This window comes from Grus americana, chromosome Z (genome assembly GCF_028858705.1).
Source record: "Grus americana isolate bGruAme1 chromosome Z, bGruAme1.mat, whole genome shotgun sequence".
Classification (NCBI taxonomy): Eukaryota; Metazoa; Chordata; class Aves; order Gruiformes; family Gruidae; genus Grus; species Grus americana.
This window is the reverse complement of record NC_072891.1, coordinates 13521597-13646099: the sequence shown is the minus strand read 5'-3', so window position 1 is coordinate 13646099 and position 124503 is coordinate 13521597. Positions and strand designations below refer to the sequence as shown.

Below are 124503 nucleotides of genomic sequence, written 5' to 3'. Positions count from 1 at the left end.
TCTCTGCTCCGGCGCCTGGAGCTCCTCCTCCCCCTCCTTCTTCACTGACCTTGGTGTCTGCAGAGTTTCTTACATCTTCTCACTCCTCTCTCCAGCTGCAAAAGCTCTCTGTCTCTAAGTGTTTTTCTTCTTCTTAAATATGTTATCACAGAGGCGCTGATTGGCTTGGCCTTGGCCAGCGGCGGGCCCGTCTTAGAGCCGGCTGGCATTGGCTCTGTCAGACACAGGGGGAGCTTCTAGCAGCTTCTCACAGAAGCCACCCCTGTACCCGCCCCCCCCGCCCCACTACCAAAACCTTGCCATGCAAACCTAACACATTTGCCATCTTTTTTTTTCTTCTTTTCTTTTCTTTTCTTTTCTTTTCTTTTCTTTTCTTTTCTTTTCTTTTCTTTTCTTTTCTTTTCTTTTCTTTTCTTTTCTTTTCTTTTCTTTTCTTTTCTTCTTTTTTCTTCTTTTTTCTTCTTTTTTTCTTTTTTCTTTTTCCTTCTTTTTTCTTTCTTTTCTTTTTTCTTTCTTCTTTTTTCTACTTCTTTCTTCTTCTTTTCTTTTTTCTTTTTTCTTTTTCCTTTTTTCGTTTTCTTTTTTCCTTTTTTCCTTTTTCTTTTTTCTTTTTTCTTTTTTGTTTTTTCTTTTTTTTTCTCTTTTTTCTTTCTTCTTTCTTCTTTCTTTTTTCTTTTTTCTTCTTTCTTTTTTCTTTCTTTTTCCTTCTTTCTTTTTTCTTTCTTTTTTCTTCTTTCTTTTTTCTTTCTGTTTTCTTTCTTTTTTCTTCTTTTTTTCTTTTTCTTTTTTTTTCTAAGTGTTAAGAATGATTTACATAATCTCTGGGTGACAGGAAAAAAATGAAACAGAACACATCACTTTCTTAATGTGATTTATTTCAGAGTATCAAAGTGCCTTGTATTGTGTTCAGGGACATTACTGTGGCTTAGCATTTGTACTTTTATATAACTGCTTACAGATGTACTATATTACTTCTTAAAATAGTACTTTTAACAATTTCTTCTATAACCTACCAACAAATGATCATGGAAATAATTTCCTAAGAAGTAAGAACACCACAAAATACCAGAAAGTAACTGTTGCATTTCATGCATACTAGCTATTACAGACATGTGTGATGTGTGCAAGACCTGACATCTGTACCCAAGTGGGCTGTCAGGGTCTAGGCTCGCAGAGGTGGGGAGGTGCTTGTGCACCTTCTGCCCTTGTGGGTACGGTTCTAGGTGGACAAACCCATGGACAGTCTGGGCTGCAGGCTCCTTGCAGTAAGGCAAGGAGTGGATTTAGGATCCACCTACGGTGGCTTCTGTTACGTCTCTGCCTTCAGACAGGGTAAGATAAAAGGGTGAAGAGAAGAATGACTGGAAAGGTACTGTGCATCTTTTTCACCTGGTAAGTTGCTTAAACTCTTCTAGAAGGCACCTCTTTTATTCTGCCTGAAAACCACTTGGGTGCCCTTGGTCTGCTAAGATGCTGGAAGCCAAAATAATGACTTGACTCCTGGTCATGACAATCTTTATACAACAAAACACCAACGATGCAGGTGCTAATGTTACCTCTTACCTCTCAACACATCGAGAAGTTCTTGTGTCTCTGGCTTTCACGTGTTGAGGCCTGGCCACAACCATTTGGATCTCTAAGGACCATTGGGCACAAAATTCCCCAAAAGGAATTGAATTCTTCACCTCTGTTTCAAAGTTAGTTATGGGAAAAGGATCAGTTCTTTATATAGATCTATAAGGAAATATATTCTTGTTTTCTTGACTAGATATGGGTCTTTAGTGAGGTTAGCAGAGTAGTTGGAAAAGTTGAGATAAGCCATATGCTGTTTTCTGTAGGTATCTGTTTTGAATTTAATTTTGTAGCAGCTTGTAAACCCCCAAGAATCCAGCAGGTGGGTCTTACCAAAATAAATATGTAGAAATTGTATAAATAATTATAGGAACAGTAAACAGTGTTTTTGCTGATAGAACACTAACATTAAACTGAACAAATATGTAATTATTTTAAAAACAGCTATTGCAGAATAGAGGCTCAATGCCTTCCGGTTGATACAGAAACTAATTTTTATATAAATTTATCTTTGAGTGGGTGCAGGATGGGTTGGGTATAAATGGAAGCTAAGGGCCACAGCAGGCTGCTTCAGCTGCTTTCTACCCTGCTGCTCTGCTTAGCCTGGCTCTGACAACTATGAGGGTAGTGCATTAGTGTTGCTAAATCTGATTGTAAGGGCTCTGCAACGGGGTGAGTGTTGCAGGGAAATGTAATCGGGTGCCCACACAACTCTAATCTCTTTCTGGAGTTACTGGACAGTGAGATGTGGGCTTTGATATCCACCACAAATGTGAATGTCATTCTGTGCAAGCATCCTGGACCTCCGTGGAAAAATACACCCGAAGGAAATTTAGAAAGATCTGAACTGCTCAACAAAGCAGCCCATGGAACCCTCCCCTTTTGTTACACCATTGAAAATCTGCACCCATGAAGGGCAGAGATTCAGCAAGAACTTCACTCCCTCTGGAGTGCCAGCACGCAGCAGCATTTGGTGAGTTCGGGTCAGCAGTTTGGAAATCCCCTGAGCCCAACCGTTTATTTTGGAGATCAAAACCCCAGCAAAAAAAAGACATTAAATTTACTGTGTTGTGGCTTGCTTTTGCAGACAAGCTTGGAGGGGGTGTTGGGTTTTCTAGTCTTCTGGTGTGAGGCTGAGGACACTGAAAGCTCTCTGTGGAGAATTTAGCAGCCTCCTACCCTTCCAGCTCAGATGGGACTGTGGGGTTGAAGAAAAATGAGCAAGCCAGCAGAAAGCTGGAGGTCTCAATGTACTTCCTATATTTATCTAATCAGATAACAAATCTATCTGTACATACATGTGGATTTTTACCCCATACATGCCAATAGAGTGCAGCGACAGATTTGCAGCACTAAGGGAGCCGTGAAGCCACTCCACCCAGTCAGGCAGTAACGCAAGGGGGTTGCAGCAACACCAAACTGCAGTGCCTCGGTCTGCCTGAGAACCAGACAGCTGTCCAAGGAGACATGCACAAGGGTTCATGTCCAAGGTTTCATACACAGCTCAGCACAGTTCAGAAATCAGAGGAGGAAGCATTTAGGTGTACAGCTGCTCCCACGACCGCCAGCAGTGCAGGCTGAGGACCCCGGTGTCAGCTCCCAGGCCACGTGTGCCTGTGCAGATGCTGCAGGAGATGCTGCAGGAGATGCTCCTGGGCATGGAGGGGTTGGGGTGCTGTGCAGCTGGGGTTTGCAGTGCAGAAACCTCACCTTGCAAGGTGCAAGGCCACCTGCAGAGAGCAGTGGGCTGATCCAGAGCAGGGCTGGGCAGTTACTTGCAAAGACGGCTGGCTGGCCTGGGCCAACACCATGGCAGGGCCCATCCCAAGCAGTGTGATGATTAGGGGTGGTATCATCCTAGCACCCAAGAATATTCCTGGCCACTTCTATAGGCATAGCCTGATGAATGACCAAGAACGCGTTTCTTCTCCCCATAGTTTTACAATAAGCTGTTAACCTTGACAGAGCTCCCTTGCTCTCTTGTGAATGGTGCCCTCAGCTGGTAGGAGGCATTCACTCTCCTAACAAACTAGAGGGAGGCATGAAACCAGTCCCTGAGGAGCTGGGGTAAACCCAGGCTGTTACGGGAAAGGCTCCCAGAGAGGCACAGGCTGCACAGAGCTGCTCGAGGGCAGCTGGCATAGCTGTATGCCCTCCTCTTCCCTGCTACAACCCAGACTGGGTGATCACGTACGGCTTTAATTATGCAGATATTTGCAAGGGACCATACTGCCAGAAACCCATTAGCCAAAGCATCTGCAGAGGAAACTCTGCCAGCCTGCTCCTTGCCAGTCATTGGGCAGTGACGTGATTTCTTCACGTGTCAGCAAGGGCAGGAATTTCAGAAATGTTGTGGATACCACGCAGCCACCCTCAGGCAGCGCAGGGCTCCCACCTCCTGCTCCCAAACCCCTGCACACATGCTGCGGGGGGACGAGGCAGGAAGAGCACCACCAGGGAGCACGCTGGGACCCCACTACCCCCTCCCCCCCCACCCCATGACCTTCTATTAGGCACCCAGCTCTGCAACATCTGCATAGGCATGTTTGCACCTGGCTCTGCAACATCTGGTCAGCTGTGCTCACACCCAGCTGTGGCCCCACCAGCTGCTGAACGCAGCAATGCTTTTGTGGGAGCTACACTTTGAATAGTAAGAGCCTGAGGAGCTATTTCTAGGAATGGGGCAGTGCAGAACTTTGTGCTTTGTGTCTTTGCTCCCTGCACTGTTTTCCAGCTGCAAGGGAGGCTTGGAGGGGAAGGAACACTGGTCTACCTCTCTGTCCCTCCCCTACTTTTTTCTTTTTTCTTTTTTTCTTTTTTTTTTCTTTTTTTTTTCTGGAAAAATGGAGCTTAATCCAGCTCCCCCCCTTGCTCCACAGCCTCTTCTTTGGGGGATGGCTCCTGGTGGGCAGCAAACTGCTTTTGAAGAAGCAAATGCATCCATTTTTGGACAGGGCTTCTGAGCATGCACCAGGGTGTAGGACTGTTGCTGCTTTAGGACAGGGGCTGCAAGAGTAGTCCTGTGGGTCTGAGCCCAGCCCTCCCCAGGGAGCGTTTTGGCTAATCCCGAAGGGAAGAGTGACCACATGGGAGCAACAGCTTCCATACAAGCACATTTGTGTTTTGATTCAGGTGATGCTTTGTCTCCTGAGAGCTGCCAAGCTGCGGCATCGCTCCCGGGCAGGGTCAGCAGCACGCTGTGAGTGTGCGGGGCCCGGATGGGCAGGCAGGAGCAGACGGCCGCCCACCGGGATGTGGGGAGACGGGCTCCAGCCCTGAGCTCCTTGCAGGGGATGATGTCACTGCGATATGCCTGTTTCCAATCTCCAGCTGCTGGTAGGAGGCCCCATTACCAACCGTCTGAGCATTTCAGGCTGTTGGAAAATGTACAAGGACAGCCAACAGTGCAAATCTGGACAGATCAGTATGCAAGCAGGCTTTTAAAATAATAGACTGAAAAACTGATGATTGCGTAAATACCTGTGTTAAACTCATCAAATAAGAGTCTGTCAGGGCAGCCAAAGGTTTGCTAACAGTGACAGATGTGTTGCCATAAAATGCCTCAGGAACTACAAGTTGTATCACAAAACACACACTCCCGAAGCCACCAGTGGGACCAGGGACCTCTACTGCTTGTGCAAAGGGGTAAAGCTGGCCATCAGAGGAGCCTTATGTTGGTGCCACACCACCCCAGGATCCCATCACCAGGTCCAACAAGGCAGAGGCTGGCATTTCTCCTAGAAAACTCCTAGGTGCTTTCACAACCTGGAGAACCCAACACTTGTAGGTGTTGAGCAAAGCACATGGCTTACTCACCAGCAGCAGGGTCTGCTGGTAGGACTATTCTGTAGCTACAGTTGTCTCTCAGGTTTCCTCAAATAAGTAGAAACTTACTAAATCACACATTTTAATTTACTTCAGCTGCAGCTCACCACTGTGTATCATTCTAAGGCAGAGCGTTTATGGAAATGACTGTTAACAGGAGAAGAATTAATTTGTTATTGCCTTGAGAAGAACATGGACATAAACCCAAAATAAAGTATGGTTCTAGTCTATACTTAGTATCTCTGTTACTTATTTTCAAAAGTATCAGTGAAGGACCTAAGTATAGGAGGAGTAGGAGGCAGGCATGATGAAAAGCATTTAGAAACTTCACTTCTATGAAACATTTTCCTGAGAGTTGTCTCACACCCAACAGGCATCCCCAGTGACTGTGTTTGCAGAACTAGAGTATTGCTACAGATGCAGGTTTCAAGGTACTCAGACAAACTCTTGAACTGTGGATTGACATTAAATTTGGAGCACTTTTAGCCCTCCCTGTGGCAGACCAAAACCACAGTGAATAGAGGTTTTTAAACCACTGATCTTTCCTAAAAGCCTTGCACCCATTCCCGTTTGTTTGAAAAAAATATGCTGGCTTATGCTTGTGTGCTTGCAGAATACATGCTGGGTTACATCACATCTGCCTACGCTGCCACTCTGAAACCTCAACACCCAGCTCCTCCAAGAGCTTTTCCATGAGTTTATTCAACATGCAGCATCATGACCCACTGCACAGCTGCATCCCGAGACCTCCCACAGTGGCAGGCTGTGGCCCACGGAGAACCGAAGCCACAGGAGGCTGCCTGTGCTCCAAGACCTGCCCTGTACCGGGACACCTGACCACACTGCTTGAGCCAGCGTTTCTTCCCTTCAGCACATGGGCCTCTGCCATGTTTACGGGCAGATTGCTTCAGCTTTTTGTGTCTGCTTTTGACTCAGATGAAGGCCGGCATCAACACGCAGAAAGCCCCAGGACTCTGTGGCTGGCCCAACCCAAGCCAGAACCTCCCTAGGGGCAGGTCAGATGGGCAAAGGCTCGGGTGGACAGCCCTGCTCCGCCGCTGTCAGGCAGCTCTCCTGTGGCCCACATGGACCTCCAGCCTCTCCGCTTATCCTCCTGCACGCTCTAGGCTGGCACCCCACACTGCCACAGCCCCCCAGAGAGCAGCTTTTATGGTCTAAACACAGCATACATATAGCAATGGTAATTTATTTAGCTCTGAAACATTCAGAGATGTGGGATCACAGACCACCTACCTCCTCCCACCAGCCAGCCATTGCTCAGGAAATCTCACATAACATGAAGTGAGTTTTAAAACCAAATAGCAGCCCCACATAGCAATGTAGCACCTGCCAAGGGATTTGCAGCCGGCTTTTCCGCTGGCCTTCTCTTGGTTGGTTCTCCTAGGGCACTGTGCTGTGGCTTACTGCAGCACACAGCAGCGCGGCTGCCCTTGGCTTTTCCTGTCTTGTGCTGACACTTGGCACAACGTTTGGTTGACCTGAGGAGTGGTGGAAGGGAAACCAGCAGGGCTTTCTGCCATCACCGAGACTCACGCTCAGCCAGCAAGGGGAAGTACTAGCTTCTTGACTTGTGCCTCTATTCATGAGGTACCTGAACAAACAAACCATCTGGCAACTGTTTCTTTTACCCTCCTTTTCTTCTGAAAAGCCAGCCTCAGGGGAATGACACTTTGTGGTGCTCCCAGTTTGCCAGAAGTAGGACTGTACAGAAAAAAAAAACCCCCTAATGTACCAAAACCAGGTACAGGGGGACCAATGACCACTTCCCTTTTTCTGCACAAGAGACCTGTGAGCAGGAAATAGGCACAAGCCACAGTGGGAGCACGCATACATTTTGGTGAGGAATGGAACAAGAGGATGCTGCTGTCCTGTTGGTGTGGAGCATACCCAGGTGGCCAGACTCATCTAAGAGGGTCAACCGCCCTTGAGCTCAAGTATTGGCTTTGTATCACTGCATGTTGCTGGAGACAAAAGATCTGTCCATCAAGGAAATATGGCACACTCCAAGAAGTTCTTGCCCGATTGCTGCTGAAATCTGAAACGCTTCACTCTCCATCTTCTCCTCATGCCCACCTGGGCTGGCAAAAGAGGGAGCCAGCGACAGCCAGATGCTAAATAACAAGGGCAGCCAGATGCTAAATAACAAGGGCAGCCAGATGCTAAATAACAAGGGCAACACCTGCCTACAGGGACTTGTGCTTCCTTTGCCCAGCGAGAGAAAAAAAAAAAAGTGGTCTTAATGCAGATCTCAACAGATGTCTCCTCCCAAATTTCAACCCGCTCGCAGTCCTCCGAAGTCTGCTACCACCATTTATTGCCATTCTCCACTGTGACAGGGCACGGGATGGGTGAGAAGAGCCAGTATGCTCTAGCTGAGCAGTTTGACAAAATTTTCTGTTGTGTGCGGACTGCAGTCTGTGAGTTTGGTAAGAGGATTGCTCACCTCCAGTACTCCTATGCTTAGAGGGCAGGAGGGAAGAAATCAGCTACAAAACTACTGCCCAGAAGACCCATGCTGTCATGACTGCCCATGCAGGAGGCCAGAAATAACTAACCACCAGACCAGTGACGCTCTGGAAGCACTTCTACTCGAATGTGACAACAACCCACTTTGAAGGCAAAATGCAGGACTGCTGCAGGTCTGCCCCTAAAAAACCAAACAACTGCTATGCCACAGAGCTGACACCCAGTCATCCACCAGGAAAACAAATGGCAATTCAGACTGGAGACACTAGGCAGCAGGCCTGATGCTGGTGACGGCACAAAAGCCATCAAAGCAGATGTGATCTTCCCTGCCAGGTGACCTCACCATGAACACTCTGCATACCAGTTTGTCAGCAGCCTTCTTCAAAGGAAGCCAGGTACTGAGTAGCTTACAGAAATTTTCTACAAGAGGCTAAAGATCTACTTGACCCCCAGGATGTATCCAAAAGAGGTGCAATTCCTGCCATTTGAGTGCTCCGCCCTCAGACAGGAAGATATTATTAGCAAATAAGTTACTGAAAAACTAGTTTCCCAAATAAAACCCAGGAGAGATGACAAAAGGCAATGGTGCTGACTGTGTAACTAAGTTTAAAGAGAAGTACACATATCCATATATCCCTATGCATATACACGTATATATACTTTCCCTGTAGTTCTGTGTGTGAAGTGCTAAGTGATAGAGAATCACAATTTTGAAAAATTGTGGGATGTCACCAATCTGTGCTACTGCCCTGAGGTAGTTTTAAACTTAGTTGGGATCCATCCCATTGCAAATGGGAAACCTCTATCACCTCTAGCAGGACGTCTGTGTGAGAAATGGCTCTCAACTTGCCAATCGGAGAGAAGACATAATCTGCAAAACTGGTGGTGTGGGGTTTGGAGTGCATTCTATGCTACCTGATGGATCAAGAAAGTTAATAATCCAGTCGCAATTTCAGGGAGGAAAACCCAGTACATCTGACAGGTATCTAACATGAGATATAGATCCTATCTGCACTACATTGTAACAGTGTAGTGAGATTTCCCTCAATATAAAAAGTAAATGAAGGCACAGGAAGAACAAAGATGAAAAAAATTGGAAATAGTTTATTTGCTGCATAAGGAAACTTCTTGTAAATTACATATAAAGAAACTTGCTATGCTGTAGTATATAATTTCTAATATTCCACAAAGATAATTGTAATAAATATACAAACCAAAACAAAGTAGAAGACTAAATCCATCAGGCAACCCACAAAATGGTTCATCAAGTTTTATACTTTGCAGCATTAGCATGCTTAAAATCTTGTTGTTCATTTTGAAGTGCTGCAGCAAAATTCTTTTCACATTTCTTTGGAGCATTTTCAAACCCATCTAACTATAAAATACTGTTCAAAATTAGCAGGCATTAGTTAAACTACCCAAGAAAAGTAACACCACTGTTTAACTGGTGCAAAGGTGTGATTTTTCTTTTTGCTTTTAAAATCCATTTTAGTTTTGCCAGGGTTAGGAATTATCTAAGTGCACTATGTGTCCAGTCAGCCTGAGGCACTGCTGACTCTTGTCACATTATGACTCTATATAAACGTCATAGATTATATAGCTCTGAAAGATTTCTCTATTAGAGACATACCCACTAACAGGAATAAAACAAAATACCATAGTGAAGCTGCAAGCTAGTTAGAATGGTTGTACCCTCAAGTGCAGTGTGTGCTTAGAAACATTTTTCCACAGTTTCATACTATACATCAGGCATTTTTATTTGATTTTAAATTTAAAAGTGCTGATAAAGGCTTTTCTGACGCCCCTAGCTTCTAGAAACAACATGTAGAAGTATTTGACACCTTTTGCTGTTCTCCACCTATCATTTCTACCTTTTTTGAAACAGCAGGCTGAATCACATTTTACACTTCACTGCTCTGGACCACATTGACAGACAGGTCTATTACTTCGTACAGATCTTCTACAAACTGAAAACACTACGCTTCACCCTATGCTTCACTATTACTGAATACTTGGGGTTATAAAAAGAAACTCTCTAAAACACGATTACCTAAAAATATTTGTTAATAAGCTTAATGCAAACATTATGTAGAAAAAATGGTTTAGTTACAAAAAATTCATTAGAGGGCCAATAAAAATATACTGAAGAGAAGATCTTTACAAAAGTGAGGTTAGGAAGTATGAGGCATTGACATTCACTGTAAACATCCTGTGTTCACTAGAATCCCTTGTCTAAAGTATATGTTCTGGTTTTGTTCCTGAGCTTCATGGCCAACACTTGCATAGATAGCTAAACCTATCATAAGGGGTTGTTTATACAGATGTTTCTGTACTGCCTTGTACAGAACTTGAAGAAATTAATGATTTTACCTTTTGAAATAGTTTCATTCCACTACCAGGCAGTTCAAGCAAACTATGAAGCATGGTATGATTTTTGTGTACTCAGTGCTTTGGATGGGTTGGGACAGCTACCCTATGATCTGTTAATCTTAAATAATATTACACTAAGAAGTGTAGCTGTTTGTTCTGGCTTAGCATAAATATCTACTTTTCCTCACTGCTGCAAGGCTCACTTCTGCTCTGCCAAAGACTGCATATGGCAAAATGTCAGGAATCTGAGTGCTACAACATCAAACAATTAAGTTATTCCCCAGTAACAAGATGCAGCTTATAAACAGTACAGAACACCTTATGGAAAATTTCACCTTTGTTCTTTCCTCTAGATTAACTTCCTCTATTGGAGGAAGCTAGAAAGTACTTTCAGGGTAAACAGGACATGGAGTGGCCTAAGTAAAAAGTCTGAAGAACATACTTGCATTTTGGATATGAAAAGCAGGCATGTGTTTAGTTACTGCACACGAGAAATGCATGTGGGAAGTGGCAGACACAGACAAACAAATCCACCTCACAAACAGCACAATAACACAAAAGCAGCAAATTGCCAATTTTAAATCTTATGTTAAGGCAAATCTAGATAAACACCCATAACAGGATTAAGAAAAATAGGGAGTTTTCCTTGGCTTTTTTGTTTACTTCTTCTGTGACTGGCTTTTACACATCGACAGAATTTGTTTAAGCACTTTCTGGACATCTTCATCCATTTGACCCTAGACAAGGGGAGAAAGAAGAAAAGATGATTGAATTCAAGCATCTCTCTACTCTGTAAGAAGATTTACAAACTGTTTTTGAGGAATAGTAATTAGATCAATTTACCAAAAGGAAGCAGTGTTAAATTTGTGCTTAAACAGTCATACCTTTTGGATAGGATGTCTTAGATAAAACATGCAAAGTTCTTACTAGATCTGCTGAAGAAACTTTAATTAAAATACCAACGCTGTGTAACTGACAACATGCAACCATACCTGCACAGCATAGAGAAGATGCATCCTGTAAACTGAGACAATTTCCTGATGTTGTTTCTTTGTTTCCTAGAAAATAGTTAAGCAGAAAGTCGCAGAGCATCCAAAACATAAATTGCTCGGAATTGTGGTCCACAGAAACGCTGTAATTCTACCCATCCCACTAAACAAGTTGGTGAGATGCCATCAGTTGTAAAAAGCGCTGAGCTGCAAAGATGTGGAATGAGCACACACTCTACTTCTGAGCTTGTCAGCAACCACAATTGAGGAAGGCCAACAATATTCTGACAAATTAACCATCAACTGCAACTGAGCTCTTCCTTGAAGTCAGTGACCCATCTGCCAGCTAATACCTTCCCAGGAAGAGGAGGTGCTTACAAAGGTCTTAACCCATGAAATCCTCAATTAATTACCATACATTCAAACAAGAAGAGATAACCTCCTTCTTCATGATCACAGACTGCCACATCCCAGAAGCCATCTTTCCAAATAAATGTGAAGCTGTTAGGAAAGCTAGCCTACAAGAAGGAAAGATTGCTTCTGTCCCATTTTCCTAATGGGTTGCATATCTTTGCTGATCCTTAAGCAGTGGGAGATGAAGGGTCCTTTTGGACTTGGTGGACTGGGATAAGAAACAGTCTGGGCCATTACACTGACAGGATGCAGTGTTTAACTGTCTGCCTACTTATTTCTCCCCACTGTGAGGGAATTTTTCTGGCCCATATGCATATTGATGACTTTCTGTCTGCTGCGGAAGGCAAGAAAGCAGACACTAGGTAAGCCATTTAGCATGTCAGGCTGGGAATTCTCCTTTTAGAGTTACTCCAGAGCTCTCAACAAAGGCCTCTGGTGGGCAGTACTGTCTCACCCTCAGCAGTGAATTAAAGTGCTCCTTCGGACAGGCCAGCTCTTGGAAATAGCAATGATGACTCAACTCAGCTTAGAAGACTGGACTTTTCATGCAGAAATACATTAAAAAAATCTTTAAGCAGTTCAGAATTTCAGAGAATAACCTGTGCTCCCTATCAACAGACGGATTTGCTTGATTTGAAACTTCATGCCTTCAGTGACTATTTTCTTCCAGAAAGCCAAACTTATTTTAGTTTAAAAAAACCCAAAAATACTTCAACTGATGAATGTTCTTGGGAAAACAAATCCACTGCAGACTGGCCATATTTTTCACAATCGGGGTCTCAGCAGCAGGTCTGGTTGCTGCATTCCACTACAAGTATGGGAACTTTACTCCACTATCAGAGTAATCTGAGGAAATATATTGGGGAAAACAGCTTTCTTCAGTTAGACTATTTCTAAAGAGCAATTCGCGACTTGCAGATTCCTAAACATTTCAGAGAAACAAATTATTGAATTTCTAGATGAACATTCATTTTCTTGTACTCATTGACTGTGCTCCATTTTAAATAAGGCATAGTGAAGAATGGCACGCATATCTTTGGAGAACTGGGAATAATGGTGGGTTTACAAATTATCACACTTACAGTCAGTTGGTTTTGCAACTGCTTCACTTGTTGCTGTAATGCCTCCAGCTGCTGGCTTTGTCTTTTGGGGGCACTGGTTGAGTAGGAAAGCTGAGAAAGGCTGTTCAGTGCTTCTTTTAGTTTGCTAACTTCCTTGGACATTTCATTGATCTAGGGAGGTAAAAAACAGGGTTTCATGAAAAGCTGCAAGACATACTGTATGCATGTAGGTCTTTTCTTGGGATTATTTGTCACTTAAATTTAAGTCATGGGGAAAAACAAGATGTAAATAAACTCAATGGCCAAACAGAGACATCATATAAGCAAAGGGTTATGATGCTTCTCTATCCCCACTCCTAGCCCATTCAATTCAACATGCCTTCCTTATTCTGAAAGCCAGCAATATTTACAAACAAGGATTGCATTTACCACCTTTACAAATACTGCTGCTGAACACAAGACAGAAACATACCAAACGTAGGCCAGCTAGTCACAGCTAGCAAAATACATAGCTTTTTATAAAGAAATCTGTAGTGACACATATGGTAGCTGCAAAGGAACAATAGTCAAGTCATGCTAAGGTTGAGATGATATAGAAAAATCAGAAGAGTCAATTTTTGCTCCTTTCTGATCTTTTGTTTTCTTGTCTCCTCTGGAATCTCCTCCTGCTGTAAAGCCTACTTCTTTGACTTCAGTTGCCCGAATAGTGTGAACCCAACCCAGGCAGAACTTAAAAGAGGTAAATTTAAAGATCATGCATATCTCCACAGGTGGAAGTAAACCAACTGTAAAGTTAAACATACTGAAAACTTCTTTGACTTTGATATCTGAATTTTTAGATGGGCAAATGCACTCAAAAGTTACTCCGCTCTGTGACACTTGACGCAACATTGTCTATTAAGTCACCAATGTACCATCTAACAGCTTTTGCAGTCCGAACTCATATACTACCCCCTCTACTGTAGTGAATCACTAACCTTTTTATCTTTATCCTCTTCCAGTTTTGATGAGCTTTCAGAATATCTTTTCATTTCAAGAAGATCTTCTTGAGCTTGATGGTACTTTTGGTGAAGACCAGTCACCTCCCGTTCCTTTGCTTCGAGCAGAGTATGCATACCTTCCTTCTCTTCTTTCAAGTGCAAAACTTCATTTCTCAGTTGCATGGCATCTAAGGACACATTTTCCTTCTCTTGGATTACATCCTTCAGTTTGGATGACAAAACATGAACTTCACCCTCTAGTGATGACTGGAGCTTTTCATACGTAGCCTTGGGTACCATTGCTTCATTAATTGCAGCTTTTTCTTCCAGTAATTCCTTCTGCAAGTTTCTTACTTCACTTTCCTTGTTGGTAAGCAGTCCTTTGAGCCCATTTATTTCTTCCTCCATCTCCTTTACAGTATTTCTGAGTGTATTCATCACCTGATGGTGTTCAGTAATTGGCAAAGAGTTTTGTTTCTGAGCATCTAACAGTTGCTTTAGTTCTTCTGCTTCATCTAATACTTTTGTGTACTGGGATTTCATTTCTGATAACTCATTCTCTGCTTTATATTTCAAAGAATTTGTTACCTGCATCAGTTTCTCATGTTCATCTCTAGGAATGTAGTCCAAAGCTATGTCATTTAGAGTTTTTCTCTTATAGTCTTCAAGCTCTGTTTGTGCTTCTTTGTACAACTGAGACAATTCACTAAGTTGCCTGCTGAGCTCATCTGTCACTCTGTGTGTCGCATCTTTCATTTCTCCAGCTTCAGCACTAGATTTCAACTGTGTCTGAGTTGTCAGCTTGTCCTGTAGCCTTTTAATTTCCTCTTGCCCTTCCCTGTACCTCTCAATCAACAATGCTTTCTCTTGATTAATGTTATCAATAACTGAACAATATGAATTCTTCATTTCCTCACACTCTTCCACAGACAATTTGCTTGCCACATTCTGCTCTCTTTCTTCAAACTTCTTCTGTAGCTCTCTCACTTTCTCTTTTTGTCTTTCACTTTCCTCCAATGCTCTCTTCAATTCTTGCTTAAGCATTTCTACTTCTCCACATGTAACCTTCAACCTACTCAGATCAGAACTGGTTTCTTCATTTTCAGAGGAAACAAGACCCAACTTCATTTGCCTTTGTACATTCAAAGCCTCTTTCACCGCTTCCTCATACCTGTTTTGAGTTTCTTGGACCTTCAGGTTAAGATCAGAACCATTGTCTGAAATGTCTGTGCTATTTAAGTGATCTGTTTCTGGGACTCGAGACTGGACCTGAGCTTCTATGTGCTTTCTTTTGGCTTCAGAATTCTCTAATTTCCTCTGCACATCCTTTAAGTCTTCCTGGAAGTACTTCATTTTTACTTCACTGGGGCTTGTCAACTTTTCTTGAATTTGAGTGGCGTTTAATGTAGACTTCAGCTCCTGAGCTGAGAACTCATTTTGTTTATCTGCTGTTTGCTCAGACTGTGTTTGGGTTGAATGATAGGATTCTACAGTTGAATCCACTTTAGGTGTTCTTTCCTGTGCAAAAAGAAATCCGAACCATAGCACAATAAAAACAAGTACACGATTATATTTTTTAGAATAGAGTAAGCAAGGAAATCTTGTCACATCCTATAGAGACAGACAATTAAAGCATCATGGAAGAAAAAGTTTTAGAAAAAGTCAAAACCCAGCTGCTCCCATTTAGTCATCTACAGTGAGAGAAGGCAGCAAGTGCCAAGCTTTTCTGAAAGACTGGGCTGATCTGCATAAGCTAATAATCAAAGCTATGCAAACTAAAATTCTGCTAACATAACTGTTAACAACATCTTTTAGAATGTGGTTATCATAACATACAAAGTTATTCAGTAATTTATGGGAAAAATGAGATCAAAATACTGATTTAATCCTTTGGGGCACAGTGTTTCCATGATCTTACCGCCAACAAGCTTGTTAAATTATCTTCACAGTATATCTCTTTAAAACAGTAAGCAGCTCTCTGTTCTGCTAGCAGATTAAAAGCACTACAACAGCACAAAAATATGCTACCTGTAATTTGTCCTGCAGCTCCTTATTGTGCAATGTCAAAGAAGCAATTTTTGCTTGCATCAACAGCAGTAGATCTTGCTGGTCAGCTTCAGAACTCACATCCAATAAACTATCAGCACCTTTGGAGAAAAGAAAAAAAGATTCAAAAGCTTTCAAAAAGCTGAAATGCTATCTAGTTAGTTATTCTAACCTTTCAAATCAAATAGTTTGCTCCCATCACAAGTAAGTGTAGTGAGCAAGCAAACTGTTCCTAGAAACTCCCCCAGAATACGTTAGATCACCCAACAGAAGCAGGAGGTTTTGGTGGCGAGCTGCTAGCAAAATTACAAAACATTACTCTCAACAGTTATTGTGTCTCACATTCTAAGCAGAAAGGCACAGAGGATTTCTGACCAGATTTCAACATTTCACACCACCTGAAACACCTAATCAATAGGATTAAGTGTTATTGTATACCTGTTGTGCTGTCACTCAGTCTGTCTTTGTTATCTCGATGCGAGGGGCTGAATTCTTCCTGCTGAGACACCAAAAGAAAACACTTTCACAGAAAGCAGATGTATAGTTGGAGAGTTCACCAAAAAGAAGTATAGACAGTATAGATCTTGCTGGATAAAGCCTGGCAAAGTGGGTTTCTTTTATTTCTGAGGTCTTGTTTAATTGTAGCATGTGGCCAATATTTCAAAATCTGCTAAAGCCATTCAAGTTCCACTGCCCAATTCTCATTAAAGATTAATGAAATATGGGCAACTAGCTCATAGATAGCTTGAAAAGCTGCAGCCCTTGTGATAAATCATATCAATATATTGCAATCTATTTAAAAAAAACAGTCTTCAATATCACAAAGTAAAGATCAGATAGAACACACTCAACCATTTCCCTGATGTCTTTTGGTGAAAGGGTCTCTATTTTTTGCATTGCACAATGCCATGCACTTCGCTGGTCTTAGGTAATGAGCTCTCACAGCATTAATACTTACTTTCATCACCATATTCCTAAATACTAATTTATGACTAATTCTATTTACATGTTTGGTAAACATTAAAGTAATCCACACTTGCTTTATAAATTACATTGAAATAGATTTAGATTCCTTTTTGTTCCTAAAACTCAGCTAATTAATTCAGTGGAGACTCTACAGTCAGCAAAATAGATTATTAAGCAAAACAGATTTTTAAGATACAATACTTTTCTTTCCTAAGCTTCATAAGAACAAAAAAATGATACCTTGCACACTTGATCAGCAAAGAAAGCCTGCCCTTTTCCAGTCATGGGAGTTGAAGTTGATGAGTGTGGAGAGGACAAATCACTAAGCTGCAAAGGATTTTATATAAATAGGTATGTATACATAGGTGTACATATAACTATGTCTCTAACACATGCCCATATATGTGTGTGTATATATATATACTCACATTAAACAGTACTTTTCCCTGCACTAACATAAGTCACAACTCTACGTTAGCTTCAAAGAGCAGATCTAATTATTCAGTGCTCTTCTGAGTCAGTATTACATATGCAGTGTAGCTGTCATACAGGTAACATTCCAGTTTAACATTAAACCTAACTGTTAAACTGCATTTTGATACTATATAAATCTATTTAAGTATTTTACTTTAATATGTATATATGCATATAACAATATGTGTATATATATATGTATAATTAAAATACATATAATTATGTACTTATGGAAGTTGGCAAAACCAGGAGACCTTCAACTTTAGGTGGATGAAGCAAAAGTACAGTACAATTTGTACGGTTGTATCTTACACTATTTTGTATTTCAAGCCATTTTTCTTAGTTAACCTAACCAACATGTGCCTTCCTGGTGTCATCCTAATGTCAGGAAAAGCACTGATGGTAAGACAGGCCTATAAAATAACAGTGATAGAGAAATTCAGCCCACATCATTCACACAATGTTCAAAATGCTTTTCACCCTCTAAAAGCATCTCAAAATTGGTCTTTTCTTTACCTGAATAGGACTGATAGGAGGAGGTGGGGCTTTGCGTTTTTTTGGAGTTCCACTTCTTTCTGAACTTAATTTAGAGCCTTGATCATGCTGAAAGTTTCACCAGCCAGAAAAGGTAGGTTTGTTAGTTTGGTTAGTAAAGTCCGAGCAAGTTGTTTTATAAAAAAAGAAAAATAATAAAATCCCACATTAATATCAACTTTAGCAGCCCATGCAGTGCCTTATTTAATTTTTTCCTATGTGAAGACTACATCTCAGCTAACACAGATATTAAACATGCCTGACAATAAGAATCTCCCCCCTTGTAATCCATGCTTCAGTGAAAACAAAAAAGATTTAGTGAAAAAGCAGAAGCTGACAATAGTTTAGCACTAGTGATCTTAAATACTTCCATTCATACATAGTCCAGTCACGCTATTCTTAATGGCTACCATCTTTCCTTTCCACCAACTTCTGCCTAAGCTCCCTGAAAAACCCACCTCTCCACTCAGACAAGGAATGAGCCAATGCATTGCACCCTCGTCCACTTTCCAGCCACCAGCAGGTCTACAAGGTCTACTTGCACCCAAGATAGGATACTAAATAAAAAACGTAAGAAACTAATTTAATTGCCTAAATCTGCTGGGATTCTCACAGGTGGTGGTCTCCAGTTAGATGTAACCAGGGATAATCTTCAATTGTATGTTTTGGAAACAGGAAACTTTTCTAGATCATCTTCTCTACCGTTTAAAGAGGTAGGGAGTCCAAAAGCCAAGCTCCTGCATTGCACATGGGAAAAGTGGCATATCTTCCCAGCACACACGTGCACATACACACATGCCCTTCCTTCCTTTTCTCACTGAGGGTGCTGGCTGCTGTTACAGAGAGAAGCTAAGTCTAAAAGCCATGTTCCTGAAACACATTTCTTAAATAAGCAGCAAAAACCTTTCACATTACAGAGTAGTCAATGGCAGTGCATCTCACAGTGACATTTACTAGTGTTTCTAGTCATGCCAATTACTGGTTTTTCTCAAATTACAAGTCTAAATAGCCTGAGTATTTTTAAAACCAAAAGGACAAATACCTGCTTTGCTTTTGTTGGTGACTTGGTATCTGTGAAGCAGGAAAGAAGTGGAATTAAGAACAGCTATCAAAGAAAAAGTTATCTGCCATTCGTAACCCATCTCTCGGCTCTACTTCCCACACCATAAATACTTTGTTTGGTTTTTGAATATCTGTCTGAAATCTGAGAAATATACTTTAATTTCCAAATTCCATTAGAACCATATCCTTTCTCTGCTGCTTTTTGGGTTTCATATTGAGATAAAATTCAAAGGATTGTGACAATCGTTATTCTACTGTAGTCATGCACCATTCTTGCACATTAGCTTTCTATTTTAGAAATCTTAGTTTGACCACAAAACCCTCTGCCTGCATTAGTTCCCTCTCCAACCCCTCTACTGAGGGCCTCTATGTTCCACATACTCTTTCACATAATAAATAAAGGATCTATTCCAAATTGTATGCAAGACTTCATGACGCTGCTACATCAGCTTACCTTTTCTTTCTCCAAAACACCTCTTTTTTGCCCTTCTCGTGCTTTATCCCATGCTAAATATTACCATTAACAGCAAAGACCACATTTTCCTGCTTTTGGAAGCCTCAGCCAGATTGTCTTGAAGTTGGCTTTTGAAACTTTTCAGGCTACCTTATGAAGTAAATTTGCTCATTGCTAAACATACATGCAGCCAGTTCAAGATGTGAAAAACTGCAGGTCAGCATCTCTTACCCACATCCTGAGATAACTTTGATGACAGGAGATTCTGGATCCCTGTATTCTCAGAGAGCTTGGAGTAATGCAGGGCATTCTGTCCAAAGACATCTACTAAACTGACATCGGCACCTTTCCTAAGGAAGGCTTCTACCATGTTAAGGCTACCAGCTTCACAAGCTATCATCAAAGCAGTTCTGGACAAAACAAACAAAACACACAGAAAGTGAGTGTCAACAGTGTCTTTAAGCAGCAGCCTATTTTTTCAGGGAAAAAAAGTGTGACAGGTATTGTGCAATGAAGTCCAAAATTTTATGAATGTGTGTATTGACACATACACGTAACTGTTGTTTCTCCTTACAAACACCTGCCTGCGCCTCCTCCTCTTCCCCATACTCCCCAGCTAGGTCTTCTGCAAAGACCTGGCATGCTTTGCACAGGTCTCCAAACATTTATAAAGATGGGTTCCTGAGGCTAAGAGGGCAGTCATAGATAGAAAAGGCTGCAGGATAGAGTCAGACTGTCAAATCTCACTGCCACACTCCAGTTACAGCTCTGCAAGTGATGGTACAACATGAAGGTGTTTATTTCACTGCTGCTCTCCTTCACATCTTGCTTTTAAGACAAAATAGACAAACAGATTTCAACCAAAAAGCCAAATAGCAAAGCTCTTCAGTAAGACTGAGAGGTGGGTTTAACTTCAAATCCTGATCTACTCTCAGTTAATAAAAAAACCCCAACCAAAACAAAAACAGTCCATCAGAACACAATCAATTCCCTGTCCCACACAAGGCAGCTATACAGTGCCAAATCCTAGAATAAGGGTAGCATACAGCAGGAGTGTTTTCCTAGCAGGTTGTATCTGGTTTTCTCAATTACTTGAAGTGGTCATAAGAAATGTACAAATAATTACAAGCACACAGAAACCCTCACCTTTCAAACATGCTCTAATATTGCTTTTCTGCTTGGTCATAATACTCCTTTTTCAACATGAAAACATGCCTAATAGGTTGGCCAAGTTCACTGGCAAACACATTCCTCAGTGCAGATATGAAACTGAAGAGTTACTACAGTGATATTTGCTAGATATTAAGACAATTATTTCACTGATGAATTAAACACACTCCCCGTAGTGGGTGAGCCCTAGAGAAGTGATGGCTATTGCAGTGCTGTGCTAAAAAGCACTGCTGAGTGGCAACTTGGTTACCTCCACAGTCACAGGTATGGTTTTAGATTACCAAAATAATTCACTTAATCTGGACAAGATAGGAAATTGGAGATGCCATTTTCAAAGGTTATCCCCTTCCTCTCCCATTAAGGCTTCTCCTTTTCCAGTAAAAACATAACCACTTTTGTGAACACGAGATGCAAGAGTAGTCACTCTCCTTACCAGTAGGAAAGTGAGAGTAAAATGGCATATTTCATGTTATACAATTTTCTTGCTTCTACACACACTACTTTCTTAAAAAAGAAAATAAAAAATGCAAGTCTGTCCTATCTATGACCGGAATCCCTTCATCCAATTAAATGAGAAACTCTTAACACTGTCTGCTGGTTAAACAGTAAGAGTGAGGGAAGGCAGAGGTCCCAGACTGGGCAGCACCTTAGGTTCAAAGCACCAATGAGGCCATGCAAACCAATCAAGACAACAAAGGGGTTTTCTTTAGACAACTTAAAACAAGAGAGTGCTAATAAATTTCAGACTGATAAAAAAAACAAGTTAGGGCCCAGTCTTATCCTCCCAGGTGCTGCCAAAGAACAATATGAGCATTGTATCACACACAATAATTAAGATCACTATCAACATCCTGCTTTACCTTCACAGTTTAGCCAACTGTTTATAAAACAGTTCATAATTTTCAAAGACTTGAAAATTGATCTTGATCAGTATCATCAAAACAAGTGCATTTTTTCCTACAAGGATGGTGCTTTTTAAAAATTTGACACACACACTATCTATTAATGCAAAAAAAAAATCTCTAAATGGCACCTTAAGATGACAGCATCTCCACTACATAGCTTTACTGTATTTTTCTCTTGCTGCTGTGGCTGCATTATGGTAGAAAAAACAACCCTCCACAGATGCCGCTCCCAATTAACAGTTTTAGGATTTAAGTTGGAGAAACTAACTCATGCCAAGAAGAGAGCAGCATTTAAAACTGGGACACATACAAAATGATGTGTGGGTAAGTGCTATCAATCAGATTCTTGTATGAATCATTGTAAAATGGGACTCGCTGCTCTGGTAGCCCAAGAGAAATCTTACAGGCACATCTAGTTTTATAGTTGCACAGTTTCTGTTTCACCTTTCCCTTCAGGCAGAATTCTGTAAGCCTTCTCAACAATCAGGATATGCTGTCTAGTACAGAAGAGATTATTTCACCTAACAACAATTATTTTGGGAAGGATTTGAGAAGAAAGCTTCATCTGACAGTCAGCCTTGGGGAAGAATTAACATGTTAACTTGCTGTACCTTCCATTTTTATCCCTTGTGTTGATGTCTGCTCCATGATCCAGAAGGTGTTTGCAGACTTCTGTATGACCATTTTGTACTGCAAGCAGCAGAGGTATGTTCCCATCCTAGGAAAGCATTTAAAGAAACTATGAACAATAATCCATCCACATACAAATATCACTCTGAGATTTAAAGATCAGCTATGACTTTTATTTCTATACAGCACAAATGAGGCGCTATCAGTACATTTTTCTTGTGTACCATAAATGTAGCTGGGTTTACTTTAATTCCTTTCTTGACCACTTGGGATGCAAGGCATTAGGAGTAGGAATGCTTTTTGCAGTTTGCACTCCCTTTGCTGTTTGCTTAATGCTGTAACATGATGATTTTGGAACTACACAATACCCTTAAGTAGCTCCACAACAAAATCATCATTTTAACTAAGTACAAAGCAAAAATACAACACTTCATGTAATCACAGAATAAGTTGTTTGGGAAGACACCTTTAGAGGTCAAGTGAGGTTTCTCCCCCTTTGCTCTCAATCCCAAGCTAGGCAAACTTCAGGTTATAGTATGTTGCTCAGAGATTTGTCCCATCAAAAGTTTTAAGCATCTCCAAAGACAGAGACACCAGGACGTCTCTGGGTACCAGTTCTCATGTTTGACCACCCTCACGGTGAGATTATTTTTTTTCCTGGAATCTCCCAATTAGGTGCACTGCCCAAATTCTGACCATTGCTTGTCATCATTTTGTCATGCACCTCTGAGGCTGGTCTGGCTCCCTCTTCCCTATGATCAACCATGATGTAGCTGGGGACATTTTTAAGATACTCCTACAACCTTCTCTTCTTAAGACTGAACAAACTTTTTTTGCCTTTAAAATGCATCTGCTGAAATTTTAGGTCTAACCTCTGTGACAGATTTTTTTTTTAATTCGGAAGACCAGATAAGAAGGAAATGGATCCAAGTCAAAAAGAAACAAACAAGTTTAAATATTTTTATGTTTTTTTTTTTTTTTCTTTCTTTTGTGCCTCATTTCTGTGAGGTCCCCTCCCTTTATCATCAGAGGGTTTTCTATCAGGCAGTTGCATCATTCCCAAAAATAGATTTGGTTGTTTGCAGACATTTCACAATAGTGAACGTAGTGTCCCTGAGTCTTTAGACTACATCAAGTATATTTTTTCTTCTCAGGCTTACCATACTCTGGTTGGACTTTATGAGCATTTCACAGGACTTGGCCACATAATGGGCCTTTTCCAAAGCCCACCAGTGTCAATGGAAAGACTTTTAATCATGTTTTGAATATATTCTAGCTGTTTGTACCAATGCCTCAATTTAAGATGCAGTAAATCCTGCCACTACTGTATTAGATTGTGAAGTACTTCCCCACCTCTGCTATAGCAAACTGCAGAAGGAACTTTCTCCATCAGGGAAATCCGAGAAGAAATGTAAGCATAGTATTGCTTTGAAATGCTGCACCTGAGATTGACTGGAGTAAAGGTGGTAAAAGTATCTGAAGAACACAATGGGAGAAGAGGTACATACCAAATCTTTGACGTTAATTGGACATTTGTGTTCACACAGAAGTTGAACTGCCTGAAGACAACCACATGCAGCTAAAAAGAGACAAGCATGAAAGTCCATTAAATTCCATTTTCAAAATTTTCCATTCTGCACTTCCACTTGCAATACTGCAGCATTAGAGTGAGGTCCAAGAAAACAAACTGTATCTCTCTGTTTTAAGAAGGAAGGAGAGAAGACTAAAAGGATGAACAGCAAGTTGTATGCAGAAATACAAATAATATTCATTGTTCAAATTAGCATGAGAAAGATACAATCTTTAAAAACTGAAATAAAAGTCAACCTAATATTAAGTATTCCAATGATTTTGCACTTGCAAGTGTGCAAATTAAGCTTGTTAACTGTAATTAACTGAAATTCAGTATTCACAGTATTTATCAAAAAAAATACCTGAAATCTGTAAACCATCAGATTGGAGTCACTAGATTTATGTAATTATAACCTAAAAACATCCACCAGGCTGAAGAGCTAGGAATATCAAGCATGACAAAATAGACAGTACAAGCTTTCAACAAAGAAGTTACCTGCATAATGTAAAGCTGTTTTCCCAGAATTGTCAGTGCTGTCTGCAGGACATTTACTCTGCACAATTCAATAAGGAGAAGGGAAAAAAGCAATTAGAGAAACGCCAAGAAAAAAAACAAAATGTATGTCCGATGCTAAGGACAGAGTGCTGAACATCTTTGAGAGAAGTTTTATGAGCTACTCCAAAGAAGAATACTGAAGAAAGGCACAGCTTTCCTCTCTACCAATCTGCTCTCCTTTCTTGGTAGCAGCTTATACTGAAGCCGTAGAAAATACTCATGGTGAGAGAGATATCCCTAAAAAATGTTACAGTTTTGGGACAATTTAAATCAGGAAATAAAAAAGGAAAGAAGCTCTCCCCCTTGCCTCAGAAAAGCTTCATTTTTTTTACATTACATTAAAAGCTAAAGTAACCACGCCCTAAGGCAATTAGTCTTGCATTATTTCTGTTGAAGGCAATAAGGCTTCATTTGCATTTGTAAAAACTAAAGCATCAACAATCCAGTTATATTTTGTGGTATTATAAGCCACCAGCTACTACTGATCACTCCCAACTTCAAAAGTAATAAATAAATTAAAAAATAATAAAATTTCAAATCTTTAAGACTTGGTTTTGGTACAGATGATTTTTGTCTTATTTTACAGCAAAGAAAGAGGGTCCTAGAATCATTTAGGTTGGAAGAGACCTTTTAAGATCATCAAGTCCAACTGTTAACCTAGCACTGCCAAGTCCACCACTAAGCCATGTCCTGAAGCACCACATCTACATGTCTCTTAAATGCCTCCAGGGATGGTGACTCCACCACTTTCCTGGGCAGCCTGTTCCAGTGCTTGACAACCCTTTTGGTGAAGAAATGTTTCCTAACATCCAATCTAAACGTCCCCTGGCACAACTTGAGGCCAGTTCCTCTCATCCTATCACTTGTTACTTGGGCGAAGAGACCAACAGCCACCTCACTACATCCTCCTTTCAGGTAGTTGTAGAGAGCGATAAGGTCTCCCCTCAGCCTCCTTTTCTGCAGGCTAAACAACCCCAGTTCCCTCAGCCGCTCCTCAGACCTGTGCTCTAGACCCTTCACCAGCTTTGTTGCTCTTCTTTGGACACAAGAAGATATGACCTGAAATAACAGGCTTCTAAAAAACAAGCATTAGAGCTTCTGACTTTCAAATATAGCACTGCCTCCAACACTTTTGTGATTTTCTAGGAAAAGAGGTTCACATAGATTACCACAAAAATGTCGACATTCTGCCAGTGTAAAATATTTATTTAGCCTGTTTTCATTCAACTCCAGCATGCCAAAATTAGACATTCCTCACGTATACAGTTTATATCACCAAGCTGGTCCACAGAAGCAAGAAAGCAATCCAAAGATCATGAATTATTGGAGAATATTACCAATGGGTTTGCACTTAACGAATATATTTAGAAATCTGCATATTGTAAACTAACTTAGCAAAATTTTAACAAAAGCACTCTGTTTGTAGGTGGTAAGTGAATGGGCAGCAGATATTTGGTATTAAACACATCTAGTTGCTGAGTTGATCCTGCTGCTGCATGCAATACCATCAGTGACAGTTTGATGTCACTGTTTATACTGTAAATGGGTTTGCGTTAGACCTAGCAGATACTTGCAATGAAATCCCGAAAAGGGGAGCCTCAGAGGTTAATATCCCTTTCCAGGTGTGAAGGAACAGGAGAGCCAGCTTCCAATGAGTATGGAGGTGGAATCGGTGCAATTGGACCCAATATTGTCAGAGACATTGACAGGGGTCAGTGACAGGACAACTGGAGAGCCCTGAGATAACCAGGGAAAAGCAGTTTAGAGGTTGGGATACAGGATCCATTCTCTTTCTGTATCACTGCGCTCGAGCAGGGTTATTATTCATTATTTCACCTGTAGTCTGAGCCACAGTCTAACTGATAACTCCAAACTCCTAAAAATCTGTCCCATTCCTCTGATCGCCTCCACCAAAACTCACCTGGCTTTCTGAAATGGAGCCAGGATGGACAATGTCTCTCCTTGCCTACTAACTCACATCTTCAGCCTCAACACCACAAAACTGTTCTTTTCGTCTTCACTTTTGTTTTTACTGTTTTCTTTCCCCATTCCTTCTCCTGCCCTTCTAACCCCTCACTGTCCTTTGCCTCATTTCACTGAGGATTTGAGTATTTCCATATTTTAGCATCTAAACTACTTTAGTTTCTTCTCCCTTTGATTTTAAACTTGACAGACATTTCTATGGTCAACAACAGATAGAAAGCATTCCAGTGGAACAATATCAAAATCCCCCCCAGAAGTGAAAAATTCTTTTGTCCTGTACCTTTTAACCCATCTGCTTCCAAGCCATCCAACCACACAGACAAAACACAGGAAGACAGACAGAAACTGCAAGGTGCTTGAAACCTAACCCTGCTATGTCAGATCAGCTGCACATTGAAATCTGTATTTGTGGACCACTGAGGGAAGGTACCACACTGTTTTTTATCATCCATTCACAGTGCCTAACAGGTCTTTAAACTCAAGCACCTCTCTTGATTGCAAGGAGATAGGACAACGGTATAGGAGTGTGATGCAGATTACTGGCAGGAAATGTGTCAATATCTAGTGGAATCAATCTAGAGGAACAAAAGGACGTCTTCAAAAATCAAAATTAATTTTTACTTTACCTGAAGTAACCTCTTAATGCAATTGGGGTGGCTGTTCTTTGCTGCAAGATGTAAAGCGCTGTGCCCTAAATGAATAAAAGCAAAGCAAATTAAGTATTCAATCACATCGAAGCACAGGAATAAACTCCTCCAAGACAAAGGGAAAACTTTGAATTATTCATCTGGTTCCTATCACGACACATGACAAGTAAGGATAGAGAAAATAAAATAAAAACCTACATCAAGCACAACATATTTATGACAGACTGTTGTTCAGGCAGATAGCAGAATAATCTTAATGTCTAGCTTCATATAAAGGAATGACACAAACATTATGTCAGACTATACCTTGGCAGAAGTAAGCCTAAGATTGCATAGTTATATTTTGCTTCTTAAAAAACAATTTTCCTATATTACTTAGCCTCCCTTGCAGAGAGATGTCTGTCAAGTGTCTTCATGACTTCCTCCATTTGGCAATGAAAAAGGAACCCAGCACCAAGAGGAAAACCAGCCAAATTCACCAGCTATCACTACAACGAATTTGCGTCACCTATGGAGTGTGCATAGAAGTGGACTCAGAACACAGGCCTACTTTGGTTTGCATCTCATAGATTCCCTTTTCTGTTAATTTATTTAGTATCTGTGAGCTAATATTTAGCTATGCAATACAGCGATTTACTGACTACAGATTTATGATGAAAGACTGCAGTGTCTCCTCTAGTTTCACCTCACAGAGCATCTGAAAAATTAAAAAGGCTAAGACAGCAAAAGAATAAATTATCCATGTAACTAAGAAAAGAAGGAGCCAAGATTTAGTACTCAATACAGAGCCACTTGTGACAGTAGAATCTCACTGTAAATAACGTGACTATTACAGACAAGGCTTTCCCTAATGAATACTGGGTTGACACTCTCAGGTGAGACCAGGCAACCTCTTATTATCCAAACAACTAATAAATCCTGAGGCAAGATGAAGTATGAATTCTGAATAATAGTCTGTATCAGGTACATGTATTCTCTTATCATTATGTATAATCTGATTGCTTCTTCCAGTATCACAGACACTTCCTTATAGAGGCAAATCATTTTCGTGTGTGACAGAAATTCCCTCAGGCTGCAATCAATGGCCAAAACAGAACCCCTGAGCCCAACATTTACAGATCATTACTGGAGAGACAGAATGCTGACAGCTCATTCAGGTGACTTGCTTGCCAGAGAAAATGCTGGGCACAGATTCCACGGATATGTCAACTGAAATCTATTAAGAAGAGTTTGCCAGTTTCAAATTCAGCTCCCATCATTCTCCTAGTGGAGTAGTAATTAAGGCATAGGACTTTTGAGGGCTGAAACAGCATACTTAATCACTCTCAGATCTGTTTTGGCCTGTATCAGCTCTTTTCACTGTGTCATAATCCTGAGGAAACATCTTACTGCAACTCCAGTACTGTTAATGGGGTTAATAGCTTGGATACACAGAAAAGCAACACTGAAGATCTTGATTTAACCTATAAAAAGCCTCAAATGAAGTTAACAAAAGAGTTGGGGACAGGGATTCTTTTATAATTTAAAAATAAAATAAAAAACATAAAAATTGAGCCACTATTTTGCATCTGGAGTCCACTGTAAATTCTGACATTTACAGCATTAGGGCAAAAGTTTTTAAGGGCTTTAGAACCTGTATTCTATATGCAGAAAAGCAAGTATGCCTAAACCCGCAAGTGTTACAACTGCTTTTCCTGCATGGTGCGTAGGGGGGAAAGCAGTGTTGTCAAATCTGTAGTTGCACTCTGCACATCAAGAACTATACAGGCAAATTAGGTGTATTATGCTACATGTGTAGGTTCACAGAAGCATACCTGCACCATCTTGGGCTGTCACATCTGCACCGTGTGTCATCATGATCCTGAGGCACTCTGCATGCCCTTTTGTGGCTGCCAGGTGAAAACTGGAAGAGAGCAGTTACACGTCACTTTTATTAAGACCTCCTTTCTCTTTCATTCACAAACCAAGTACTGGCAAGTTCTCCCCTCCCTGTCCTTAGATCTTTTGGCATCCCTCCACTGCCTCACAAGAAGATAATAGCTCTGAAAGTGAGAAGGCACATGCAAGAGTTTTTGTAGTCATACTTTTAAACAGGTTGCTGTCTCGTTAACCCATGCCATTTACCTTATGTGCATTTAGTCCCACCCAATTTCTAAACTAACGTCCCTAGTGATGTAATATATCCCCACAGAATGCCTTAGCTTAGTGAAGTAGTGAAGTAAACATTCCCAACGACTGACTTTGCTCTAGTCATTCTAGTCAATCCTGATTTCCCCCTTTCAGTGAACAAAATTTATTTCCTCTAGAAGGTGATTCAGCTCCTAAATTGAACTAAATCAAGTTGTGCTTCTGCACTGTCCTTTACATAGCTCATCTTTCTTCTGTATAGAGGGACCCCCCCCCCCCCAACATAGTGTTTGTAAATATCACCTGGAGAAATCAAAGCTACTGGATATTTGTGAGACTGTACTAGCGAAGTATTTTTTCAGCTTTTGGTTTTGCTTTTCACCTCAAGCACCTGCTTGTTTGAACAGTGGGAAATTGCAGAGGTTACCAACCACACCAAGGCAGGACACACTTAACAGCATCAATTACCAAAGATGTAATTACAGAACAAATAAAAGAAGTTATACTGAATTCAAGCCTTTTTACAGCTGAAGGTTCATGTTTGACATTCTTGGCACCTCAAGATTCACAGAAGCAGTCCTATACATATGCTGCTGACAATTTTGCTGGGAAGCAAAAATGAAGGAAAAGCTTCTAAAACCAGAGAAGTTTATATCCTCCTGATTCATATTGTGCCAGCAACAGTGAGTCTCAAGATACGGGCACAGGACAGGCAGATACACTGCTTCCCTGTGGGTCCTACTAATAGCAGCTTGATATGCAGAGCTGTTTTCCAGTGGGAGTAATGTAAAAAACAAATTCAAGACAAAGCACTTCCAATTACTATTAAATTGCACGTGAAAACTTGGGACCTTCATTAACACGCCCCAAACGGAAAAAGTCAGTAATCCTGGGATGTTTTATAATGTCTTCTAAAGGAGACATTCACTTTTAACATCACGTACCCCTGTGTTAAGGGGATTTTCTCCTGGAATCTAAAGAGAATGTCACAAATCATGCAGCCACACCAACTACCATATTTAAGTGTCTGCATTTTGAACAACTGCAACCTTTAAATGTTAAAGCTAACATTGAAAATTCAGCCTGTTAACTAGGGAAACTGGGAATAACAGGCAGGAATGAAACAGGTATTTCTGGCACACAGTATGTGAACTGCAACACTGTGGTTCTCTAAGCTGTAGACTTCTGTGCAGCCTTCCTGAAAACTCAGCAGAGAAAAAGATCTACAGACAAGATCTAGCAAAGGGCAAAGAATTAATCAAAACAGGAAAGCTCCTGGAACAGAGTCCTCTATCAAATACAGCCACTACCTCGCTTCCTACAAGGAGTCCTTCCACACAGGCTGTTGCTGATTGCAAATGGCAGACAGGCAGCACTTAAGCTTTGAACCATTCTCTGCAAATACAAAAATATCCTGTGTGCTCGTCCTCATGCTTACTACTGCCATAAACAAACTGAAGAGTTAACACTTCCAAGAGCATAAAAATCACTGCTGCTGGCTGTTCTCTAGTCATTCAAAATCAAAACTTCATGTACTTGGTGACCAATGCAAAGTTGTGTAAACATTCTTCTTTAGAAGAAGAGGTTTCTCAGGCTCTGGGAAAATGGTTGGGGGAGGGACACAAAAGGAGTCTGACAAATTCCAACACTTCTAATTTAGCCGGCACAACATACCCAGCAAATACCGAAACATGTTCAGAGACATTTCTGTAGACACACAATACAAAGTTACTTAAATATTAGAAAGGCTGTGAAGCACGCATTTGGCTCACTTACATTTGACAATATTCATAAGAATAATAAACACCTGAATAATAATAATTTGGTTTAATCTGGGACATTGAGGTTTTATGGACAGACTGTGTAGGATGCTGCCAAATGCAACATGAATACACAAGTGCAAGAGAAGTTTTATTTAGGTAAAACGAGACTGCAAAGAAAGAATCAGAGAGAATAAAAACTTAACCCCTTTCAGGCTACGCACCTACGAACAGGTAAGTTGCACCAATGCAAACAATTCCCATGGCAGTTCTCAACAAGTCATCACTCAGGCAGACGCTTCATTTTGTGCAGTCAAAAATATTTTTAAATAATTAAAAATATTGCTTCTCTCCAACTGATAGGATGAAAGAAACATCATCTGAAAGCAGTATAGGTAGTGTGAAAGACAAGAGAACACGTATGAAGGATGTAAAGATCTAATGAGAGCAAAAGTATAGAAGCTATCTGCAACATCCTGTGAAAAGAGAGGATGGTAAGGTTTAACTCTCAGTTATTTATATAGTGACCTAAGCCAAACAGCATGGGGCTGCTACAGCTCTCTCCCAATTGCTTGCTGTCTGTCCCCTCCCTACATCCTTGTACAGCTACCACCTCTCACATAACCCTGTAGTGAGATGTTTTTTCTTAAAAATCTAAAAGCAATTGGGAGGGGAATGGGGAATATGGCTAGTTAGCTGCTGGTTTACTAAAACTGAACTGGCTCACCAGGAAATCAGCCCTGCTCGAAAGAGAAGAATGACTCCAGACTAGGATAAACCTATTACAGTCATATTTAAATCAGAGCATTAACAAAGCACTGGGCAAAAACTTCCCCTTGGGGAGTTCTTCTAACTGATTTTAAATGTAATAGCCTCCACTTAAAAAAAAAAACCAAAAAGGCTTTAGTAGTAGAAGCAGAGGGCTCCTGTGTAACAATGGAGGTTCTTGAAACAAGCCTGTAGACATTCTTTTCAGTACAGAATAATTCTTTACAAGCTCCATAAACTTTTCTAAAATATTTGAGGCAAAAGCTGCAGGTTTCCAAACACTGGAGTTCTCAGCATCTGGAAGCCTCAAGCAATGGTGCATTTTACTTGCATCTTTCACGAATAAACTTCCCTTGATATGAAAGCAAACAACTTTTCCTCCCACTTCCTGGTTGTGCAATGACTTAGGCAAACAAAAACAAACATGTAAGGCTTGATTTGGAGCAAGGGCCACACTGAGAGTTAGATTCTCATTCAGCTTAAAATCCCATTACAACATAGTTCATTTTCCCTGCACAATAGATAAGCCTGTTACTACCACTTAGAGACACATCTTGATACCCCAGCCTGAACTGATCTGAGATATATTTCTTTTTCCTGCTGTAAAACATTTCTGTTCTTCCTGAGGGATGGGATGGTCTTTTAATATTGTCTCCAGACCTTTCAGTGCAGCAGAGGAACATATACCCTTCCCAGTGGTTTTCTCATTGGATCCAGAAATTAAGCAAGTCAGCATTTGAGACCTACCTCTGCAGCAGCTGATAAATATCAGTTGGTTGACAGTAGGCTTTTTCCTACTGGGAATGCACAGGTCTCATAACTACTCAGTCCTTAACAAGATAAAGGAAAAAATTATGTTCTTTGGGAGCAACACAAAGCCCAGTTGGAGTAAACAGTCTTAAGAGTGAGAGCAAACGCACAGCAAAATTTCATCAGATTCGGGGTCAGCTGGAGAACAAGACTATTACCTCAAAGTCCTGTCAGAACCTCAGATTTCCTGACCAGAAGTGTTACTCACAGATTCACAGACTGGTAAGGGTTGGAAGGGAGCTCTAGAGATCATCTAGTCCAAACCCCCTGCTAAAGCAGGATCACCTACAGCAGGTTGCACAGGATCACGTCCAGGTGGGTTTTGAATATCTCCAGAGGAGACTCCACAACCTCTCTGGGCAGCCTGTCCTAGTGCTCTGTCACCCTCAGAGTGAAGAAGTTTTTCCTCATGTTCAGATGGAACTTCCTGTGTTCCAGTTTGTGCCCGTTGCCCCTTGTCCTGTCACTGGGCACCACTGGAAAGAGTCTGGCCCCATCCTCAAGACATCCACCCTTTAGATATTTATAAGCGTTGATCAGATCCCCTCTCAGTGTTCTCTTCTCCAGACTAAACAGTCCCAGCTCTCTCAGACTTCCCTCATACAAGAGATGCTCCAGTCCCCTCATCATCCTCACAGCCCTCCGCTGGACTCTCTCCAGTAGTTCCTTGTCTGTCTTGAACGGGGGAGCCCAGAACTGGACACTGTACTCCAGATGTGGCCTCACCAGGGCGGAGTAGAGGGGGAGGAGGACCTCCCACAACCTGCTGGCCACACTCTTCTTAACGCACCCCAGGTACCGTTGGCCTTCTTGGCCACGAGGGCACACTGCTGGCTCATGGAGAGCTTGTTGTCCACCAGGACTCCCAGCTCCTTCTCTACAGGGCTGCTTCCCAGCAGGTCACCCCCTAACCTGTACTGGTGCCTGGGGTTGTTCTTCCCCAGGTGCAGAACCCTTATTGAATTTGCCCTTATTGAATTTCATATGGTTCCTCTCTGCCCAATTCTCCAGTCTGTCCAGATCTCGCTGAATGGTAGCGCAGCATTCTGGTGTGTCGGCCACTCCTCCCAGTTTTGTGCTGAGGGTACACTCTGTCAAGAGTATGAAGTCAAGCTAGCAAGGGAACGCAAACTTCTTCAATCAGTGTCTGACAGAGCATGAGTTCAGATAAAGCTGGTCTTTGCTCAAAGGCTAAGAATGAGTGTTTCTAGAAATTATTTCAGTGCCAGGCAGTTTAACTCAAACAGAAAAGGGCTGTAGTTTTTACTCTTTAGCTCACATAAAACATTTCTTTACAGATAATTTCACTACAGGTAGAAGAACAGAATTAATCCACATTTAGAGGTTAGACTTGTAAAAATGGAGGTAATTGAGCTTGCTAAGTTGGTGTTAGCAATAAGACATGGGTCTGCCATATCCAGGTTCTCTGCTTAACCACTGGCACAGTTACATCCTGCAAAACTGAGCACAATCCTCTTACTGAATATTATTTTGACAGCTGGCTTAAAACAACTGGGTGGTCCATACATCTAGGGAAAATGCCACAAAAGTAGAGTGGAACATGATAAAATAAGAAAAAATAAATATGAAGTCTTAATTTAAGACAGTAACTTTCTAACTAGGAAATTTTCAACTGTGTAAAGAAAAACAGGAAAAAAACGAGCAGAAAAATTACACCCAGTCAGGGGGCTCCATCTCTGTTTGGCAAGGTCATGCTCCAAAGTTTTTTTTTCAGGGCAGAATTAGCATTCTCTCTAACATGAATTTTCTCCAGGGCCTGAAAACAGGCTGACACATTACTTACCAAATCCAAAGCAAATAAAGAATATGGCTGAATTATGGATGCTAAGTGAATATTGTATTTACTAATTTCTCTTATGACAAACATGGAACAAAGTCAAATTTATAAGCAAGCGTATAATACTAATGTTCCCTCCCATTTTAATCTGACTGCTCTGGAAATATTTTAAGTGCAAGAATGTTTGAAAGACACTATGAACTCACATACACTCATTGTCAAGGTTTATTTTGAGTAAAAACATCCCTCCCCAAGACAGATCATTCCTCTTCATTTTCTAATGTAAGTCAACTCTTTGTTGACTTTTTAAAAGTCTGACTTGTCTGCCAACAGTTTGATGATTTATAGTTTCCTGACCCACCAATACCTTCACACAAACAAACAAGATTGATAAAATAAAGATACAGAGCTGCTTGGAGCCCTTGTAATGCTGACTAAAAATTATAGAAATGGAAGATAATCAAGCCTCGCTGCTACCAGATCATACAGGCAAGTAATTCACCAGCTACCTCAGTCAGAAATAGACCCACTGATAACCTGGCGGATTTTCTGCACTGACTTGAGCTTTTACACATTTTGCACATTTTAGTGTCTATTATCCCTCAAAGCCTCAATTCCCACTTCAGTAACAACAGCAAAAATACATTAGATGATATCTGGCTTTTGATTGTTTTCCACCACAGTGCTGGAGCGTCCGAGACCTGACCTGGAGGAGAAAGAGCAGTGAGTACCACTAGAGCAGCATATTCTGTGCATGAAGTGCCCGCTGTCACTCAGGAGGAAGTCCAGTGTGGTCTCTTCTCGCATATAGCCAATAACCAGTAATTAGAGAAGTTTACTTTTCTGTGAATGGTTTGAGATTTTATCACCACAAAATACAATGATGAAAGTAAGCCTTTTAAACACAACAAATTTTTGACATGTCCTGAATCTAATTCATAGAAAAATTATTGCCTTCAGATTTAAAGATTGGAAAAGTCCCAGAATAGTCCTGAAACTGCCTTCCTCTGCCAATAGGCCTCTCAACAAAGTAGTAATTGTCTGTTCCAGCAATGATTATGCTTCTGTGAACAGCACCTGCCTGATTCTGCTTCTTTCTTGCATCAGCACATACAAATAGGTACCTGTGTGGCTGGTGAGCCGATACAGGGAACAAAACCAGCTGAAAACCAAAGCTGTCTTCCAGCGTTTCATCACACTGTCACAGATGCACGCACCTTGTCAGTGCAAAGGAAGGAAGAGCACATAGAATTTCACCTTAAACCTAAAAACTAAGATAAAACTATGAATATTTCCCTGTGAAAGCCACAGAATCTTTATCTTTCCCTGACTGCACCTGTATTGGGTTTGCATGGCCAGGTTTTGGTAGCAGGGAGCTACAGGGGTGCCTGCTGTGAGAAGCTGCTAGAAGCTTCCCCTGTGTGCGACAGGGCCAATGCCAGCCAGCTCCAAGACAGACCCACCACTGCCCAAGGTTGAGCCCATCAGTAATAGTGGTAGCACCTCTGGGATAACAGAGTTAAGAAGGAAGAAAAAAAAAACCCAAAAAACAAAACTTGCAGCCCATGGAGGTCCACAGTGGAGCAGATATCCACCTGAAGGCCATGGAGGACCCCACACCAGAGCAGGTGGATGCCCGAAGGAGGCTGTGACCCCGTGGGAAGACCACGCTGGAGCAGGCTCCTGGCAGGACCTGTGGCCCCGTGCAGACAGGAGCCCAGGCTGGAGCAGGTTTGCTGACAGGACTTGTGACCCCATGGGGGACCCACGCTGGAGCAGTCTGGTCCTGAAGGTCTGCACCCCGTGGAAGGGACCCACGCTGGAGCAGCTCGCGAAGAACTGCAGCCCGTGGGAAGGAGTCACATTGGAGAAGTTGGTGGAGGACTGTCTCCTGTGGGAAGGACCCCACACTGGAGCGGGGGCAGAGTGTGAGGAGTCCTCCCCCTGAGGAGGAAGGAGCGGCAGAGACAATGTGTGATGAACAGACCAGAACCCCCATTCCCCGTCCCCCTGTGCTGCTGCGGGGGAGGAGGGAGAGAAATCGGGAGTGAAGTTGAGCCTGGGAAGATGGGAGGGGTGGGGGGAGGTGTTTTAAGATTTAGTTTTATTTCTCATTACTCTGTTTTGCTTGGTAATAAATTAGATAAATTTTCCCAAGTTGAGTCTGTTTTGCCTGTGATGGTAATTGATGACTGATCTCTCCCTGCTCTTATCTCGACCCAGGAGCCTTTTGTCATATTTTCTCTGCCCTGTCCAGCTGAGGAGGGGAGTGATAGAGCGGCTTTGGTGGGTGCCTGGCCTCCAGCCAGGGTCAACCCACCACAGCATTATTAAGAGACAGTCACTTATTTCAGAAGATATAAGTCTTAGGAAAAAACAGTAATTTAATCATGGAGGAATTATCCAGATGTTTGGCAAATCAGACTGCCTTAAAGGAAAATCAAACATCTCAGGTATCACTATCAATACTTACTAGTTCTTTAGGTTTTTATTGTTTGGGTTTTTTTAAACAAATAAAAGCCATGACTTCACACTGCATCCATTTAATCTCTTCCTAAGAGTAAATGTAATAAATGTGGCTTTTCGTAAAATGCTGGCAGTCCATGTCACGATCCTGTCACACACATGCATGCAGTGGCAAGAGTGCAAATACCAGCTTAGGAAAAACAGTTACAGGAAATACGTTTTGTTTCAAGTCAGAGTTGGCACCATTACAAACTGAGAAAATTAAGTGTTCAATCGATGAGTTGCTACTAACATCTTCTGCAGTGCAGGCAGGTTAAGATTTTAAGAAGCTGACACAGGCAGGTATGGATTTACTAGGAGCTGTGGGGGATTTTTCCCCTCTGTCCCCTTTAGCACCAGCCACTGCAAAGTGAAGCGATGCGCACAGCCTGTGTTCTCTTATCTTCTACTGAAACATGAGATGGCATCTGCCCTCCCCCAATACACACAAAACCCTCTGGAAAAAACCCTACATGCCACTTCTGCATTAGCATATATTCTGGAACAGCTTTCAAAAAAACCTAACAAACAATGCAGTTTTCATATAAAGTTTCCAGCTTTGCCTCACAGCATAAAAAGTCTTGTTTCAATCATACACACCTCGAGGTACAGGACATTAATAAAAGGCAAGTCTGCTGAATGGCTGTTTTCTAAATGGGAAAGAAGCAATTGCATCATGCAACACAGGAGCTGGCAAGCTGCAGACTCCTGATTTTAGCCTTCAGACTCAGCAAAAATATCCACCCAGCTGCTCTTCAGAGAGATTTCTGGGATCCCCACAAGCTTTATATTTTTCATTCTCAGGTTGTGTTCCAGCAGTTCCATTTTCATACACAGTTTTCTTTGGCAAACTCTATTACCACATTACCACAAACTCCCACTTCAAGCCTGAAACATATAGACTTTTCTTCCACGTACCATTAATTGTAAACATAAGTGCTCACAATTTAGATTTATCATATGAAGTTTCCTGCAGAGTGTCCATTTTTAAAGTCCCTCAATAACTAACGTCAGCAAATTGCAACAGAGATTCTGCCAAGGGCAAGCTGCAGGACACTCCTAGGTGTTGACAAAAAATCTAAAGTTTTGAAATACTACTTTTATTTTTGGTGTTGCAGGGTAGCAAAACAGACAAAGTATAACAAACAATGAAGTCTCAAAAAGCTTGAAGAGGCTGGAAATGAGAGCAGTGTCACCTGTGACTCTAAAGCCAAGTTCAGAGGGATGGAGGAAGGCAGAGGAGTAGGGAAGATTCTTTCTGATAGTTTCTTTAAAAAACACATCCCACATCTAAAGCCTGAAGGGGTGCACAGTTAGCTTCTCAATATATATGCCTTCTGGCAAAACATCTTTTTAGCATAGGGTGAAATCCCTGAGGATGCCATGGATGTGCCCAGATCAACATAACTTCTTCCCTGAGTTAGGTGAAACCCCCTAGCCATCTGCTACACTGTCTTGCAAGGCCAGAATAGTGTTCAAAGTTAAAATTAAGCCCAGCAATGAAAACAATGACTAGCATCTCCCTTGACCTTCATTCTCCAACACAACTCACTTGGTATTACTGCCTACGGGCCAGCAAACGCTAATAACCACCTTAGTACATGAAAATTAATGAAATTACAGCAAGGAAATTCCAAACCGTGTTAGCATGACAGTAGGCCAAGAAAAGGCTGGAAAGGTTGAGAACAACTGAGTAAAAGAAAATATTTTGTTGAAAATCCATCAAGGCTTAAGAACTGCATATAGTGCTCCAAGAACCGAAAAGCATGGATATCCTTATGCGATATGACGGACGTTAACAAAGGATAGCTCAGGGTTATGTGCTTTGAAGCTTCTGTGCCTTTTACACTAAACAATACTTCAGACTTCTTCAGATTTGAAGCAACAGAAGTATTTGGGTTTCTTTTTTTAATTAAACCATATAAAGTGAACTTTTCTTACTTCATAGGGGAATTACAAACCAAGTGCAGTAATAGGTACTTACAGTAATTAATCTACTAGTAACACATTCTTCAGAGACCACTGGTTAAGATGACCTCTTAACATTTGTTTTAATAAACTCTTTAGATAATTACGGCAATATATTTTTATTTTGCATTTCAGAACAACTATACTACTAAAGCTTTTAAGATTCCACATTTCTGAAGAAGAATAAGGACTGGAATGTAGACACATGCAGGAAAAGGCAGCTTCAGAGCTTTCCTACATTTTCCAGTTAGTACTTTTGTAACACAGAATGCACCTGTAAAGCAGGTAGCAGAAAATGCAGAGTGATATATAAGCCTGATAAATAAGCAGCCACCAGCATAGTCTATTGCCCAAGACCTCATTTTGAAGCTAAAAAAATTTGAAATAAATCCAACATTTGCACATAGCTGTTTTGGCTGTCTGTTCCCTTTCCCTTCCTAGATTAGAGTACATTTTTAAGCCAGCAGCAGCCAGTTGGTGTAATTAAAATCTACACAAACAGCTCATTTGGTTGCCTAACTCTTTGAAAAACATGTAAAACAACTGCAGCCCATTATGTAGATATAAATCTGAAAAACAATTGCAGCCTTAGCCCTGTCCCCTCCAGCCTTAGCAAGTCTGGTTCTGGCCCGACCCATGAGAGGCACACTTCCCTCATGCTTCCCTACCAGCTCAGATAAGACGAGGCAAGGAGCAGCCACAGTGTTCCTCACATGGAAGCGGGACACTGGGTTCTACCTCCATGTAACCCAAGCTGCAGCTCTTTCACGCCAGGCATACAAAAACTTCCAACCATCTAGGCTACGCTCTGATCCAAGCAACTGACAAACTTCTTGAAACCTGGCCAGGTCAGGTAAAATCTGGGTATTTGGCAACTTTGCAAATGGAGCTGCTTTATAGGGAATTCCAGTGGCTGCCTGATGCTGCATTACAAGTTTGGCTGATCCTAGCCATGAGCAGGAGTGGGACAGGACGCTCACAGGCTATCCGAACATGTGTATAGGGGCCTTTCAGAAAACAACTTCCTTTCTTCTGAGGTGACAATCCTACTAGCAGATAATGAAATGCAATGGTTTATTAAGGATAGTCATCCTGTCAGCCTGTGTGAAAAAGCAAGTATAAACCAGAAGACACAAGCTGGCTTCTAGAACAAATACAGACTGATTGTTTCCCCTTTGAACTCTAGCTATCATCTGCAGGAAATCCTCCATGTAAGATGCAAAACCTATGGGATGTTTCTCAATGCTCAAAGAACTTTATATGAAATAGGGAGTTTGTTTTTAAATAAGTGGAATTTGTTTATTTTACAATATAGGAAATCACTAAAGAGAGAAAGTAAAAAGCTTCAGTTTTTCAGAAATAAAGTTTAGGATCTTTGTAGTTGAAATCAAACTAAAGAGCATTAATTTCTGTCTCTTCAGAGGACGGCCTCTTCACTTTTTTTTTTAATAACATGAAGGTATAGAAATACTAAAATGTCCTACACAAAATTGCTTCAAAATGCATATAATAGAACTTGAATGCTGTTTATTATAAGTCCTGTCAAAACACAGCTAAGAACTAAAAATTGGATCATGGTGGGTCTTGAAGTCTAAGTGAGGGGTCATGTACTCAAAAGCATCAGAAATGGTCTACACAGAGTTTCAGTCAAGAGCCAGGAACAAACCACTGACATGAATTCCATTCCATCTCATGTAAAAGCCTGAATGATTGTAAATACAGTAACATTTGTATGAGATGTGGGGTTTTTTCATTATAAAATCAAAGTTAAGTATTGCTCCTCCATTATAGAGATACGAGCATTTCCTCTCACTATACATTAACGATTGGCTCATACTGAATGTAATAGAAAGTTAATTAGCCCAATTGACTATCCTGGCAGAGGATGACTTCAGCCAACCATGCCCAGATGTTTCATTAACATTTCTAAGAGTTAGTCTAAAGCAGAAAGGAATTTTTCAGGAAACTTAATATCAACATCTGAATTGAATTATATTCATAACAATGTTGCAGGGGAGAGGGGGAACAAAAGGGAACAATCAGGATTTGAACCTGAAAAGAACTTCAGGAAAGTTTTGGAGAGACAAAAGCTTTTACACCCAAATCTCCCACAGAAATGCACTTGTATTTACAAGAAATTTTGGAATAAGAACCAGATTTTGGTCATCTGTTAGCCAGAGATAAAACACAGGTGGGGATCACTGTTGTCTTCCTTATTTTGTCCCTGCTCTGAAACCTAGACATTGTTGTGACCATTTGGACCACTATAAATTAAATATTGTGATAAAAGTAAATAGAAATATATTTTCTGTCAGTGATCATATCAGGTCACTGGAATACCAATGTACTCCATTCCTGGAGAGGTGGCAATCTTTAGGCACTAGACCTTTCTTGCAGCTCCTACCCCTGTACAATTTTCAAAAGACAGTATGCTAGTATGCTTTTCTACTTAAAATTGCCTAAACACTTAAAAGATGATACAGAGTCTAAACAAAAGAAACATCATCTACAGCATGGTGTTAAACTGAGTAGCCCCAACATGTGCACAAGAAAATAATGTAGAAACTGCCTGAATTTCAAAATCCTAGAGTATTTATAGCAATTTGGAACCAAGAAAGGGAGGATGATACAATTCTTCTTCCAGTTCATAGGCATTGGGTGCACCTCATTTCTCTAACTTTGAAGATCAGCTGACTAAACCTGATTTTCTGTGGTTTTTCTTTTCAACTAGAACAGTATAATGACTGTAGTAAGTCTGTATTCTTCCAATAACTTCCTTTAAAATAAATATTATGTACAAGGAAAGCCTCATTCTTAAAAGGTAATTAAAACCTCATTTATTTTTTTGAGCAGTGATGTCCTCCATGCCACTTGCCCCAACTCCTTATACAATAAGATCCAAAAGAAATAAAATTAACACTATGTACCTGATAAATATAAAGAATTTTGGTTGGAATATGCTCCAAAATTTGTTTTCATTTCAGCCTCCAATGCATGAACATTCTGTTTCAAATGAAAAAATGTCATTTCTACTAACTGCTATTGACAATAGTTTTGTGAGAGAGTCCTTAGAAAGTGAATTTGCAGAGATTTCTAAAGCTTTTTGGTACCATTGTCAGACTTATTTTATTAAACAACAGTTGATTCAATTGCAGATAAAAAAAACCTAAACAGACCTGTTGTTTCATTTTAGAGCCATAAGCATTTAATTCTAGTTTAGCACCTTGCAGAAACATGCAAACATAGCAGTGATGGACTGGCACACAGACAAAATAACTTTAGGACAAGGAAGTGCTGCCATTTACACGTTGTGAATCTTTTCCAAAATTCCTGCCGCTCCTTCAATAATAGCAGCAGCTTCTTTAAATAACAGCCCGTTTGAACACTTGCTCTTGTGGAAAGTGCAGTACATGAATGAATGCTATCTCCTCCTGAAAAGGCCCTCTTAGAAAAGCCTTTTTTGTTAGTTTAAGTGGGATTTAAATTATTAAATTCCAAACTGGAAAGTACTGCTTTGTTGCTTAAGGAAGCCAGACAAAAAAACCAAACCAAAACAAAACAAAAAAACCCACACAACCAAAAAAATCACACAAAAAATATCTGGCAGAATAAGACTACAATGGCAGAGTCAGATTTCCAGACAGGTTCTATTACAAGTGTGCTTGGCAATAGCCTGTGCTGTGTAAGTGGGAGCAACAATGGGGCTATGTCTATTTATGCCAAAGGTGGATTTGCTTCATGGCCTTAAAATTGATTTATTGTTCATAGAAATGACTAAGTCAGAGGCAGGGTAGTGGGGTGTGGAAAGTCATGCAATAATTTCATTACTTTGACAATATTTTTAAAGAGAGAGAGAGTTAAACCTCCTGAAGAAAATGTGTATTACCTCTAAGAAATTTAGTGGTACCTAGACCTCATTAATTTAAGCATCTATTTTATTGCATGTGGGCAAATAACAAAGAAAGGGACCTGTAGGACAGAGGGAAAAGAGGACAAAGGTGAAATTTAAGTGGTTACATCAAAAACTGAACCAGAGCTGGAGCACATCATAGCAGGACTCAGTGGAACGATGCATACAGTACTCAAGGACAAATACAGAAAATCCTGGGTTCTGATCTCTGTTCCTCTCAGTTCACGCATTTTATACTAAGAAGCCATTTGATTATAAAACAAAAACGTAGAAGTACCCCTTTAAGCACAAAAAATTAGAGTTCTCTCTACATTCTGTTTAAAATAATGTACTATATTACTACGCCTCGAATAAAGATCTGGGCAGTATTGAGAACTTTGTATGAAGGGTTATTAACAAAAAGAATGAAAAAGAAAAGGTCTTAAGAGAAACATGTCACACCTTAAGGGAACAGACAATGACAGACCTAACAAACCTGTACTGCAACATTTAATTGTTTCTCCTTTTTTGCTTTCAAGTACATTCCAAAAATCTTCAATCGCATTATGCAAGTTGTTACATAATTGAATTGATCACATTCTTCTAGTTAGTCACCTTGAGCCTAATTATGTACACAAATGCATCGATATATACTCTCAAGGATCAATAGACCACTCATCCAAAGAGCTTGCTTCCCACATCACACTGCAGACCACTTTCTAAAATGTAACGAGTGAAATCTGAGTAGATGGTGGCCAGTTGTCCCAAAGACACCTCTCTGGATTGCTCTTTCCCAGCATGAAAGCCTCCCTTGTTCCAGATGAGGTAGCTGACAAACTAGGACCATGCTTCTGCTGGACACTAACGGACCTCATTGCCAGGCTGCAGCAGGTTCTATGCCTCCTATGCAGAACTTCTGAGATAGGGCAAAACAGCTACGTTAGGCACCCAGAATCACTATGCGGGAATGAAGCCCTGGCATCACACTTCAAAAATAGGAGAAACAAGCCTACCTACACAAAAATGATGGCTGTACTTAATTTTGCACACACTATATAAAAGACTCCGAAGAGGGAAAAACGCAAACAAGACACTGCCCATTATCAATAAGCCATACTGGAGAACATTTCCGGATCATGATACTTTTTGGTAGCTATGTCTCTCCAGATCAGTGTCAATTCTTTCTATATCCGTCAGTCTCTATCTTTGAAAACCGAGACAGAAGTAACCTAAGCAGGTCTGCTAAGTTTCCCGAAGCCCTGGAAACAGAGTTAGAGTTGACACACTGCATTTCTGTATCACTGCAATACTATTTTTCTTGTTTCTCAAGATTTCTTTTACACCACTACACAGAAATAACTAAAAAAGTAAATGACAACTAAATGAGCACATGGAACAAACGGAAGCAGAGATCTTCATAGCATTAACTCACATTTGTTCCAAGCAATTAAAAGAAGTACTTGTGTCTGCATTATTAGTAACAGCATCATTAATATCAATATGTTATCATCAACTTCTTTGTAGTTGCAAAGAAAAAGGAAAAAAGGGGAATTTTCTTGTGTACCCCTGTGAAGCTGAAAATCATGGGACTACATCCCTACGGTTATAACAATACAATTTCTTAAAGTTAAGAGTCTCGTGTGTACTTGTTGATAATTTCAGTCTTGGTTAGTTCCCTAGAAAAATTCATAATATCAAATTATATATGAAACTTGTAGAGTAGGTGTTACACTGGATACAGTGCAGCTTAAGAATCTACCTCTGAAGTTATGTTGACTGTAAAAACATGAGATACTAAACATAGCTGTAATTCAGAAGATTCAATGGAAGTCATGCTTTGATTATGTTCAAAAGAAAAAACACGCGTATGCAACTTTTTAAAATTAGAAACATACTAAAGTCTGGAGAAGGCCCACTTGAAGTAATTAAGAGGATTTGGACTGCTGCAGTAAGAATTTGCAGGTCATTATGAGTCATGGCCATCATTCAGTTTTCTCAGATGCACAACAGAAATAGAGCAGATGTAGGAAACTGAAACAGACCAAGCAAGAAGCACAGCGTGACTCAGTAAATGTAACCCAGAGGTAATTAATTAGAACTTCTTGTTTGGTATAAACTGCCTTGTGCTGCCTCTCCCAAGACTAGAAACTGTTTTCCTTTGCCCCCATCTATCCAGAATTTTATGAAGGCTTTGGTTCTGTCATGGGATGCCTATTTCTCATTTATCCATTTAATCACCTTGCTAGGCCATAAGAAAGAAATTTTAAGGATAGTAATCTCTTGGCTGTAGTTTTCTTCCTGGAATCTTTTATCTTCCACAATTCAGAATGTTAGCAGAAGAACAAGGGGAAGATTAAAAGAAGAAAATGTTATATATAAAATAGATTGAGACTGCAAAAGAAATCTCATTCACACAAAACTTTCATTCCCAAACTTCAGTCAAAACAAGGAAGAGTTGCACGAGTCATAGATTTTAAAACTCGATCACCATAGTTTCAACCCATTAGAAAGAAAAATTTATCTTCATTTCTATGTCATTAAACTAATGTCCATGGGAAAAAATAGACCCAAAGATTAATGCCTTTAGGAGTGTGCAATCTGCATTGTGCCATGAAATTCCCGAGTCCCAAAATACCTTGTCCTAAAATGGCCCCAATCTACCCAGTAATCCAGCTTCCAGTTACCTCCATGGATTTGTGATTCTGAAATAGAATTTTAAATGTAGAATTATAAACACAGACTACCAGAATGAGCTTTCCAGAATGTATTGTACTTCAGATGAAAATTTCGTTTTCAGGTTAGACTCTGGTCCTTAATTCCTGTAAGCAGCATACACATCCAAGGCTGTTTTTTTTCCCCTCCTTTGAGCTTAAATCACAAGTTTAAGTTGGACTTACGCGGTTTTGCCCTCACTATCTTGTTTGGTGGCACTGGCTCCCTTTTTACCCAGCAATGAAGCCACCTTCTCAGGATCACCATTCTCCACCGCCTGCAGCAGCCGATCATCGTTCTTATTCCACTCATTGGTCTGGAGTAAAAGAAAAAGGGAGAAATATTATTACTACCAGCACTGTGTCCAGGCACTCCTGAATGATCCTGTACACATTTATCACCATTGAAAGCTGAAACAAAAGCCCAGCCCAAAGCAATGGGACAAAGAAAGCCGCAGAAAAGTAATTTGCAAGCTGCACAGCACAGATTCCCAAGGACTCAATGGCTCAAGCCAGGGCCTAAGTAATCACTGGAGATGATCTCTAACACAGAAACTATGTAGAAGAGTAGTGCAGGAAAATATCCTTTTGTTCTTAATGCATTTTAAAAAAGTTCTCCTTCATTTGTCTAGTCCTGGTTTCTATTCTGGAGCTGCACTGGCCCCATAGGACCTTCATCATATACATCATGTGGATAAGCAATGAGGTGCCTCAGCTGATCCACATCCCACCCTAACAGAATAGGCCAGTCAAAACTTTCCATATTTAAGGCTTTTCCCAGCTCACATTTTGTGCATATTAACAGGTTAAGAGACTGACCTTTGCAGACTGTAACTAGTTTTACTGAGCTTTTGTCTTTAAAACAAACAGATCAATCACTCAGACAGTTGCCACTTCCCTAGTACTGCTTAAAGAAAAGATGACCACCGTACATTTAAATCTCACTTAATCCACTAAATCTTTTCACTCCTTCTAAGGAGTAAAGGAACTCCTCTGCTTAGTGGCAGAGCTCCAGGAGGAGGTGAATAGGTTGAGTAGTATCAGGGAGCATGAGAGAGAGACAGACTACTAGAACCTCCGCCTACCTTCCCTGGGACAGGCCCAACAGACAGGCAGGACACATGATACGGAGATTCCCTGTCCTCTTTCCACCTGGCAGAACACAGTGACTTAAGGGACAGGGGGCAATGGCGACAAGTTCCTGCCCGGTGCAGCAGGCATGTCTCCTCTGTGACAACCCCACCTTCCCAGGTGCCCTTGCATAATAGGTACGAGGCTCTGCAAGTGGAACCAGACAGTACCAAGGATGATGGTTCATCTAGCTTAGAGGTGTCGCCGAGGTTAAAGTTGGTCCATGTCCTGCGTCAAAACTGCTTCCATAAAGAAAAAAAAGACGGGGGTTATTGTTATAGGAGACTCCCTTCTGAAGTGAACAGAAGGGCCAATATGCAGACTGGACCCACTTCTTAGGGAAGTCTACCTAGGGAAGCCTCCCTGGAGCACGGGTTAAAGATGTGAAAAGAAAGCTTCCTACTCTGGTACAGCCCTCGGGTTATTATCCGTTATTGGTTTTTCAGGTAGGCAGCAATGGAGTTGCAACAAGTTGGAGGGCAATCAAGAGAGACTTCAGGGCCTTGAGATGACTGGTTAAGGGGTCAGAAGCATAAGTAGTGTTCTTCTCTGTCCTTCCTGTTGCAGAGAATGGTGAGGGAAGAAACAGGAAAAGCCAGCAGATCAGTAACTACCACCGAGCCTGGTATCACTGGCAGAATTTTGGGTTTTTCGATCATGGGTCAGTCTACATGACACCAAGCCTGTTAGTGATAGATGGGGTACACCTCTCAAAAGGGAAAAAGATCCTAGCACAGGAGTTAGCAGGGCTCACTGAAGAAGCTTCAAACTAGATTTGAAGGAGGAAAGGGATAAAAATCAGGCTTGCTAGAGATAAGCCTGAGGGCAGCACACCAATGTTTGAGAGACTGTGTGCTAGCGAGATCCTTCAGTCTACCGTCTCAGTGGAGGCGGGGGATCCATGTGGCAGCAAAGACACAGCAGTTGCCGATGTGTTAGAAATAACAGAAGAGCCTGAGAATGGTCATGTAGGAATTAGAGCTTGTCCCCCCAAAAAGGTGGCAGGATCAATAGCCCAACTGAAGTGCATCTACACCAATGCATGCAGCATGGGCAATAAACAGGAGGAGCTGGAAGCCATTGTGCAGTGGGAAAACCAAGATATAGTTGCTATCACAGAAACCTGGTGGGATGACTCACACAACTGGACTGCTGCAATGGATGGCTATAAACTCTTCAGAGGGGCAGGCAAGGAAGGAGAGGCAGTGGGAGAGCCCTGTATGTTAGGGAGTGTTTTGACTGTCTAGAGCTCCATGATGGTGACTATAGGGTTGAGTGTTTACAGGTAAGAATCAGGGGAAAGGCCAACAAGGCAGATATCATGGTGGGACTCTGTTATAGACCACTCAACCAGGATGAAGAGGCAGATGAAATATTCTGTAAGCAGCTGGGAGAAGTCTCATGATCACTAGCCCTTGCTGTCATGGGGGACTTTAACTTACCAGACATCTGCTGGAAATACAATACAGCAGAGAGGAAACAGTTCAGGACTGAACTTCCCAACACAGCTGGTGAGGGAGCCAACTAGGGAAGGTGCCTGCTAGACCTGCTGTTTCTGAACAGAGAAAGACTTGTGGGTGATGTGATGGCTGGAGGCCATCTTGGGCCTAGTGATGATGAAATGACAGAGTTTTTGATTCTCAGAGAAATAAAGAGGGGGATCAGAAGAACTGCTACCTGGGACTTCCAGAGGGCAAACTTTGGGCTGTTTAGGAGCCTGGTTGACAGAGTCCCTTGGGAGGCAGTCCTGAGGGACAAAGTAATCCAAGAAGGCTGGACATTCTTCAAGAAGATAATCTTAAAAGCTCAGGAGCAGGCCGTCCCCATGTGCTGAAAGACAAGTCAGTGGGGAAGACGACCGGCGTGGCTGGAACTTGGAGCAGGGGAGAGGGAGGATGTTTATGACCTTTGGAAGAAGGGGCAGGCACCTCAGGAGGACTACAAGGATGTCATAAGGTTATGCACAGAGAAAATTACAAGGGCCAAAGCCCAGCTAGAACTTAACTTTGCTACTGCCATAAAAGACAATTAAAAATGTTTCTATAAATAGATTGGCAATAAAAGGAGGACTAAGGAGAATCTCCACCCTTTATTGGATGCTGTCCTGCTTGACTAACCTGATCTCCTTCTATGATAAGGTGACGCACTTGGTGGGTGAGGGGAAAGGCAGTAGATGTTGTCTACCTGGACTTTAGTAAAGCCTTTCACACCGTTTCTCACAGCATTCTCCTGGAGAAACTGGCTGCTCATGGCTTGGACTGGCATACGCTTAGCTGGGTAAAAAAACTGGCTGGATGGCCGGGCCCAAAGAGTTGTGGTGAATGGAGTTACATCCAGCTGGTGGCCGGTCACAAGCGGTGTTCCTCAGGGCTCAGTACTGGGGCCAGTTCTCTTTAATATCTCTACCAGTGATCTGGACAAGGGGATTGAGTGCCCTCTCAGCAAGTTTGCAGGTGACACCAAGTTGGGTGGGAGTGTTGATCTGCTGGAGGGTAGGAAGGCTCTACAGAGGGATCTGGACAGGCTGGATCCATAGGTGAAGACCAACTGCATGAGGTTCAACAAGGCTCAGCACTGGGTCCTGCACTTGGGTCTCCCTGTACTCGGCACTGGTGAGGCCACACCTTGAGTACCGTGTTCAGTTTTGGGCCCCTCACTACAAGACAGACATTGAGGTGCTGGAACGTGTCCAAAAAAAGCAATGAAGCTATTGAAGGGTCTAGAGCACAAGTCTTATGAGCAGCAGCTGAGGGAAGTGGGGTTGGTTAGCCTGGAGAAAAGGAGACTAAGAGGAAACCTTATCGCTCTGTGCAAGTACCTGAAAGGAGGTTGTAGCCAGGTAGGTGTCAGTCTCTTCTCCCAAGTAACAAGCAATATGACAAAAGGAAATGGCTTCAAGTTGTGCCAGGGGAGGTTTAGATTGGATATCAGGAAAAATTTCTTAACCGAATGGGTTATGAAGTATTGGAACAGCCTGCCCAGAGAAGTGGCGGTCACCATCCCTGAAGGTATTTACAAGACATGTAGGTGTGGTGCTTAGGGACATAGTTTAGTGGACCTGGCAGTGCTTAGGTTAATGGTTGGACTTGATGATCTTAAAAGATCTCTTGCTACCTAAATAATTCTATGATTCTATCAGCTGAATCAATGAAAGAACACTACTTCCTAACGTGATGATTCCTCCACCCCCTCTGATCTCTCAGGATATGGCCTATTTCCTCTACCAGACCTCCAAACTTGATCTAGGAAGACACGAAGAAAACAGAGGACAGTCAACCTTCTGTATTCCATGTGATCACAACAAAATAAGCTCTAGAAAAGGAGTGAAAATTGCATCCATGCCTTCTAGTCTGAACTAACAACAGGGTTCAGTCTTCAGGAGAGGCAACCTGGTGCAATGGAAAGCTGCATTTGGATTAGTGTTAGCACCCTGCTACACTCAGGAGAGTTATCTTCAACAGAGTATGGCTTTTTTTTTTTTTAACATCAGTCAGCTCATCTCCAATGTGATTCACTATTCGTTAGTACTCAATTTCTACACAACTTTCACAGTCACTAAATTCATACTAATACACTCCTTGAGAAATACTCAACTTAAAACCTCACTTTGTCCCGATGCTTAACACAGACTTTTTTGCCCCTAGGTGAACAAGAAATTTGATGTTTCTCTGTCAGGACTCGTGAGGAAAAGTGTACGAGGTGCACATTGACTCTGCAGTCTGTGTACACCCTGAAAACCAGAACAGGAGGAAAGTATTCCAGGTTACTAGTTATTTAAAAAACAAACTAAAAAAAAAAAAAGGGGGAGATGCAGTGTGAGCAGGAGGAGAGCAAACAGGAGTTGAAAGAACACCCCCTAGAAGCAAGAGTATGAATGGCAGCTCTGTCAAAGGAAGCAGTACACAGAAGACGAAGAGCAATTGCAGTCTGTTATGGCAGTGGTATGACTGGTGGGTAGATGCACATCAAGTAGGTTATATTCTTTACTCTTACAGCACTGGAATAAACCTCTGTAGACTCTAGAGCATTAATTACATCAGCCAAAAAAATTGTTTCCCCTAGCAATATTTAGACTCCATGACAATGAGTCGCCAGCCAAGCAGCAGGCTCCACCTAAAATGAAACTCGTTGCATATTCTTCATTTGGGGAATTTCATGCTCTAAAGGGAGCCTATTATTAAAAGCAGATGTTAAAAAAAAAATGTATCTTACTGGTAAATAAAATCCTTTAAAGTAAATACTGTTTGTTTGACAGTATATTATGCCTTTTGTTTTGGCGTTTGCACTGTGTCTGTGTTTTTTATTATTCAGTCATATAAGATATTTAAATATAGGATATTTAATGAATCACCTTTACGCACAAATCTCCAAGATGACTGTAAAGCATTGGTAGCACTTAACTTCTGCAATTTTTTAATTATTATTTTTTTTAGTCTTGGAAAAGAAATAAAGAAATGGCAGGTAATAATATACACGACCCCCATGTACACGTCTAATTCAACACTAACCTGTACTTTGAAAAAGAAATGCAACACCTTTGCATTTAAGATTTTCTCATGACTTGAAATAACCAGCTTACTTCTGAAACATGAAGCAGAATAAGCTACAGGAAAATGTTAAGATTAAGGCCTGCTGAAAATCCTTAGCAGAACAGCTTTCAGAAGAGCATTCAGCTTTTTAGTACAAAAATGGCCATGTCTTCAAGACACAGTTTCATGAATATTCCTTCAATATTCAGCTATTAAACTGAAACACTGTTGACATATAATCCAATATACAGTATTCTGGTATAAGCAAGCAAGCACACTAATTCCAAGCCCCAAATTTAAGAAAGAACTGAGATCAAGAGTCAATTTGCCCTTTGAGAAGCTGCTGTGATAACTATATCCCTGACTATAATCACACTATCATTAACATCCCAGACCCAGGAGAAACTAACGCAGCTGGGTCCCAAATTACCCCTCAGTATTTACCTAATGTGGAAGCTGCACCAAGGAGATATATAGCTATTGAATGGGGAAGCCTGGAGTGTTCTGAAAGTGATTCTGATGTTGCAGAATGATGCCACATTCATGCTAACAATAAAACATTTTATGACATATGGTATTAGTCTCTTACAAGAATAGAGACTTTAATTCATCTTTAGTTTTCAATTATATCCTTTTTGGTAACAAAAAATACACACTCACACCCACACAAACAGAATTAAATAAAGATTTAACAATGCCTCATTTAAAAAAAATGTTTCCTACTTACCTGTACAGCTAAACAGAGTCCTTCATATTTAAGAATTAAAGAGAACCAAACTTGGACAAACAGTTAAGTAACACGGTCTCTCATAGGGACCCTGAAAACACTCAGTTCTATCAGATTCATCGCAGTGTCAAGGAAAGGCTATCAGTGTACATTTCCTTATTTTTCACACGAAACTGGTAATCCTTTTTTCCTGCTTAAAAGAAAATGGTAGAGGCTGAAGGCTAGGATAGGAAGATCTGTACTTAGTAGTCATTTTAGACCCCTGTTTTCAGTTCCATATCTAATTAGTGTCTCTTCTTCTAAGCACTGTGAGTCAGAGTTGTTAAAGGAACGAATAATTTTAGACACTGCCACATACCTAATCTGCTCACATTAGTTCTTCCAATTGCATGTTTTCAAATTTCCTTACTGATGCTATAACATCTTTAACACTACTGTACCAGCAATTTTGTTTTGCTCCTGGAAAACAAAAGGATATACGCAGTTTCCCTTCATCATTATGCAGTAGTTATGCTCATTTATAAACTAAAATAGCTGTGTTCTACATAAGATGCTTAAAAGCCATCATGCTGTATTGCCCATATAAAAGTTATGCATCTTTTCATTAAAGCAACAAAGATTCCATTCTAGGGCAGAAATAAACGTGTCATTATTGTAGATGAAATGTCTATTTTATATTTAAGCTCTCTCAAAATTATACAAATTTAACTATAATGCAAGTTATATAAATTTATTTACAGATATAATTTTATTTTCAAAATTAAATTAGGGATAAATCTGTCCACACAGAAGAAACAACTATGCAGGCATCAACTGTTGCTCAAGTATTCCTCTGATAGGATTGAACGGTTTCTTTCTTCTGTACTGTGTTCAGCATTGTATAGTGCATTCCAGAAGTTAAAGGTACAGCTAATAAAATAAATGGCATGCAATGGACTCTCAAAAATATCCATTCCACTAGGGAACTGTAGCCCTACTACCCATCCTCTTCAGGAAAAACAAAATCTAGAAGGAAAAAGAGTACATATGACACCCAGAATGACACCATACCCAGGACTTGGCAAGCAAGTAGAAGGCATTTAAGTCAGCAGGTCTCTCACAGTGCCTCATGTAATAAAAACTTGCACCGCCACTGCTGCCCAGAGCAGGTCATAAAACACAAATCTCTGAACAGAGGCAGTGACTGTTCCATTACAATCTCTGAATTTCTCGTAATACTTGCCTGTTTTAGACCCCACAAGTCACACATATCATCAGGTACCCACCAAAGACTTAGAAGGCAACTTCTGCTGGGATGATGCAAAACATGGGTACTCCTACCTAGGTTACTATTGTTCAGACTAAAAGCCACCTTGAAATGCCATTTATCATGCAGCAACAGCATTTGTTTATCTTGGAAAACATGCACAAGATGCTATCCTCTGCAAAGAGTACTGGAAGGACTGAGGCAGACAGCGTAACTGGAGATCTCAACTTCCTTCATAAACCCGCTGCATCAAACTTCCGCCACTGCAACCCCACAAACCATCCCACTCCACCTGTCCAGGCTGCCCAAACATTTCTAATAGGCCCCTTCTTCAGCTGCCCCTGTGCCAAATCCTGTCTCCTCTATCACAAGGCTCCTCAGCAGTCACCCCTTGCTTTTATCTACACCCAGTGACTCAGCTTTCACATTTCATCCAATAGCACAATCCACCAAATAGCCCTTGGGAAGTTTCAGTCCTGTTACTACTACTCTTTCAGATAGTATAAATGAATGTTTCCTCTTACGTCAGAGATGCGTAGACATGCATCATTCTGAGCAAACCCACGTCGGGCACATCAAACTGAAGGTTAACACAAGAGTCACAGTAGGGTCTTCAGGAAAATCTCTTTACTATAGCACCACAGCAACAAAAACATCAGACTCCAGCAGCTAAGCAGGTACTTTTAGTCAGTAATATAGCTAAGGTTTGTGGCTTTTTGCTTGTTCTGTGTTAAGAGTGTTGCAAACATATTCACCAATGACCTGGATGAGGGGACAGAGTACACCCTCAGCAAATTTGCTGATGATACAAAACTTGGAGGAGTGGCCGACACACCAGAATGCTGCGCTACCATTCAGCGAGATCTGGACAGACTGGAGAATTGGGCAGAGAGGAACCATATGAAATTCAATAAGGGCAAATTCAATAAGGGTTCTGCACCTGGGGAAGAACAACCCCAGGCACCAGTACAGGTTAGGGGGTGACCTGCTGGGAAGCAGCCCTGTAGAGAAGGAGCTGGGAGTCCTGGTGGACAACAAGCTCTCCATGAGCCAGCAGTGTGCCCTCGTGGCCAAGAAGGCCAACGGTACCTGGGGTGCGTTAAGAAGAGTGTGGCCAGCAGGTTGTGGGAGGTCCTCCTCCCCCTCTACTCCGCCCTGGTGAGGCCACATCTGGAGTACAGTGTCCAGTTCTGGGCTCCCCCGTTCAAGACAGACAAGGAACTACTGGAGAGAGTCCAGCGGAGGGCTGTGAGGATGATGAGGGGACTGGAGCATCTCTTGTATGAGGGAAGTCTGAGAGAGCTGGGACTGTTTAGTCTGGAGAAAAGAACACTGAGAGGGGATCTGATCAGCACCTATACATTTAGCTTTAGCAGGGGGTTTGGACTAGATGATCTCTAGAGGTCCCTTCCAACCCCTGCCATTCTGGGATTCTGTGAAATATGCAAGTTAGCCAGGTGAACAGTACAGCATGACACATGGTGCTATACACGTAGCATGCAAATAAAAAAACCCTGAGCAGTTCAGCATAAAGGAAAACACATACATGTAATGAATTTGGAAGAATCTGATCCTGGAAAAGACTGCATATGTGGGGTTTCTTTATCTCCACACACACCCCCTTCTGTGGGCCATATGCCAAACAGTTATCAACAGCCTTCCTTCAAACAATTAACATTCTGCAATAACAATGGTTTGTGAACACATGCAAAACTTAGCTGATAAAACACACGTTTCAGCTTCATATCACAGAATCAATACTCCACTTAATATTTCTTCAGGTTTGGGGTGATTTTCTTCTTGGGAGAGTTGGGGGATGTGGTTTGTGGATTGTTGTTTCGTTGTGGTTTTTTTTAAACATATGCATACTGTTCAGTTTAGGCAGCAATAATAGGCATTACATATGAAGAGACAAAGTACAGCTGTGCAAAACTCACAAACAGCAAGCTTGTGGATAAAACGAGATTTTCAGTCATGTCTAAAAGCAGTCAATCTTTTTCTATTTATTAATAGTAGTGTAAGTATGCAGGGGATCAGATAATCCATCATCCCTAATAAACCCTAACTGGAACAATCACCTGCCATGCTGAAACAAGGAAACACAAATACAACACAGTAACAGTTGAAAGGATAGTAAGCCAAAATCTAAACATCAGGTGGCTTAGCAGAGCGGGGTTGAAATTTCTGACTGAAATATAACATGTCTCTCAAGCATGCTCTTTAGTCTTAATTTTCGTTTTCCAGATAAGAAACTGTGCTGTATGGCCTCAGTCAGAAGCATCTCTCTGGTAACGCTTCAGTGTTTTCCATATTTAAACATTTAGGAACCTGAGAATGAAGTTGGCAGGGAAGAGCTAGCCGTGCTTGGGATGGAAGGTCACTCCTGCACAAAGCATTGTCTGGTCAAGGTTAACGGAGTGGCACAGAGGGCAGGTGAGGACTGATTGACTGGATTTACAGCATCAGTTTATGATTAGTGATTAAAAAGAGCACGATACTCAAGCCAAATGGGGAGTTCCCACAACACCTTCAATACTCATCATCAGGATAGGCTGAACTCTCAAAATTGCAGATCCATCAGCCACAGGCACACACTTAGGCAGCGGTTACTGGCAGTAATTGTACTGACAGTTGTTGCATGTCTCCTCTAAGCTTCCTCTATGCACAGGTTATTTCCTCTGCAAACGCAGAGGTAATTCTATGGTTGCAAGGTACTAATAAAGTAGTTACCATTTTCTTGGGGCTGAAACTGTCCATTAAAAATTGTTCACCATTGGGATCACACACAGTGTGTTGACAAGTTGTTTTTGAGTCCAAAGAGAAATCTTCATATCAAAGCCTATTTTTTATAGTTAAAGCTTGCACTACCTATTTCACACAGTTTTCTCTGTCACAGTCAACATTTTCCTTTCTAGAAGAGAAGCTAAAGAATTAAAAAATGTTTAAAAAAGGTACCCATTTTTCTTTCATCACCACATCAGTATATTAGGCCTCAGCCGACTTTGAGATTACCAGTGTCATGCAAGAAATAACAACATAAAACAAGAGGTGATGGTTCTACTTAGCACTTGTACACAGTGTTTTCCACATGCTAAGACCTGAGCAAACATAACTGGACAACAACTTTGTTTCCTTATCTTTGGCACCAAGCCTACAGGAGATGATTTAAGTGACCTTGCATTGTTGCAAGCCTACTGGAGACAGAGTTATGTTATCTCCACTGAAATCAGAACTGCAGGGAAGCTGAGTAGCAAATTGAAATTCCTGATAATTTCAAACTCAGCAACTCACTGTCTGAAAAGGAAAGGAATACTTAAAGACTACCGTCACAAACAATCACATGGCAAAGATACTGAACACCACTGCATCACAAGGTCATCCGCAAAAGGCTGCATGTGCTGGACTTCCCCAGAGAGTCTTAAAAACAAGAACGATCCTATTGTAGGGAATGTATTCACTAGACAAAACATCCCTGAAAGTTAAAACAACAGATGATGCCTTTTCTCAAAAGAATGGCTTATCTGAAAACATTATAACCAGGAGTCAGTGATATATGGGTAAGTAGCCAACACCTTTCCCTGCCCTCCATCCTCAATTTAGAGATGGTATTTGCCAGTAGCAAGCTTGTGTGGTGGGAGTAGAAATCTCCCTTGCAGAGGGGCAGGATGTTGTTGAACTTAACAGCAACAGCTTATCCAAGTCTGTGGCAGCATCTCCCAGGACACACAGAACTTAGCTGCTGCCTCCCAGGCCTCTTTCAATTGCTGTGGCTCTAGCTCTTTGCTGTAGCTTTCAAAGTCTGCCCATGGTGCATATATAGCATCTGTGGCATTGCAAGCTCACCTCTGTTGCACTACACTCCACTGAGGCAGCACCCTGAAGGCCATGCCAAAAGATGCTATGTTCATTAACTTTACCACAAGTAAAGTCTTGACCTTTAATTAGGCTGTCAAAAAAGAAAAGCATGACAATGGGTTTGAAAGTAATTCATAGTGATATTATCTAAATGTCACTAACTGCTACAACAGAAATAGTCTTTTCCAGCTTCACTTGGCTATCCATGTTCCCTATTTTAGGTGACTGACAGCTAATAATATTAATTATATTTACATAAGAAGACAAAACATTCGCAGCTCACAAAGCTTACACATGCACTTCTTTAGAGGTGGAAATAGCAGCAGCAATGCAAGTAACCTGCAAACATTTTACAACCAGAAGTGTTAATCCATTGTCCTCCTCTTGCTTCTTGAGCTACTGTGCCTAGCAGGGGTAACCGCACAAAGTGCATGAGGTCTGTTTGACACTGGAGACTGTATTTGTGTCAGACCATGAATTCCATCTGAATCGGACATAAAAAGCACCATGGGGCAGGCAGGAAGCAGTTGGAGTGAATGAACAAGGAATGGTAACAAAAGACTAACGGTAGACTGTCAGTAAACCTTGATAATTACCCATTCATAAGGTAGCTTCTGTAGATAAAGAAGTGATTATTATCCAAGCAAACCACTGTTTCATGCTGAACCCCAGAATAACACAACTGAACAGCAAGTCACTCAGCAGGGCGCTTCTATCAGCCAGTCAGGCTGCCCGGAAACTTTCCTGGCAAAAGGGGACTACAAGCTGTGAAATGAAAGGGTCTTTCACCAGCAGAGAAGGGGAAAGATGACCTGACTGAAATGGTCATCCGAGACTGTGGGTTTGTGTGTGTGCAGGGGAAAGTTGTAGAAAAAAGTTATTGTGGTCTTTGTGTAAATAATGACTGGAATTTGCAGCAGGCTGTGAGCTGCATTTCTCAAGAGAGAAATGAAAATGGAAAGAAATGCATTTAAGAGTTTGCTGTTTTGTTAAATGATTGTGTTTCTTGATAGTAACTTTCTTGTTTTCCTGGGGTTTTTTAGGGGATGGAGTATTTTTGTTTGATTGGTTTTTGTTGTTTGGGTTTTTTTGCCCCCAAACCTGTGTTTGCTGTCACAGTTTCAGTCAGGCTTGAAATCCAGAGTAGCCATAAGGTCAGCACAGGGAATCTGCACAATTAAAAAGCATAGATAAGCGGCCTCTTCATAACTCAACTGTAAGATTTCATTTCTGTAAGAGTAAGAAGGTGAAAAGGCTGAGCCCAGAAGTCTGCAAGGGAGGCCAAGAGGGCGGTGACACAGTCCACCCAGAACAAGGAACACAGTTGGCCCACATCTAGTGAGCTTAGAGGCATGTGGTGGAGTTCTGCGTGGGCTGGTTGGCATACAGCTCACACATGCTCCTCATTTCACTTCCTAGAAAAGGCCACGAATATTTTTCCTTCAGGTACTACTTTTAAGTCTTTTAACAAGATTGAAGAAATCAATCTTTGCATTTGAGGAACAGTGATATTTCCAGAGCATTGACAATAAGTCCAGCTACTGCTCGTTGTTTTATCACCTCACACATCACCAATACAGCAACTGAAGATTTATCTTTACTTTCAGATAGCAAAGGATGTAGCAGTAACCACACCACCAATCATTTTCAGTAAGATAGAAGTTAAGCCAAGAATTAATTGTGTATATTTGTATAAATAAAACAATGTTTGTCTTAACACAGGAAAACAAACACAAGGGACTTGTTAAAAATAAAAAAAGCCATGTCAATCCTGTTTAAAGCGACCATCTCCCATTGTTCTGCCTTTTCTCATAGTTCTAAAGATTTGAGCTAAAATGAACTTAGATGACTGTTCTTCTCATCTCAAAATAACTCAGTAAATGTTACTAAAACTAAAATACATCTAATGGACTACTGTTTACTGCTGGACACATGGTAGCTCCTTCCTTCAAAAAAATCCATGGGGTGTCAAAACACAGATTTAAAAACCCCCCCCCACTTCTCAAATCGTTATCCAAGGACCACTAAGAATCCTCAGGTTTTCCTACACTTAAAACCAAAAATACATAAACAATAAACTGATTATCAGCATGAGATGCATGGAAAAGACTGCCTTCTAACCAAGAACTACTGAATCAACAGATTTTAGCTATGTATCAAGGTCAAATTGCAACTCACATAAGGTCTTCCAAGTTTTAAGGATTTCTGCTGCATAACTGCTTCATGGTCATTTGGGAAAAAGAGGAATCATGAAATCTAAAATGAAACTGGCTGGACAATCTAATCTCACCTTTTAACTGATAACTATATTTCAGTGGTAAGCATGCTGTAAGATACAAAGACAATGCCAACTATGCAAACAAAGTTTGTTTGTTCAGCTATTGTGTTGACTATCTTGCATTCCTCAATACTGCGTTAGACACAATGGTCTGTGAGGATCAGTGTGCCTAATGACCAGGGCATACATCTGAACTCTCTGGTTAGACAGTGACAGGAACAGCCTGTTAGCTTTCAACATTCACCACCATACACATACCACTTCCTTAGTGGATTGTTTTTAAATTCTGCACCACTTATTTCTTGGTATGAGTAACTGAGCTGACTACCCAGATTTTTAGTAACACCTTCCAGTTTGTGTTGACTAGTAAACTTAGTCAAAGAACACAGGTACGTGATGGATCTTCTTGCTTCCAGATGGGCAAATGGACATCCATGCTGCTGGAACCCACCATTACCTCACTTACTAGGACCGGCACTTTGTAGACCCATGGCTCCATCTTTCCTCCCATCTACTACTAAACCTCTCAGAACATTGCTTGTCTTGCCACTTCGGCACAGTAAGCTGGTTTTCATTAAGCTTAGAGCTGCTGCTCTTTTTTTCTCCCCATTATTCTGCAAAGGGGAACAGAGACACAAAGGCTAATTATGAAGTCTGCAGTCAGGAAAAAAAATTCAACACCATGCAGAATTGCACACAGTCCAGAATTACATTAATTGATCAGTGTTACTATTGTAAGATGTATTCATAAGGTACCAGCCACCATGGCATCTTATTTTTGTATTACAAATGTCTATGTGATATCACAGCTCGCAATGAAAGTTGTTTTTTTTTTTCTCTACCAACAAGATAAGTAGATTACTTGACAAAGCTCCACCATCTTAGTATTCTCCACAAGTGCCAGAAAACATCTTAGTTGTTTTTAAAACCACTTCATATTATTTTTTATACCTACTAGAATGGCATTGTAAGAAGGAATACAATTTCAAAATTCATAACTAAGTATGTATTAAAATCTCAAAACTATTCAGAGTAGAAAAACAGTCTATTTATAGTTTAATTTGTCATTCTTGTAAAGGACATATCCACTGTTACTGGGTTATAGCTTTCTATTCTGAAACCCATGACAAAGCCAAACAAAACATAGTGCATACACAGAGATAAATCCCTATTCCAAGAAATTATTTTGTTTGGAGTCTTCAAGGGCTCAACTCAATCTCCAAAAGTACTTCATGACTATGAAAGAAGGCAAAAAAATTTCAGTATCTGTCTGATCTTCGTGAGGCCACTGATAGATGTTTGTGCCATGGATTGACCTCTAGATCTAATATTTGTCAGTATACAAAATCAACTATTAAAGCAGCAAGCTAAGCTTAGCTCCTTTTACTTCCATGGGTGCAATGAAAGATAATCCAAGAGTCATAGGGAAGTTATACCTAAGATACATTCCCAGCTGGACTTAAGAAATTGGGAAAGCAAGGGATTGTTTTGCATGAAAATAAAACCCACTTCAGCAGCCAGAGAAGAGCATGTGAGATTTCACACCACCCCGTCTTCCCACGTTGTTTATCCTCCACATCACATGCACAGAGAATCAGACAAGTCTTTTATGCGTCAGACTCTCTGTATGCGGAACATAACTGCCCACACGTAGCAGGCCTTAAGTGAAAGGAAAGAAAGAACAAGCAGGCACTCACCCTGGTTCCTTCCCTTAGGCCTCATTTGCAGAAGGAGCTCCATTTCTCCGCAGGGATGAATAACAACCTGCACAGCCCTTACACAGATTTTCTGTTCAGCAGGTATGGATGGCCTCAGCTTTCATCTGATCAGGGCCACAGCTGGCACATCCTCCAGGCAGCCTGTGGAAACTCAGTTTTGGCTGCCCCAAGGCTCGTGCTGCGGTTTAACTCTTTCCTGTTTGAATGCTGATTGAGCTATCTGCTGCCTGGCGCAACCATCCCAGCTCACGGTTAATGGACAACTCTACACATAAATAACCCTCCTGTTCTCAGCTGAATATCCTTATCCATGTGTGATTTACTACAGCTCTAACTGCTGTCACTACAGTGCTCTTGCTAATTTGTATGCCCTGCACCTCACCAAACATGCTAAGATTATTCACACAAGATGACAGAAGTCACAAACAGACATCTTTTTCTATTTTTTTTTAATTAAATATTCACTTTGCTCCTATTAATTACTTCTATGCTGGATTATATTTGCATGCCACAATCATCAAGTTACTCTTCTCTTATCAGAGATAAGTGCTGCCAACAGTTTGTCTGTTGTAGTCTTGATCCCCCTCTGTGAGGGATACCGTTGCTGCTACATCAAGAAATCCTGCTTCGGGTTTGCCTAGCTCGTATTCCGCTTTCTTCACAAGATCCACACACATTTTCTATAATAAGAAGGCTCAGCAGCTCTCAGCAGCTCAACCACCTAGAGATTTTCACCTTCCCAGTACAAAGACACTGTGAATTAAAAATCTACAATGAAAAGACACACAAAGCATAAAATCCTAAAGGGCAGTACAGTGCCCAGAGCCTCTTTGGAGACAAAGTACTCAATCCCATGTAAAGCAGTGGGCCTGCTGTGCTACCAACCCCTTTCCCATCATCAAAAACATCCGTGTTACAGCCATAATGTCTTTGTCAGGGTCCATGGAGAGGCTGACATGAGAAAGAAATGCCTAATAATAATATAAGTCTTATAAAATGTTTCCCTAAAGCCACCCTACCCCTTTGATGCTTACGAGTGACCTGACCAATATCCCTCGATTGTCACACTCCCTATCATATTCTGTTTACATACATTTCAAAGATTGAGACTGCACACCAAGGCTGGATTCTGCAGAGTGCATCTAATGCAACAACTATGAATGAGTAACTGCTGAATTCAGACCGTTCCCAGGAGCCGATGGCCAGTCAGCGGCAAGGTAATTCTCATCCTTTTCAAAACATACTTTTCAATAATTTATGTGAAAGGGTGGAGTGGGAGAGGGAGAGCAAGGATTTGTAACAGTTTTTAAGTCTTCAGGAAAGAAGAGATAACACCTAAGAGCTTTGTGAGTCATGATAAAAATGCAAAGAATGTGGGTTTGTTGGATTTTTGGTTTCTTTTAGGAATCCACGTCACATGTCTTTGGGGTTCCCTTCCATCTCATGAGACAGGAAACCCAAAATAACATACAAGCATCTTTTTTGCATCCTCTAACAGCATCTTTAACAGATTCAGTTAATAACTGCAAAGGATTATATAAATAATAAGCTGAAAATGGGGTAGTTTTCACTGCCAGAAACAGCAGAAGGTTTCCAAATTTTATGGGTTAAAAAAGCCAATAAATTTAAGTCTTTTGAAGATGCTAGTATAATCCTTCCAAAACTGAAGAGAACAGATGACTCAACCATATGGCTAAGTTCCACTAAAATTCTGTCTTGTAATCATAAAATATGATGTAATGTAGTTTGGTCCCAGGAGAAGGAAATGCATTAGACGTATGTGACATGCACAAGCATTCCCTGGATCCATCTGGCTAGCTATTTTAAAAAGGTATTACACAAATAAGCAGTGTTTTTTAGAAGTTTCCAAGATAAATATTCTTAAGCCTTCTCTTGGAAAAGAAACAGGTATTGCTCTTAAAATCTACATTAATGTATCAACCATTATTGTTACAAACAACGCTCAACTAAATACGTGTAATGAACTACTTGTTATATATTTCTGCAGCAATGCAGCTTTTAAAAAAGTTTGCCTTTATAAACTTTGAAAGCAATCTGTGGTTTATTACTACTTCACACTTAATTAACATGAAAATGCTAGAGAAAAAAGTTGAAAGGACTATTTGCAAATCAAAAGAAGCTTCAGTATCTAGGGAAGAGAAAAGAATACACATCAACTAAGAATACAGGTACACTAAGTGGAAAGTATATAATTTTCTGCATTATGTAAAGGTTGAATAAAAAAAAAAAACTGCTGAGAAGGAAACCGAAGCTATCAACTGTGACAATTAATACAGTTTTCAATCATTAATTACCCAAGTATGCCGAACAGAAGTGATCAATACCTCAGTTATTCAAATATTCAAATATTTCACATAATCACTTGGAATTAATGGGAACCATTCAGTACGTTGTTATCACTCTGTTCCTCATATTCAGGGCACTATTTAAGAAGTTATGCACAGATGCCTTAACTAAGCATGTAATGTCTAACAATTCTAAAAAACAAAACAAAACAAAAAAAACAAACAAAGCCCAAAATACTTTTTATTGTCAGTAGCTTAAATCCACCCACAACTCAAGTCAGACTACCAGAAAAATAGACTGCAAGAAAAGTAAGGAAAAATGACAAGCAGCAATAGTTTCATTTCTCATAGTGACAAAACTAGCAAGGGAAAATTACTGGGGACTGACTGAGATATAATTACTCCAAAGCCCTTCTAAAACCACCATGTTACAATTTCCCCCTATGTAATAATACCTTGCTTCACAACAGAGACAGGGCCCTGGCAACCACTAAAAAAGCATTCACTGAGTATCCTTTTCCATAAGAGCATGCCCACTTAACCATATTGACATAAAAGTTTAGAGAAGCAGCAGAAACCAAGAAGCCAAGTGACTACACAAGTGAGCCAGGAAAAGCATCCATGTGTCCTGACTCCCAGTTCAATCCCCATGAAATAAAATTATTAGGAATCATCAGGTAAGACATAAAGAAGAAAATAGCGTAACTATGGTCTGTATACCAACCGTACATTCAAGCTGTTCGCCAATGTGCAGTATTGGTCTCTTTCTCTAAAATGGCATTAGAGTTGGAAAAGTTTCAGAAATGCAGAGATGATCCAAGAGAGAACCTGTATGAAGAACAAATAGGCTAGGGTGCCTCAGCCTCAAAAGAGAGACAAATTAAGTAGAATACAAAGTTGATAAAAATCAATAATATGGGGAAGATGGACAGGGATCAACTGTTCAGTGTCATTTCCAGCACAGTGAGAGACCATCACATGAAAGTGGAACCAGGTCCAAAACAAACAAAAGAAAGTCAGTAGGAGACTTGTGGAATTCCTTTCAAAGGATGTTGCAGACGAAATAAGTTTATGTGGGTTCAAGGAGGGACTGATCATATATTAGGTAGAAAGATTCTCTACAGATTTGGAAGAGATATTAATTCAAACCACAATGAATTTCAACATTCAGGAAATTGTTTGAGCTGAAAATAGTCAGTAACTAGGAAAGTATTAAGGAGAAGGGCCATGTACACTTGCTCAGTGCTTGCTCTTCCCTAGATATGCACTGACAGGCACTACTGGAAACAAAAAAGACTAGGGACCCTCAATCTAAACCAGTAATCACGGTTCTGTTCTTAACAAAAATCTGTTCAGCCCTCTTGCTTTTTGCACCACAGCTCCTATTCCCTCTCCTGCTCTGCAGAACAAAAATCAACAACATACTGGTATCTGTACAGCCTGATGGGCACCAGGACCAGGTCACACTAGAAACAGTGCGCTAAAGAAGCGGCTAATCACATAGGATGACACTGCTTTTCTTCAGTGGTCAGATGGAAAGTAAGAAAGAAAAAACCAGCATTGCTACCCTTCATCTGTGCTTCACCTTCACCAACAAGCATATTCCTCAGAGAGGAACGCCTGTGCTCAATCAACCTGCATGGTATAGGTTCCTAGCAATCTCTTAGCTCCTTCCCAAGTATCCAAAGACAATTAAGAAAAGCAAGGCAGTAATCTTGAATTCAGCAGGCCAGCTCTGTATCACCAGCCCAACATTTTTTCAGATGACTGCAGAACAAAAATGGTTTAAATCCACCAGATTTGGCTATGCTGCCTTAACCACTCAGACAGAAAGCTGGAATGCTTTTGATCGCATGGTCTTCTCATACCCCAGCCACCAATTCCTATAATCTTCTGGCAAGAGCTTTTAACGATAACTTATATCAATGGTTGAAGTCTAAACTGAGGACAGGCTACAGCCACACTTTAATTCAGGGTTTGAATAAAAAACAAAGAATGGATAAAACAGTCATGCTGACAGAGGCGGAGGACACATCTTTACTATGAAAGGATACAACTTCAGTGGATTATAATCTTTTACATTAAGTATATTTTACGCCATGCACATTCCACTATTGAAATATTGACCTACTTGTTGAACCTGCCATTTTGAAAGTCGAATATCTTGTTTATGTATCTAAATATAGATTTGAAAAGGAAACTCTCAAGAATTTGGCTTGCATGTTAGCAAAAAAAATATTTTTTTTAAACTGTTGAAGTATTAGTTACCATGTATCAGTTTATTTTATCCTTCTAAATAACTTCACTGCATTAAAAAAAAAAAATCCAAGGACTTCTATTTGGAAAACTCCACACAGTATTTCACAACAGCCCTGCAATTACTTCTGAGAAATCAAATTTTAAAGATTTTGGCCTGGTATGCTGTTTGAATGGGAAGATACTGACAAAGCTAAGGCAGTGAAATCAACCTCCTGTTACTTTTCCAGAAAAAGTTACAGTGGAGATACTGCCATTAGCAAAATATGGGAGTAATATTACTGTAGTGACTACAGAAATTACAGTGAAGCGTGAACAGACAAGCCCTCCATAATCTCGCCACAGAACATCACTATCTGCTTGAGGAAAAAAAAAACTCCAAAGTGCTCTTCAGCATCTCCAAAGAACTCTACAAGGCTGAATGATTATGCACTGGAAAGCGTTTTCTTAGGAGTGAGGAAAGTTTTGGCACACACACTGGCACGCTCTCTGCAATGTCACTGTAAATTGAACCTCTGTGCTGCAGCTGTCCAAGGCTTTGTACTCAGTCCTTGACACAACACGTTGCCTCAGGCTGCTTGCTGAATGGCTGCCCAGCCACTGAACTGGTTTTACTGTGCCCCGCTTTGTAAAACTCGGCTGTTACGTATGGCCACTGCAGGCTGGCCATCCCCAATGACACTTTCTTTTAGTGCAAAATGCCGTCAATGGCATAAGACATCAAACACTGGGCCAAGACTTCATGAATGCTGGAAGGTTACCTGCAGACTCCATGTTGCATTAAAAAGAGCTGGGAAGCTTTTATGCACTATCTTTCCACACTGGAAATTAAAACAAAGAGTCAACATCAGGTATAGATGAGAGGAAGAATTCAACCATTCCAGTTCAGTTTTGTTTTGGGTTTTTATTTTGGGTTTTTGTTTTGGCGTGGGATGATTTGGTTTGTTTGGTTTTTTTAAATGAGGGTAACAAACATTTTGGCAAATGAAAACAGTTTTGAGAATATTACATTATTTGGAAATAAATTAGAAGTTTTAGATTAATATTGAGCTTCCCGGGTAGCTAGGCACTTCCTCAGCTTTGTTTTATTTTAGAATGTGTCATTCTTTTATTTCTATGCCTGTGCAAAAAGTTTTCCAAACATTTAATGTCAAACAGGAAAACTGAAGTGGAAAGTGGATGACAGCCAGTCTAACTGAGCTTTATCAACACACTCCATACATCCTGACACACTATACATGCTCTGAGTTACCGTGAGTACTATAACCAGTCATGCTACTGCTATTTTGAGACATCATATTTTGCAAACAGAAACGACAGAATTTCAATGTAAAGTCCAAAATCACATACTGTGTTGTTTATGATCCATATGTTGTTTGCATGAGACTGCAACACATGATAAAAGGGCAATAAAAAAATCCATGCATGTCAGCAGACCTAGGAAAATTAGGTTTTGTAGTGCAACATCTTAATTATTTTTAAGTCATCAAAAATTATGTTAAGTAGTATTTATCTAGTCTGACAGAAAAAAAAAAGAGCATGAAGACTTGAGGTTTCCTTGCATATTTCACTGGCTGCATATGCACCTCCCACCAGAGCAAGTCAATACTGTTTGTTAGTTGGCTGAAGGAGAAATCACTGGGGAGATGAGCACAAAAAGTTTTATTCTCAACCCTAGAAGTTGAACATGTTTCAACACATGGTCTCTTCCGAGCCTGGGAGCTTGGGACTGAACTCTGAACCCTTTCAGAGAGAGGTGACAGAGCCTGTCTTACATGGATGATCTCTAAATAAAACATTGGTCCATAAGCAGAGAACTAATTACTGGTGTCTCATAAAAATTGACACATTTCTTGCTACTGCACCAAGGCAGTCACTACCAGCACTTATTTTAGACAGAGCTGTTGAGTTATGCCAGGAAAAGCCTGGTTACCTTGGAGACCACTCCCAGACAGCTCTGGCAGAACTCACAAGATGTAATTTTACCAAAATATATTTCTCTCTTGGATACAGTCAGTTAATTTCTATGTGCTTGAGCAGAACACAAGGACACAAATGAAAACAATCATCAAAATAGTACTTAAACTACCCTCCCAGCATAGCTAGAATTTCAACATAAAGGAGAAAATAATTGTGTCCAGATCCTAGTATATATAGGAGTATTAACACCGCAGTGCAATAGGAGCCTGCTACACATAAAGGTTTTTGTTTGCTTGCTTTTGCTAGGGATTGTACAGATAACGAGTCTGTATCATACTGAAAACATTCATCTAAGTAGGCTTTCTTCCCATCAAATATAGAAAATATACCGATTATTTCATTGGTCTAATACAATCTCTGGGACAGAGAGAGAGTTGGTATTTAGGGACATGTGTTGGCATGTGTCATGTTTATTTTTCAAAGAATAGTACAGCAGACTCATCTTGAAATTGATCCTTCTAAACTGAGCCTGAAATCATCTGTATCTGGAAAATACACTGTGGAGCCCTGCAATAAACACAGTCACATGAGAACTAGAAAGAGCTATGAAAAAGGAGCTCAACATATCTATAATGATGCACAGTACTCAAGAATACTTTTCTGAAGACAGCACAAAAAGGCATTTCTTGCACCAACAGCTGAAAAAAAGCAAAGAATCCATGCAAAGAGTACAATTGTAACTGATTTGCATGGTTAAAGCATTCCAGTTTCCTTAACTGTTTACAAGGGAGGATGGAGCATGTTGACGTATCGACATATCATGATGACATGTTCCACAATCAGCTAGACTTAGCTGTATTATCTATTTATCTGTATTCCATAAAGCTGGGTCAGCCACAGTAAGTCTTCAAAAAGGTTAGAAGACTAACTTTTTTCAAAACATTCACTTCACACAGTCAGTCTATGAACACAGATAGGAGAAAGGGAAAATTTCTAACCACTCAATTAAAAAGAAAAAAAGAAAAAGCACACATTTCCACATAACAAATTTTGAAACTGCCACAGGGAGACTGAGCAGAAATTTCACCCAATATTAAGGTACATGCATCTCTGTACATCTCAGGGAAGATCAATAAGCCAGAGTAACAAGGCTAACAGAAGCTACAGGCTGGTTAAGGACAAGGAAAGCATCATTTCTTTAGAATTCATTGCATTGATTTTACAATTTCCTCTTATTTCAGCATTTCTGCTGAACAGACACAAACACTGATCCAAATTTAAGCTTCTGCCTTTTCTTACTGCATCTGTGCAGCTCACCTACCCACAAATCAAAACATATCAGATACTTGCATTTTTTTTTTTTTTAAAGCAAAGGAATCTTTACCACCAAATTCAGACAAAAGTGAATTCTTGCATAAATCAGGCTCTAGGAAAACAGACAGCTCCACCACCTTGCTTTAATTCTGTACGCAGCGTTGTCAAAAAGGACTTCTAGATCCTTTCAGAGATGTGTTCCTGATTACACTAGCATACGTAACACCTTCCTGCTTCATAAGACTTCCTGAGGATGTACAGGAAGTGATATATGCCATCTCTGCTGCCCTAATGACACATAGCATTAGTCCAGTAACATGTATATCAAGGTGGATATGTTTTTGCAGAAAAATGCATGATCCTCTTCTTTAGGGAGGCAGAGGTTTCCATCACTCTACAATAGTCCATCCATCACCACAATTTAAGCTCTTTAGCTACTCACACCTGACTGCCCCCTCAAACTCTCCACCAGTAACTTTTTTCAGAAGTATAGCACAATTTGTACCTTTATTACTACAGCAACTACCTCTTAGGCTCCTCAGTCCCTGAGCTATACAAAGCTACAACCAGCAAGAACTTCATATCCCATTAGGCAAACAGCTCAGCTTCAGCTTGGAATGGAGCCAGATGAGTAGTGAGCAACAGATAGAGCAGGAGCCACAATTAACTAGCTCAGCAACATGCACACAACTTGCAGACAACATGCTTTACAAGGCAAGAAGAATTTCAGTGTTTTCAATGGAAAGCACTGATTGCAGAAGGTTCCCCTTCCTCTGGGCCTAAACGCCAAGGCTAAGCAAGACAGTCAGTTATCTTTGCCTATTATACATAATTACAGATCTATTTTTAGCCCTCATAGGTGTATTTTTCCCCCCACCATCTGTGGAGTTATACACAAATATAAGATAGCTTGTAATTCATGACCTACATTCCAAAATCTCAAACAGGCATCAAGTTCTTCTCAAGATAAAAATAATTTTAAAATTCTTTCTGGTTTTTATTTCTTTAAGTGAGCATGCTCTAAAGAACAGAGGGTTGGGAAAGGAGTACTTCTGTTCATATTTGCTGACTTAGCCTCCTCCCTTGCCCCTCCCCGAACTTTCACCCCCTTGCAGAAGTTCATGCCTGTTGAAAATTAAAATGTCTGCATTGCAGGATGGGTCATTATAATTCAACACATGCTGCTTTGGTGGAGAAAAAGCATGTTTTTGGAATAGCTCTGTTACGGGTCAGGAATGTAAAGCAGAGTTCATATTTCAGATGAAAATGGGAACCAGGACTTTTTCTTGCAACCTCAACTCATCTTTCCAGAAATGAAGGAAAAAGAAGTCTGTGCAGTAAGATCTTCGTAGTGGCCTGCACCTGACATTCAAGTATACTAATGAAGAGGTCACTGACTGCTTGTGTTTTACAAATGGCAGCATTGCAAAGTAATGTTTTTACCACTGAATGCAAGTTTTCAACATTTGCTTTAGAACATACTTTCTTGCTCCAGCCTTTGCACTGCCACAGATGACTCAATGGGCAATCACGTACTCTGTATCATTCCAGAGAGCATCCCAGGCTCACAAAACAACTGCACTATTGAAACACCACAAAGAGAAACAGTACAGCTCAAATGAGATGGTATCACAAGTATGTAGTCTATTCCTCAAAGCTATGCAGAGTGTGGTTTGATGAATTTTGCTACAAGTCCCAACATCTCCCCATAGAAGAGTTCAAAATCTCTTTGCACCTAGTCCCACAACTGTTTTGGTTTGTCTCCTTTAAACAATCCTTTTTTGCACTTAGTATGTGCCTAAGAGAGACAGATTATGAAATTCACTACATCTGTACAATATCAATCCCTGTAGTGAAGCATCTTGCTTGTTGGTTTTCTCAGAAGACGGATGGGAAGCCAAGGGAAGGGAAACAAGGTCAGGAAGAGTTCATTCTCACAGAAAGAGCATCTCCCAAGATCTTCAACAGCATTCATATTGCAGAATTCGTCCATCCCTCATTTGTATTTGTCTAAGATGCAGGAATCAGTGTGATAGACTTGCTAATAGACTAGCACACCTTGACTGTTCACTACATTAAAGCATCTTGTTCAGGTAACAGGCTCATGGAAAAAGCTCCTGAGGAACCCAGCAAGAATGCTACACGTATCTCCCATACAGAACACTCACATTTTGAATATAAGCTATCTAATCAGTGCCTGTTTTTAGGCAAAGTCTCCCGATACAAGGCACTTCAATATGTTTTTCCCCTAAAATATTGGCTGCTCTGACAAGCTGGAGGAGGCAGCAACCAGGACAGAGTAGACACCAGGCAGACCGCATTCCTGAAAGCCACCCAGACTGATGCGTATGTGAGACACTTGCATCTTCAGATGTAATAATCTCCACCTCTGAAGGGTGAAGCAGGAAAATTTATATCACACAATGAAGCTGGATTATGATAATGACAAAATAGTCTATTCCAACTCTTTCATATCTTGTCTGCATCAACAGTGTACAAGTAGCAAGAAACAGAATGCAAGGCGTACCATTTAAGTTCCAAAACAACGACAGTGACAGAATATGACTGTACCCTTTGGGCAGAGGTTACGCCCATCAATATAACATGCACAATGTCAGGTAGGGAAAAAAAATAATATTGCAATGTAGCAAAAGTTGAGATCTATTTATTTTACAGCAAACTGCAGTCAGATGCATGTCAGAGTTCAAATTATCCTAACATTTCAGGGCCTCAGTCATGCTTGAGAGTGCCATTGCACAAAGCACTAGAGAAAACAATCTAACCTTGACGATTCTCAAACGTAGCCAGATGCTTGCTGAAATAAAGACAGTCTCCAGAACAGCCATGTTAAGTAGCTTATTAAACAAGTTCAATGTGACACTACTTTTAGAGTTCCATCTATTTTACAGAGTGGAATTGGATCTCCTAACAAGTTTATTTAGCATAGGCAGAAACCACATCCCTATTCTTGAATAGAAATTGTCAGCTTCAAAAACTGGTCCCAGCTGGTAGCTTTCTGTTAGTACTGCCGGTATTCACAACCAAGCATCAGAGAAAACTAGGGCCCTTGTAAGGCTAGTTTTAGCAAACTCAGCAATACAGGTTTGAGGGTCCTGTCCTTGTTCCAGAATTATTTCTTTTGAAATAGCATTTAATTTGGTGTCAGTTCCTTCCCCCAACCCCGCCAAGAGGTTTATGCAATCATTCTATACCAGTACACCTACTCCAAGATTACTGAAAGCTAGGAAGCAGTCTCCAAGATAAATAAACTCATGCCAGTTTCATGAAAAAAACAGTGATTATGTCGACAAGAATAATACAGTGCTTCCACCAAACGCTGCAGCATGAGCTTAGCTGTTTTGTTTGATCTGTCAAATGCCAAACACCTAACTGCACTACCTGCTTTAGCAATTTGGAACAGCCCCAGCAGACACTGCCTGATGCCCGGCAGGCACATGGGGGACATGGGAGAGAGCTGCCTCTACACGTACGTCAGAGAGAGAGCAGAAAGGGCAGACACGGAGGGCCAGAGTGGGAAAACCACAGGTACTGTGATGAGGTGGAGAAGGAATACGAAACCACCATGCAGGGAGGCCAGGCTTTGCTAGTTCTGCTGCTCACAAAGGACCTTGTGAAATCAAAGAAATTTAAGACTGACTCTGTCCAATCTCAAGAAACATTGCAAAATATTCATATGATGTTTCTTAAAGGGATCAGTTTATTTTCTTACAACTTTTACAGAATATTTAGTCATATTGACAACATAAATCAGGTAGACTTTACTAGGAAAGGAGGTTTAAATGGGGGATCAAGGAGGAGGGTAAGGGAAATCTCAAAAGAATGTATTTAGGACTTTTAATACCAACTGCAGCAACTCCACCCCATCACTTTGCATACAAAAAAAAATATCAGTTGATTAACTCGCTTTAAAAACACTCTTTGCTCTGTTGAGTCACTGAAAATGGAGAACTGCACAAACACTACAGAGTTAACCACACTGCTTTCCACTACTGGAAATAAGATTCTCTCCCTGTCATTCTCATCAGCTGAAATTATGTTCTCCCCAGCAAGTGCAGTGCATGGCAGGTCTGGCAAGCTTACACACTAAAAGACTGAGACAGTTAAGCATTAAGTAAGAGAACACAAATGAACATCAACTACTGATTTTCCCCACCACTAGGCTTTCCTGTAAGACTAAGAACATTCTAATTAACTTTGCTCGTGAAATGCTATGTTCTAAAGTTGGGCCTAATTAGATGCAATATAATTCTTGCCAGAAACAATAATGTGTGTCTTTCATCAACTTGGGTGATTGGAATTTATTAATGTTTGGCAAGTCTGCACAGCACAAATTATGTTTACCTACTGCTCCACAAACAAGCACGGCATGTCTTTTAGGTATGATCAACTGTATTTGGTATTTTATGAAGCAGAAATGTGGCCTTCATTTTAGAATGAAACTTTGTAAGAGATGAAACCTTCAAACTGCAAGGGCAAGAAGAGGAATAATAACAGCAGCACTAAGCCTAGCAAGATCCTGGGCCAGTACTAGCTTTCTGTGGTACAGATACATAATAAGCTTGCGGGGAAGAGCAAAGGGATATGGAAAGAGGGAAGAAGGCACAGTTTAGTACTGATGCTTTTCATTGTAGCAGAAACTAAGATCTATTGGTAAGCACAATGCCTCAGGGCCAGTGTGAAAAGCCACATGAAGAAATGCCAAAAACATCCTCAAAGCTGCAGTTGGACAATGGAGGCCCAGGCTGATGGCAACTCTCTCCCATGTTAGTGTCTTCTGAAGTTAGTTAGCTTGAAATACTTCAGAACTTCACCATCAGCTAAAGAGAAAACAAGGAACAGAATATGGATGATGATTCATGTCAGTACGAGCTCCTATTTTTCTATTTCAAATAAAACTCAGCCTTCATGTCAATAGACATATTTTCTTTTCCTTTGGTTTTTTTGTTTGTTTTGCTTCCAACCAAGAACTTTTCTCCAGGGCTCATCAGTCATAGGCAATCTCAAATATCCCAACCCATTTCCCACAAAGAGAGACTGAAGTGACCTCCCCACCTCTGCAGGAGGCAAGCGGTGTTAAAGATCCAGCTACGGTCTCAAACAGACTTTGCCTGAGTAGTCCTGAAGTAGAGAAAGAAATGGTAGACTGTCTCCTCTCTTAATGTCTTCCCCTGCCAAAACAGCTGAGGAACAAACAGAAAACTGAACAGAAATGCAGGGGGATGGAGGGGTGTAACATCAGGAGTTCTATAATTTTGAGCTTCCACACACAACTCAAAGCTGCAACAAATCACACATTTGATAAGGATAATTGCATGGAAAACCAGTTGAGTCTAGAATTACGAGTGTCAGAAAGACTGGAGAAGACCCTCTAATTTCACTATAAAGTCCTGCCCACGTGCCTAATGAGTTACAGTATTCAATAACCAAGATTTTGATGTCATGTAGCAGGCACTCAGTCCTAATTGTAGATTCTTAGCATATTACATGCCTTCCACCCAGCAGTTCAATGTTAATTATTATTGTAGGTGTTGGATTTCGTAACCAGAGCTCCTAGTCCTCTTTAATAATTACTGTTGTGCAAATATTTCTGACTTCTGTAAACAGTTATAAGAGATCATCTAAACCAGGGAGTCAGCAAAGCTGCTGAACTCTGGGAAGCCAAATCCTTGTGTTCAAAAGCTACAGAAGTTACAACTGTGTCTTCTGAATACAACAGGAGCCAAACATTAGTATGTTTAAACTCCTGAATGTGTACCAACACTACTAGTCAGCTTATCTAGTTTTGTCATATTTTAGACATCTTGGGTTGATACCCAAGTTTGAAAGAGCACAGGGTAATGTCTAATGTGACTATTTAAGGATATTTTATGTTAAGCAGTAGGTTAGTTTTGGAACTTACACTTAATGTGTATGTGTTTGAAATGACTCATGAAGAGACTTGATTATAAAAAATTCACATCACACACACTCTGTGAAGCAATTTAGTACATTTCTGGTTTAGCTTTACATGTCCAGAGTGGCAGCACTCTGGCAAATATTTGCAAGATGTGCCCTATTAACCAGTCAATAGGTACAACCGTTACATACACCCATAGTAACAACCACATTTACGAGCTTTTAGACTGGAAGCCAAGTGTTAAGACAGTGTTCATTACATCTGTTCAGAGCCTCAGAAAGAGGTGACTTGCTCTAGCAAGTAACTTTCCCCATAGAGGAAGGGACTTGCCTCACCTATGAATACCAGGAAGTCCAAGATCATGCTGTGTACAGGTCACTGCACCTCCAGAGAGCAAGCTATTCCCCCTGGAGCTCTTTGGAATATCTACTTTCAATTTCTGTTTTCTACAAGGAGATGTTCCTTTGTGTTTCTTAACTGGATATTCAAGGTGACAAGCAAAACCAGCAAGGAGATATAAACATAGTCTTAAATATTTCTGTGAGTGTACTGTACGGAAACACTTCAAGAAATCTAGGTTGATTTTTTTTTTGTTTTTATTTGTTTTTCATAGCATGGATTTGGTACTATTTATAGGTTTTTTAAAATTTTCTAGACTTCCTTTTTCAGCAGTAGACTTGAAAAAAAAGAGGCTGCTTTGAAGAAAAACAGCTAGAAACAGAAAAAGTAAAATTCATGGAATAAAATCAATAAATGGGGATTGTACTGCATAAACTCAAATTTCATATTTCTGAAAACAGTGGTAATGATTGGAAATTGTGATGAATATTATTGTCACATTAAACTACCACCATTTCTGGTGTTAATAAGGTTAACTCCCACTGCTTCTAACAGATCAGAGATGCATATAGCAAAATCTCAGTTTCACCACACCTGATCTGTATATAGTTGTATTTAAAAACCAGTCAGTTTTCTTCTTTAAGTTGCAGGCCAAGGAACTTGGATGATGTAACTTAAGAACACACTGAAACCTTCCCCTATTCTCAACCCAGAAATGCTCATAGCAGCTGAAGCATGCAATTTGAAATAAAGCTGGTTAAAAGAAGACAAGGGAATTGGTTAGGGAATAGGGGCTTCTTGGCATTCCTTTAAACCATTTCCTGTTCACCCTTGTGGAGTGTAATATAGCCCTAAGAAAATATGTCTGACCTCACTCTTTTCAGCTGCATTTAAAAAAAGTTCTAAAAGCAATTTAAGTATCATATTGCACATTTATAAACTTAAAAAAAAAGGTTATACATATTATTGCCTTTGTCTTCCACTAAGACAAGACGGTTTGTCTTTTTTTTTTTTTTTTAATTAATGAGAGCTTTGATTTTTCCGTGGAAGACAAGGTCAACAGACTAGGGCACTTCCTGTCTGCCTCAACGCCGTGTGCTTATGCAGACATGAGTCTTCTGACAAACAACTGATTTATTTCAAAGACAAGGCCCTTGCAATCATGGTATATAGCAAGATCACATTCTGTCCTTCTTGTTTTGCTTAATCACTATGGATTACTCAAACATACTTGAAAAGAAGATGCATTTCAGCTGTGTGTGAAAACTGACAATTCATCCAAAATCCCACACACGCACTAGAAACAGAGGAGGAGGCAGCATGTTCTAGGTCAGACTGCGATCATGCATTGACAGAAACTGGGAGCAATCCCGCTGAAAAGAACTGAGCAATTAAAATGTGAAAGATCTGGTCCTACAAGGTCCTGACCACCCTGTCACCAGGAACATAGGCCTCTACTTCTCAGAAAAGATCCATTAAAGGAAACTATCATCGGGGCCATTTATGGCTTCCATATTTAAAAATCACCCTTCTGAATCTTACTGATGCAAGCATCCATGCAAACCTCATGCAGTCCTATTACGCATACTTGGGACAAACTCAAGTGCCCTGCAAGGAAGGTCAGATCTCCAGCAGTGTGGAACAGCAGCACCTTAGCTAACTACCCACAGATTTTAAACAGCAGGAAACTCAAGAGACAGAAGTTTACAACAACAGCCAGCAGACGTATCAAGATCAGAACAGTCTTAGGAGTCTCAAGCTATGTCGAGCTGAGAAAGAAGTTAAGCTGGGCATGGTAGAAGCTTGTTGTGTCTCCTTAAGAGAATTTACACAGCTCCCAGGTTTCCACAGCATTCGAGCACTGCAGAATTACTTTTCTATCCACTGCAATTACCCCACATAAATATTCTTACACACCTCCCCCTTATTTTAAAGATGTGAAAGTGGATAACAAGCCCCAGCACAAGATTACAGAAACTTGCATTTAAAGATGAGGGGTTGAGCCCTTCTTCCAATCTTCTAATCTTTCCTTCCTCTACTTTTTTTACCTTTTTTTTTTTACTTTACTTTACCTTGGCAGCTCTCACACTGTTCAACTACAACCTTAAGTCAATCCCAATGGCAAGATTTACACTATCTGTTCTCCTCCCTCTAAATAAGATTGTACTAAGTTTGTTTACAGCCACCTTCAATGCATGTACAAGCTACTTAAAAATGGTTAATTTGGTTTTCTTATGTCAAAGAATGCAATTTCATAATTGTGTTTGCTCTATGTACAGAAAGCCAAAACAATCGTACATTCATAAAACTGAAGCTACTAAGCACTATATAGGTAATTTACAGACCAATGAAAAAGCAGAAAAACTATTAGTGTTAAAAACAGAAACATAAATTTAAGAAAATGAAAATGCTGCCTTGAACTCAGAGATTAAACCCACGAGAATTATCCAGGAGACGGGAGAGGGGAATGAGTGCAAGAATTGCTGTTGCAGAAAAGCAGGAAGAAATATGTCATTAAGTAATATTAATGTATCATTTCTAGATAGCAGGCTTTTTTCTGTTAGCTTATAGACAGACACAACTCGAGTCACCATTGCAGGAAACAGGCAACTTAGCATTTGAAGAATAAATTATAAAGTGACTTGACCTTAATCTAAAAGTATTGGGATATATTGGGGGGGGGAAGGAAAAAAAATCAGGTTATAAATCTAAATTCTAGGCATGGAAACTTCCTTGTAGGGATTGGGGAAAATACACCATGGCGGAACAATTACATTCTTATGCTACCAGACGAAAAACACTAAAAAATGCCAAGTACATTTCAGCTACATGTTAACTTCCTGAACTTGCCTTCTTGGTCCCTGAAGAACACTTATCTAATGTTCTCCCATTTCATATCAGAAAATCTCAGATTTGACTTGGTGCTTTCCCTTCAACAACACTGCACAGCTACACAAAGTAGACAGTATGTATTTTACAGGCTGAAATAGCAGCCATAGTTGCTTATTTGCCCAAAACTCTGCAATGAGTTAGTGGATGAGAAGAACTTGGAAACAAGCTTCTATTGGAAGGGGATAGTCCCATGTTCCCCCAGCTAGCCTAAATTAAAAGAAAAAAAAAGTTTGATTGTTACTACCTAATGTGTAATGACTGAGAAAGCATCCACATTTAAAAAATAAGAAAAAACATACCATACGTTATCCCAAAGTCCTAGTCAATATAACAGAAATTGATGGTTACCCTTCAAAAGGCCTGAAGAAACTTACCTGCAGCCATTTTCCCCACACACTGCTCACATTTGCCACGTCCCATTCACTATATCACAGCTTAGCAAGCAATATATAAATTACTTTCTACCTCAAATGATCCTCTAAGGAAAGCAGTGTTACTCACAAACAAAAAAATCCAGCCTTCATCTGACTTCATGCATCTTACCATCATCTGAGTAAACGGATGTAGCTGAAGTGCATCACAATAGGAGACTTTCAAGAATTTTTTGCTGTGACATTAATCTGAGCTGATGGTCCTCACAAACACATGGATAACACAACCTTCCTCTTCAGAGCACGACATGCTAAATAACCAGCACAGTAATCCAGCTGAAGCGAGACCTGGCTTGCAAACAAGGAACCTACATACACTCAGAATAACAAAACCAAAACACCCTGAGCAACTTCAAGTTTACAAGCAAACATCATACATATTAAGAAGTGGTATTCACTACTGGAAAAAAATTGCTGCCCAACACCAAGCCTAGGGCAGCTTCTTGCCGTACAGCACTTGACAGGCGTAGCCCCGTTTGCAATACTTATTCCAACATAACTGCAAGGATGCACACCTGCTACTTCTTGTACTTACCACACTTCGACACATGATGGGAGACACTTATGAGACAAATCTGGCAAAAGCAGAAAGTAACAGGCTGTTTGTACTAAGAGAAGTGGAACAGGAACATAATTAGGTGGGCAAAAAGAAATCCACAAAAATCCCACTCTTAAGAATGCTATTACTGTGCCAGTAAATCCAGCTAACGCATTCCAAGATAGCTGGAACTTGTAGTCCTTCTCAAACAACCACATAAGGCATAAGCACATGATATGCTGTTCAGGTTCCCTTAGCCACAGCCAGAAGAATTAAAGCATCTAGTTTCCTCCCCTGATAAACATGTAGAAATAACATGGTCAACGTACATCCCCCCACAACATCCCTCTCTCTAATTTAGAGAGAGAGAGATTTGAAGGATGAACAATTCAGTGGATAAGGAATTGGCTGGATGGTCACATCCAGAGAGTAGTGGTCAACGGCTCAATGTCCAGATGGACATCAGTGATGAGTGATGTCCCTCAGGGGTCCGTCTTGGGACCAGTAGTGTTTATTATCTTCATCAATGACACAGACAGTGGGATCAAGTGCACCCTCAGCAGATTTGCAGACAACACCAAGCTGAGTGATGTGGTTGACACGCCTGAGGGACGGGGTGCCATCCAGAGGGACCTGGACAAGCTCAAGAAGTGGGCCCATATGAACTTCATGAGGTTCAACAAGGCCAGATGCAAGGTCCTCCACATGGGTCGAAGCAATCTACCAGTTTCAATACAGGCTGGGGGATGAAGGGATTGAGAGCAGCCCCACAGAGAAGGACTTGGAGGTACTGGTGGATGACCCAACAATGTGCGCTCCCCAGCAGTGTGTGCTCTCAACCCAGAAAGCCAACCATATCCTGGGCTGCATCAAAACCAGCGTGACCAGCAGGTTGAGGGAGGTGATTCTGCTCCTCTACTCTGGTAAGACCCCACCTGGAGTACTGCGTCCAGCTCTGGGATCCTCAGTACAAGACAGACGTGGACTGGTTGGAACAAGTCCAGAGGAGGCCATGAAGGTGATCAGAGGGCTGGAGCACCTCTCCTCTGAGGACAGGCTGAGAGAGTTAGGATTGTTCAGCCTGGAGAAGAGAAGGCTCCAAGGAGACCTCATAGCAGCCTTCCAGTACTTAAAGGGCCTAGAGGAAAGCTGGAGAGGGACTGTTTACAAGGGCATGTAGTGATAGGACAAGGGCTAATGGCTTTAAACTAAAAGAGGGCAGATTAAGATTAGATTTTAGGAAGAAATTCTATACCTTGAGGGTAGTGAGGCACTGGAAGAGGTTGCCCAGAGAAGTTGTGGATACCTCATCCCTGGAGACATTCAAAGTCAGGTTGGATGGGGCAACCTGGTCTAGCTGAAGACAACCTTGCTCATTGCAGAGGGGTTGGACTAGATGACCTTTAAAGGTACGTTCCAACCTAAACCATTTTATGATTCCATGACACTACAAAGGCTTTTAAGAATCAACTGCCAAATCAAGTACACATTTACAGATTAAACAGCTTCTACACCTGTATTCACAAATCACTGTATTCAACCAAATCGCTTCATCTCCCATTAAAAAGGTTGTATACAGATTTATAATTTCAAATCTGATTGCATTACTACACAGTATCTTTCCCTGTTTTGTGCACATTTACAAGAAGCAACAAAGGCCAAACAACTGAAGACATGAGCCTGACAGTGCACTAGCTTCTCCTCACTGACCTAGCACATAGCTTTTCTTCATGATTAATAAGATGCTTGCACATAATGCAGCTTCCTCTACTTTGAAAATGCAGCAATCTGTCTGCAACTAGGGTGTGCAATAAAATTGCTGACAAGCAGTGCATTGACTAACACTCTATAAGCTCACACTGTTGCTTACTCCCTGGAAGATCCTAGAGTTCACGCACATCTCAAGTGGTGCATTTCATTTAGACTTCCTATATGTCTGTAAATTATAGATCTGAAATACACATCAAACTGGCAAGGTTACTGAGGGGATGCCATTGTACCTATTGAACAGAATCATGTCATATCATAAGTAATCACCCTCCAAAAGGAAAAAAGGGGGGGAAAACCCCACAACAAAAGCCCAACACACTTTAGACCCTAAAAAGAAGCCACTGTTGGATAACCCGCCATTCTGAGCATTCTCAATAGCCACGTGTATTTCTATACTAGATTCAGGGGAAATCCATGCCTCACTGAAGCCCCGCCATATGCTTCCATAGAGCCAGTGTTTTTTTTCTTGATTCAAAGCTCAGTCAAGCAGACTGAAGTCTTTCTTCTGACTTCAAAGGACACTGTTTCAGTCTCTGGATAAGCAGACAGGTTACCCGAGTTTACAAGACTCCTAAGAGGTTTCCACCACACACAGCAAAGAAGCAAAGATGAAAGAAAAGAGGTATGCACCTGTGAACAGAGCAGAATAGGTATGTCAGACACATACATATGCATTGGTAACCACATTATTTGCAAAGTTATTAAAACACCTTTGATTCTGTCATCATCATCAAGTCAATGCAAGTGTTCTGGACAGTTAACTGTATATTTAATCTGAGATACACACATGCAGTGTATCTGAGGAATGAAACTCCTCAGACAGCTGTAAAGCAGTAAATTTAGCTTGAGTTTCAGATTGTGTTTTTGCTAGTTGTATTATGTCATCTCTTCAAAACCCAAATAGTATCAAGTAGCACTAGTGTTAGGCATTACACCAGAACAGCACTGAAAGAGGTTCCTAGCTCAAAATACTTCAAGGTAAAGCATGAAGTTCATGTAACAAGCAAAATACAGAAAGAGAAGAGTATCTGTGGTAAGAATACATGTGAATACAAGCTGCAAGTCTAAGAGATTAAGAAATCCTGCAGTTGCAGTTAAAAGATATTCAACCACGATGGCTTTCGCCAGCACAAAGTCAACAGTGTTTTTAAAAGCGTAAGGCTGCAGCTACTTCTAGACATTTTTCCTACTTCTAGGCCCAAAATAGCTCATTAAATAGCTTTTCACATGTCAGAATAACTATACAAGTCCAGGCAGCTATAGTACCAACATAAGGGCAAGGATACCATAGCTTTTCCTGGGGCTAAGCCTCAAGGTTTTTCAGGCAGCTAAGATCCTAGAATAAGATACCTCTAATTTTTTAAGAGTGCTTTGCATCTTTCAATACGATTGCAAGCTTCCTATATGATGCATTTTAAGATATTAATCTTCACACAGAATGGTCAAGTTTGGAAGATAGTCCAGTCCATCTCCCCTGCTCAAAGGAGGGTCAACTATAGCAGGTTGCTCAGAGCCTTGCCCAGTCAGGTTTTGACTATTTACACAACAAAATTACAGTCAAGTATGAATGACTACGAATTATTAGCCTTACATCAATTCACAATAAATTGATGCATTTAAAAGATTGCAATATTTCAAAAGTTTATTAGAGTAGGATCATCTGTTAACGAAACTTGAGTAGTTGTTCATAAAACACTTGTACCACTGAGCTACAGCATACATACAAACTGTCTTAACAGTAAGACAGATACAGTGGTATTGTATAGCTTTTTCTCACTAGCAAAAAAACTTTGTTAGCTTTCAGCTTTCTATTCATCCCACCTTTGTGTTTTTTCTCCACACAGATCTGCAGTTTTTAAACACCCCCTTAATCACTGTAGCTAACACAAAGTGGTCAAGCTCAAACATCACCCGCTGACCTTGCCCAACAAACCTGTCCTCAGCCACAGAAAGCACCTACTCCAAGCTGTGTTGAAAAGAACAGAGCAATTCTTTTATACAACTACAATACAGGAAGGCCTCTTCATCCTCATTCCTTCTACCTGCCTGCCCCATGCAGTGCTTCAGTAACTTGACCTGTGGACAAGAGAAGATTCCTTCAACAAAGTGCTGAAAGTTCAACTGTCACAACTCTCCCTAAACACTAGATGGTATTCCCTGGGAGGAATGGCCACTGACAACCCTCATTCTCCTCTACGCTTAAGCTTCATGGATCTTCAGAACATACATGGCATGAACCTCAAGAAGATGCAAGTGTGGCAAGCAAGGGAGTAGAAAAGGGCTTAACATGTTCCTGATGCTGGGCATTTGTCTGGACTACACACAATCAGAACAGCTTATTGAAGAACAGGACTAGAAAATACTGCTGGAATAAGGAAAATAATACATCTGTTTTAGCCTGATTAACTCCTTAATACTTGTTGTCTGCTCATATCATTCACAGCTCCCAAAATATAAGCATAGGATGAAGAGGCTCAAATCTCCAATAAAATAAAATGTATGGGTGTTATATTCTTTAGATAATGCTACAGCACCTATTCACAGCAAATTGATTTTTGTTCTTAGTAAAGACCAGACAACAGACTTCAAACACAAAGACTGGACCTTCATTAAATCTTCTCCTTTACATGAGTTTTAACTGACAACTTTGACAGCTGGACAGAATTATTATTTCTTTAAAGGCACGAGTAGCGCCAAAAAGGAAGAGAAAGGATATAGTGTACTGCAGTAAGAACACACAGACTGCTCATTTACCATATTTTAATTTATTTTGCTTTACATTTAAATCTTAATAAAGATAAACAAATAAATGAAAAACACAATTGCTTTTTCCCAACTCTTCCAAACTCAGGCCTTTGAACTTTTGTACTCTGTTTAAAGGGACACAAAAGACATGTTTCTACACAACAAAGATTCCTTTCTTGTTACCAATATATTTAAAAATACTAACTTTTTCCAGTTTGTATATGCCAATTTGCCTTTCTTCTTCCTACCCACCCCCACTTCAGGCTACTTAATTTTGGTATTTAGTAATGAACTGTCAACAAACTGGCTAGCTTCACATTGTGGTTCTTCTGCACTTTACTACTACAATTTTGTATATTGCTGCCTATAACACTACAGGGTTTAACTCCATTTAAAACAATTTTGTAATAGGAGGATTCGTTTTCATCTTTGCAAATGTTTTGCATATATTTCTTTTAATGAGGGATCACACGAGGATGGCCAAACCAGCTATCCTGGCATGATCAGAACACAGGTGCAAAGTGTCCAGCTTGCCAGGCACTGCTCGGGCTGGCAGGGCAGACCAGTGTTTGTGGCCAACCAGTGACTAATCAATGTTTCCTTTCATGCAGCCTCCAACCCTTCCTCCAGCTCTAAATGGGTAAGCAAGCAAGAAGTCTGGGATAAAGTTGACAGACCTGGGCAGGCAGCACCTGGGAAAAGGAAACACCTTTCCCTTTGCCCAATCTATATTTACAGAAGAGTCATTAGCCCCATGTCATTCTGTGTTAGTAAGAATATGACTTTAGGGCCAATAATAACGGGAGATATTATTCCTCACCTAATTTGGGGCACAGGCATGGGTCGAGGTGGAAAAGCAGTGCAGGAGCTGGTGTCATTTCCTTAGGGCAATGGTTCTGGGACAAATGCAGGAGTGGAAAGCGAAGCACAGATGAGGGCAATGTGCTACCAACAGGACAGAGGAGCTGCAAGTGGGTGAGTGAGGTCAGCCCTGTGGGTTTGACCTGACGTTCATCCCCAAAGCTTCTTCTGACTTTGAACACAGGGTTTAATAGCATTGCACTATAAGACTGGCTGGTTAGGACTGCAACTGTTGATGATCCACCCAGCCTGTGGATGAACACTGCAGACTTAACAGACATGGGACTAGCACCAAAGGAATCGTGGATTTTTAACTGATAATGACATTTTATTACAGACTGACAAAGACTGTCTGGGAACCCAACCAAGATGTTCTCTGCTACACTTCAGACTATAATCCTATTTTAGGAAATAACTATGTGTTTATTCAAAGTAAGCCAACTCCAACCCAGGTGGTTCTACTATAATTCCAAATACCACAGCACAGTTCTTATTTAACCCAGTCTATTTCCTTTCTGCCCCAACCATTTTGAGATGCTGCAGGTTTTTTCCAGAATATCTGCAAGTTATCTAGCCTCAAACACTCTGCCAAAGCTATGTATTTTTCCATCGAGAGATGGCTGATCAGCAAGCATCCCACAAGAGCCCAGTTACTTCTTCTCACTTACCAAAACAGTAACTCTGACCCTACAGCTTCAACTGTCTCTCCCTTCCCCTCCCTTTCAGACCTTTTCTTTTCCCCTTCCCTCATCTATCAGTCTTTACTTGCCTTCCCCATTACGTTTTCCTTCCACAATTACAAGAGATGCTTCATAACTTACAGGCTGATATTGGCTCCCTCACAGAGAGCTCAAGTGCACCAGGATTACAATTCACCTGAATAAGGTAATTTTAGAAGTACTCTGAGCACATTCCTGTTGTCAATAATGAAGAAAAGACGGTACTTGATGGCAAGAGGTTCATGCTGAACTGACTGCACCAGGCAGCAGGTCTTTATATACTGTAGGACTCGTTTAACTTCTTTCCTCACAAAGCATTTAAGCTTTGGCTGGGAGAGCAAGCTGACTAGAGCAGATCCTTATGCTGTCCAGAACTGGAGGCATGAAACCAAAAAGGTATGGAGCAGAAAATGCAGTGGAAGGTAGGACCCTTGACTCCTCTAACAGAGGGAGGCAGAAGCAGGAGCCACAGCACTCGTTTCAAGAGGGAGAGAGGGCTAAATTCTTCTTTCCCAAGAAGAGGTGGTTGAGGACAATCTATACATTCCAGAGACCTAGTCTTCCCCTGCACACTATATAATGGAATCAAAAATTATTACTGAAAAACACAGTAAAGTTAGGGAAAGCTACAATCATGATGATGTGTTTCAGGCTTATTTATTTCAACATGCAATAAAAAAAGGACATCTAAATAAAAATCAAATTTCAGTCGTTCATTTTCTAACTAATTGGATAAAGTGATCAGAAAACATTGCTTTCTCCCTTTCTAGCCAGAGTGAACTCTGTATACGTTTGGTTGTTTTATCACAATTACCCTGAACAAAAGTAGTACACGTAGACAGAGTGGATAGTCCAATTTTCAACAATCCCATGCTCCTTTTTAGGTTAATTGTAGCTTTCAGTGGATAAAAGAATTTAAGGGTTGTTTAAAGGAGATCCTGCTTTATTATTTTTAAGGTTGCCCCACCCAAGTTTTGTTCTCCCACGCATTCAGTCCAGAGCACATGGGAACACAGTGATTGCAATGGAATGTATCCCAGCAATCTTTTGTTCCAGACCCCCACATAGCATTTTATACTTTAAAAACTGTTGAATGGGAGCCTACTACTTAGAACACTGGGCATTAAAAAGAAGTGCCAAGTCTTAATTAGCATACTATCTAGATTAAGACTGAGATTTTTGTACTACAACATACCTAACTGCCTCATCATTTTGAGATTTATGGAACAAAGACTACACCACAGGCCAAAACCCAGAAATTTTCATAAGAACTGCAAACTTTTCAACCCCCCACATGATAGTACAATGAATAGGCATTTCCAGAAATACCAGAAGTTAGAGCTGGCAATTAGCATTGGGAAACCCCAGCCTGTCTTGGCTTTGCTTCTGACAATAGCTACTTTTTCTGCTGAACTGCACAGTCAATTTTCCATTTTAAAAGACACTCTACTATTTTAATTTTTCAGTACTGAAGATATTTGGAAACAAATCCCCAATTCTAATCTTCCTCTTGCCCAGTCAGCAATCTAGCAATTAGAAGAAAATTGGTCGTTGTCATATTGCAAGACATGACTTCAGTACTCATAGAAAATTGTCCTAAAACTTTTCATTCACCCACAGATATGTCAGAGAGTAAAAACAATACAACCCATCACAGTCTTTGCACAATGTGCCTTTTCTGGAGTAATCAAGAACACAGTTAAAAACGGGGGTCGGTACTGGGACCAGCGCTGTTCAACATCTTTGTCAGCGACATGGACAACGGGATCGAGTGCACCCTCAGCAAGTTTGCCGACCACACCAAGCTGTGTGGTGTGGTCGACACGCTGGAGGGAAGGGATGCCATCCAGAGGGACCTTGACAGGCTGAAGAGGTGGACCTGTGCGAACCGCATGAAGTTCAACAAGGCCAAGTGCAAGGTCCTGCACGTGGGTCAGCACAATCCCAAGCACAACTATAGGCTGGGTGGGGAATGGATTGAAGGCAGCCCTGAGGAGAAGGACTTGAGGGTATTGATTGATGAGAAGCTCAACATGAGCCGGCAGTGTGTGCTTGCAGGCCAGAAAGCCAACCGTGTCCTGGGCTGCATCAAAACAGGCGTGACCAGCAGGTCGAGGGAGGTGATCCTGCCCCTCTACTCTGCTCTGGTGAGACCCCACCTGGAGTACTGCGTCCAGCTCTGGGGGCCCCAGTACAGGAGAGACATGGAGCTGTTGGAGCGAGTCCAGAGGAGGCCACGAAGCTGATCAGAGGGCTGGAGCACCTCTCCTCTGAGGACAGGCTGAGAGAGTTGGGGTTGTTCAGCCTGGAGAAAAGAAGGCTCTGGGGAGATCTGATTGCAGCCTTCCAGTACCTGAAGGGGCCTACAGGAAAGCTGGAGAGGGACTGTTTATCAGGGAGTGTAGTGACAGGACAAGGGGGAATGGGTTCAAGCTGAAGGAGGGTAGATTTAGATTAGATGTTAGGAAGAAATTCTTCACTGTGAGAATGGTGAGGTACTGGAACAGGTTGCCCAGAGAGGTTGTGGATGCCCCATCCCTGGAAGTGTTTAAGACCAGGTTGGATGGGGCTTTGGGCAATGTGGTCTAGTGGAGGGTGTCCCTGCCCACAGCAGGGGGGTTGGAACTAGATGATCTTTAAGGTCCCTTCCAACCCAAACCATTCTATGATTCTATGAAACCTACCTAAAAAGATCACCTGCGTTCCTACAACATCTTAGTATCAAGGAGCTAGTTATTTAAATGTGTGCAGGTGCCTAAAAATGTTGATGAGCATCTTGTCATATTTAAGAAGCAGACAAAACATGTTTAGACAGGCTTAATATCTTTGCATATTTGAAAATCCACTCAGCCCTCATCTGACTGTTTAAGATTCTAGATGCTTTTGAAGTCAGGCCACAAACTGGCTAGTTACTACAGAAAACACTCCAATCTCAAATATTAATAAGAGGCCTAATAAGAAATCAGTAGCACTGGTTTTGTTTCAATTTGATTATTTGAAACTCTGCTTTTCCAGGCAGAAACAGCAAAGCATTTCTGTCTTACTGGGTAGAGATGTTCATTCTCTCGTTTGAATAAACAAATTCAACCTCTGAAGTGTTATGACAGTTCCTGATATTACCACACCAACTTTTTCAAGTATTACATGTAATAGTTTCTTGCAACAATTAAAATGGTCGTCTTTGTCAGCTTTTATGTGTTACTAATCGTAGTTTTTGAGTTTGATAATGAGGAGCAAGAGGCGAGGAAAAAGTAAAGAAAATACAGCTTCTTAGGCAGAAGAGACTAGTTGCTTTGTCAAGATCTAAGTGCAATTTCTGTTTTTTTGTCTACAGACTCTTGAAGCACATCCACTACTTAGCTTCCAGTCTCAGCATTTGGTCCCACCTAGGCGTCCTGTTCACAGATTTCTAGAGTACAAGCATCCTCCTGTAACTACACATCATGCTTTGACAATACTCATTTGTGACAGCATGATAAATCTCATTCTTCCACTCCAAATACACATGTTCACATGGCAACAGTCAGCCCCAGGAAGGATTTCACAGTGATTAAGTGTGTCAAGGAAAAAAGATTCTCCAATTAATGAAGCTGCCTGCGCACACAGAGAGTGAATCAGGTAAGGTACAAGGGAGCCGAGCAGCAAAAGCACGAAGTGAGGAGTCACTCTCCCATCTAAAGAGAGTCATGCTCCCATCTATCAGCTGTGAACTGTATCAATTCTGCTAAATATCAGAATTAGCAGCCTTATTTACTTGTGCGTTCCTGCAACTCCTTTGCTGGCATGCCCACCCCTGCGCTTTTTAGGCCAATAATCTCAGGGTGTGATTTGACAATGCAGCTAAGCCAAGCAACAGCTGCAGAAAGGGATGTCCTGCTGCCCCTCCTAGTTCCACCATTCCTCTCAGGGCTGACCCTACAGTGAGGCAGAGCCGGGAGTTAACCAGCTAAAACTCACCCAACAAAGCAACTTTCCATCACTTTATGTCCCTGAACTGGCTCACTACTGAGTCAGATACCCTCAAAACCAAAAGGGCAGAGATGAAGGAAGAGGGAGCGAGGACATCTCTTTTGCAAGCTTCAAGACTGGTGTAGCTACAATACCAAAGCAAAGCCCTGCAGCAGGGACACAGAGACATATGCATGAATATCAGCAGTTATGCCCACTTTCAATTCAGCCAGTCCAGAACAGCCTAGAGAGCCTTAATACATCAGTGAAGTTTTCCACATGGTCTTTGTTCCAGCATACAGTTTTATGTTACCAGCCTTACTGCTGAGAAGTGTTTGTGTAATTCCTGTCTCTCACACACACCTTGAAGACCTATTCCTACTCCTGCCCCTCTTCCTATTTTTTTTTATGCTAACAGTGAGGCTAAAGAGAAAGGTACTTTTCCTTCCCCCAAGACACCTTCAGTTCTACAAAATAAGACATTAAAGAGTTCAGAAAGAAACACAAGGGAGGTAGGATGAGAAAAAAAAAAGAGTCCCTACATCCCTGCTGACTTTGCCCTTATCTCCAATCCAAAAGCAGTTACCACATCTTAGAAATTGAGATACAAATAAGACTAATTCCAATTAAAACCACCTCCTCTTCCTCCGCCCCACAAATTATAGCTAAGGGCAGCTTCTGGAAACTAAAGAGAAGGATAATTTTCCTTGCTTATCTTGCACAAAATATAGAACAGCTCCTGTTGGCCGTTTTGAATTATGCCCTTAAGGTTTGGCTTCAAAACAGAGGAAACCAGACTGTCACGGATTTAGACTGCTGTGCTCTTAGAGCTACATATCTAAACTTTAGGTATCTGAAAAATCCTTTGTGGTCAACTTTGTCTCCAGCTAGTAGACAGCAGTAGTATTAAAACAATGATTCTTTTCAGACTCCACTTGGTTTTGGGGAGAGGCATGAATGAGTTATCAAGGACAGGTTAAGTAAGGAATAAGTGAACCAGTGCAATTTATAGCAGCGGGTGGACTAGCTACAGCAAGACCTAGTTGCATCACGCATGTCACTTAGCCTTTGCTCTAGAGCAGCAGCCCAGTCAACTAGCATAAAAGTGTGAATGAAGTCATCTTAACACACAGGCACACCTAACTTCCATAACACCAGCTGTGTTCACATATTAGCCAAGGGACTGTTCTCATTACTCAAGCAGATGCCTGTAGGAAGTTTTACTGGTGTAGGTGAACTCAAAATAACAATTGCTGCTACTTGTTGCAACAGGAGCAACAATGTCTGATCACAAAATTCTAGCTGTTGCAAACTGAATAGCGTATTCAGTTAGATGAGACACAGAGACTTGTGACATTTATTTTTATTTGTTGTGAAGTGGCATAAGACACTGCACTGCTGGCTGATTCAGTCTGGTGTCTAGCAAAAGCCAAACACTGCTTAAGTAGTTGTAAGTGTTTCCCTCTGCTCCCAAAGGTTGGTTGACATATTTAGCTCATTTATAGGGGTCGTCTTTTTAGAAAGAGCTCTTGCTAAACTGAAGGAATAGAGCACCCATCAGCGCTGCTGCTAGGAAGCCAACACAGCACCTACACCAAATGCTAACCTGTAGCTCAAGAGATTTTCTAACTAGTAACCAGCACATCTGCAGATTACACCACAGAAGCATCTCTACCTTCTTCACAGCTACTGAAGTGCGTTACAAGCCGGCTAAAGACACCACTCTAATACTTTGCCATGAAACCATCTTTGCATCAAAGCACAGCCTGTACTAGGCCAGAGTGCAGTCTCTAATTTTATTCCTGAACATCAAAACTTCTTTTTCAACTCCATTTTCAAATCTAAAGCATCTCCACCAAATACGGCTGCTCTAGGATCTTGTGCAAATCTGGCCATGACAAACAACACACCATTTCTTTCAAAGCAGCACACAAATTTAGGATGAAGGATGGAACATTATATTCTTCACAGATCACGGAGATTTGTTACAAATTTCATACAAAATCTGGAAAGTCAATTAAACACAAACTCACCTATTTCACTGACTGCTCACTGCACTATCAAATAAGCATTAATATTAGTGCATGACAAAAAGCTGGAATGAGTAGCAGTAGGAAGAGACAGACAAGAACAGGACTGGACTGTAGCAATTCCACTGCCCCATGGGAAGTATGCTTACTATACAAGTTGAAGCTTGGGGTTTCCACTGATACTACTACTAGCACGAGGCAATATATGATATGCAGCCTAATACCTCTCTAAACACAGTTCTGAAGAGTCTCCTGTAGGACCCTCAAATTTATGTCTGTCATCCTCACTGCTCAAGCCTCATATCCACCTCTGCTATTGCACTAGAACAGATAAGCCACAGCTGCCCTAATTGCACAGCTGGTTCCTGTATTCTTGCTGACAAAGAAACCCTGCCACAGAGTGAGGAGACATTTCGTTAAGTGCTCAAACACCACACTGATAAGAACGGTATTATGCTTAGACAGAAATATGATTGGGTAATAAAGTCCTTACAAGGCTTAATCCTATAGCTGGAACAAAGTTTCAATCTGGGCACCCAGCACAATCTAAGAGAAGTTCTGCAGACCTCACACATATGAGCAGGATTCAGTTATGGGGAGCAAGGTAGTGAAATCCTATTAGTTTGCATAACAGAGAATTGCACTCCGAATAGAAACAGCCTACTCTATACTGTACTCAGCTGTTGCCTTTGTGCTTGCAAAAACGTTTTCTTCTCTGTAATTCATTAACCTACAACCTTATCAAGGTGGGAGTGAAGAACTTGTTTCCAGCATGGAAACCAGCAGTCAAATGGAGTAGAAATACTTACGTCACTCTTCCTGAACTTTGCTTTTAAGCTCTTCATGCTGATCACATTCAACCTTCCAAACCTTTGAGGAGCTTTTTATCCTTCTTCAATATCTAAACAAAAAAGAAAGAAAAAAAAAAGATTCCAACTTGATACCATTCAGTTCACAGGCAGCCAAGTCTGAATTAAATTTGCATACCTATATCACTCTGAGGATTTAGCCCTCAAGCTCTAAAAAAAGATTAACAGCCAGCTAAGGGAAACTTTCTGTTTCTCCAAACTTAAAAGCAAGCCTAAGTCTGACCACAGAGGAATAGAGCAAATCTGTACCAAAACCTCAAGTGTGTATCATGTTATACTAGCTACCTCTTGACATAATTAGATCACTGACACATTCATATATGTAGCAGCTTTCTCTGCCCATTGCCTATTTCAACATTATCATGAGGGCAGCCATTTCTAAAGTGGGAAAAGCAGGAATAAATATGCAGAGTCATTCATTAAAACCGTGGGCCTGCACTGGGTAGCAGAAGTACCACCACTATTGTATGTAGAAGCCTAACCACTAACCAAATGCAAAGCTATACGCGTGACACATACTAGGAGAGCTCAACCCAACATAGCAGATAGAACCATCTGAGCAAGAGCAGAGGTTATCACTAAAAGAATTGTTTTATACTCTTCCGCATAAGAAACTTTATGTGTATTCTTGGAGTCATAGCTGCTTAATTTGGCAGTGCACTATCACAGTCATGTTCCCCCTTCCTCCCTTTCAAGTGAAGAGCAGCAGCAGTTGCACAAACATATAAAAGTAACGTTACAGACAAGCTGCAAGCTCTCACAGGGCAACAGCGAGCCAGTGCCAAGAGCAAAGTTTTCTACAGAAAGCTTCAATATACCACATATTACCAATCCAAGATAAATGTGATGGCAAACAGCACGTTAGAGTAGCATGGCAATGTGCTTTTTCCTAGAGCACAGCAGAAAAAACTTAAGAGCAACATACACCTGGACTAGGCAAAACCACCTATGCAAAAATGTTCAAATTTCTAGTTTTACAGCATGCTCACTGGAATAGCCAGTCACTCTTATCTACAAGTTTTAGCTGCTATACAAATTCTTTCTGAAGGAACAGTTTAAAGTAAAGGATGTTCAGCTGTATAAACTTCCTCCCACCACCCTAGAAAAAAAAAGAGGAGAAAAAATATTATGAGTCTAGCCAGATAAATAACTGAAATGAGTACCAGAGCATAAATTCAAATAGGTCATGCAGGGTCACTAATGTTTCACATCACTCTTCAGAAACAGTAGATTACAGTTTGATAAGTGTGATTCAATTGTTTCATAAAAGAAAGTCTCATTATTATGAAACAAGTTGCTATGTTCTACATGATCACTCTACTACGAGTTTTAAAATGCAAGTACACAGTATACCGCTGGTAGAATATATATGAATACTTCCACAAAAGTACCATTCAGGAATAGCAATTAGTGCTAAGTAAACACGTCAGTTACATGTTCAACCCCATATTTATCTGACAGCCATTTAAGACAAACACAAATACATTTCTTCAAAAAAAACCCCAAACAAACAAAAAAATCCCACACACTACATACACACTAATACATTTCCCACAGAACACACACCTCCAGTATGTAATCTGTATGGGGTAATTTTGTAGGCTGTTAAAATATCATTAAGTCTAATTAAATTACTCTAAGTCTAATTAAACAGTAATTCTGAAGTCATATCAGATTCCTGACTGCTTTCAGGTATACGAACGAGGGGTTTCTTTCGAAGTTCTTGCTTTTCATCTCAAGGAGAATGGGCTTGTGGTATTTTGTTTAATTCTTCGGCACACAAAAGGAAAAGAAAAAAAAATTGCAGAAGTTTTTCACTCCCTGGCTTAAGTGACAATTTCTTAGCTTTTTCCTGGGCTGAATGGAGTATTTGTAAAATAGTAACAAAAAAAAATTTAAAATAAAAGGGGGCAAGTTTTGAACAATCCCAAAGAAGGAATTATTTTAGGTTGCTCCGACAGAAGCACACCACTTTATTTCTACTACACCTACTCAAAGTTTGGAGAAAGTGTTTAAATTGCACAACAGCTGTCATAACCTGCACTGGAAAGGAGCCTAAATCTCAGCAAGAGCCCAATAATCTCCTAAATCATTCTCTAGCAACAACAAGGATGATGAGCATTGCAAAGACCAGAAATGCCAGGGTACAGACAAGACAAATGCCATTACACTTATCTGGCCTACTTTACATACCATGCCACAAAGAGGGGGGGAAAGAAAAAAAAAGAGGAAAAACCCCCAAACTGTTTTTAAAACTTTTGGGAAAAATAAAACCACAATTTAAAGGAACTTTAAAAGCTGAGAAACATCATACAATATCCCACAAAATCCAAAATTTAACATGACTTTTTGTTTTAAAACTTAAACATATTTGACTAAAAAAAGTAAACAGTTTAATCAGACCAGTTAATAAAATACAAAGAAATCCTGTGCATAGGGAATTGAAAACGAGAAATCTTTCCTCACATACAGATTGCCAAAGAATTGTCTGCTATAGGCTGTCTTTCCCCTTCCCACCCCTTCAGCATTTTTGGCTCCCATGAATGAAAGATTTGTTATAGCTCCCACGGAAGATAACTACTCCACTACAGGGCTATGGGGGACATGACAACTCCTTGTAGGTATATGCACAGAACAGCTGCAAAGCTGGAGTCTCTCCTATGAGGAACCTGTAATAGAGTCTAATTAACAAGCTTTGCAAGCACTTCTAATATGCTACTTCTGCCCCTTTTGAGGAAGGAAGAAGGGAGGTGAGGTGCATTTCTATTAGAAGCCAACTTATTTTTCCCACAGGATATTTCACCTCTTGCGTAAGTGCATTTTATACATTGAATATGAAACTCAAGTCCTCAGCATAATTAAAAGAGCATGCACAAGCACACAAAAACAGCATTCCCAAGTTTAATGTGTGTCAGATCCGTATTTTTTCCATAAGAGATAAACACAAACATTAAGATTACAGCTTGTGCATCATAGTGCCCATAATCCTTCAGCTGAGAGATAAAAACCCATGAATCAGTGAGGGCTGCCTTTTCTTGGCACTATTTAAAGGAGGAAGTCACCTCTCAAAGGGTGTAATTATTGGAATTGATGCAAAAAAGAGGTCAACATCCTGATTCAGCAGAGCTTTATGACAACTGTTCATTTGCCAGAGGGGGGATAAAGGAAGCACCATTAATACACTCCTGTTTTACAAGATAGAAAATGACTACTAGAAATTCACTAGGGAGCATCAAGACACTTCAAAGCAGTATTTTTACAATGAATCACAGGTATTAACAAGAAGCAATCTCTACTAATAGTGGCATTTCTCTGCTTTCAGAACAAATGTGATAATAAATACTGAGCGTTGTCATTTTGTAGCTGCATCAAGTTAGTAGTAGAGAAGCGCTTAACTCCAGGATTCTCAACAGCTAATGCTGATCACAGGCTTTTAACCATTAGTTCCCAAATTAAATATCTAGTCCTCTATCTCATCTTCCTTCAGCTTAATGTTAAGAATAGCTTTCAGGAATACAAGTCACAGAAAACATCTGTAGGTTAGTGGTAAACCTATCTAGTTAAAACAAGAGACATTGAAGTGGTGGTAATCTTTGGTGTCGATAATTTCATTGAAACAGTTTTAATACACAATACAATCTTTAGGTTTAAGCATAGGAAACAGATTAGGATAATCTTCCCCACTGATTTACAGTGAGATCCATGCAAACCACAGTAAATAACTATACTGACATATTTCTTCCTTTCATTAAATTGCATTAAAATCAGAGCAAGGCCTTTCAAACAATGTTACAATTAACTCCTTCCTTGAACAGCCAAAGATCCAGTGATGCAATAGTAAAACAGTCTTAGTTTTACTAAGTAAAACTACATTTACAGTAAAACCATACACGATGCACACTGTTCATGCCAATGACAGTTACCCTTTACTGACAAGTGCTGAATTCAATTAATTTAGGCGTCAAAAGTCTTGCACCTCTTTCAGAACACCCTGAGAAGCTTCCATCTCAGACACTGCTCTTCTGCAGCAAAGCACATTTCATATTGTCAACTAATTTCCCTTTCCCCTCCCAAAAATACTTCAATTTTTTTTTTTTTTAACTTTGTGAGGTTACAGAAAAGAACTAGAAACTCCATGCAAGATCTGGCAACATAGGAAAAAAAAAGGGGGGGAGGGGAGGGGGTCTGGAAGGATACCATTGCCACCATAAACTTCCATCTCCTTTGTGTAAATATGCCTGTGCTCATAGGAGAAAATAAGAGGTCCCAGAAGTGTCATCTTCCAAAGCACACTACCACCATCCATTCTCTGGATGATCACTTTCTACATCACAATATCTGCTCTGACCCAGAACCACAAGCTGTTGCGGCAGCCAGCACTGCAGAGCAGCCAGAGGCATCCACACTACTAGCATCCCTTCTGCTGCCCACCTTCAGTACCCAACTTCTCAAATGCCTCAGCTCCCCTGACCTACTATCCAATACCAAGAACATGTCCAAACCCAAGCCTCTCCTTAGCACTGCCAAAGCCACAGGACCACCTGGAGGCATTAGCCATTGCCCAGCCTCTTTGGTTCTTTGTACACAAATGCAGCAAACCCACGCTGTCCTAAAAAAATCCACCCAACACTTCATCTGTGACTACCTTCTCATTTCCATCCAGCTGAGCATATTCTTCTATTTCTCAGGCCAAAGCAGAGAAGCATGTATGATGTGACCAAAAGCAATGGGAACATTTCCCCCCTCTTCATCAGCACAGCTCAGTTTTTCCATCTTGAGTAACCCATCCTCCTATCATAGGAAAAGTCAAATAGAACAGAATTTTTTTTTTTTAAACTTAATGTCACCTATAAAGACAAATAATTCTTGGCTTGGTTAATCTACTATTACTTACTAACAAAAACACACTGAAAAATGCACTGAGAAGCCCAAGCACTACACAAGAGTGGGAGTGATTTATATACAGTTAATCCCACTCTAAACAGAATCAGACATCAGAGATAGCAAGGGCCTTGGGTAACTTAGTACAATCCCTCTATCTGTTCACAAATCACTGGCAAGGATGTGCTGAACTGTACAAATTTAAGCATTTGAGCCCAAAAGTTAGAGCTCCACAGATATTGCATCACTAACAAATCTACAGCTATCACTCCTCCCTCCAGAACACTTTGCATCAACTCTTTACTCTTACACTTCTTTTTGATATTCAGAATTTGCAAATGTTAAACTTCATTTTTAATGGATTCAGCTAAAGCAGTACCAGCCTCTGTCAATGTTATACAACTAATACAAACCCAGGCAAGACTGTCAATAGGGAGGATATGTGCAGATTGCTTAACTGTTTTCAAAATCATAGAATGGCCTGGGTTGCAAGGGACCTCAAAGATCATCTAGTTCCAGCTCCCCTTCCATGGGCAGGAACATCCTCCACTAGACCACGTTGCCCAAAGCCCCATCCAACCTGGTCTTAAACACCTCCAGGGATGGGTTCTAGAGATCTAGGAGAAAGCTTGCATCAATAAGGCCTTAGACACAGTGAAATACAGGAGAAGATTAGAGAAAAATAAAAATGTGACATTGCCCTGATTTGTTTACTTGGTGTATTAGACACCACTCCAGACAAAATCCCAGCTCAAGCGAAGTCCAGGCAAATTTGTCAGTCCCTCATTACACAAAACTTCACTCTGTTCTTACTCCAGTTCTTTTGTCTGGAAGTGTCTGTCAACACACATCCAGCTGAAGAGCACAGTGAAAGAGACAAGACTTGCTGCATCAACCGGGACATACCACTGTCTTTCTCTGCTTTCAATTTCCCTGTCTCTAAAACAAAAAGACCCCCCTTTGCGTGCCCCTCAATTTTGAGGCCATGTTTTCTGGTTTGATCATAAATAAGATACATTGCAGTCCTGAAGACTTTTCCATGTTCAACACTTAGTCCAATGGGAATAAATTGAAATTGAAGCATCCAGCTACAACTAGAAATAGAGAAAAATGATGCAGAGTCCCACTTGTGAAATGTCAGTTCTTAAATGAGAAACCCACATGGATAACAACAGCTAATGCTTATTTATACTTACTCCCATCCTAATATTCTGTATCAATCGTTCAACTAGATGCTCTTCAGAATGGGCAAACATGACAATCTCTACAGATGCAATATTAAATCTATGAAGAGACATATCCATGACTTTATGGATGAATATTCTGAAATAGCCTACGGTAGAATGGTTACCTAACTTTCTAGGAGTTAGGAAGACGAGAACATCAATCTAGCCCCACTCCCATAAACTCTGCCCTTATACTTTTGAAAGTCTTGGAAGAGTATGCTACTGAAAACTCCTGTGGTCTAGAAATACCTTCAGAGACTGTGCTGATAACACAACTGCCCTCTTTAGCTTTCAAGTTCCTGTGTAGGGAAAATATTTTAGCTGATTAAAATGCAGTACCTTTTTAAACATTACCCAAAAATGGAAAGAGAGTTGGGTGTGCTTCCGCCCCTCAAAAAAAGTACTAGGAAATCAGATATTTTCTATCCAAGGAGACTATAAATGCTACTAATGAACAGAATATCAGCAAGATCAACACCTACATCTTAGTGATAATCAAGTGATTTTTATCTATTTTATTCAGGTTGTTGAAACTTACATTCAACAAGCTGCAGCATTAGGTGCCATGCAAATACTAGAGAAGACAATCTAGACTTTAAGATACTTCTCCCAGCCTTCAGAGACCTATGAATCTCTAGATCTCCCCTAGAATTATCATGCTGGTGTCTCAGGCAAGTCCTTGTAAACAAGGTCCTCAGAAAACACTCAAACATCAAAGTCCCCAGAGACATTTCAGGGTATCCCAGTGCCTTTGCGAATCCAGACATGTGCAATAACCAACAGTAGCTCCCTGACTCTCAGCAGTTACGAGGAAAGAAGTGGAACATCCTCAGCTACTGAGGTTACAGTCATAGACAGACCAGAGTACAAATTCTTCTTCTACTGTAATGCCTGAACAAACTTGGCTCTCCACTTTACCCATTCCCCCTATAGATTCAGGTGAAAAAAAAAACAGGCATCTTGTTTTACAGTATTTTGAATACCAGCAATGGCTTCCAGACACAAAACCAAAAGGAGACTATGGCAGCTTTAGAAACTATACTTAAGCTATTACAGCCTTCATGTAAAATGCAAGACCTGCCTGCAGAGGCAGGACGTGAGTCAAGATCTAACACTCCCCAGGCAAATGCACTAACCATTAGGCCGGAGACTCTCTCCTCCAGAGGTGGTCTCAAGTTCAGCACCTGAGTGATGATTACCACCATCACCCCCAGGCATTACTAGCCATCCCATTCTGGATCTCAACACAAGGGAAGGATGCTTTCTTTCACTGCTGTGTACTTCCACTCCAGCAGTCTTTGGCAAGTAGCTATTCCTAAGTGCCAGTGAAGAACTTCAATTACTTCCACATTTCACCAGACTCACATTTGTTTCTGGCAGTTCGACAGTGATAAGCTCTGCTCTAAGGTATTACCTGTATCATAGCTATTTGCACTACTTCCTTTATACTCTAAAAGTGCATTATTAGATGACCCTCAAAATGTAAGAAGCAGCAAGGACTGACAACTCTGAAAACAAGCCCCAAGCCACCTCAAATGCAGAGCTATCACCTGTGTGCATTCACAGGCACCTAGACAGCAACTCCAAGGAATGCAGGCAAGAGAACAGGCTTCTCAAACATGCAGGAGAGCCAGTTACTCGAATCTATAACCCCCAAAGATGTTACAGATTACTATACTCCCACCTTGGGATTTTCAGTACTCTACTATCTCTGCCGCTAAGCAAGGCACTAAAGCTTTGAATTGATTTGTTCTAGTTTTGCTTTTTTTTTCTCTGTAGTTATTTCAAGCATTATCCTTGTGCAAAAAGAACTAGCCCACAATCAACTCTTAAAAGGAATGTGATTAGGGTATTGTTGCAGTAGGATTTAGAAGTTGCCAACATCTCACGCAAGAACTTAGCTTTCATGTTTTTCCAGGCACTGCTTCTCCCTCAAAAGAGGCACAAACTCCTTATGAGAAAAGTGGGAGAAGAAAGTAATATAGTGGGAAACATACAAAAAACCCCAAACCCACCATAAAGAGATGAGGCAAGTGAGTGAACTGTCTTGTGAAATGCTTACATTGCTTCATGAGACCAGCAGCCTCCCACCTAGTCTCCTCCACTTGAAATTATCCATCTCTTGGATCAGGGAAGGAGAGGGGAGGAGGTAGCATTTTATTGCTTTGCTAGCAGATGCACTCTTGGAAGAGGGAAGAGAATAGCACAGGGCCAATATTTTTGGAGACTGGAAGGATGGACATCTGCTACTGCATAGTGACTTATTGGCACTGAGCTTGGCTTCAACTCAAGAGAATGCTGAGCTCATATCAAGCCTTGTTCTACTCAAATGCTCTTTCACTCTGGTTCATATGGCTGTTATGCAATTCTTCTATTAGTAAATAGAATCTCATTGACAGCTTTCCATGAGTAGCCCCAGACAAGAGCCAAGCAGGTCACTGACAGATACTTACTAAATTCATTTACTCCTAGTTAATCTAGGACATCAGAGGGCCTTTCTAAGATGATGTATGCGTAGTTTTTGGCATTTGATTTTTCTTTTTTAATAACACACACAAATCTGCAACCCGCTGGGATAACTAAAAAAAAAAAAAAAAAAAGAGACTACAGCTTCTACTAAAGCAGCACTCAATTCACTAGACTGCAAACGTTTTATATCACTTCTGCAATAAGCATGCTCACACTCAGTACAGGAACAAATGGGAGAATTTGTTAAGATCCTGCAATGCTGATAAAGCAGGATTTAACTAATCTTTTCACAGGGAGAAACTTAAGAATGTCACAAGTGGCAAAGGCAGACTGCAGAAGGCTCGTACTGCCAAACGCTGTGCAAGAGAAAGCAATTATTTCGCGTGCCCTGTCAGAAGTTAGAAGCACAGGTTCCTGGTTAAACTTGATGCGATTCCTAAAGCAGGCTTTTTTTTTTTTTCCCCTGTTTCTTTTTCTGTTTAGCAGCTACAGAAAATCTTGATCTTTTAAGCCCCCGCTGCCAGACAAAGCGTATCCCCCACGCGTGCCCGCGGGGCAGCAAATGCGGCTGGCAGCGGTGCGGGGGCACCCGGCGGAGCCCGGCACAACCGCCGCCCCCCGAGGAGCCCGGTAGCCAGCCCTCCCTTCCCCGAGCTCCCACTAAAACCCCGGAGAGAAACCGCCCCACACGAGCACCGAGACAACGCCGGCCCCGGGGCCACTTTTTTTACCGCAGAGAGGCAATCTGAGGGTCCCCTTCCCCCCGGGGGTGGTTTAACGCCTGTCAGGGCCCCCCGGGAGAGGGGGTGCGGAGGCGGCACTGCCGCCCCCGGGGCTCAGCCGGACCCGCGCCGTCAGGGATCGCGCGACCCCTTCCCTGAGGCGGCGAGGGCGGCCGCCGCAGCTCCGCTCGGGGCTGAGGGACCCGCGGAAACACACACGCACGCACACACACACACAGACACACGCACACACACACACCCCCGCCGGGCGGGTAGGGGTCCGGGGGGGCTGAACCGGCGCCGGCCTGACCACACCGAGGTGCTACCGCTCACCCCCGCAGGCAGCTGTCACCCCCCGCCACGCACCGAGGGAAGAGGGAAAAAAAAAAAGACAAAACTATCAATAAAGTAAATAAAAATAGACAGTCAAGCGGCAGCGACTCACGGGCTGCGCCGCCCCCGGTTTTCCCCACTCCCCCGCAGAGGGGAAACTGGGCTCTCCAGCAGCGCCGGGGTACAGAAGGGAGAAGTTTCCTCCTGTTGCGCCGCGCAGAGGGCTTCCCCCCTTCAGCCTCCGCCGGGAAAACGCCGGCCGGCAACGGCGGCAGCAGCCCCCCGCGGTCGGCGGCGGGGGCAGGTGGGCGCCGCACACAAAGCCCCTATTCACAACGCCCGCCGCCGTGCCTGCGTGCACGCAACCTCCCCCCGCCGCCTCACGCCGAGCCGCGCTCACCTCATGGAAGAGCCGCGTCCCGCTACGATCGTCTCCGCCGCCGGGAGCCGCGCACCGATCCGCGCCGCTGCTGAAGGGCGGAGCGGCGCCGCCGCGCGCCCCGGGACACTCGGCCGCTCCGCGCGGATAGGGCGAGAGGTGGGGGGGGCGTGACATCACTCCGCGGCCACGTGATGGCGGGGCTGCGGCCCCCCGCGGGGAAGGGGAGGGGGCAAAGCCCCCCCCAGCCCCTCCCCTTCCCCGCGGGGAGCCGGAGCCCCGCGCTCGCGGAGGGAGGGTCACGTGGCCGTTGCGCGGGTTCCCGCCCTGGCGAGCGGGTGTCTGAGGTAGGGTTGGAGCGGGGGGCTGTCACGGGGGTGATGTTGGTGGGGGACGCTTCAAGGAGCCCTTCTGCTGGCCCAGGGCCGGTGTGTGTGGGAAGGGTGTGTGGGGAGGTGGGTGTCAAGTCCCTTCTGCCTCTGGATGCCTTCTGACCACCTCTGCAGAAAGCTGAGGGGTGCAAAAAGTACATCAAGTTCTTCAAGGAGCGTAAGTGCTTCAGCGTGTGAGAGAAGTCCTGCACTTCAGTTCCCTCCCCATGTGTCAAATTCCCCTTTCTCAGACCCCTAGGCAGGAAGGACTGCTTCAGAAGAAAGAGAAGTGGGGTACTTCTTGTTTAATATTCAAATTAATGACTGGTGTAGTGTTTGGTTATGCGGGGATTTAGAGGTTGGAAAATCACAGGTGGGCTGTATAGCTGTGCCAAGGTACTGCTTCGCGGGACGTGCTCTAGAAGTCTCTTTTCTGAGTAGGTCAAAGCCCTCTTCTCAAAGTCGAACCTCCAGAGCACCCTTTCTCAAGTCTTCTGGCAAGCCGATGGCAAACCACCTCAGTATCTCACCAAAAGATCACAGTTGCTTTCACTTGTGCAAGGAACTTTGGACACTTTGTCTATAAATTGTCCTGTTAAGTGAGTTGGTGAGCCTCTGAATACCATTCCACCACGACAGTCCTGACAGAGTTGCATCATCTTCCCATCGTGTCGTGCTCATCGACTGGTCCCACTCACCAGAGCCGTGTTCCCCATCTGAGAATGTCTGGTTTAATCTCTGTGATCGCTCTTATCTTCTCTGTTCTCAACCATATCCACACCTTCTGAAGTGGCAAACAGTACAGGGAGGAAATGAGCATTTCAAAACTTTAGGTCATTATTGTAATAGTGGCAAGTATTGTTATTAAACAAATACACTTGATTATCACCAGAAGCATACTTTCCTCTGCTAATCTGCAGTCCTTACCTTGGCCAATTTGTTTTGCATGTGTTTTACCTTTGAGAACAGCCATAATCATGCCAGCACTGTTTCCTCTTTTTTTTTTCCTTACAAAAAACACACGCACCAATGTTAATCTAATATAGTTAATGCTGAGAATTTAATTTGCACGAAACCAATAAAAACAGGAAAATTAAACTTCCCTGGCAATACTAGCTCAGCAGCTACAAAACATGTTGCAATTATTATGCAATTATTTTTAAAAGCCGAATGCATGTGTACAATATGGTTAGAAAGTCTCCTGCCTGCTTCTTCTAACACCAGCAAAATTCTGTGTAAACGTGTGACTAACATGAAAATTATTTAATATGCTAGTACAATCTCTTACATTTTGAATAGTTTGACCACGTTGAATTTTTATTTCCACTCTTAATACCAGCGTATCATAAAGATGGGGTTTGGGTGTGTTTGCATGGGATGGTTACATATAATGACACATGAATAATAAATATATAGTACATTTTGGCTATGGTATTATAGAGTACGCGGTTCTTGAGAACTGGGAAATACAGTATTTATTAGTTCCCAGAGGAGTATTGTTCATCGTCTCGTAAACTCTGGCCCAGGATAAAGGCTTTGGGCTTTGTAGTGGCAGCTAGCTTAAATGCATTAAACCAAAGTGATCTGTCTGACAGATCCTGACTGCCCTCTAGGTTAGTCTCCTTGCATGGAAGACCGTGCTTTCATCTCTTCTTTTCTGACCCCCCTCTTGGGTCCCTCTCCAAGGGCAGGGCATTGCCTCTCATTCAAAACACTATGATGTAATTTTGTGGCTGAAGCCTCTGGGGGCAGAGCACAAGATTGGGATTCGGGACATCTCACCTCTATTCCTAATTTTGCCCTCTGTGTGTTGTAGGACTCTGCAATGGTCATGTTTTCCACCTGTGCTTCTACTGTCTATCTACAGGGTGAGAACAACTCTTTTATTAAATGGTCAGCATGAGGTACCAGAAAGTTGTTAGTAAGACAGAGAGAACCTAATCTGCAAGAGGCAGGAGGCAGAGCACATCCTACACAAGCAGCTTCTCTCAAAATCTAAGTATTAGCACACCAGCAGTGTGACACCCATCCTACACCACTCCATTCCTTCATACAACAGCCATGAGGCAAGGATGGGGGAGAAAGAGAATATCCTCTTCTGCTTGGTCTCCTGGAAAAGCTGGGGGGGGCGGGTTGCAGCCAGTTTTGACTTGTGTGATGAAACCACCCATGCGTTCCTAGCTACTTCTCCAGAAGGGAGAGGCCTGGAAGTGGCTTAAAGATGTCTTTAATCACATCTTATCACTTTGTTGCACTGTCTTGATAGCATCTGCTAATTAGCTTACTTAGCATTGTGGAGGGTTTTTCTGCTGCTGCTGGCTAGCTGTTAAATTTTTTTTTGCTGCTTCTGGCTACTGCCTTCTGCAGAACACAAAGTGCTGGTCACATCTCCACTTAGAAATTATTTGCAAAGAAAATCACACTCCTGAGCTGTTTGATCACCTCTCTGCTATCCTTCAAGCAGCTTAAACCTGTTCTGTGAGCTGTACGTGCCACATGTTCTCTTCCCTCGTTGGACTTGTTCTGATCTGATTGTTTCCAATTTGAATATATTTTGATTTGCTAATCCTGGCTGTTATTTTTTGCTGAAGGACAATTTAAAGGAAGTTTGGGTTTAGATTTTGAGACATGATTTGTATCTGGGCTGTTCCTTGCTTACAGTAAAGTATTTTTTCACTGTTTGTGACAGATGTCCCCCATAAATGCAGGAATCTTTGTGGTAACAAGTGAGAGAGTCAAAAAGTGTCGTTTATATCTGCTCCCACCAGAGCGCTTTCTTTTTTTAATAACTTGTTTTCACAGAAAGGAGGTACTTTATGCCTCTTCACAATATGGTATGTTTCAGAAAACTTGTTTGGGAATTTATCTCCTTTACTGTTTCTGTGCTGTTTGTATAGCACCAGCAATGGGCCTGACAGAGTCAGCACAAGGAAATAGTAAAAATTGAGGAAGGTCACAACTGGAGCTTCTCAGACAGGGCTCTTAACTGAGACAAAATCTTGAGAGAGAGGAAAGTCTACCTGGGAACTTCTTTTAATTTGAAGTGATCTTTCAAAGGCTGAAGGAAAAATCCAGAAACAGTTGCAGGGCATTATCTAGAATGTTTAAACTTGCACTTGCTAGATGGATTCCTCTGCCTCCACCCCGACTCTTCTTTCTCATAACTTTTATGTCTATACTCTCCTCTTTGTACCTTTCTGCATGGAGTCCCAGCCTGTGATTTGACTTCTTCACTGTCCCAGGTGACATTTCTAGGAAAGGTCCAGAGAAATTCAATTGTTTTGTCCTTGAGATTCTTCCTGCACCACAGGGCCCTGCTTTGCCAGGGCCACAATAGGCACCGTGAGGCTGGGCTGCCCTCCACTGGGCCTCGTAAATCTGGGTATTCCTCCTCTGCCATAGGGGGAGAAATCAGGAGCAGAAGGAGGAGGCCAGGCTGTCTGCATCACTGTTGCTAAATCTTTCAGGGGTTTCAGAGCAGAGATCAGCTGGACCTTGGGGAGCCTGCCTTAAACAGCAGCCTTACCTGAGTGCGACTGAACGGATCAGTTCCAGTTAGGAGAGAGAAGAGTCCTCCAGAAATGGAGCTTATTCTTCTCTCCCTGCAACGTTATCTACCTCCAGATATATTTTTCATTTTAGTTTGTAGCCACTGGAATATACAAAAGGAATTAATACAACCCTCCTTAACTACAAAGAGTAAAAATTCTATTCCTTATTCCTTTCACTTTCTCACATTATTATGGAAATCTGTGCTTGCATGTTAATGTCTTTGACATGAATGTGTGTTCTGTAGGTTTAACTAGGCGAAAAATAATTTCTTGGCCTTTTCACTAACATCCAGTGTAAAATAATTTTATCTTGTACATCTTCCCTGTGGGGACCACGGCTTGGAGCTGCAAGGCAGTGGGCTTGATGATCAAATACAGCTTCCCCACAGAGACTCATCCTCAGAATTATTCCATAACATGTTTCATTCTCAAATTATTTTAAAAGCACAAGTGCATGGAAACAATGAAAAAGGATTACACACTCCTTACACAAACAGATTGTGCCTGAAGTGGCAGTGCGTCTATCTGAATAATTTAAAAAGGAAAAAGTGCTTCATTTCAACAAGTAGAAAGGCAACTGTCCAAACAGGCAACAAGACATTTGGAGGTAAAGAACAAAGTTTTGTTAAAAACCCATCCCAGAATCAACACGCTTATTTCAGGTCTCTATACCATGAATGAACGGGTTTTGTGTAGCATCCTCTGCTTTGTATTTTCTAACAGAGTGCCTCATTCTCGCCTGCGCAGCCGCTCCTGCACGGGGCCATGGGAATTCTGTGTGTTTCAGCTTGCTCAACCTTCCTCCACTTCTGTGGAAGTGAGAGGAAGATTTTCTTTCTGCTTGGTCCCACAGATACAGCTGGAGGCCATGATCACTCATGAGAAAATCCTTTGCTCCCCAGCCCCTGCACAACCTAGAGGCTTCCCTGCAAGCTTGAGGGTTGAGACTTCTCTCAAGCCTGATGGGAACATTTGTGTGAAGCCACCACACTACCAGAGGCCAGGCAGAGCACACCTTGCGGAGAACTGGCTTCCACCCTTCCACAAATATAAAGGGCTCTTTGAAGTCTCACCACTGAAAGTCCTGAAAGGCTAGTTGCTCAAGAACAATCAAGAAGAAGATTATACTAATCTGAGGATCGCTAAGGAGTAAAATCCCTCATATTCAATTACACCAGAGAGCACCTTAATTATGTTGTAACATCACACAAGTCAAAGCAGTTCCCACAGGAAGAGGCAGTTACATGCCATATTTACTCCACACCATGCAGGGAGTTGCTTTGTCTCCACTCTTGCTCTAAGGTTTCTATTCCATTCAGAATTTGTAAATCAATTTCCTCTTCCCATTCAAACTGAAGAAATCCACATTCCTGCATATTTTATATCACTATTTGCATTACAGAGAAACCAAGCACCTTGCAAATGGTATTTCAAACTGCTTTATTTTTTTTTGTCTTTGCTCCTTGTTAGATTTCTTAATGTATTTGGCATCTGCAAGCTGAAACTTCAGTTCTGTCCCCCGCTGAATTCCCATGACACAAATTCTGCTGCTGATTTTGTTGTGGAGGTGCAAAATCCCATATGCGTTCTATCTTTGTTGTCACTCTTCCAGCTTTTGAAAAAAAAGTTTCCTTACATCTCCAGAAGAAGCAAATCTCACTATGTCAGTTATATGTTCTGGTTTTTAAAATGCTTCCTTCGATACAGAGACTTTCAGATCATATTTTTTCTTCTATGAGTCTTAATTTATTTTCAGGCTTTAGGATCTTTCTTTTGTATGTATAAATCAAAACTTGTTAAAAAAAGAAAGAAAAATCCAAGATTTCTTTCTCCTGCATCAATATAATCAAACTAACAATTTGTTTGGGTCTGATTCATATTTGCATGCAAAGGCCCCTGCCTCTGTTGGGGTTGGCGTAAAGAAGTGTCAGACCTTCCTTTTTAATTCTCAGAGATGGTTATAGCATTTATCCTGGATCACAAGAAAAATATATCAAAGAGTTGGAAAGTGGGATGCGATCCAAGGTTAAGACTCTGCGATTTAGTGTGGAGACCTTGCAGATTTCTGCACTTTGCACAAGGACAGATATAAATCTTACGTAATCCTACTCCAGCAGAGAGGCTTTGCATAAGGACTTCTACAAATGAAGTACCTAATTACCACCACATATGCAGCAAACAAAGGAGTGAGAGTAAGTCTTTGATATGTTGTGCCAGTTCTTAGAGATCGTGACAAACCAAAACATCACAGAGGAACGCAGTTGTACTTAGAAGATTATAAATATGGACCCAAGGGCAGAGGTTCATGAAGTGATGAGATCTGGGTTTGGCATTATCAAGGTTAAAGAAGCCAAAGCCACTTTCTCCAGAGAGGTGAACCAGTATGACTTCACTCAATAGAAATCATTCATACCTTTTAGAAGTGATTTCTTTAAAATTATTTCTTCTGTCTAGTAGAATTTTTCCCACATGGAATACCGTATACCTGTACAATGCGATGGCTGAAGTGTCCTCCATTCTCATAGTTTTATACTTGCTGTTTTGCTTGAATGTTCAGTCTCAGACATTTTGTTGCCTACCACCAAGGTAGCCTCAATCCATCTGTTTAGCAGGTTCCCCTGGCCTTGAGGGAAGAAATAATTTTGCTTCCGTGGAATGACTCACAGGATCACATCATCCTGGGTGGGGGTTGTGTCAGAAGGCCAGTGGTCACCAGTTGGGTTGTCCCCCTTCTCCTTCCCACACACTCATCCATCCTTCATGACCAGTTGGGGATTCATGTGTCCATGACTGAGTCTAGGCCAAATCTCACCCTTCTCTCCCAGTCAGAGGAACATATGCATCAGAAGTCCCAACATGCTCTCACTACAAACCCACCACAAACCCATCTGCTGCTTTCCAGTTACACCAAGCATACCATGAGCCTTTATTTTCTAGGAACCATTAGCACTCACTCTTCTGCCTCTCCTCCCCTTCCAGGTGGACATCTGGGACAGACAGATAAGTCTAGCTATCACCAATGCTGTCCCACCAAATAGACTCTTTCTGGTAAGGAGGAGAAGAGGGTTTTGTTTCCCAGGACTTGGTATGTGGTCTACTTTTATTCTCTTGCTTAGAGAGCTGGCACGTGGGAGTGAAGACATTCAAGCAGTAATCATTTTCTTCACAGTTGGTGAGAATCTGGGAGCTGAAAGAATGTGAAGGGACCAGACAAAATGAATGGTCATGACTGGGGGAGGGGGCCAGCAACCCACTACAGGCTTGGAGCCTTTCCAGAGTGCATTAGCCAGCCCAGTAGACAGTGGAAGACAAGGGATACCCAGCAATGCACTCTGTGTGCACATCAGTGTACACACCATGAGGTGGCTGTGTTGATCTTATGCCAGGTTAGATGTGCTCAGATTTAAGGCAGATCACATTTGTACTGAGAGGTACCTAGCCATTCACAAATCCACTAGTAATTACCTTGAAACCATGGGCTGCTTATAACTGATGGTATGCAGAGTTCCTAGAGGTAAGACTCCTATCTCCAACTTCTATTTGGGATCAGCAACATCTTGGAGTGTCTTACTGTTGTCTTTCAATAAACAAAAGCACAGATTTCAATTTGTGCATACCAATTCTTTCCATTTCAAACTTTTCCCGAGTTTGAACTGCTGTCCAAGAAATGAGAATAGAACACCATTTTGCAAGAGTGCCAGCTTATGCAGAAAGGTCTGATCTTACAAAGGGGTCTGGTGGTACCGACCTCTGAGGAAATATTGAGCCTTCTTCTGGAACCTGTTAGCTTTTGCCCTGGGCACTGGAGTCTGTCCTTGCAGGCCGTGACAGTGAGAGCCTGGTTGACAGTCTGTTGCTGCTTCCATTTCCTTTAGCTTTCAAGTTGAATAAACATCATTAAATATAAAAAATGAACATTTGTTTCTAGTCACTTGCTAGTTACTTCCTTCTGTTGCCTTAGAAGGAAGAATACAACTAGTGAGTGATAAGGATACTCTTTATTAATCAACGTTTAAGTACATTTAAAAATAATAGCCAAGAAACTATAGCCTCAGGTTGACATTATTACTGGAAGGAATGGAACCATTTACAATAAAATATAATAATAAAGGACAGAAAGTAATTAGAATTGTTTACTTGGGTACTTGCTTACCATTTTATTTTACTTTGCAATTTTAAAACACCAATCTGTTTTGTAAATAAATGGTGCATACATATTAGCAGTAAGGATGTTACCAAGTCCATTTTTAGTAGTTGAATAACAGAAGTATAGCTGCAATTGGATACTGAAGAGCGAAGACAGATGGATACAGCAAACATTTTTTCTACAAACATTGGATAGTTGGTGCTTGTTGGAATGAAATAAATACCAAGTACCTTAAAATAATTTTTATTGCCTTTTCCCAGCATTTGTTTCTGCAATCTTTTGTGAAAGCAGGAGGTTTTTGTTTAGAAAATTCAAAGAAAGTAAGAGTCTTGAGGACAGTTGTGCATATGAAGGCTTGCAGAATGGCTTGTAAACCATCATGCTCTGTCATTTTGTCAAAAAGGGCAAGGTCACCTTCTCCCTTTTACCAAATGAGCCACATTCTGTCCTCCAAACTCTTCAACGGCTTAATTTTCTCTATGTAGCTATTCCTGAGGATACCCTCATAATTGAACCAGATTGCTAAATGGTAATTAAAGTCATTCATTGTAAATATTTTAAATGAAGATGCTAAAACATTTGCATTTGGATATATTTGTATTTTCTGTCATTAGCTGGGCCCATACCTGTTCTCTATCCAGAACTTAATTCCTGTTGGGCAAAAGTCTTAGTCGCTGCTATTCTGACTTTTGCAACAAGTACATATACATCTTTTCATCTCATTAAATTGCCAACAGATTTCAATTCAGCTTAAAACACATCACTTACTTACAATTTCATTAAATCACTCTGAAATTCAGCCTTGCCATTTATTCCAGAATCCTGCATATGTCTTGCTCTGCTCCTCTGGATGTTTTAAGTCCAGTTTGTTTAAGTCCAGTAGTATGCACAATGAAATTACAATCACTTTCACAATGACTAAATCTGGAAAACGTATTCTTCAAAGGTTGCAGTGAGATGGTAGCTGGTTTCAGTGAGATGCTGACTGGTGAAGATGACAGTCACTGATACCAACTTCATCCTTCAACGTATTCAGTGCTTTAAGAGATTTGTTTGCAGCACTGCATTTTCTGAAGAAAGCAAATAGGCCCATTTGCTTTGAAAGTCTTTATTAATGTCATTCATGGAATGAGAAATTCCCTTGGGAATGGCAGTCTTGCCTTTGAATTTCATTTTCATTTTTATTCCAAGCAGAGCTTTCATTCAGCTTTTGAATTTCCCTTCATCTCTCTTTCTTGGTATCATTCCTTCCCAAGACTCTGCTGTCAATTCCAGGAACCTGAATGTCCCACCTGCTGTCCTTCAGAATATATCAAATCAGGCCTTTTTTCCTCAGTGAGGAATGAATATTATACAAGTGAATAGAAGGGCTCAGTGAGAGATGTCTTCCAAGCCAGGATGATAACAGCCTATGCCTGCTTTATCAAGCCATTTGGAGCTTAGGCTTGCATATTTACACTACACACAGCTGTGAGTTTTTCCTTCAGACAATGGTCAGTCTGGTCCCCGAGCAAAATCTCCCCAACACAGGTTGTTCAAAGACATCCAAAGTGCAAATCATTGATTTAGACACATGTACCTCCCCCTGCTCGTGGTCCCCAGGGAGATGGAGCATGTTTAATGGGTGGGAAGGAGCTGCTTCTCCTCATATGCACCTGTATTGGGTTTGCATGGCCAGGTTTTGGTAGCAGGGAGCTACAGGGGTGGCTGCTGCAAGAAGCTGCTAGAAGCTTCCACTATGTCCAACAGAGCCAATGCCAGCCGGCTCCAAGATGGACCCACCGCTAGCCAAGGCTGAGCCCATCAGTAACGGTGGTAGTGCCTCTGGGATAGCAGAGTTAAGAAGGAAAGAAAAAAAGAGCAGCAGTTTTTTCAGCCAGAGAGAGGAGTGAGAAAATGGGAGAGGAACAACTCTGCAGACACCCAGGCCAGTGCAGAAGGAGGGGGAGGAGGTGCTCCAGGTGCCAGAGCAGAGATTCCCCTGCAGCCCATGGAGAAGACCATGGTGAGGCAGGCTGTCCACCTGCAGCCCATGGACGTCCATGGTGGAGCAGATATCCACCTGCAGCCCATGGAGGACCCCACACCAGAGCAGGTGGATGCCTGAAGGAGGCTGTGACCCCGTGGGAAGACCACGCTGGAGCAGACTCCTGGCAGGACCTGTGGCCCCATGCAGACAGGAGCCCAGGCTGGAGCAGGTTTGCTGACAGGACTTGTGACCCCATGGGGGACCCACGCTGGAGCAGTCTGGTCCTGAAGGTCTGCACCCCGTGGAAGGGACCCACGCTGGAGCAGCTCGTGAAGAACTGCAGCCCGTGGGAAGGAGTCACGTTGGAGAAGTTGGTGGAGGACTGTCTCCTGTGGGAAGGACCCAAGCTGGAGCGGGGACAGAGTGTGAGGGGTCCTCCCCCTGAGGAGGAAGGAGCGGCAGAGACAATGTGTGATGAACAGACCAGAACCCCCATTCCCCGTCCCCCTGTGCTGCTGCGGGGGAGGAGGGAGAGAAATCGGGAGTGAAGTTGAGCCTGGGAAGATGGGAGGGGTGGGGGGAGGTGTTTTAAGATTTAGTTTTATTTCTCATTACTCTGTTTTGCTTGGTAATAAATTAGATAAATTTTCCCAAGTTGAGTCTGTTTTGCCTGTGATGGTAATTGATGACTGATCTCTCCCTGCTCTTATCTCGACCCAGGAGCCTTTTGTCATATTTTCTCTGCCCTGTCCAGCTGAGGAGGGGAGTGATAGAGCAGCTTTGGTGGGTGCCTGGCCTCCAGCCAGGGTCAACCCACCACAGCACTAAAGTTGCTCTGCGGGTCAAACCAACATGATGTGAGATTCACTCTCAAGCTGCACAAAACTAAAATGTTAATGTAGACACAGTCCAAGCTTCCTGACTTACTCTTTGACTTGATTTAGGAACCAGAACCAGGACAGTCCCTTTACTTGCTACACAATAGCAAATGCCTGTCCAAATCCCCTCTCTGCCTGTGAGGAGGTAAGATTGCATAATATATATCTGTGTATGAAAGCTGTAGCAAATAAAATTGAATCTATGCCATGCCAGTAGGCTTTTAAGTCTCAGTTCAATTCACAGTGGAGTGAGATTGCCATCGGTATTTAGCAGAATTTAATCTACAAAGTGGCATGTATTGCCTTACACAACTGGTATCCAAAGAAGCATGGGTCCATTAAGGATGGCTTCATGCTTCACTGGTACAGAAAGTTAGCAAAGAATGTGATGTTTGTCATAAAAGGTGTAATTGAGCTAATGGCATCATTTGTTTAAAGAAGGCCTTGACTATGTTGCAATTAATACCCTAAGTCAGTAAGAAAAATGCACAACTTATAACTCTTGGCGCTTTTGGTTCATTTTGGGTTTGGTGATTGGTTTGGGTTTTTTTGGGGGGGCGTTTTTTGGTTGGTTTGTTTTTGGGTTCCCTCCCCACCTTTTTCTCTCCTGGATGGTTAGAGAACAGTCTCTTCCCTTCAGTTTATTGTCAGTTTGTGCTCATTCTCAGGGTATGAACATTAGCAGAGTTCTGCTTTGCGGGCTTCATGCTGTACATGAGAATTGCATTTATTAACATCAACTTTTTTATTTCATGAGCATGTTTATTAGTCAAGAACTTTGTGAAAAATGACAAATCTTAATTTTGTGCTAATTTAATTCAATATAGTAGATTGTCTTCTCATTTACATTTATAAGGATGATTTATGTTGTTTATTGCATGTAAAGTTCCTTTAAAGTGGATCCGATTGTGTTTTCACTGTTTTACTTGCCTTAGTGTAAATACGAACCTATCCATGTGCTCTATTCTTTCTTTCAGCTTATATTAAGTAGATATCCGCTCCTGGAGCCAGATCTATTTCCATTTACATGGTACAGCTTCCAGTAACATTAAACTGGTATAGAGATTGGATCCTTAGGTATTATCTCATTATTAAAACTAATTATGTGAGAGTTAACAAAAGCTGGGTAAGCTCTGAATCGTAAGATCTTGACTGTGTCCTTTACCAGCATTCCAGCCATACCAGTATAGATGGCAGATTGGACTGCCTCTTTTCATTGGTTGTGGGTTTTTAATTCTCCTTACTTACCAACTACAAAATACAGGCTTGGAATTTACAGTGTCTAAAACAAAGTAAAATTAAATGGAAGCCCTATTAATCCAAAATCAGGATGTACCATTAACACAGAGCTACTTATCTGATGATGTACTTGCTCTTTGGGTTAGGTTGCATCACAAAAGACCAGCTCAAAACTAGTTAAGCACACGGCTAAGCCAGCCACATCTTTGCACAGAAATGTTATAAAACTTGTTAGCAAAAGGAAATTATGGTTATAAATTGTACTGTCAAAAAGAATTCTTTTTACTGCATATCCCGTCAACTAATAATTGTTGGAGTATTCAGTCTGGAGCTGCAGAAGAGGTTTATTGCTACTTCCTGGTCCTTGAATTTCTCAAAGGGCAAAGCATTCATTTATGGAATTAAAATGAAAAAACACAGATGGCCAGTGTTGATAACCATACTAAAAGCAGTTAGGGGCCAATTCTGGAAACATTTACTTAGATAGCTTCTTCTCACGCAAATAGTTCTATTAAAATAAAACAGATTACAGATATAAGAAAGGGATGAAATGCATAAATGTCAGAAAAATAGCTAAAACCTGTAGCAGCATGTGTATTATGTCTAGTTGAAAGCATTCCAACACATGGTCATATTCTTTAATCTTTTTATTTCACAAAAAGTTTATTAATCTAAACTTTTCCTTTCTCTGCCACAAAAGGGATCTGAAGATGTGCAAAAGAGAGCGAGTGCTTCTCATCAAGTCTCCAGGTAGTGGCAGGTTGAGACTCTATAGATCAGCTACTCAGTAAGATCAATTTATGTTTAATTCAAATGTTAATCAGTAGGAACATATGCTAACATTTGATTGCTCTGAGATGGGATGAAATCCATTTAAAAAAGAATACATGAAGAACATGAAATGCCTCTATTGAATATTGGTGCAGTGTCTATTAAACTGAAAATTCAGTGTATAAAATTCTTTCATAGACTGTCTTCTTGGAGCTATAAATCAAGTGTGTGGGAAACCCTTTCCACTCTCAAGACCAGCCATTAAATATCATTTACGCTGACAGTTCCCTTTACTGATCAGAGGACAATTTGGGTTACATAGCCCTGCGTGTAAAGAAATGCCCTGTATTCACAACCTTCCCGTGGAACATGGAGAGGACCCTGCATCCACCAGGTTTTTTTTAGATGTTTCCATTAGTAATGACAGTAATTGATGAAATAGATTCCTCTAGTTCCTTCTGTCCCTTTGCCCTCCCCCACACCTTTTGTCTTTCAGTCTCCAGCCCATTTGCTGTCTACATTTTTTACCTTACACTTCCCCTTCATCCCTTTGCCCTGTTTTCTTTTCCCCGCGTGGTTCACTCCCCTGTCTTTGCCTCTGTTTCTTCCACTCTTGTTTTAACACTCTGTCTCTTTCCTCCCCCATCCTCTCTCCCTCCACCCATCCTTTCTTCCCAGGTACTGTGTCAGACAAGGCAGCCTTAGTGATGAGATTCAGTATTTCTAAGGCTGCTGATCATGGATTGATCTTTTTAAAGTTGACTTTTTAATTAATATATCTAGATTTATACCCAAGCCTGAGCACATCTACAATGAGAATCGTTATATTGTAGAGTAGACAACCGGAAAAAAAGAAAGCTTGTCTCTCAATTAATCTGACTAATTATCCAAGCTATCACTGCTCAAAACATGCTACCTTCATAGAACGTACTACCTTCCCAGAGCCCAGATCTCCTTGCTTCCTCCCATTAATTACCTAGGAAAGCAGAGGGGCACTTGAGCATGCCCTGAAGGTCAAACAAATGTGAACAAAATCCTAAAGTTGATAACAAATTCAGGCCAAAGTGGGCACAATTTCCAGGGCTGAAGATAACACAGTTTGTCACTGGTCTTCCCTGCCAGCTCATCAGGTAGCTATAGATGACCTCCTGTATACTTGCAATTTTAGTTGTTTATGCAGTTGCATTCATATTAAAACTTCTTTACATTGCTCTGCCATTGAAAGGGGACCTCTGAGTAGCTGTAAATTACATTAATATCTTAGACTGATGTGATGAGGCATTAAAGCTAAGTGGTTGCTGGCCCCTGGAATTCAGCAAAAAATTCAGGAAGGAATTTTCAAGAGCAGATAGATGAGCTTTAGCTGTTGCAAGTTACTGGACTGCATAAAAGATTAACTGAGTGAAATTCTGTGATGCAGGCTACACCTGTGATGAGATTGAATGCTCATGGTTGTCAGTTATAACCACAAAAACCCATCCATCTTTACTTTTTTCTGTAGATCTTTATCTTTTTGTTTGGTTGCTTGTTTTCAAACAACTCTAAAAGATACAGCATTTTTGCAACAGTAGGAGAATAAAGATACAGCAATGTTCTTTGTGTGGTTTGCTTGTTACCTTTGAACAGGATTCATATGGAAAATCATGAATAAACTTTTTAATAGGAGGAAAAATTTTGTGAGGGACCATCAATCTGCATGTGATATCCTGGTTTTGTAGTTAAAAACCCTGATGTTTCCAAAGCAGATTTTTAACAGAAACTTCATGTTCATGCCCAGGTCACTGATAAAAACCATTGCTGTTCAGGTGCTCTGATTAACTGAGTTCTGTGAGGTACAACTCCTTGTCCTTTCCATTGGGCTGAGATCTACCTCTGTCCCTCTACCCCAGCTTCCTCTGTCTCTGAGGAGTAACAGTCTGGGAGATGGGAATACTTGACAACCGTGTGGTTATGGTCTGAATTCTCTATAAATGTTCTTATAAGCAATAATAAAAAATGCACGACTAACAACAGATAACCCTGGAAAAACTCTCTTACTGCTACAAAGATGTCACTCAAATACAGTTTCTTTTTCTGTCAATAAAAAGAAGTTCCTTAGAAGCTTAGGTCTAGACTAAGATTTCCTCAAGTTTTCATCCTGGTTAGATAAGCAGAATGGGTATGATATTAGCTAGGGGCTGCATCAGGAAATTCTCCTGCACGGCCCCAAATAAAAGATCCCTCTGTGGCTGTTACAAGGTTTTGCAGACTGCTAGTGGCTTGGGAGGAGTAGAAGGGGTTGGGAGATCATGTTTGGAAACCCTTAAGCTAATGATAACCCTGATCTGGATCAGTTATAAAAACACAAAGGTCATACTCCAGTAAAACCTCCACGTCGGACTGAAAGTGTTCTGCCTTAGAAAAGTGGGGAGAGGACCTAGATCATTTCCATAAATACTGCAAAAATGTGTACAGGGTGACCACCCAAGCAATTCTGTCAGTTCAGCTGGGGAAGCTGTGAGCCCAAGCCCTGGGGTGGAGTGTCTTTGTGCTGGCCTTACTGCCGAGGAAAAATAGGAAAGATGTGTAACTAAAAATCGAGCTCTGTGTGTGTTCTTGAGCTGTGTGTATGTTTGGTTCATGAACACAGCATAATCAACCTGAACTTTAAATGAAAAATTGTAGCACAAATTTTGGAGCAAAGGAAGGGGGCGGGGGAGGTAGTTGAAAATGTGTAGCTTGTGTCAATACTTTTTAATGTCCTTAACATTCAAGCTGGTCAGCAAAGTCAGGAAATTTACAGCAAATATTTTTATGTGTATACACATAAAATTTGAGATTTATTGCAGCCTGTTGGTGAGTATAACTGTATCCAGCTAACATCGAGATTATGAAGTGGGTGTGGGAGATTGTTTTCTGGATGTGAAAAAACAAATAATACTCTTTTGAATATAAATGACATCTCAGTTCATAAGTGTGCACTGAACACAGATGCAGCATTTATTATTTCTTTTTTGTTGTTGCTGTTCTGCTTTCCAAATGGTCCTTTTCAAAATTTTTCTTCTTTTTCTGCCTAATCAGGTTTCATGGCTTTTCTTTGTGGCTCTTTGTCCCTTCTTTGTATATTTTTCTTACACACTGTCCAATTTCCTCCTTTTCCTCCTCTGATTTCTCTCATTCCCTCTTGCTAGAGGTGATCTTCTTAAAATAATAATACATCTACAGAAAAAACGTTAGTCAGCCCAACATAACCATGTATTCCTACCACTGTTACTCATCCTTCCCTTTCTCCCACTCCCTTGGGCTGCCTGTGACTTCAGAGCACCCTATGGTCACCGCACGTGTACCAGTGAGCTGTGCCTGAAAAAGCTCACGGTGCAGCCGCCTCTTCGGGGTGGTGGCTGGTCGGTGCTGACACCTGCGTAAGGGTGAGGTCAGTCTGCCACAGACCTTTGTTAACACAGGCTGAAGCCATGCAAACACTGAAGTAGAATGAAAGATTTTGGTCCAGTGCTTGGGTCTGTGCTTCCGCCGTGGTTAGTTTACCAATGTAAATATCCCAGGTTGCAGGAGCTCAGAGGGAGTTGTTTTCAAGGTGTGGTTAATGCCCATTGCTGTTTTTACCAGCTGATCCTTATATCCAGAGCAGGTGCAAAGTGTGTGCGAGAGATTCTCCCAGAAGTTAGACCATAAGGGACGTCTCCATTTTCTGGATGGAAATCAGCAGCTATTGCAGCCTCACCCATTACAGATTTTCACACCGACTAGTTTCTGCCCTGGTTTTGTTTGTTCTTTTCTTAAACATACTCCTGCGATGTATACTTAATGAGATCAAAAGATTTTAGTGCTTTTTTATGAATAAGTGGTTTTGGTGTTCAATAATTGCTTGAGCAAAAAACTTTGGCCATAGCCAGTAACTGTACAAAGTCCCATATTAACTAGTGAGCTGGAGCTGATCTGTTACCTATAGTCAGCATTAAGACAAAGGGGATGTAGATGTAATAAGCATGCAGAATTGATAAGCGGAAAGGAGAAAATGGATTTTAAAGATTAAATAAAACAGTAGACATGGCATTTCTACTGTGCCATAAAAAGGGAAAGTGTTCTGCAACAAAAGCACAAGAAAGAAGGGAAGGTTGTTCTTCTGTGTTTCATGGGTGCTGATGCACATCCCTGGCACCAGTCGTGAAGCAGTTCTGCAAGTTGGCTTCTAGAGCTCTCCTACGAGTGCTTTGCAAGCAATTTGTATATCTATCTTCATTGTGCATATTAGTTTTTAAAAGTCCTTCCTTGACGTTCTGGAAAAGCAATTTAGCAAAGCCTCTCTGTCCATTCAATGCAATCACAGGCTCCATAGACAGAAATTCCTGACGCGTTGAAATAAGTCTGTGGTACTCCTCCCCCATCATAAACAGTACAGTAAAGCCTGATTTGGTTCCAGAGACCTGCCATGGAGAACTGCTTTTAGAGTCCTTACAAGTTCCAGCGTCTTCATATTACAAGAAATGTAAAAGGCAGTGACACCAGGAGTCTGCATCTCTGACCCAGCCATGGGGGAGGTGGGTGAAAAGGGAGTTCCCTGTCTGTAGTTCCCAGTGTGTCTGCGTGTTTGGTGTCTGTCTAATTACAGGAAGGAGTTGCTGACCTTCAGCTACAGACCTTGTCCTCTGTCGGTCCCTTTCTCCTTTTCGTACAGCCCCTGAGGCTTTGCATCTCATCACGCCTACTCAGAAGGTGATCAATAATGTATTTGCCTTACATCGATTCACTTCAGCCTTGCCACAGATAACAGCAGCATTGATAGAGGAGGAGGCTGCTTTGGGAGCAGAATAGCTGTTTTCAGCCCATCACCCTCATCTGGGAAATACACATGGTTTTTGAGTTATGAAAGCCTGGACCCTGCTTTTAAATACCCTGGGTACTTAAAAGCTGCATATCTTGATATTTGGGAGTAAAACAGAAAGAAGCTAAATGACTTACAGCATCATCCGATCACTTACAATCAAGAGTGCTTGACTTGTAAAAATCATACAATTTTTGCTTCACCTTTACTCTGGACAGACAGGCACAAACAACCCATAAACGGTGTGCTGGAAAACTCCCAAATTCTTAAAGCAATAGGCAAGTTAGTCTTGAGCTATATCAGATTAATCCGTCCCAAATAAAATAGAAATTAAAGCCACAGAGCTTGACTGCAATTTCAAAGAGAATTTTAGCTGCCAGCCAACTAATTATGTTTTCATGTTTCTCTGCCCAAAATGCAAGTCATGGTGCACTGGTGAGACAGGAAACTTTCACATTCCACAGTGTCCAGACATCACAGAAACAACGGTGAACAGTTCACAGAGCAGGTCAGCTCGTCCTGCATTGCTTCAGCCAGGCACCACGCATTTGTGAGCTGGGGAACTGACGGTCGGTGCAGCCCTGGCAGGACTGCAGACATGCCAGAAGGTGTGCCAAAACACTGCTTAGGGCTGTGTGGGTGTGCAAGTGAGTTGCTGTTCAAAACCATTAGCTGTCTAACATGAATGTAGTCACTATTAACTGAGAATATTAAATATTACAGTTAGATAATCCCTGCCTAAGCTGATTTTCAGTTGTCAGATATCCTTTATTAGAGACACAGTACAATTCTTGGCTTGTCCCATTTCCTTAACACAGTAGTACTTAAAAATTATAGAAATCAGTCTAAATTCCTAGTATGATGAATATAAATTCTGCACAGTAAAAAAAAAATTTAAAAAAAAAATTATTTTGCTTTCCAGGCATCACCACAGGCCCATTTAGCCTTCAGCCGTTGTTATTCTGAGTGAATTCATCAATGAGAGAGGAGCCAGAATCAGAAACCTGGATCCTCACCAACACTTTGACCTCAGGCATGTTTCAGTTATTTTCAAAGCGTTTCAGCTGGGCCATTTTCTGTAAAAAAAGACTAGACTTAAACCCCTTGATCTGGACATGCTGAAACTGCAAAGGGACTCAGTTTCAGGTCTGAACAACACAGCTTGAGCTTGCAAAGAGCTGGAACCAAGTTTGTCATTACAAAATAGTGACTTTGGGTGACTACATTTTGGGGTGTTGGATATGAGATAAAATTAAGGATCTTCATTTGTTTTAATGTGGGTGCTTGAAACATTTTGAACATCCGGGTATTTTAGAGATATTTATACCTCAAATCACTTATCACAGTTTAAATTCTTTTTCCTCCATAGAACTGTTTAATGGTGGCCAGGACTTACTTGGAATTCATTGTTTCACAGATAACTAATGGATTTAATAACAGATGAATGGTGATTCTATATGTATTAATTTATCTGGCACTCTTTAAAGTATTTGGAAATCTAATTCAATGTGTACAACTCTATGCTTCTGCTTTACAACTTCGCCAGCAATACAATCTGTGTCATTCACTCAGAGATGTCCACTGAGGTTTTACACTTCAATACATACTAAATAAATCCTATAAGCATGTAGCTGTCCCCACATTTTGGCACCACAAGTAGATATATCTTGAGCCTTTGGCTTGTAATCCAGAGGGTGTCCTGGAAAAAACAAGCCATCTACCATTTTAGGTAAAATGTTCCTTTAGCATGCAACAGCATTTGGCAAGCTAAGTTGAAGGTAATGTCCCTCTGCAGGGCTCGCTGGTCTGATAGTATCATAACAATTAAGCGTGGCCAAAGACGAATTTTGTTCTGATTTGCGCCTTCTGAATTACAACTCTGATGACAAGAAAATTACCCTTGTGTAAATGGCAACAGAACTCAAGCCCAAAGTGGAGTCCATCTTAAAGTTAAACCAATTTTAGTAGTTATTTAATCTTGATTATGCCATCCATTACATTTCAAGCTAAACATCTCGCCCATAAAAGTCTGTTACAGTCTTTCAGCAAAGCAGTCTAACGCTTGCTCTTCCAACTGCCCCTAAAATAACACTGCACCAAGACTTTTGCTGTAACACTCTTGCTGTTTACTGGCCTTTCTCTGTTAATGGCTGTGCTTTTTACATGAACACAAACCATACGTTTTTCATTTCCTTAGAATAGTAAGAAATCTTTTTACAGAAACTGCTGCCTAAGCAAATTACAAGTCTATAATATTTTCATTAAGAGATCTTACTTTCCCCATGTCGAGTGCTTTTGGTGGTGTATTGCGAAGTCCAGAAACATGGAGTGAAAATTGTTCTTGTGACCACAAAAACATTTTAGATTTTTCCAGTGAGGCACATATCCAGGTCATTTTAATATATGTTTGCTTTATGCTTCCTTTTTCCCTTCATGAGTTATAGGCGTCTAGAAGAGATACAGATTTCTTTCTGAAGAATGGTGTCTAAATGAGACCAGAATAACTTTCACGGGATGTTTGTTACACTTTGCCTTGCTGGGAACAGATAGGCACCCATGGATGGTATCCACATCAGCAGTCCACAACTACCTTAATCTCTGTATGGGATCATTGCTGGACAGTACGGTTGGCTTCTGAGGACCGAGTGGGGTAAAAGGGAGGGGAAGTGACGAGAGATGCAAAACCGCATTCACCAAAGTGATTCATCTTACTTTTGCTCCACACAGAGCCCCTTCTTTTGGGAGTGAAATAATTCTGGCGGGCCCAACATAGTGGAGCGAAGCATCAAAAGTTTAAAGCTGTCTATAGTAAAATCTGTATTATAGACTCAAATATGTGGCCTGAGAGTCTAATTTACATATGTGGCCAGGTTAGGAAGTTGTTGCCTTTTTTTATACACGTATTGTAGATCTATGTCAAACTAAACCTCACATTTACTAGTCAGGTTTTCAGTAACTACAGGTGCAATTGCATGGAGTCATGCAATCACAAAACAACTTTTGCAGGTGTTGCAGTTGTGTGTCTATGTCCTAGCAACTTTGCAGACTACCTGGTTGTGTGCCTGTGGACTGATAAGGACCAGCTCCCCATGTATGAGGCCTCTGACTGAGTGTGTCTGTGTATATACAGTCACGGTTTTCTCAAACTTGTTTACTGTGACGTTATTTCCCATTTCATTCAGCTTGAAGGAGTCAAGGGAAGGTCCTTGCATTTTATGAAGCTAAACAGATGTCACAGTGCAAACACCCAGGACAGGGATGGTATACAGCCTTTTCTTTGCATTAGTTATCTCAAAGAATAACAAAAAAAGCCACCGAATTCGGGAGTCCCAATTGGATCACCTCCAGCTGAAGAGTTTACTCAGGAAGAAACAGGACATGGCTTCGCATTACAAGGCTGGAAACGAAGTTATGATAAATAAAGAGAAGAGAAGAGAAAGTCTTCTTCTTCTCTGCTTCACTGGCCTGTCCCTTACCTGTGATTCCTCTGGCCTGCTCTGTACTGCAGATGCTGGGGCATGCATGCCTGGCATCCCCTGCCTCAGCAACCAGAAGATCTGATGAGACCCAGATTTCCCTTCTGTCCCCCCCAGTTACAGCTCTCTAGCTATACTGACCCTTTCATGCCCATGGAAAGGCTCCATGGCTTAATCAGGACCATGATATTCAAGTCCTGTAGGGATCCTGGTTCCCATCCTGCCTGTCCTTCATGGTTGGGAATGCCACTGTCTTACATTTTTCTCCAACTCCTCTTTCTCCAGGCAGCATAATATAAATGGGGAAATCCTTCTTAGCTCCGCCATGTTCTCACTCTGCTACGTATTCACTGTAAAACATTTCTATTGTGTTTATTGGTTTTGGTTTGCTACTGGAGATCTCACACCCATGAGTCAGGTCAGTCCATTGGGCATGTTGACTAAGCAGCCTCTGTCCCAGCTTGCCGTGAGCTGCAGGACTTACCTGCACCACAGGTGAAGAGGTCACTGCAAGGGACTCAGGTTCAAGCTGGTCGAGTTCATTGCCCAATTAGCACTGGGTCTGGAAGGAGAAAATAGTAAAGGACGAAGGCAGGAGCTGTGTGATCAGACTTTGGGGGAAGGCATGTCTGCATTAAGGTCTGGGTGGGCCAATGAACGAAGGTGGGTAATGGTGGAGCTGGGAAATTCAAGCTCTTGGACCTTGGCTGGATTTGACACTAGTTGTGAAGGGAGGGGGAGTCTGATCAAGATGATTAGGCTGGGATGGGACTCATCCCAAGGGTTAGGGCTGATGCTAGCAGGGACAGGCAGGGTGGCTGTATGCTGACACTGCGGCAGGGCTTGGATTAATCCCAGGAGAGTTCGGAGATAGTGTTTCTGTTGTCAGGAGTTGATGAATTGGGCCATGGTTCAGAGGTGGTGCTGAGCTAGGGGAAGCAAGTAACTCAGCTGTGTTTCAGTCTGACTCTGCACACATGGCCTATGAATCCTTTTGTTTAACCTTCTCACTTGCCACAAGTCAGTAGCCAGCGGTTCAGTCAGATTCCCTGTATCTCTCGGTCTCCTGGCTGGCTCTGATGGCCTTTGTATCCAGACTGCAAGTGACAGTAAAAGAGGGGATTTGGAAGGGGAAGGGAAAGGTGGAAATGTGTGTGTAGTGAGCAGGAGTGTAAGCAGCTTTTACTTGAGCAACCATAAAGATTCTGAGCCAGTGTTGGATCTTTTACCAGTGCATCCATTCAAGTGAGTTAGGCACACCTGCTCAATGTATTTAACTGTGTCTTACAGACCTGGTCCTTGAAAATGCTTGAATCATTCTGTGACAGCAAACAACCTTTCATTTGGTAGGCTGGATAAAGGTAACGGTGATGCACATATCAATTACTTCTGCCTCAGAAGCAGAATCCATAACTTCATCTCAAATTTGTCTCTTCCAGAGCTGTCTGACATGCCATCAGTCGAGCTTCTGCTCCTTCCACTCCGCTCACCAGACACACTCCTCAAAATGCTGTTCTCCCTCGGTTTCACTGCCCCATCCTCTCCTGGTGCTCCTCAGACCTCCCTGATTTTCCACTCTTCTTCGGTGTGTTCCTGTCTTTACATTGTTACCCCTTCTGTCCTTCCCCCGCTTACCCGCAGATCAACCTCTCCATTTCTGAGCCAAACTTTGTAGATGCTTTTCCCAACATCTACACCTGCCTAACCAGTTCCTACCCACGCTCCTGGTTGTGTCATCTTCACGCCTCCCTGTTACTCATGCTAAAACAACTGTTTGTGGTGCCACATGTGATGTTACATGTTGGAGCGGGTCAATTAACTCCTCTGTGCTAAAAGCGTACACGGAGAAGCAGAAAAAGGCATTGCCCATTACAATTCACTTCAGCACTCCTCAGGC

At 41.3% G+C, this 124503-nt stretch overlaps 1 protein-coding gene across 4 annotated transcripts; it reads right to left on the bottom strand.

Annotated features, from left to right (window-relative positions):
• Positions 1–8968: 8968 nt before the first annotated feature.
• Positions 8969–101547, bottom strand: RAI14 (retinoic acid induced 14). 4 transcript variants are annotated; one of them, XM_054809435.1, is made up of 19 exons: positions 101404–101547; positions 91313–91404; positions 63553–63651; positions 45220–45350; positions 28512–28600; positions 26677–26741; positions 24008–24065; positions 23448–23518; positions 21921–22027; positions 19466–19644; positions 18761–18789; positions 17701–17787; positions 16951–17037; positions 16183–16243; positions 15727–15845; positions 13696–15216; positions 12740–12889; positions 11247–11312; positions 8969–10991 (listed from the first exon to the last, which is right to left on the bottom strand). In XM_054809435.1, exons 5-19 carry the CDS (start codon positions 28552–28554, stop codon positions 10914–10916), a joined length of 2721 nt encoding a protein of 906 aa, XP_054665410.1. In that variant the 5' UTR covers positions 28555–28600; positions 45220–45350; positions 63553–63651; positions 91313–91404; positions 101404–101547; the 3' UTR covers positions 8969–10913. The 4 variants fall into 4 exon arrangements, with proteins under 4 accessions (XP_054665410.1, XP_054665408.1, XP_054665409.1 ...); XM_054809433.1 differs by lacking the exon at positions 63553–63651; XM_054809434.1 differs by lacking the exons at positions 17701–17787; positions 63553–63651 and having other exon boundaries at positions 101404–101545.
• Between the last annotated feature and the right edge of the window lie 22956 nt (positions 101548–124503).

What these genes read in the sequence shown, in the direction of transcription:
- RAI14 (XM_054809433.1), bottom strand. Translation starts at nt 91,348, where the DNA reads ATGAAGAGCTTAAAAGCAAAGTTCAGGAAGAGTGAC. An exon ending in GATAGTGAGGGCAAAACCGC is followed by an intron (nt 28,601 to 45,219) that starts GTAAGTCCAACT and finishes GCTCTCTTCCAG; the next exon opens with TTTTCACCTGGCAGCCACAA. An exon ending in AGTTGCAAAACCAACTGACT is followed by an intron (nt 11,313 to 12,739) that starts GTAAGTGTGATA and finishes ACTATTTTCTAG; the next exon opens with GAAACAAAGAAACAACATCA.